We start from the raw sequence: 138,107 nt of genomic DNA on the forward strand, positions 1-138,107 counted from the left end.
GGAAGCTCCTGGGCCCCACCCAGAGTCCCCTCCTTAGCATAATAAACCCGGGGGTGATGGAAAGGAGTTTATTATGAATAACAAAAGACTCTTCATTCCCATCACTCAGGAAATTCCTAGGGTTTTAGGAGTTTTTATGCCAGGAACCAGGAACTAGGATTAAATACCCATTTCTTATAGTACAATATATCACAGGGCTATGAATCTGATTTAGAATTTGATTCAGAAACCCACAGGATCATTCTCTGCAACTTATTTTTTTATATTTAGCCCGACAATGACAAGAAATAAAAGACTGGCTGAGGACAATCTTTTATTAAAAAAAAAAAAAAAATCCTGGTCCTCTGATCATGATTTGAGCTGATAATTTGAAGGCTCGAGTTTGTAGTATTATTTCTTCAAGCTCTCCCACACACTTCAAGCAGCTTTCCCCAACTCCAGGCTTCGTGCCCTTGTGCCGGCCCTGGAGATCTATAGCGACAAGCCTTGAATGCAAAGCTTCATTCCAGATACCACAGGAGGTAATTTAATGATGGGAGAGCTGGGGCAAGCTGAGGGCAAAGTACAGGTTACAGCACCGCCCCCCCCCTTCCCCACCCAGGTGGGACATGTGTGATATTCCTCAGACACTCCTGGCCGCCCAATAATGAAAGAGGTTTAAGTGCTGGCCACGGTGATGGGGGAAACTAAGGCAAATGAAAAATTAAATTCCCTCACTGACTACAGCCATGGACAAGTCCTTGAAACCGGCAGAGAAAACTCCCTCTAGGAGCTCAGCTGCCTCGATGATGGCACTTTGTTGGGGACAAAAGAGAGCCTTAGCTTAACATTATCCTAACCCCCAGGATCCTGTAAGTCTACTTTAACATATAAAAATTCCTTTGGAAGCTTCCTTGATCTCAACTGCCCCAAGTATATGCTGGCAATCATACTCTAAGCTTATGGCCCCTGATATATATCTGAAGGGTCTCACGACTGAGGTTTTACTAAACGGTGATAAATGGTGTTTCTGTAGCAACAGCTAGCCCCTCAAGGTCCCGGAAAAACCTTGCTTCCAAACTTCCTTAGAGACTTACTCAATCCCTGACCCCCTCCCAACCTGAGGATATATAATGAGCTACCCCATGCAGCTCTTCTGCCCGCGGGTCCCGTCTCCGTGTTTTGATAGAATCATCTTTTTGCACCAAAGATGTCTTCAAGAATTCTTTCTTGTCCGTCAGCTCTGGACCACCCCACCATCACCCCAAAACTTCATTACTGGTACCAGTTCCCATATCTAGAAGGCTTCCCAATTGCTAACAAAATAATTCCTCTTGGTTCGCTTAAATAAAGGAGTTCTCGGGAAGTACCGGGAATTTCACAAGCTCATGAGCGTGCTTTATGTTGAGCTTCCAGAAACAACTCCCAGAACCACGATGCAGAACTGACACGGCAAGGGGTCTGTCTCTGTTCCCTCACCCTGCCTCGCCTGAGTCAGAAAGATTCTGGGGCCAGGGAACTGGTGCCAAAGCAACTAGAAAATTCTAGAATGATTTCCCTCTACTGTAATTGGAAAACCGCTCTGACTTCCAGTCCCGAGTCTGTACTATGGAGGAGCCGATCCAGGCTTGGGGAAGCCTGGAGCTTACACAATCCTGGAGGTTCACTTTAGTAAAATAAATACAGAATAATAAATAAAAAGTAGATATAATAATCAATATGTACTTCGCATTAGAAAAGAAATCACACAAATTACCTATTTCTGAAAGGAGACAAACACCCTTATCACCACTGAAGGTGGTCAGGATAAGCCACTCTAAAATGTGTCAGTTTGGCCCAAGGATTATTTTTAGCTGAAGACAAATGAGATTCAGCAGATGCACAGAGTCCTCTGCCCTCCCCTCTTCTGCCTAAAATCGGGACATAAATTTCCCTTGGTGAAAGTATCCCCTCTTCCATACCAGGAAGAGGGAGGGCTCTTATCACCGGGGACAGACGGAGCCTTGAGATGAGTCTACATAAACCAGTCTTCTTATTAAAACAGCCCTTAGTTTCCATCAGTTTCCTCTATTTACTTCCTAGTCACATCTCCACAGTTTATTATCCCTTGAAGCCCAAACTCCCTTTCCTTTGTTAAAATAATATATAAGCCCCTGGGTCTAGCTGCTTCCTAGAGTTTCACCTCTTTTCTGTGAACTCCTATGCACTAAAATATTAATAAAAATTGTATGCCTTTTCTCCCGTTAATCTGTCTTTTGTTATTTTAATTTATATGCCCTCAATTACGGAACATAAGAGGGTAGAGGAAAATATTTTCCTCCGTGACATCACAGAATCTAAAAAATAATATATCATTTTAAAATTAACCGCCTGATACACGTCTATGCTCTCTGTTTTATGGATGGAAACTCCTTAGTTAATTTTCCATTTTTTTTAACGTAAAAGTAATTTCAGGTTGCAAGTTTCTATAGACAGAATAGAAAGATAATTGAATCTCTGCTTTAGTGTGGCGTGGCTGATCAAATTTTACTTGTTATAAGTTAACAGAAATAGTTTAGAAGTTTCCTGTTGCCTTCACAACTCATTATCAAGAAGGCTTGTAAATCCTTACTGTTGTTTGGGGAAAACCTGTGGTCATTTCCATTTTTACATGTTGTGTAAGAATTGGGGGGGGGGGGGATTGCAAGTTTTCTTGTGAAACAGTCAATGACATAATAGCACTTCATTAATCATTTTCTCATTGATGCTTCATGCAAATATTAGAGTGACATTTTACTACTTTTCTGTTACCTTCATTGACGTTAATATTTTCTTCAGATATTAAGAATGCAAATCACTTTCAAAGATGCTCTTTGATTCACGCCTCTTTGTTAATTGGAATATTAAAAACAAATCCAGGATCCTGTTCATATTTCTATTCAGATTTTATCTGAAGAAAGTACAATTTCAATGATTCACGCACTCTGCTTTTTTTTCCCTCAGATGTCATTAATTAATTTGCCTGACGGATTTTCTGTAATTGTTTTCTAATCAACAAATTCAATGACAATGGAAGATACTCTGTGTTGATGCACATCAGAGATCTATGACTTCTCACTTGTTTTTCTTGACCAGTGCGAAACACCTTTCCAAAGTAGACTTGAGTTCTATTAGCTTTTGTTGAGATTCTTTTGTGTCTCTGAAAATACGACCCTTCATCAACTGGGGTCCTGCCAGTGATCACGAGCTCGTGTTCCGAGGCTTGAGCAGCTGGGTCACGGCTCCTCTCCGCACACGCCGCGGGTTCTGGCATCGTCGGGCGTCTTCACATCCTCCCCTGCTCCACGCGGACATCACGACACGGGTGAGGCAGGCAGCAGGGCGAGAAGCCGTCTCTACACCAGGAGGCCATTCCTATATACAGGAATGGCTATGTCCCTGAAACAACTCTCAGCCGGGTGACAGGAATTCCCTCAGTTGCATCATTACCAACTGACATGAGACTTATGGCAGAGTATGTCAGGCCGGTGGAGGCCCCGAGAGGACAGGCCTCACTCAGGCGCACGGCCCAGAGAGTTCTTGGTTTTGTGCGAGAAAGAATTCAAGAACAAGCCACGTAGAGAAAGGGACAACGATTTAAGTATAGAAGTAAGCAGCGATCTTTCCTCCCAGATGGGGAAGAGGACCCCCCCCCCCTTTGCCTCCAGCAAAGGGTTTTATGAGATTTCTTCAATTAGCTAAAGTATAGGGAGGGGCTTACTCTTTAACTCTGGTTTATCACTTCAATGGGGTGGTTAATTTTTCTATTGTCTCACCGTTGTGGAATGACCCACAAGAGCAGTTGCAAGAATGTCCAGCCTTTGTGGCTTTTACTGCCTGAGGGAGTGGGGTCTTGAGCTTCTCCCTGAGTCGGACCTGGGGACTCTTTATATGACCTGTTGACTTTTATGTTAAGGATCAGCATAAAACCAAAATGGCTTTACTTTGGTCAGCTTGTCTCCCTAGGAGAGTGGGAAAGAGAGTGTGGCCTTAACTAATTAGGGATAAATTATTTTTTGGAAATTTTACAAAAACGTATGTTCATGTGTACACATTGCTGGGATCCCTCCCAGGGTCTTTAAAAAAATTTTTTTTAATGTTTATTCACTTTTGAGAGAGAGAGAGTGAACAGGGGAGGAGCAGAGAGAGAGGGAGACAGAATCAGAAGCAGGCTCCAGGCTCGGAGCTGTCAGCACAGAGCCCGACACGGGGCTTGAACTCACAAGCCTTGAGATCATGACCTGAGCTGAAGTCGGACGCTCAACTGACTGAGCCACCCAGGTGTCCCCTTCCCAGGGTCTTTGAAGGTGCCCGTGTGTCAGTGATGGATATGAGGATTAAGAATGATTAGTTTCATGGTAAATCCACCTCTGATGTTCCCCTGAAGCCACCAACACCAGCAAAAAATGTGCTGTTTATGACAAATTCAGCTCAAATCTGATTCAAGATTTCTGATTCCAGGCAAGACAGAATAGTTTTCAGGAGTCAAGAGCTAGAAAAGCCACAAGAAATACAACAAATCATTTGTGTAAAATATCAGAGAGCTACCGAAGGAACAAACACAAAAAATACGTGTTCAGTGTAATAGTCCATGGAATAAAGGGGCACCTGGGGGCTCAGTCAGTTAAGTGTTTGACTGTGGCTCAGGTCATGATCTCACGGTTCCCGAGTTCGAGTCCCGCATCGGGTTCCGGGCTGACCGCTCCGGGCCTGGAGCCTGCTTTGGGTTCTGTGTCTCCCTCTCTCTCTGCCCCTCCCCCACTCATGCTCTGTCTCTCAAAAATAAATAAATGTTTAAAACATTAAAAAAAAAAGAATACAGTGTATAATATATATAACATATAAAATAAAAAATGTGAATGGATTCTTTATGTTATCAATAAGGCTTCCAGCGGGAGGAAACCTTATCCATATACTATTTCACATTTTATAGGCTATTAGTAAAATTTCAGGGGAGTCAAAAGTTATGGGTGAATTTTTGACTGCACATGCCGGCACCCCTAACCTCCAGCATTGTTCCCAGATCAACTGTACAATAATACATCTTCTAATGCTATTAGCATTAGCATTAGAGCTATGCTAATAAGTAGATTTCTAGAAAATGAGTCCTTGTGGTAAGAAGGGAGACTCATGACTCTGGGTAACAGAGGAAAAATAAAACAAACATGGACGAGGGTAGGACATCCATATGAATCAGCCAGTTTCCTAACACATTCTGTTTGAACCTCTCCAAGCCCCGTTCACTAGTTACATATCTGTGGAGATAATGGCTCGCTCTCATAGGGCAATAGAGATAATCACAGGATTATTGAGGAAATAATCCTTTCAAAGGACAGCAGGGCATCTGTCTGGATAATAAACTCAGCAGACTCTTCCCCATTTCAGGACGAGAGAAGTGGGCATCGCTTGGTAATTTCTATGTTTCAGGACTTGTGAAACAATTTCAGCTTATCTACACTTGATCCATTCTGCAGAATAAATATTTATTTTTATTTATATTTTCTTTAGGGCTCGCTTACTTTCTTTTAAACTGTAATTTCGTTCATTTAAATTACAACCTGTTTGTCGCGACCGGCGCGACAAACACCGAGGTCAGGGTCCTGAGGGTAGGGGAATGCAAGAAAAAAAGAGAGAAGAGAAAGTTTGGGAACAGGAGGGTCCCCTGGGCTGATGGCCCAAGTGACGGCTTTATTGTTGCTGTACACAATCTTTTATAACCAGACTCTTATGGGTTAGGTCATTCTAAGAATAAACAGGTTTCACATAATCGCTGCCCACCAAAACATTTAGTTCTGTGTTTCTTGTGCATTTTCTAGACGGGTCACAAGACCTTGTTGATAAGATTGCTAGCAAAACACAGTTCCCATGTTTGTTTCTAGCTGACTCGGGGTAGAAAAAGGGAGGTAGCATTACTGCCAACACCTGCAGACCACAGGCTTCAGGAATTAACTCTCTCAGCCTTGACAAGGCTTTCGTATGCCCTTGAAAGTGGGGGAATGGGAGGGGGAACCACCGGGTTGGCTTGAGTCAACGGGGAACGTTGCTCGACCCGGTCTCAGCCTGGCACCGGGGCCCGGCCCCCCACACCTGTTGAAGATAAATAAGTTATAGCCTGTTAAAAAACATTGTAAAGCCCCTCCCCCGTTCATGCTCTGTCTCTCTCTGTCCCAAAAATAAAACAAAACAAAACAAAACAAAACAAAACAAACAAACAAAAAAAAACATTGTAAAAAAAAAAATGCATGCAGTAGTACAATTTTGTCCTGACCATCCCCATCCTTACTTCTGTCCAGAAGCAGTCACTGCTATTAAGTTCAAAAAATGTTTCAATGTACACAAAATCTTCTTTTCTTTTCTTTTCCAGTTTTTCTTCATACCCTTCCTCCTTTTCTCTCTGTGGCTATTGTCCTCTCTCTCCAGGTTATTCATGTTAATTACCTAAGAAGTAGCCTTTGCTATTATTCCAGAGAAAAACAAACATATTTTCTCATCAACTCTCATACCAACAATACGTTAAAAAAAAATCATGTTCAGGGTGTTTTAAATCATTATTTTACAAAATTATGACCAGGTTATGTGCATTTTTCTGCATTTTGTTTGCTCATTCAGGAATATCTCAGGAAAACATCTCCAAACCATTTGTTAGAGCCATCATTCCTTATTCTAGATGGATGAATATTTCCCATTCTGTGACTATATTAATTATTTAGTGAGTTTACTATTGTAAAATACTCTGTATTTTTCTCCATCTCCGGCCATTAAAATATTTCTACATCAAGCATTATTTTCCATTTGTCCTTATATACAATTAGATTTCTCTCCTTTTTTTTTTTAGAAGTTTATTTATTTATTTTGAAAGAGAGAGAGAGAGAACACAAGGGAGGGGCAGGGAGAGAGGGAGAGAGAATCCCAAGAAGGCTCCATGCTGTCAGCGAGGAGCCCCGATGCAGCACTTAAACTCACAAACCGTGAGATCATGACCTAAGCCCAAATCAAGAGGCAGACACTTAACTGACTGAGCCACCCAGGTGCCCCGTTAGATTTCTAAGAGAGAGATTCCAAGGACGGGCAGTGCAAGGTTGAGAATTTGTAGTATTTAGAGGTCATTGCCATATTTTCCCCCAGAAAGACTGTAACACTTTGCATTTCCTCCAGTAATCTGTGAGTAACATTTTTCCTTCTTTCCCATCAGCAGTAGCCTTCAATTCTCCGTTTGCTTGCAGTCTGATGAGTATGAAGAGTTTTATCATCGCTGTTTTAATCTATACTTCTCTATTTGAGAATTTGGTCATATTTTCTTATATTGGTCATTTGGATTTGCTTAGTCTCTATATTGTTAATTCCTATAATTTGTCCTTTTCCTATTGAGCTATGGGGTGGGTCCTCAAATTTGTTAAAAGCTTGTGGTTTTTTTCTACTTAATAGATCCGAATATTTTTTTCAGAATTATAAATATATGTTTGTCAAATCTATTCATCTGGAAAGGAAATTGACATGAGCCTACATATTATCTTCCAGCTCTTCTCAAAAGTAAAATATATATTCTGTAAATATATATTCTGGCTAGATTAAATACTGCAATTTAAAAAAATTAAATCTTACAAGAACATCTATGCAATCTTGAGTCAAAGAAGAGCTTAGTAATTAAGCCTAGAAAATTTCAAATCCATGAAAGATAAGGGATATATTGACTCTATGTTCATTGACTCTGTGTTAATTTTTAAAACTACTTTATGTAAAATGTATTACAAAAGAACTTAATAAAGCAGTGTTCTTAAGACAAATAGAGGTCCATTTAGAGAATTTACATGTGGAATAAAGAATTCCTTTCTGCATGCCTTTAGAGAACTCGTGAAGAGTTAACAAAAGAAAAGAAATCTTAGTTCCACAGCACAACATCAAACTTTGATAACAAACTTTAGTCCCCATTGTCATTACTTCTGTCTTAGAAAAAGTTGAGGATTTTGTCCCTAGAGGAAGTTTGCTGAGCAAATCAAGAGCACAGAGATCTCCTCTCTCTCTCTTCCCATTGGGTATGCGGTTAAATACTATCAACTGTGGGGGAAGAGTTTGCAATTCAGTGTTTGAGATTTCTACCAGAGACCAAAACAAGCACCAATATTGAGAGAGGAAGTACGGCCATACTTCTATCTGTTTCTTGCAAAACCGGTTAGAAAAAAACGCTCTGAAAATACCAGTTGATGGCCTAATTCCAAACGGTGTGATGCCAGAACACCACATTCTGGTCATCTGTGATTGTGAGTCCTCATCTTCCAGCTCATTCTGAACGGAAACCTCATGACCTACATGGAGCGTAACTAAAAGAAGTTGAATGAATTTCATCGAATTGGCTACACAGCTCAGTAACACACCTGTGAACTTGAATTCTACTTGGATTCAAGCCGCCTTGGTCACAAAAATAGATTGTTCTGTCTCCAATGCTTAAAATGGAGGTAAGTAGAATACAGGTCAAAAAATTCCTAAGCTCACGGAGTATTACTTCGTAATATACACACGCTTACTATGTTGTAATACTATCATATCCTTATACACTGAGTATCATATTACTTATACTTGGTAAAATGTGAGTCTTCTAAGCACCCATTTCATGGACTGGTTACATTTCACATCTCAGCTGAGACCAAACGATGTGCTAGGAAGAATATAATTCATTCTGCTTCAGCTTCTATGAACGTTTATATAGGATGTTATTTTGAATACATTTGTAATCTCTATGGGAAATAAGAACTTTAGAGCACGTCAATCCTGGCTCTAATCTTCAGTTTGCTGCTTGCTAGCTCTAAGACCTTGGGCAAGGAACATCTCTGAGCATCTAAGTTCATTTTCTGCCTGCAAAAGTAATCTTTCCTAAACAGGAGAAAAATTTAGCAAACTTCTTTGTCAATTATGCTAAGCCGAACTATAATGCATTAGCTGTGTGAAAATTAATCCCGGTGTTCATCCTTACACTCCAGCAAGAAGATGGAATCTGTGTGATATTTGGAAGCCTATCTCTTAGGCATACGAGATGATTTGAGAAACCTTAAAAGTAAACAGCTTTTATGCCCGAAGGAAATACCGACCCCACAATGTTACAAAGGATAAAACTAACATCTGAAGCAATTAACTCACTTCCCCAACTGTAGGACGACTTACTGGCAGACTGGGGAGGAAAACTCTTGTTACCTCTCTTGTCTTGATCCTCTGCCCATTCTGTAGCTCGTAGAGATGCTTCCAAGACTCTGTCAAACCTTATCTTTTTGAATGTTTGAGCTCAGATACGGGAGGAGAGAATTCCACAGTGAGATGACCAATATGAGGTCAACCAATGTACAGGTTTACAAAGAGATGATCATGCGTAATCATCTGGGCAAGTGTTCCGGACTCTGGGTTCAGGCATTCTAAGAGGATCACAGATAAAGTTTGCCAACATCCCCTCAGCAGCTTCTAAAATTCTCCTTCCATTAACTTCTGCTTCAACCCAGATGTGCTCTTTTCTGATCCCCTTGGGAGCTCGCATAATCAAAATACTTTACTTTGCTGCCCTGTTGAATGCTTGTTACTCACAGGGAGAATAGCATTAGCTTGAGATGCTGTCCATGCAGCTTCACTCCAGACTAGGGGAATCTGCCCAGTGGCCTTTAAGGTACCAGCCACAACCACAAGCTCCTGGCCTGGGTGTCAACAATCGGGAGCAAATCTGATACAATTGCAGAGACGCAGATAAGAACTTCCTAGGTTTTTGTCTGTCTGTTCTACTTGTTGGCAAATAGTGCGATCCTAACACTTAGAACATGAAGTGGAATTGGAATCACGGAAAACCTCTGGGAAGAATAGTCAGCCGAGGTCAGATGGAGGTGACATTTGAGAGAAGGGGGTGTTTCTGGGGAAAATTTGGGTACAGCAGCACCAAGGAGATTGCTGCATGTGGGGGGAAAGTCTGTGAGATTGAAGTTGGGGATGTGTGGGCAGAAAACTAATGGATGGATTTTGAGACGATAAAAGTATATTACAAGTCAAATACACAGTAGCCTTGACACATAGCTACCAGGTTTCCTAAGGTGTGATCTACATTAGAGCAAAGGAGGGCAAAAGACATTTTTTAAGAATGAAGATATTCTAAAATTTTAGCAGGTATGCCATAAGACTTCATATTAACTTAAAAAAAAAACAAGCAATAAAAACACGGCATTAAGTGAAAATCCCGTGAGTTAAAATTTACGTTCAGCTTTACGACGTGGATGCGCTAGTACAGCTTATAACGTGCACGCTCAAAGCCACGGGCAGAATTGCACTTTTGTTCTGCATCCTTCCATTTTTTGAAAGCTGGACAAGCTTCATGCACAGCACGACTTTTGTTTTCATTTAATTACCCAAGCACTTCAGAAAGTATATACTTGCTACAAGTTGTGCTATTTCGGGCCAGTTTTCTTGTTTGTTGTTGACACACTCCCCGCACTGATTTCCTGTGGCTGAACGTCTCCTACTGCAAAAGTTTGATTCAGTTCATGAGGTTCAGCTTGGAATTGTATGTTTGCTCTTTACGGCTTCTATTGATGGGGAAAACGCTAATACCCCAGAGCTCGCTCACCGGCTCTCTCCTGTCACACACACGCATACACCGGCCCCTCACATCACAGTCCAAGTGTCCAAAAATAAATTTGCTGATCCAACATGAAATATATTATAGTTATATATTTTTAAGTAATTCCTCCCTAAAGGAATCCACCTTTTGCTACCGTAAGGATTGACTTGAGTCTTTCTCACTAAATATCTAAACCAAGGTAATAAGCCTCGTTAATGGAATGTTGACATGGGACTGTAGCAAAGAAAACACTGGGCATTTACAAATGACTCGCGTATTTAAAGACATTGCAGTTGAAGGATAACTAGCCAGCCAACTCTGTGTCCAGCTCTCAGCTTTCACCTTGTGCCTGTATCAGCTAATTTCATCAGAAGCACTCCTGAGACCATGCAGTGCACTTTTATACAATTCGATTCTATGTAGTTGGAAATATGTAAAAAGCAAAGGTACACTGAAGTTCTTTTATTTTACTCAAAAGGCCCTCACTTTACGAAATAACCCAAGAGAACAATCCCGGAAATAACATTCTTCTTTGTCTCTTTACAACGTCATTCACAAATGTTTTTCAAGAAAAATCTTTTAAACATTTTTTAACTTTTTTTTTTTTTTTTTTTAAGAGAGAGTGAGAGGGGGTGGAAGAGCGGCAGAGACAGGGAGACACAGAATCCCTTTCAGCCTCCAGGCTCTGAGCTGTCAGCACAGAGTCTGACTTGGGTGGAAACTCACAAAATGTGAGACCACGACCTGAACCGAAGCCCTGAGGCTTATCCCACGGAGACACCCAGGCGCCCCTAAAGAAGAATCTTTTAGTTAAACTGGAGTTCACCATTGTTTCCCATACCTTTAGAAACAAAGTAGAATGTTTCCATGGGCAAAGTTGATGCCTGGGAGTCAAAAGGTTTCAGGCAAGAAACCCGAAAATCACATGCATATTTATCGTCTTTTCCTAATTCTAAAATACCATTAATTGCAAGATAATGGGCTTTGATTATGACAGCCGAAAACAAAAGATGCAGCACCTCCATCCAAAACAGTCCTTGGAGGGTTCCTGGGGCGCTCAGTGGGTGAAGCATCTAACTCTTGATCTCAGCCAAGGTCTTGATTTCACGGTCTGAAGTTCAAGCACCCCTCCCTCCCTCCCCACCTTGGGCCCCTTCACTGGGTGTGCTTACAGAAAAAAACAAAGAAACAAACACATAGTTTTTTGAAAATTCTAAATACATCTGAAAGTGTGTTCCACATTGAAGAAGAGGAAGAAGGAGGCACCAGCTGCAGCACTTCGTGAGGGAATAGATCTGTGCTCTGGGCAGCTGGGGCAGGGGGGGGGGGGGGAGCAAGCTCTTAAGAGCTCCCCCTCCCCGGTGCTGCTTTCTAAACTTTCCACACTAGTCACTCAGCTCATGTCTGTTTTGTGTTCTTGATGCTTTAGTATCCTTTAAAACTATTTATCTAGAGCCCATACAGGGAAGAAGGATGGTAAGACTTAAAAGGAAAATCACATTGGCTACTGAAGCTGTTTCACATGAGGCAAACAACTGCATACATTTTCCTTCCCCAGACATACTGATGGAACTTCCACAGCTTGGGTTGGGGTTGAACAGAGCCGGCCTGGAAGAAAGTCCACTGATTCACTGTGCTTCTCAGAGTTTCACGTGGATGAAATCCGAAAGGGCTACTAAAAGCAAACATGAAATAATAGAATAGAAATAGAAATCTGAAAATCCAAAGCAATAATAACAACTGACATGTAATTTATCCTGACACCCGCTGTTGGCTGCATCTGGTTGCCGCGACATGATACACCTGTCTTTTTTGAGGAGGAACCAGCTGTGCCCTCAGGGGGATCAAAGTCTTCAACAAAAGGAAGGTCAATCTGAGAGTAAAAGAGTAAATTTTATTTATTGACTGATTTATTTATTTGTTTTATTCATTCATTCATTCATTCACTTATTTTTTAGAGAGAGAGAAAGCGTGAGTTGGGGGAAAGGGGCCAAGGGAGAGAGAGAGAGAAACTTAAGCAGGATTCATGCTCATCACAGAACCTGATGTGGGGCCTGATTCCACAACCCTGGGATCATGACCTGAGCCGAAATCGAGAGCCAGGCATTCAACCAACTGAACCACCCAGGTGTCCCTATGTCTATCTACTATTTCTTTTTTAAATCGATGGGATCCTGCTCCACAAATGTTCAATAATCAACTTTTTGTCACTTAAAGATACATCTGAACGTCATTTCACATCTATATCTGTGCCAATGCATCTCGATTTAGCAGATGAGAGCAAGAGAGGGGATATTTTGGGGCGGGTTAATGGTCTATAAAATACATAAAGCAAAGTTAAAATACACATTGCTAACATTTGGATGAACAAGAATAACAATGAAAAGTTTACATTCTGGTATTGCTAAAGTAGCGAAATAATTTCGCGTGTTCTGTTGAGATTTTTGGCGAGTAGAACGGGCTTGGTCACACCTATAGGTCACGCAGGGCTCTATGGAGCTTCTGCCCAGAGCACCTCGGGCTTCCTGTGTCACCGTCACCCTCTCCTGAACGTGGTGGCTGTGTTTGGGTGGACCAGACATGCGCCAGGCAGCTGACACTAAAAGTGACACGTTACTTCGTAGCCGATGGTTACAATGACCCCTGTGTCTCAGGCTGATGTTTTGGGAGTTAAGGAGGAAATGGGAAGGTGACTTTTCAATGGACAGAGACATTTCTCATTGGCAACCCAAGGAAGTTTGGGCAAATCATACGGAATTCCTCTCTGAGCACCTCGGAGACCTTGAGTCGCGAAAGCTCCCTTCATCCGCACTGCTCTGTTTCTGGGGCCGGTGTTGAGACAGTCGTGTGCAGCTATGTCTCACATCGAGACAACCTAGACAAGCATTCTTATTTTCACTGTAGACACGAAGAGACTGAAGATCAGAGGATGAGAAGCATTCCCAGGGTAATGTGACTGGACAAGGTATGATTCCCACCACACCTGTTGGACTTCAAGTTTCTCATTATTAAAAACTCCTACACGAATTCTGACCTTCTAAAAGTAAAAGGATATAATTCCTTAAATTGGGTCTGATAAGTTGCTAGGTATGGTCTATTTTTTTTTTTTTTTTTTTTTAGGGTAGGAGGGGTGAGATTTAAACAATTTTGACTACTTCGTACCAACAGGGAACGTCGTGGCATTAAGGAGAAATTAGAATACATTCCAGTGGCAGAAACTATGCCAAGTTCTACCTAATAGTAGGTACCTAGGCAGAAAGAACTGAGAATAATGAACTTGCAAACTGATAAAAGGTCGAAGGATAAACTCTGCAAACATGGAAACTGATGATATGCTATAAAAAGTCTTGAAATTCATTCTGCTAATAGGCTGTTACAAATATAGAAACACTTTTGAAATACTTGGGAAGATATTTGTATTTTTATCAGTACTTTTTCACATTATGGATGCTATCAGTCTGTAACGTAGGCAGATTATTAGCAAAGTAATTATGACCAATCGACAGCAAATAAGTGTGTAATTATTACCTTCATGACTGTTTCTATTGCAGGGAACCAAGAGCTGAGCCACCGATCATGAAGGGGGTAAATGCGAGTGCCCCCCGGGAGTTCATCCTCTTGGGTTTCTCAGACCGACCATGGCTGGAGCTCCCACTCTTTGTGGTGTTCCTGGTTTCCTATGTCTTGACTATCTTTGGCAATCTGGCAATAATTGCCGTGTCTCATCTGGACCCCAAACTCCACACCCCCATGTACTTTTTCCTTACCAATCTGTCACTCCTGGACCTTTGCTACACCACAAGTACAGTTCCACAAATGCTGGTCAACATATGCAGCACCAGGAAAGTAATTAGTTACGGCGGCTGTGTGGCCCAGCTTTTCATTTTCCTGGCCTTGGGTTCCACTGAATGCCTTCTCCTGGCCGTCATGTCTTTGGATAGGTTTGTCGCTATTTGTCGGCCTCTCCATTACTCAGTCATCATGCACCAGAGGCTGTGCCTCCAGCTGGCAGCCTCGTCCTGGATTAGCGGCTTTGGCAACTCGGTGTTGCAGTCCACCTTGACCCTTCAGCTGCCGCTCTGTGGCCGTAAAGAAGTGGATCACTTCTTCTGTGAAGTCCCTGCTCTGCTCAAGTTGTCCTGTGTGGACACAACAGCAAACGAGGCTGAACTATTCTTTATCAGTGTGCTATTTCTTTTACTACCCCTGACCCTCATCCTTGTATCGTATGCTTTTATTGCCCGAGCAGTGTTGAGAATCCAGTCTGCGGAAGGTAGACGAAAGGCATTTGGGACATGTGGCTCCCATCTAATTGTGGTGTCACTCTTCTATGGCACTGCTATCTCCATGTACCTGCAACCACCATCCCCCAACTCCAAGGACCGGGGCAAGATGGTGTCCCTCTTCTATGGGATCATCGCACCCATGCTGAACCCCCTTATATACACACTTAGGAATAAAGATGTAAAGGGAGCATTTAAGAGGGTGATTGTGTGGGTCTTCTTAATCAAGAAATAGGAATGCCCGAATGATAAGCCTTCCTGGATTGTTCTCAATGCGGGGCTTGAACTCATGACGCCAAGATCATGACCCGTGCTGAGATCAAGAGTCAGATGCTTAACCAACTGAGCCACCCGGGTGCCCCTCAAATGGTAGGCCTTCTTAAAGACTTGAGGTTTATGTGTTTTAATAATTTAATTGTCTCTAAATTGCTTTATTCTCACTACTCTTAGAACTATTATGGTGCTCTCCCTCAAATACAATGCCATAGATAGAAAATTGCATTTATGTTGTACTATATATATATATATTCACTGTACGAGTGCCACTAACTGGTCTGTCATGATCCCCTAAAATAGCATAACCTTAAAATATTTAACACCCTAAGCTTGATACCCCTGGTTTGTATGCTTGGGGAAGAATTAGACTTCTGTGAGACTAGAATAAAAGCTTAGTAAACAAAACATTTTTATACACATGCAAATACCTTCATACACACTCAGCTCCCACACTCAACCCACACTCAGCCCGAATACACCCACCCACACCCAACCCATGCTTCACAGGAAATTTAACAGAAGTCCATAAAACCATTCAAAGCCCCCTCCTCTTGACTGTAGATATAAGGTTCGTAGCCCTGGCTTAAATTATTAACACTCTTCCCACATCAACATAATCCTAAAATGCTCGATGGTATTCCTTCCAGTTTTACTGCACCTTCTATTCCCCCGCTTCTACACTCACCCCTTCTGAAGTGTCCTACTCTATTCTGTCAACTGTAGCTACATTTTACACCTGAAGCAAATGTCTTTTGATGAAAAGTTTTTTCATGATCATCCTACTATCTATATGATCTTTCTCTTTTTAAACCCTGAGGCACTTAGTCTAAATCATGAAAATAAAAACGGCACAGCATGTAATAACATTCATGACTTATTTGATGCACTTTTCCTCAAGCAAGAAGCAAAGCTTACGAATTCCACGTTAGTTCCCTTGAGGTGGCTGTGATCTGTGCTAATTCCGTATGGCCCTCAGAGATCACCACAGTGCTGAGGAAAATACTTAGACCCCGTGAGGTGGTTATTTGGTTATAATACAGCGTGACAATCTCATGATTGTCATACTGTCGTCATTTGAACTGCGTCCTCACTATCCTTCTTTTCCAATTTTTTTCTTCCACTAGGTATACCATACAAAGAGAAAAGACAACCAAGAAACACAATTAGCACATTTCTTAAGAGCTCCCAATAACAGCATCCATTTCTGTCTCGGTGTCATTCCAACACAACACAATGGTTCTTAAAGCGTCCACAAGTATCAGCACCGCCTGGAGGGCTTTAAAATCCCCCTGGTGGGGGCACACACCCAGCTGCCAGATTTTCTAAGGTCTGGGGGAGAGCGCGGCCTGGAAATTTGCATGTCTAATGATTGCCTAGGTAAGGACTACCAGGGGACCACACTTTAGAGACTGCTGGGCTAATATCTAAAGTGAAGATGTTTTCCTGAGTTCCTATCTTTTATCTCCATCAGTGAGAACTATAATTAAAAGGGCAAATGGAAGCAAAACACTAAGAGAATAGATTGAAGTGTGAGAAGACATTCCCCAGTGAAACGCGTTCATATTTTGAAGTCCAAATAAATAATATACTGGACTACCAGAGATGAATTTTGATATGATCCCAAAGTCAGTGTCAGTAACCTTTAAGAATGATCAGGAAATAGCAGTGAAACCAGGGATGGAAATTGAGGTATTTCACATTTTTAAAACTGAGCCAGTGATTGATTCAATATGTGATATAATGGTTTTAAAGTGATTTATAACAAAATTCTACAAATATTTCACTATCGTTTTTGTGATTATTTAAAAAGTATATATTATATATTAAATACATATTAATATAAATATATGATAAATATATGACATGTTAATAAAAGTATATACTATATAAATAATTATTAATATTATTACTTGTTAATGTATGGTATACTTATTTTGATTATTTAATATATTATCTTATGTAGTATATTATTTTTAATGTAATATACTGTTCAATGTATTTGGTATATTTTTTAATGTATTTAGTGTATGACTTAAAATATATATTATAAATAAGTAGAATCCATTCTGGATTTATTTAGCATAGCAAATACTAGACTACCTGTATCTATTGTTAGGGAATGTTAGATGTGTGCCACCGATCTCGATTTCTGAGTAGAATGTGCACACTTCCCATAGTATTGCATAATATGGAGCAGTGATGACCAAGGTGGTAAAGCAATTCTATCTGCTCTTGTCTGTGGGATGACCGGGTTGTCCGTGGGGTGACCGGATTGTCCGTGGTGTGACGGGACTGTCCGTGGGGTGACGGGATTGTCCTTGGAGTGACTGGATTGTCCGTGGGGTGACAGGATCGTCCGTGGGGTGACCGGGTTGTCTGTGGGATGACCGGGTTGTCCGTGGGGTGACGGGACTGTCCGTGGGGTGATGGGATTGTCGTGGGGTGACCAGGTTGTCCGTGGGGTGACGGGATTGTCCTTGGGGTGACGGGATCGTCCGTGGGGTGACCGGGTTGTCCGTGAGGTGACGGGATCGTCCTTGGGGTGACGGGATCGTCCGTGGGGTGACGGGATCGTCCGTGGGGTGACCGGGTTGTCCGTGGGGTGACGGGATTGCCCGTGGGGTGATGGGATTGTCCTTGGGGTGACGGGATTGTCCATGGAGTGACCGGGTTGTCCGTGGGGTGACGGGATTGCCCGTGGGGAGACGGGATTGTCCGTGGGGTGACGGATGGATGGGGGCGTGGCCGAGGCAGTGAAAGGATGCGCCTGAGGCAGAAGAAAAGACACAGAAGCTTACTGAGTACCCTGCAGGGGAGCGGTGGGCAGGACAGCAGAGCAGAGGCTGTGTGCCCCGAGGCGTTGGTGAGGGGCCACAGTCAGGGAACTTGGGGGATGTGGGGGCTTTTCCCTTTTTTGGTAACTGCCTGGTCTAACCAGCCCATTGGTTAGCTGGGGCCTATGGCCCTTTCCGGGTGGGTCGTGTCACCAGCCTGTTTGCCTTCAGCTCGGTCAGCTTGGGGTGGGGGGGAGGTGAGAGCTCCTTCCTGCAACAGTTGCTCTATCTCAATCGTTTTAGGCAACGAAAGGAAGGTGAAAGATTCTTCCTGAACCTTCTGTTTCTCAAAAATAATCAGTCTATGGGGCACCTGGGTGGCTCAGTCGGTTAAGCTTCCAACTTCAGCTCAGGTCATGATCTCACAGTCTGTGAGTTCGAGCCCTGCGTGGGGCTCTGTGCTGCCAGCTCCGAGCTTGGAACCTGCTTCGGATTCTGTGTCTCCCTCCCTCTCTGCCCCTACCCCTGCTCATGCTCTGTCTCTCTCTGTCTCAAAAATAAATAAAAACATTAACAAAAATTTTTTAAAAATTTAAAAATAACCAGTCTAAAATAATCCACATGCCAAAGAGACACTTTTGAGGGTGGCAAATTTTGCTCCCTCACACAGCCAAGAGAAACCAAAAACCTCGGGGAGGTAAGATTTGTGTGTGTAATTTGGAAAGGGGAGAGAGAAAAATAAACAAGATAAGTGTGTGACAGGCTAAAGAAAAAAAACAACAATAGGAAAAAGCATAGGGAGGAGGCACATTTTTCAGGCATTCCTGAGAATGGGACATTTCAGCCGTGACCTGGGGCCATGAGGCCCCGGGGTGGATGGTGGGTGTGGGGTGGGGGAAGGAGGGGGTTGGTCTGGACTGTGGATGCCAGAAGCTAGGGTGTGTTTGGTGTCAGAGGGGAGCGGTATTTGCCGCCCCAAAACATGCCTCTCAGGCGTAAGGATTATACTGAGCTGGGTTTTTGAAGAAAACAATTTTTTTCTCTTTGAAGTGTATCTATTTTGAGAGAGACAGCACAAGTGGGGGAGAGGGGGTCAGAGAGAGAGAGGATCCCAAGCAGGTTCCTGGGCGTCCGCGCAGAGCCCAGTGCTGCGGGGCTTGATCCCACGAAACCGTGAGATCATGACCTGAGCTGAGATCAAGAGTCAGAGGCTTAACCAACTGAGCCATCCAGGCGGCCCGCGAGTTAGTGATTTTTAAGAAAGTGCAGCCACAGGAGAAGCTCTGAAAACTGAGTAAAAGTTACCCTTTTGTAAGAGACGTTCACATTCAGAAGGGAAACCTGCATTTTGTAAGTACGTCTCCCTCTCGTACCTTGAAGAGCCGGATGCCTAAATCTCTAGAAACATCAGTGGGGAGGGTACCGACTGCAGTCTGCCCCATAACCGTGCCCTTGCTTACTGTACTTGGCCTGAAAAATCTGCCCTCACTGGCCTCCCTCCGCATCCCCAACATGGCTTAGGGCCCCAGGTGGACAGGTATTTAAGGCATCCTTATCACCAGAAACGGAATTTAGGGCTTTAAGAAAACCACGGTTGAAGGATAGCAGAATAATCCATCCCAAAATAAAATGATTTTTGTTTTGTTTTGTTTTGAGAAAAAGCAGACCCAGAAGCTCTAAAAGCAGAGAAGAGGGGCGCCTGGGTGGCGCAGTCGGTTAAGCGTCGGACTTCAGCCAGGTCACGATCTCGCGGACTTCAGCCAGGTCACGATCTCGCGGTCTGTGAGTTGGAGCCCCGTGTCAGGCTCTGGGCTGATGGCTCAGAGCCTGGAGCCTGTTTCGGATTCTGTGTCTCCCTCTCTCTCTGCCCCTCCCCCGTTCATGCTCTGTCTCTCTCTGTCCCAAAAATAAATAAACGTTGAAAAAAAAATTAAAAAATAAAAAAAAAATAAAAGCAGAGAAGATATCCTTTGGTCGAGGCAGTTTACATTTATAACAGAAATCTCCATTTGGAGATTCGTCGTAAGGGGGACTCGTCATCGATACGAGTCCTCGTAAGGGCGACTCCCTGTCGGCACCTGGAAGAGAAAGGTGACTCTAAACCACCGGAAGCTCGGTGGGGAAGGCACCAGATTAAATCTGGACAACCACCTTCCTGTGGGTTGCCTAGTCCCCTCCCGTAACTGCCCCTCTCCCACCCTCACGCCCACATCTTTGTTTTTAGCGGAAGATGGTGTTTAAGGGGGTGGCCCCGGGCCATTCCGGGGAGTTTTCCCACGTATGCATAAGGTACACCTGTTGTGAAACGTGTTTGTTCTTCTCTTGTTCATCTCTTTTATGTGGGGGCTGGTCCTCAGCCACGAGCAATGAAGGGTAGAGGGAAGGTTATTTTTCCCTACAGAGGAAAGACCCCTACACAGTCTTCATCAATAGGGAAGAGGAATACGTAATAATTAGTAATTACTACAATTATTATTAATAAATATTATATGCTGAAATATAATATAATTAATACAATAATTAATAATGTGGCATGCTTGCTAACTTTGTCTTGTCAGTGATTCACAAATTTATTGTTTCGTTGCCTGGAAGGCATAAAAGCTGCCTGCTTTGGTCACTTATTTGAGTCTTATATCTTTATGGTCTTATATTTTATAGATTTAATTTATCTTACAATTTTATGTATAAAATTAACTTTTTTGCCTTCGGTGCATCTGTCTCATGTCAATCTAATTATGAGGCCAGCTAAAGAGCCGGTGAGGTAAGGAGGGAAACGTACCCCCACCTACACCTGCATCCTGGCTCGTGAGGGTTGGAGACACAGGAGCCCTCTTTCACTTCAGCGGAAGTTCTTGCTTTCGAGGTGACCAGGTCAACATGAACATGTGCCCATTTGGACCAAAGACAGTATAGCCAGGGGTGATGAGGGAGCACGAGGCAAGCTGAGGGTGATGAAGTTTTGGGGTGATGGGGGGGTTCATGGCGTCCAGAGCCGATGGCCGAGAAAGAATTCTTGAAGACCTCTTTGGTGCAAAGAGGTGATTTGATTACAGCGCGGGGACAGGACCTGCAGGCAGGGAGGGCTGCACTGGAGTGGTAGGGGGGTGACCCCTTTATGGAGCCGGGGGAAGAGTCCAGAGGGAGTTTCCAAAGAGACTTTCACAAGCTCAAGACTTACTGGAGGCCCAGCTATGGTCAAGCTAAGGTTGTTTCTCCCTCTGGCAAAGCATTGACGTAAGACAGTAGGGACTTCCCGGACTTCAGGCTATTGATGGGGTTGCCTTTTTCTCGTAAACTGGTGGAGACTCTTATCAGTTCAACCGTTTGGTTTTTTATCCTTTCCTGTTTTGGGGTAGCCTGGAGTGTCCAGGGACTATCACACAGATCCCACCTTGAGGGTGGGGGTGCCCGGAGGCTGCACTGTGCCCTCAGGTGGCCCCGCGCTCCCTCATCAAGGGCAAAATCCCAGGGCCGCTCTTCCTGCCCCCGTGGGTCTCTTGCTTGATTTTAAGGAATTCAGGTTTATCTATACCCGGTTACAAATATCTCTTTGCCCCCTGCCCCCAGTCCAAGCTGAGGCCCTGAGCAGAAACCTGGAGAGGGTAGGGGTGGAAATGAATGTCTGAGCAGTATGTTCCCAAAGAAGGACCCCCTTCCAGGTAAAAGAGAGCTCATCCTAGGCCCAATACCTGAACTCAATCGCAAGTGCATGTGAGTGTGCACAGGCCTCCAGGGAGAATGTTCACATGTTTCACGGCGTTCCTACAGGGGTCTGTGAACCCACAGGTTAAGGACCCCCCACCCTAGACTGTAAGGAAAGATGGTCAGGAACAGTAACCCAGGGCTCTTAACACAAAGGTGTGTTTACCTTGCGAGTTGGGCCCTTAAGTTCCTACTCGGAGTTGGCCGAATCTCCCAGAAAAAGAAAAAAGCTGCAGGAAAATCTGCTTCAGAGGAGAACTTCGGCACACCCGTCTGTGTCACGTGATTCTGATCCTATTTGACAACTCTGTAACTGACGGTGACTGGTAGCAGTAGAACACAAGTCGCGTCTGTGGACACGGGATGGATTCTGTCTGGTGACGGGACATTTTCCTTCTCCCCAGTCCGCTCCCCCTGCCCACTCCCACCGCCGAAAAGCCGGTTTTGACCCCGCCGACACATTCGGGTCACATTCGGGTCACTGTTCCTCACCTGTAAATGGCATCCCTTCTTTGACTTCTCTCAACGGGTAGTAACCCCTCATCAGTTATCTCAGGAAGGAGCTAAATGAAATCTTAAAAAAAAAAAAAAAACTTTCAAAAATTTTATATTCGTATGACAGTTATGATTTCACCTGGTCTTTTTGTTTGTTTTTTGGTTTTTGGAAATTACGTTTCATTGACACCTCTGTGCCCTAGACTCTGAAGGGGTTTCTATGGCCACCGAAGGACGCCTAAGCCCCGCGTTGCTTTTCTCCGTGGCGGCCAGCAGAGGGCGCCACCGGGCCATCCCCACCGCCTTCCGGGAGGCCCACCGCGCTGCCCGCACCGCCGGCCGGGGGCGCGACCTCGCTGCCCCCACCGCGTCCCGAGGGTCCCACCCAGTGGCCGGAGGTCCCACCGCTCCGCCCCCGCCCGGCCGGCCTCCCGGTCGCGGAACTTGCAACGAAAGTGAGGTTTTCCTGAAAAGAGGGGAAGAAGGGGCATCACCGGGTTCTAGTCAATAAGAACAGAACACGAGCTAAAGGAAAGAAATACACGGTTGTCGGTGTTGCGGCGCCGCGGCCATTTCTAGCGCTGGCGTTCGCTCTCGGTTACCGGGCATTGGTGGTTCAGTGGTAGAATTCTCGCCTGCCACGCGGGAGGCCCGGGTTCGATTCCCGGCCAATGCAAGGGGCCCTTGGGGCTGTTTTTACCACCTCTTGGATCCTTTCTAATCATTTTTAAATCGCTCCCGTGCGTGCAAACGTAGGATGCCTCCCACGCTGGATTTTGGGGGGCTACTCGTACAGGGTGGGACTGTGAGGTGCAGACTCGCTCCCGCTCAGATCAGCGGGGCAGGCGGGGCGCGACTGTTTTCCCGGCGGAATCATGAAATGTTTTGCATTCAGAATATTTGGGGTCAGTGCACCCTGGGCTCATTGTCCTTTCGGAAGCATGAATGAGCGAGCTTTAAAGGAAAAAACACAATTATCTCAAAAACAAAATACAAAAGCTGGTGGCAGCCTTTGGAGGAAAATATAACAAAAGACCTTCCTAAAGCCTTCTGCGCGGTGCCGAGCAGAGTGGCGCAGCGGAAGCGTGCTGGGCCCATAACCCAGAGGTCGATGGATCGAAACCATCCTCTGCTAGCTGGCTTTTTTTATTCAAAAAAAAAAAAAAACCCACAAAAAGCAGAGAACATAATTCCCCACCATCTCTAATGAACGCTTTGGCAGGTTTTGGCAGGGGAATAATTTTGGAGACGAAAATAATCTACAAATCGAAAAGTTTCTAATTAAGCAATGTCAGGTGCCCCAGGTCAGAGAGGAGAGAATTCATTTTAACCATCATCTGTAAGGTCGCATATCTACTGACTACCATGTGGGAAGACCACAAGACTTTAGGTTCCTATTTCAAAAGAACCGTACAGAGCTATTTTCAGTTTTGGAGATTTAGTTAAGGACAGTTTGGGGTATTTAAAATGGCAACTGTCCCAACAATCTCTCCCCCACTGTTTTCCTCCTTAGCACGTGGCATGCCGTGTATTTTATAGTATATGTTTTCTCCCTCCTGGGATCTAAGTGCACAAGAATGGAGATTTTTGTCTGTTTTGGTGATTTGGTGAATATGTGAAAAGCTACAATTTCTAATACACCAAACACCAAGCAATATGTGACGTTTTTCTTCACCTTCTCTTACTTTTTAAAAAATTATGGAATACGAAAATGACCACACAAAATCGATCTATTATTTAACATTGTGGTATGTTCACTAGAAATCTCTTTTATATTTAAAGGTGGGGGGGGAAGCCCACACAAAACTGAAGCACTCTAACTTCACCTCAATCCTACCATCCTCTTGCTCTGGGCAAGGCTACATGAATTTGATGTGCATCTCTCCCATTTTTTTAAAATAAATAATCTTTATTTGCAAAGAGTCTGGGGACGACTCATATGAAGGCTTTTATTTAAATAGCACAATGCTTATTTTAAAAGATCAATCTGGTAAAACACCCAGAAAGGTGTGGCTGTTGCTGCTGGGATGAATGGTGGATGGGACTCAAGCCTTCTGATTCCTCAAAGTGCTGGTCTTCAATCGTCGTCTTCACTGGATGGCTTTTAAGGCAGATTACAGAGATTTCCAAACTGCGGAATTTCCTTGTGTGGAGCCAGATTCTTCTTGTGGACCTGAGTGTCCATTTGATGAGCTTTGGGGGAAGACAAGAGACTGGGACCAGCTCACTTTTTCCCACCTTCCTTTCCACGTTCATCACCCGGAATCGTGTGCATTTTATTAATGTCTGCAACTGACAGTCTGTCTCTATCAAGTCGTTAAATAGCCTAATCATTCAAAGGCAATCGAAGATGCACCCTCCAGCGGCCACATGACCTGGAGGCTGCCACAGTGCGCCACTGAAAGGCCACCCTGGTGTCCCCTTCATCCACTTCCAGGTAGCTGGTAATTTATCCTGACAGCTCATAATAATTTTATTAATATTCCCCTTTCCCTTTTTACTTCTCCACGTCAGCATTTCATTCGCAGGCCTGCTTTTATCAGGAGGTACCAATTAGTGGAATACCAGCACCTAGACTTTAAGAAACATACCCTTTTTGGCACGGCAGAGACAAAGCCCCTTCTTTGCTACAAAGAGGGATGGATCCTGAAAGGCTTCATCAAGGGACCTGGCCACCAACGTTTCTGATGAAAGCTTTTCAAAGACGTGGACTTCAGATCGTTCCTATGACCTGTGAAAGTAACATTTAAATTCTAAGTCTGCCAATGATTGTCTTTTTAACAATGTGCTGCCCCGGTAATAAGATGCTAGATCGAATCTCCTTGTCGCCCCAAGACCTTTCCCCTTTGTGATATTTCTTTGTTTGATCAGAAGACAGTTTGGTTCTTATTTCTCCCATAGGCATGAAAGGAAAGTAAAATAAAAACATAAAGTAAAAGCAGTGACTCACTAGATAGTTGAATTAAACGGAATGTGAGAGTCTGTGTCTCACTTCAGTGGACAGCAGGAAGTAAGGGACTAAACGAGAAAGACGAGCTCGGTTCAGGGGAACAAGGGTGGGCCCTTTATGGAAGGGATTCACACTAGGAAGGGGAGAGGTGGAGCTCCGGTTCGGATTCCCGGTGGCGCCTTCAGTCCTTCCCTTTCATTCCTCATAAGGCAGGAGAGGCGGGGACAGTCACTAAAGAAGAGACTCGACCAAAGAAAAGTAGATACAGGAGAATATATCACAATAAGACAAACATAACATAATCCGATAGGAATGGGCTTAGTTAACCAGGTAACTATCAAATCCACAATAAATAACTCCACCTTTCACCGCTTTTATTTCATTTTATTTCATTGCAAGCTTAAAGAATTCAAAAATCTGTTAGCTTTTTATCCATTTATTTAATCGGCAGAGAGCAGCTGTTGAAAGCCTGCAGTGTGCAAGACCCTGTGCTCTGCCCACACCTTCCAGGTGAGGAATGGATTCTTTTCTGTGAAGGATGTAGGAAGCTGGGGAGATCTGGGAACTGGATCTGGGCTTTGGTAGCAGGGAATGTATAAGGGACAGCTTGTCATGGGCACAGGAATCTCTGCTAATGCCCACAGATCTCCAACTGTGAGCTTAAGGGTTGTGAGCTTTAAGACGTTTTTTTTGTTTCACGCACACCATGTTACGCATTTTTTATTAGTTGCCCGTATTGAAATTTTAGAATATTCCATATTCAAATGCATCTCATATCCTCTTGAAATTTGGAGAGACTCGCTGTCCAGGGCTCGCAGCCCCTGCAGGGCAACAAGTAGTTGAAATCTACCGCATAGGCCTCACGTTCTTCAGGTCTCTGAAGTTCCCGCTGGTCCCCTTCATGGGCAGATGCCAGCTGGCATTATAGCATCCACAAGAGAACAGCGAAATGTGCCATTAAAACCGGGATAATGACATTTGGTATGGAAAGTCCATGTGCTTCAAGAAAAAGAGCAAAGAGGGGCCCCTGGGCGGCTCAGTCGGTTAAGCGTCCAACTTCGGCTCAGGTCACCATCTCATGGTCTGTGAGTTCAAGCCCTGCGTCGGGCTCTGTGCCAACAGCTCAGAGCCTGGAGCCTGCTTTGGATTCTGTGTCTCCCTCTCTCTCTCTCTTTGCTCCTCCCCTGTTCATGCTCTCTCTCTCTCTCTCTGTCTCAAAAATAAATAAACATTTGAAAAAGAGCAAAGACTGTTTTTTTGTGCAGATGAGGCGTGGTTTCTAATATCCAGCCAGTTTGGCTCTTACGGGCTGGGCCTTTGTGAGCATCTAATTTGAAACCCCGGCGTAGGCTGTCTTGTTAGCGGCACTGTAAGCTAAGTGTAGATGTTTTATGAAAGACAATTTGGACTGGAAGGTTGACAGCAAAGCATGGAAAATGGCTTTATGTGCTGTTATGGATTAAATTGTGTTCTCTCAAACCCCAGTGTGACTATTTGGACACACAGCCTTTAAGAGGTAATTAAGGTTAGATGAAGTCATAAGGAAGGTCCTGATCCAATAGGACTGAGGTTCTTACAGGAAGAAGGAGAGACACCAGAAGTGTGCAAACACAGAAAAAAGCCCACACGAGGACACAGGTGTAAGCAGAGGGAAGCTAACCCTGCGCACACCTTGATCTTGGACTCATAGCCTCCAGAACCGTGAGAAAATAAATATATGTTGCTTAAACCACACAGTAAATGGTATTTTGTTGTGGCAACACCGGAAGACTATTGCAAGCATTTTAGTAGAATGTTGGGACTTAATTAGGCAGTAGAAGTATGGATGGAGGAGCACGAGACAGAAATATCTAGAAAGAAAAGGTCTACCTGCAAAGAGGGGAAGAGTCAGACTTTGGGAGAAACACATACTTAAAAGTGCGGAGGGACCTGCAAAATTGGGGTTACCAAGTCTATACTGGCCCCTTCATGGTGGAAAAAGTGCAACTTACATGTAATCATATTCCTAAATCCTGACATGCCTTCAAAGAGCAGCCGGTAAAATCAGGGGTTTGAGGGTTCTGTTCGGTGTTTAGGTTCACAGGAAACAAAGCGCTTGTTACTTTGAGGACCAGAAATAGAGAGCGCAGGACCCTACAACTCTTATTTCTTTAAAACTTATTTTAGGGTGCAGAGTATTTTGCTTTTTGTTGTTGTTTTTTTCTTTTGACAGCTTTAACCAGACGGCAATACTCTCCACGACTTTCTATCATGCGCACGAGTGACTGTCAAGGAAACTCCTCAAATCCAGCGGGTAAAGAGACAAACAGTAACTCTGCCTACCCTCCAAATTGGTTGTCCTCGGGAAGCCTGAGATCCGTGCCTTCGCTTTTTTGCCACAAGATGGCAGAAGAGGACAACGAACCCTAACGCGCCACCCTAAGGCCTCCAAGGATGGAGACAAAAAACCAGTCTCGGAAAGAGCAAAGAAAAAAAAGGAGGAGATGAAAATGATGCCCACGAGTTCAGGAACGTGGTAAAATTAGGGAGCTCCTCCCCAGGAAGTAGCGTAGCTTATCGGCGGGCTCTGCAGGCAACCAAGGATTAATGCCGGGGGCTCCACGGATAAAATAACTAAAGGCGAAATTTCGGCTGCCGGAGCAGGGGACAAGGCCACCTTCCAAAGGGCGCCTAAGAAGCCACACTAAAGTTGAAGGACAATGAGCTTAAATGCTTACCCAACTGCTCTTGCGGGGGGCTTAGCCTCCCACCGCTCTTCCCCGCTCTTTCCCAGTCCGAACCCAGCCCCAAACACTTCTAAAGGAAACGAGACAAAATAAGCCAGCTGCTTTCTCGGAAAATGTAGGTGGCTCTGAAAAGAGCCTTTGGGTTGGATCGTGTCTCCCAGCACTCACTTGGAGCTGGTGTACTTGGTGACGGCCTTGGTGCCCTCGGACACGGCGTGCTTGGCCAGCTCCCCGGGCAGCAGCAGGCGCACGGCCGTCTGGATCTCCCGGGACGTGATGGTCGAGCGCTTGTTGTAATGCGCCAGGCGCGACGCCTCGCCCGCGATGCGCTCGAAGATGTCGTTGACGAACGAGTTCATGATGCCCATGGCCTTGGACGAGATGCCGGTGTCGGGGTGCACCTGCTTCAGCACCTTGTACACGTACACCGAGTAGCTCTCCTTGCGGCTGCGCTTGCGCTTCTTGCCGTCCTTCTTCTGCGCCTTGGTCACCGCCTTCTTGGAGCCCTTCTTCGGGGCGGGAGCGGACTTGGCTGACTCAGGCATGGAGGAGAGGACGCGCAAGGCAATCAGAAGAAAAAGAGAAAAACGCACTGTAGGCAGTAACCCCTCCTTGTCCTTTTTATATAGAAGCCTTTATGCAAATAAGGTGTAAGTTACAGTCCTGGGCCTGATTGGTGACTAGTCAACATGACGGCAGTAGTTAGTTCTGTCCAATCACAACGCAAGACTCCCAAAGCTGCATTCTCGTTGGAGAAAATAAAGCCACAAGTTTAGCCAATGCAAAGCCTTCTTTTTCGCGCCCAATCAGGGCTATAAAAAGTGCTGGTTTTGCCCTCGCTTTGCCAAGTGCCTCTAGGGTGTTTAGGTGGTCATGTCTGGACGCGGGAAGCAGGGCGGCAAGGCTCGCGCCAAGGCCAAGACGCGCTCGTCGCGGGCCGGGCTGCAGTTCCCGGTGGGCCGCGTGCACCGCCTGCTCCGCAAGGGCAACTACGCCGAGCGGGTGGGGGCCGGCGCGCCGGTGTACCTGGCGGCCGTGCTCGAGTACCTGACGGCCGAGATCCTGGAGCTGGCGGGCAACGCGGCCCGCGACAACAAGAAGACGCGCATCATCCCGCGCCACCTGCAGCTGGCCATCCGCAACGACGAGGAGCTCAACAAGCTGCTGGGCCGCGTCACCATCGCGCAGGGCGGCGTCCTGCCCAACATCCAGGCCGTGCTGCTGCCCAAGAAGACCGAGAGCCACCACAAGGCCAAGGGCAAATAGAGTTTGAATTCCTACATTTCAGATTGAGATCAAAGGCTCTTTTCAGAGCCACCCACCATTTCTGTGGAAGAACTGAACACGCGTTTTTCTGAACCATGTAAGTTCGAGGGACCCAAAGTGAAAAGTCTCCTTTGGTTTGCCCAAGTTCCTTTTGACTCTGGTTTGCTCAATAAAGCCATTAAAATACCTTTTGGTCACCTCCCCACGAGCACAGTGTTCTGGGTAATTAAAAACAAGTTTCTCCTCCAGCGACTACTCTAAATACTAAGCCTATTTTGTCCTCCAGCCCCCACCCCGAGTCTTACTAGCAGAACCTCATGGTCCACTGGTCAATTAAAGCGTCCTAACACTTTCAGAACTATTTGAAAAAGCTCTTAAGTGTTGACCGCTGAATCTCACCACTCCACACCCTGGTTAAATTTAGCATACAATTAGGAGTTAATCCAAAAAGGCACTTGATTTCATCAAAATCGGTTAGTGAAGGTGTCAGATAACACTGGTAACTTGGACTGACAGCCAGCTCCTCCCCACACCACATAGGGCAGTTTGGTTGTTCCAAAGAGCCACTGTCTTAGTGTAAAACCTTTATTCCAGGTCTTGGTACTGTCATTAAAAGCAGATATAAATGATGCAGTCACGAAGCGGAACTTACTTAAAATGAGACTAACGAATACATTATTCTGGTGTAATTCCCGCTCCGCCACCCCCCGCCATATTTGAAAAGGGGAAGAAGCTGAAATAAAAATGCATTTTTAAAGAGATAATTTAGGCGCTGACTTCCACAAATTCCAGGTCCGATTCTGTTTCACTGGTGGAATCTTAACGTTTTGGTTGAAAACAGTAAACTTAGGATGGAGTACGGCAATGATTTTGTTCCTGTAATAGGAAATAAAATCAGTAGCATGGAAAACAAAACGGTTTCAGAGATTTTAGGACTCAGATGAGGATTGAAGGAAAAACCAATCAGATTACTCCCGCGACAGTCCTGGCCAATCAGGATCGTGTCATCAGTATAAAGTCTGGTCCCGGCGCGGACTTCAGTCGCTGGTTTTCGCAGCGCGAGCTTCACCGTCATGGCTCGCACGAAGCAGACGGCGCGCAAGTCGACGGGCGGCAAGGCCCCGCGCAAGCAGCTGGCCACCAAGGCGGCCCGCAAGAGCGCGCCGGCCACCGGCGGCGTCAAGAAGCCGCACCGCTACCGGCCCGGCACGGTGGCCCTGCGCGAGATCCGCCGCTACCAGAAGTCCACCGAGCTGCTGATCCGCAAGCTGCCGTTCCAGCGGCTGGTGCGCGAGATCGCGCAGGACTTCAAGACCGACCTGCGCTTCCAGAGCTCGGCCGTGATGGCGCTGCAGGAGGCGTGCGAGGCCTACCTGGTGGGGCTCTTCGAGGACACCAACCTGTGCGCCATCCACGCCAAGCGCGTCACCATCATGCCCAAGGACATCCAGCTGGCGCGCCGCATCCGCGGGGAGCGGGCGTAAACTTCTCCCGAAGCTGGTCCGGCCGCCCTCGCTTCCTCCCCCCTCCCCCAAAGGCTCTTTTCAGAGCCACTTCTGTTTTCACGGAGAGAAGCTGTGTACTCCGGCCTGCTGACTTAAAAGTACAGACCTCGTGGAAGAGAGCAGGGAAGTGGGGTCGGCGTACCGCAGTTTTTCTCCAGCTAATGTCGCTTCGCCTTATGCTAAATACGTTTAGTGGCGGAGGCCTTTGCGTACTGGGTTCGTCTTCTACTAAATACTTTAGAAAGCTGTTCCTTAATAGACGGTTTATCTAAAAAGACTGCAGAGACCAAGTTACCGTTTGATCCTTTAAGTACTGCAGATGTAAAAATAGAAAACCTTCAGGAAAGGAACTTTGCCACCAGTTAAAGCAAGATTCAGCATAGATACGGTACCTCCCGCCCCATCTCCTACAATCCGGGAGTGGAGTTCGGTGCAACTTCGGTGTATCCACTGCACGCGGGAGGACAACTTGCACGTTGAAGTTCTTCCATGGAGTTGAAAGATTTGAGTTGTCCAGGTTCCCAGGACGTGGAGGGTGCCGCCAGGTTAAAATCGGGCACTGCTACTGTTTTGCCTAGAACCTAGCAGGCGTGCAGACCTCACGTTTTCTTACCGATATTCCATTCCCTTTATACAACTCCAAAAAAGCAAAAAGCCGGAATTTGGCTGAGGCCGTAGCTCTGTTTGCCAAACAAATGAGCTTCGTGTTCAGACCATTCTCATGACATTTCTCATTGCTTAGCACTAACATCTGGTAACTGTATAGGATAAAGCTCAGGAATGTTTACTCTCCTCCACACACATGCTAAGAAAAGATATTCTAAGTTCAGCGCATTGGCCCTCTGGTCCTCCTCTGCCAGCTTCTGGGGGCCTGGCACCGGAGGCCTGGAGGCCAACCACCCCACTCTTCTCTCCCCATAAAACATACATGTCATGAGGCCAGAGTCTTTTCTGTTTACTGTCCTATCCCTGGAATAGTAAAAGCCTGATACACGGCAGGTGCTAATTAAATCCTCGTTGAACGAATGTATTGCTGATTTTGCTGTCTTTTCCACCCAAGATAGCTCCATTCAGCCCTAGGCGGTTACCGTGCTCACCGCCACCGGCATTGCACCTGTCATGCTGCGTGTAATCACCACTATTGTGATTCCCACGGTGCGTAGAGAAAATACTGACAACTATAGAAAGCTTGACAGTGTCCAAAGTATCTTTGCATATCTTTTTGGATGTGAACCTGACTGTAGCTGGGGTGTGGACAGGGCCTATCACTAACTACTGCTTCACTAGCTCTAGAAACGTTTATCTTTTCCATAAGTACCCAAGTATTAGGGGGCAAAGCCGGTAGATCTGTTGAAGAGTCTTTCAATAAACCCTAGGATGGAAGATCTGGATAAGCCTCCAATGGCTATAGGAAAATAAAGAATTAATTTTAAAAAAAGAAAAGCAAAGCTAGGGGCAGGAAAGCCTATTTTCCTTTAGGCAAAAAGGCTCAGGGCAGAAGTCAGGTTGTTTTGATATCTTCCAAGTCCTCCGACAGGACACCTGCTGGGATCGGAGGGGGGGGGGGGGTGGGGGTGTCTATGGAAGAGTGTCTATGGAACAGTGAGGAATATTCTGTTGGAAGGCTAAGTTTGAGCATAGAAAAGGTGGTTTTAGGACACGTTCAAAAATTCTTTGATACTCTTACCTTCAAAAAATGGAGCCTAATTCCTCTCCCCTTGAGTTTGGACTGGCTTTGGTTAGGGACTGGCTTCTAGTGAATGGGATAAAGCAAAGGCATGAGGCCAAAGTAATGGGGAGCTATTTGGAGATGAGGTCACAGAAGGTCCTGTCCTCCTTGCTCTCTCTCCCGTCACTTGCCCTGCGGGACCCTGGCTGCCGTGTTGGGAGGACATGCAGGCAGCCCACGAAACTGACGCTTTCTCCGACATTCCATGAACAACTCCCAACAGCCACGGGAGCCCCAGCCATCTCCGGCCCCAGTCAAGCCTCAAGTGACCATGGCCCCTGTGGACAGCTTGACTCTTCTTGAGAGACCCTGAACCAGACCACCCAGCTAAACCACTGTTTTCTGACCTCCAGAAACTGTGTGAAATAATACATTTTTTGTTAAGTTTTGGGGGTAATTCATTACACAACAGTGAATAACCAATGCAATGGGGAAAAAAAAAAACAAACCAGAAGAGTTAGTGGGCACCCAATGGACTCCATCAGTCTAGACGAGATGACCACACCCCACAGCTCTGCGCCATAGCCACTGCCCCGTTGGCAGCAGTATTTTCTTTTGCTGTTGTCCAGAGAGGCTGGAGACCAGCTTTGTGCCCCAAAAGATTCAGAAGGAAGATGAAGTCTTTGGTTCCTCAGGTAGGGCTGCTTTGAAGGTATGTACCTGGTATGGTCACCTCCAGCTGCAGACTTTAGAGGGCATGGGAAGTGTGGTGTTCATGCAGGCTGGGCTGGAGACTACAGCTGAGTCCTTTCTCGCTCTCAGCACTGCTTTCTCTCTTTTTGGAAATTTACCTGTTGAAGGTACTCTCTCTCTTTTAAATTTACTTATTTACTTAAGTGATCTCTACACCCAACGTGGAGCTTGAACTCATGACCCGGAGATCAGAAGTTGCACGCTCCACAGACTCAGCCAGCCAGGCGCCCCCAGAAGTACCATTTCTAATGGTCAGATATACATACTTGTTAAATAAACCATTACAAATCATTATTCTGTGACTCTCCTTTTCCCAGATCCCACACCAGTATAGACTAGCAAACATGTAGATTATAAGTTATTTTCAATTTTTTTGTTAATGTTTTATTTATTTTCGAGAGAGACATAGAGAGACAGAGCATGACTGGGGGAGGGGCAGAGAGAGAGGGAGACACAGAATCCGAAGCAGGCTCCAGGATGTGAGCTGTCAGCAAAGAGCCCGATGCTGGGCTCGAACCCACGAACCAGGAGATCATGACCTGCGCCAAAGTCGAACACTTAACTGAGCCACCCAGATGCCCAGATTAGAAGTTATTTTAGATGGCGTTTTCCTTAATGATGAAATGGATCCTTGCTTTCAAGAGATTGCTTTTTTTTTTTTAATTTTTTTTTCAACGTTTTTTATTTATTTTTGGGACAGAGAGAGACAGAGCATGAACGGGGGAGGGGCAGAGAGAGACGGAGACACAGAATCGGAAACAGGCTGCAGGCTCCGAACCATCAGCCCAGAGCCTGACGCGGGGCTCGAACTCACGGACCGCGAGATCGTGACCTGGCTGAAGTCAGACGCTTAACCGACTGCGCCACCCAGGTGCCCCTCAAGAGATTGCTTTAAAGATAAATGTGGTAATATATGAGACTGTAGGAGAGTACCCCCCCCCCCCCAGGAGATGTTAAGTGCACAGTAAGACCCAGTAAACCTAATTTCATCTAGAATTCCTAGTGTGGTGTGTCTCTTGTAACATTGAGGAAATAAACCCAAATCCTCTTATAAGATTACATGCAGGAGTTGGTCACTATTGTCATTGGTTGATATTTGGAAAACAATCTAATTTGATCAGTAATACTCAGCAACTCGTAAAAAGGATTTCACTTCTGCTAGTGGCCAATCTTATTTCTTTGAAGATTCTTATTTCTTTGAAGTTTCTGTCTCACAAGGTGGGATTCTCCAAACTTGTCTTCCAATTCCGGTAGTACTTGTTCCCTGGGAACACCAGTGTTTAGGAGGCAGGGGAGATGCTGAGATAATTAGGTGAGAACAGACGGTTTTAGAACTGCCCACAGGCTTTCCAGAGGGGAGAAGCCCTGAGAGGCCATCAAGCAGGGAAGCAAGCAAAGTCACCAAGAATTCATTATGTATATTTTTTAAAGTTCATTTATTTTGAGAGACAGCACAAGCAGGGGAGGAACAGATTGGGGGAGAGAATCCCAAGCAGGAACCCCACTGTCAGCGCAGAGCCTGATGCAGGGGCTTGAAGTCACAAAACGTGTGATCATGACCTGAACTGAAACCAAGAGTCCGATGCTCAACTGACTGAGCCACCCAGGCACCCGGCCAAAGATTCTTTACGAAGGAATCATGGGGGGTGCTCACTCTGCAGCGGGCTATGCTGCCGGAAGTGTCCCCCACTGACACGGTTCTCATTATGAAAGAGATTCTTAAGTGTAAAAAATGCATTTCTAAATATATCTCTACCAGTAATAAGGTTTCTTATCTGGATAAGATTAGAAATAATGTATTTCTGAGATGGAAACTGGTACCAAGTGTACTTAAAAATTTTCACCTACATAAATGGCCTGAAACAGGGTTTAGAGGAATGATAGTTCTGTGGAAGAAAATACGCCTTGAGTATATTAGTTTATTGCCTATCTTAAAGAAAAAAAAATCTGACTTTAAATGGAGACAGTTGAATAGCTAACAATTATATGAAGAATTTTTGTACTTCACTAGGTAATCAGATAAATGCAAGTTAAAATAATGAAATACTGGGTAAAAATCACACGTGGCATGCGAGGTGGAGAAACTTACTTTCCTGTGGTGGTTTTGCTGATGGTGGTTTTACGTAATACATGTTGAACAATTATCTAATTTACTTCGTAGAACTGGGTATGCCCAGGTCTATGCCCAAAGGAAATTCTCCTACAGACCCATAAAAGGACATATCGTGAAAATTCATCAAACTGCTATTTGTGAAAGCAAAAGGGTGGAGATAAATTAAGGGCATGAATAAGGAAAATATAGTGGCTGCATTCCAAGAAGTGCTCTTTCTTCTAAGATCAAGAAACAAGTAAATGGCAAAAACAAAAGTGAGAGACTAAAGAAAAATACCAGGTGTACCCATAATCACAAAACAAAAGACCACCCCCCCCCCCCCCCCCCCCCCGCGCCGTTCCGGAACTAGCCAAGGCATGCCCGGTTGTGGTCCGACCTAAAGGCGGGAACCAATCAAGTTCGGCTGAGTGTTCAAATTTAAATGTCAACCAATAACAGCTCTGTAACCATGGAAAGCCTCTAACTTCCCCTTAACTTGTTTGGGCCTGTCTATAAAAATGCTGTAAAAAGCTCGTTCGGGCCTCTTAGCGTCCCCGGCAACCAGTGCGCGGAGGTCCGGGTTCGAACCTGCAATAAACCCTTGCCGCTTGGCTTTGACTTTGGACTCTGGTGTTCTCGGGGGTCACCCGAATTTGGGCATATCATTTGGGGGCTCCTCCGGGATACCCCCAAGCCCACCAGACCCCAAGTCAACGGGTCGTCCCTGAGACCGATCGGTAAGTGAGCCGGCTCTGTTCGTTTCTGGCTCTCTCCCGCGCGGGATCTGTATCGGTGACTGACACAGCCCTGGCGGAGGCGCTATAGGGCAGTCAGTCGGGTCCAGTAGGAGACGTCCACTGGTACCCGTCTGGAGCACCTTTTTGGGCCCATCGGAATTCTTCTGTCCGGGTTAGGAACACCCGAAACGCACTAGCGATCTAAGTGTTGTGTTCTTTATTCTAGAACCTTTAAGTGTTGAACCCCTTCTCTTTCACAGGTGACCTGGCCTGGCGCAACCAGAAATCCTCATAGCTTTACTGTTTCTCCTTTTAATCCTTTTCTCCAGCTCCAGGATACAGATGGGCCAATCTCAAAGCACTCCTCTTTCTCTCCTTGTTGCTAACTTCAGGGATGTTAGAACCAGAGGGCAGAATTTGAGTCTAGACATCCGGAGGGGAAAGTTAACCCTCTGCCGCTCCGAATGGCCAACCTTCGGCGTTGGATGACCAACCGAAGGAACTTTCTGCCTCCCTATAATTGCTAAGGTGAAGTCAAAGACTTTTCTACCGGGTCGCGAGGGACACCGGATCAGATTCCCTACATTCTAGTATGGCAAAATTGGGTGGAAAATCCACCCCCTTGGTTGGCCCCCTTCCTGTCCTCAGGAACGTGTAAGGTCCTTGCCATGCGGACTGCAGATCCCCCAAAACCAAAGACGCCATCCGCGCCCTAGTATCCCGTATTGCCCGTTGGTCAGGACCTACTACCCCTAGACCCTCCACCCTATCATCCCCCTCCCCTCGTACCCCAGGCCCTGCCCGCAGCAGCCGCCCCACCAGCCGCCCTTCTAGTTGCCCCCCTAGGGGAACCGGGAAGACGGGAAGCGGCAGCTGCGCCGGAACCAGGAGGACCGGAGGCTATAGCTGCGCCGGGCCCCATTGAAAACGAAACCGACCGCGAGGGGCCAGCCGGCCGAACCCGCGGGCACACCCAGCGGGAGCCAAACCCTCGCCTCCCCGACTCCACTGTGGCCCTACCCTTGCGGGAAATAGGACCCCCAGATGAAACAGGCAACCCCCGACTCCAGTAGTGGCCCTTTTCCACCAGTGACCTTTACAACTGGAAAACGCAGAACGCTCGATTCTCTGATAACCCTAAAGACCTAACAGCTCTTTTAGACAGTGTCATGTTCACCCACCAGCCCACCTGGGACGACTGTCAGCAGCTCCTCCGCATCCTGTTCACCACAGAGGAGCGAGAGAGGATCCAATTAGAAGCAAGAAAGCTGGTTCCCGGAGACGACGGTCAGCCGACATCTAACCCTGACCTCATTGATGCGGCTTTCTCCCTAACCAGACCTCCACAGGACGAATGGGACTACAACACGGCAGAAGGTAGGGGAAGGCTACTCATTTATCGCCAGACTCTGATGGCGGGTCTCCGGGCTGCAGCTCGCAAGCCCACCAATTTGGCTAAGGTATATTCGGTCGTACAGGGAAAGACAGAGAGTCCAGCTGCTTACTTAGACTAATGGAAGCCTTTAGACAGTTTGCCCCCGTGGATCCAGAAGTCCCTGAGAACCAGGCTGCTGTCGTTATGTCCTTTGTAAATCAAGCAGCTCCTGACATTAAGAAAAAACTCCAAAGGCTAGAGGATTTAGAAGGCAAACAGATCCAGGATCTGCTCCGTATAGCACAACGGGTCTACAACAACAGGGACGCCCCAGAAGAGAGACCGACCCCAAAGCTCAGGACAGAAAGAATGAACAGAACGTTAAAAGAGACCCAAACCAAATTAACCATGGAGACTGGCGCTAATTGGGTGGTCCTTCTCCCGACTACGCTCTGTTCAGGGTGCGTAATTCCCCATACAAACTGGGACTCACACCCTATGAAATAATACATGGTAGACCACCCCCCATCATCCCTAACCTAAAAGATAACCTTGTCAAAACTGAGAACGATAATGGTCTTGAACTCTTGTTCTCCCTACAAGCCTTGCAGAGGGTCCATGAAGATGTATGGCCCAAATTAAAAGAACTTTATGAGACTGGACCCCCGCCTATTCCTCATCAATTCCGCCCCGGGGATTGGGTGCTCGTCAAACGTCATCGGCAGGGGACTCTGGAACCCAGGTGGAAAGGACCCTTCCAGGTCATCCTGACAACGCCGACTGCCATCAAAGTAGACGGAATCGCCACCTGGATCCATTGCACCCACGCCAAACCGGTGGACCCGTTCTCAGACCTCATCGGACCCTCAAAGACAACCTGGACTGTTGACTGGACTAAGGACAATCCTTTAAAATTGACCCTACGCCGCCAACGGACTGAGCCGTAACTATGGTACTTGCCCTCCTCTTGATTGTTCTGCAAATTCTGTCTGTAGATCCAAATCCCCGCAACCCCTATAATTTGACCTGGGAAATTACTAACTTGGAGACTCATGAAATCTACAACAAAACCCTAGGAACTGCCCCATTAAATACCTGGTGGCCAGATTTATATTTCAATTTAGAAAAAGTTAGTCCATTAGAAGAAATGGAAGGAGGTAAATGGAGGCAGCTGCAAAGGAGGGTGTCAATAAGTAGAAATGGATTTTATGCATGTCCGGGATTTAGGACGGGGGCGATGAAGCAGACATGTGGAGGGATCGAAACCCTCTACTGCGCAGCCTGGAGTTGCGTCACCTCCAATGATGGGGAATGGAAGTGGGAAGTAAAACCCCAATTTACTGAAATGGCCTATGTCCAACCATGTACCCACACCAGGTATGATGAGAACTGTAACCTTATTCGTGTAAGATTTACAGAGGAGGGGAAAAAGGACAGGCGGTGGGTCTCGGGACTCACTTGGGGACTCTACTTATATCAACGTCCCCTCTTTGGGACTGCCATTCAAATAAAATTAAAAGTCTCCCCTCTTGTACAACCAGTGGGGCCAAATCAGGTATTAGGGGAAAAAAAGAGATAAGCCTATCCCCGGGCAGATCTCCACTACTCTCTCCAGCAGGACCCCCATCCTTACCCCAGGAGTAAAAGCACAAGCTGTCCAAGAAAATCAGAACCCAGAAGACATAGACTCCCTATGGAAATTGCTAACGGCAGCATATGAGGCCTTAAACCGGTCGGACCCTGAGGCGACAAGGGCCTGCTGGTTATGTTATGATATAAAACCCCCCTTCTACGAAGCCGTGGGTCCAGCTGCCCCTTTTTCACAATCAGGAGAAGAGTCACCAGCAGCTTGCAGGTGGAATCGAAAGAGCCCCGGCCTCACACTGCAAGCGGTCACTGGCAATGGGACTTGTATAGGAAAGGTCCCCTCTAGCCATATCCAGCTCTGCCCCGACTAATTACTCTATAAATGAATCTAAATGGATAATTCCAGCTCCTGACGGTTGGTGGGTTTGTTCTAAGACAGGGCTCACCCCATGTGTTAGCAGGAATGTCTTTAATTCGTCAACAGAATATTGTATCATGGTATTAGTGTTTCCAAAGGTTATTTACCACCAAGAAAATGTCGTATATGACCTGTGGACAGAAGGGATGGAAGCAAGAGAGTCAATAAGAATAAAACGGGAACCCTTTACGGCCATAACTTTGTCCACCTTATTTGGCCTCGCTACCATAGGGGCAGGAACAGGGATCTCATCACTAGCCATCCAGCACCGGGGGTTCAGCAGCCTAAGGGCAGCCATTGATGAAGATACAGCCAGAGTTGAGGACTCCATCTCGCACCTCGAGAAATCTCTGACCTCCCTTTCTGAAGTAGTCCTACAGAACCGAAGGGGGCTAGATCTAGTCTTCCTCCAACAAGGAGGTTTATGTGCAGCCTTAAGAGAAGAATGTTGTTTTTATGCTGACCACACCGGAGTAGTCCGAGAGTCCATGGCTAAAGTTAGAGAAGGGCTGGCCAAACGGAGGCGTGGGCGAGAACAAGAAGGCTGGTTTGAGTCTTGGTTCAATCAGTCCCCATGGCTAGCCATCCTGCTTTCTGCTCTAGCTGGACCCCTTATACTCCTCCTCACCCTCGGGCCTTATATTATTAATAAACTAGTTGCCTTTATCAAAGACCGAGTTAACACGATCCAACTGATGGTCCTTAGGACCCAATACCAACCTATCGTTACCGAAACATTTGAATCAGACACATAAACCCAAGATTGGCTCTTGAGGCACCAAAGAAAGGGGGGAATGAGAGACTAAAGAAAAATACCAGGTGTACCCATAACCACAAAACAAAAGAACCCCCGCCCCCCGCCGTTCCTGGAACTAGCCAAGGCATGCCCAGTTGTGGTCTGACCTAAAGGTGGGATCCAATCAAGTTCTGTGTTCAAATTTAAATGTCAACCAATAACAGCTCTGTAACCATGGAAAGCCTCTAACTTCCCCTTAACTTGTTTGGGCCTGTCTATAAAAATGCTGTAAAAACCTCGCTCGGGCCTCTTAGCGTCCCCGGCAACCAGTGCGTGGAGGTCCGGGTTCGAACCTGGAATAAACCCTTGCCGCTTGGCTTTGACTCTGGACTCTGGTGGTTTGTTCTCGGGGGTCACCCGAATTTGGGCATATCAAAAAGCTGAACCAAACGCTCATCCCTGCTCATCCTCTTCAGTTCCTACCTGGACTCTTGGGCCATGATCTCCAACAGAATTTTCTGGGTTTACTCACAAATGACCTGGAATAACCACCAAAACCAAGGCACCAATTCGGGAGTCTTTTTTTTTTTTTTCCCTTTCTTCTTTATTTAAATTCTAGTTAGTTAACATACAGTGTAGTCTCGGCTTCAGGAGTAGAACCCAGTGATTCATCTCTTACAATGACACCCAGGGCTCATCACAAGTGCCCTCCTCAACGCCCATCCCCCAGCTACCCCCTCCCCTCCCCTCCCCTCCAGCTTGTTCTTGGTATTTAAGAGTCTCTCACAGTTTGCCTCCTTCTATTTTTATCTCACGTTTCCTTCCCTTCCCCTACGTTCATCTGAATCTTGAGGACGTTTTAAACCTGATTTACAGGACACCAGTGTCTTGGTCTGTTCCGGCTGCCAGGACAGGACACCATACGCTGCGTGGCTTACAAACAACAGAAATTTATTTCCCAGAGTTCGGGAGGCTGGGAAGTCAAAGACAAAGGCTTTGGTCAAATTCAGTGTGTACTGAGAAGTTACTTCCTGGTTCACAGACGGTCATGTCACTGGGTCCTCACACCGTGGGAGACAACAGTGGATCACTGGGGTCTCTCTTACAGAGGCACTAACAGCATCCGGGAGGCCTCTGCACTTAGGACTTCAGCGCCTGTCAGTATCCCCACTTCCAAGGCCCATCACATTAGGGTTCAGGTTTCAACATTATGAATTCTGAATGGACACACACATTCAGTCTACAGCAACCAGTTCATTTTCGAAGAGTAGAAGCTTAGGAACTGCGTTCTTGGCCTCTCCCCCTTCTTTGGAAGCCAGGATGGCTAAGGGGGCCTCTACACCAGGGCCCTCAGCTTCACTGTGGTTTTTATGTTCTCACTAGCCAACCCTGGAGATATTAGTAAGGTAAGATGAACAGCATTTCCCGGCAACGTTGTCAGATAGATTTCAGGCATGAAAATTAGCTAAATTAAGAGAAGCTTAGAAAACAATATTAAGACCATCATGGATCACGTGATAGTAAGAAATTGCAGAAACAAGGTAGGACATTCGATAAAATGAGGCAATGTCAGGCATGAAATGCTTCCTATGTTGGAGAATACACTTGAGTCTTTAGAGTTTCAGAACAAAGCAAGAGTTGCCACTGATTAGTGAGTTTTGAAAATCACTTTTCTAGCCATTAACGGACAAGAAAATGACACAATGACCCTAGGAAAGAGGACGGGTAAGAGAAGAGAGGAAGAGGCCGAAGTAGGGAGCAGTGCATCCCGCTTCAATTACCCCCCCCCTTTTTTTAGGTTTATTTACTGATGGGGGTGGGGGGACAGAGAGAGAGGGAGAGAGAATCCCAAGCAGGCTCCACAGGGTCAGCAGAGCCCGACGTGGGGCTGGAACCCACGAACTGTTAGATCATGACCTGAACCAAAGTCTGGCGTTTAACCAACTGAGCCACCTAGACTAGGCGCCCCCTTCCATTGGTCTTAACAGCACATGGAAGGAGTTAGAAGCTGAAGGAAGCTTTACAGATGCCAGCAGCGGTGGTGACTGCTCTGAGGCGAGGGCAAGAAAAGGAAACTCCCTGCTTCCGGGTCTCACAGTTAAGATTCTGAGCTGGTGAAAGGCTGCTCTGTGTGGAAGTAAGATACTACCAAAGTGGGAGAAAGGACTTGAGGGCCTAAGTTCATGGAGTGGAAAAGACTCCAAAAAGTTAGTGGCGTTTTGGACCGGTATGTCTGTGTGCATGTGTAAATGAGTGTGCAAGCATGTGGGGGACAGGAGAAATGAGATTTGGGAGAGGGAGTAATGACTAGTAGGGAAGCTAACTTTGAGTGGAAAACAGCAACAAAAAAGTCAAAGATAAGGAAAACAATCTCCCAGCCACTTCCAAAGCCTTAACCAGAACAAACAAAACAAAATCAGGTGACAAGGAAATAAGGATGTGCAAATTAAATTGAAAACACGACAATATTGAAAAGGATTGAGCCAAACACTTGGAACTAATAATATTAAAAAATTGTCAACCAAGGAGGTGTGGATCAGCAAACAACTTTCGCCTCATTAAGGGGCAAGGGCCTTAATTAGGCCTTTTAAGGGCCTTAATTTCGCCTAATTAAGGGCCTAATTAAGTTTCACAGAGCTTAAAACATTGTCAATATTTCTCTTGGAAAATACTATCTCTCCTAATGTGTGTGTGTGTGTGTGCGGGGGGGGGAATCCCTGCATGTATCCCAATTATTCACCAAGAAATTATTGGACAGCTCATGTCAATTAGCATAATTACATGCCGAGACACAAAATAGAATTTTAATAGTATTTAATTGAAATGAAATGAGAACCTTAAGCTCTTAAAATATTGGGGACTTTTTTAATTCTCTTCTCCCCCTTGCATGCAGGGAACAGACTGCCAGCAGATGGAGCTAAAAAATCTGCAGGCCCGTCTGTTTGCTCCCTCCATGCAAGGGGGAAAAGAGAATGAAGAGTCTCGCGTTTAACAGGGAATTACACCTTCAGGAAACAGAGACCGTGAATGTTTCAGGACAGAGCACTGGCAATGCAATCAAATCAAATTACACGCCTTTCAAGGTATGTTACCTTCACCAAAGGAACACTCATAACTGTTCTGTGCTGCAAGACTTGTCTTGAAAAGACTGGTCTCCAAATAAGATTTCCAAGAACAGCTGGTATATATTGAAGCAGAATGCTGCCCGTTTCTCTATAGGTGCAGGGGAAAGAGTGCCCTTATTCATCAGCAGATACACCTTTTACTTCCTCAAGGTTAAGCGCGCAGATTCCATTTTTAAACAGGGATGGAGAAAGAGGCGGGACTCGCCGCTCAGTAAATGTTCACGAATACAACACAGGCAAGTAGTGTTTTTAACTTACGGGAAGTACAGTTTAGGATACGCCCAGTGGCTGATTCCTGGAATAAAATTAGGTATTTGTTCAAGGAGTAAATAATCACACACTTTTGAAATAGGAAGTGTAAACCTAACAGAGGCTGGGGGAAAGAGAAGCGTGCGTGTGGACGAGCAGGTTTCCAGGGAGAAACGATTCATTATCTGGGAGACAAGCCAGCGCCCGAGAGAGGCCGTTCCAAACGGCCCGATCAGGGAAACCACCACAGCGCCGCCTTTCCAAGGTTTTTTCCCTGGAATAAAGTCTTCCCTAGTCTCTTCCTTCTGCCTTTTGTTTGTAAATGAAAGGCAGACGGTTTCTGGGCGCAGTCGGTTTCCCAGTTCATCAAAGGACTTGGTGGGGGAGGGGGAGCTTGGAAAAGCTTTGCCGCCTGCTCCTGCGCTCTGCAAGGCAGGAGTAAAAGGTCACCTTCCTCAACAACTTAAGAAACCTAGTGTTTCCAACCCAGATGAAGAGAATAAGTCACTTCCCCCAAAATATGTGGCAGCGAAGGGGAAGGGAAAGAAGACGATAAGTAATACGTAAAGAAAGGAAATGGGGAGGTAAAAACCGCACCTTGACCTGTAGCCAGGAGGCGCTGACGCGCGCCGCCCGACGGGTCACGGAGAGAGGACCCGGCGCCCGACGCGGTTTCACAAACGCCCCCAAATGCCTGCAATCGCAGCTCAGGAGAGTTCCAGGCGAGCTCAGCTGCCCCGGCACGAGTCGCCACCTCGATCAGTGCTGAGCGACAGAAACAACAGCAAGACTTCACCCGGCCACCGAGGCCCGGGCAAGCGCAGAGAACCGCAGGCGCCTTTTTTTAACCAAGGACTGTAAGCACCGCCCCTCGCATTGATGCTGAAAACTCGGGCTGGGCTCTGTCGGAGACCTCACAGGGCGGATACTGTGGGTCGGCGGTGTTCCCAAACAGGTCCGACAGAGGAGTATATAAACTCCTACCTCGGCGAGTAATCGTGTTTGTCTGTTCCGGAAACATGTCTGGACGCGGTAAGGGTGGGAAGGGCCTAGGCAAGGGGGGCGCCAAGCGCCACCGCAAGGTGCTGCGCGACAACATCCAGGGCATCACGAAGCCCGCCATCCGGCGGCTGGCCCGGCGCGGCGGCGTCAAGCGCATCTCCGGCCTCATCTACGAGGAGACCCGCGGCGTGCTCAAGGTGTTCCTGGAGAACGTGATCCGGGACGCCGTCACCTACACGGAGCACGCCAAGCGCAAGACGGTCACGGCCATGGACGTGGTGTACGCGCTCAAGCGCCAGGGCCGCACCCTCTACGGCTTCGGGGGCTAAGATGACCTTAAATCGTCGCACCTATTGCCCAAAAGGCCCTTCTAAGGGCCACCCACGAAATCTGTTAAGGAGCTGTGGACCCCTTTATTGATTTAGCTGAGCGCCGTACCATGAGTGCCCTTAGCATGGGTTAGGGCCGATCAGACCTGAAACTAACGTGTTCCTAAAATATCCGCGCGTCTCTGCACTCGGCCCCCGGTGTGTCTATCACAAAGTGGCTAAACGTCCGGTCATGCCGAGTCTTTACTGTCAAGAGCAGGTTTGTACTGAAAGCCGAACTTACCATACATCGTCCGAGGGGCAACAGGACGATCGTGGTAAACAGCGATTCTCTTCGTCTGGGAGTTCTGGCTTAGAACGCAGTGGCAGGACGTGAAAACCACGTCAGTCCCGCCAATTGACTTTATTTAAAGTAGATGCATTTTTACCAGGAATGCAATCATGACGCTTTTTAAATTAGTGAAATGCACTTTGGGATTCTTAATACAACATGGTAAGGGATGCTCATGCAACCTAGAAGTTTTTTGAAAAGTCCGACATTTTCTTTGTGCATCACAGAGATCAGCGGGCGAGGCGGGAAGACGCTTCCGGTCCTCAATGGATTGAACCAAGTGAATTCTGGAGGCGGGGCGAGGCTGGGCGGGGCGGGCGCCTACTGTCCAATCAGGATTCGAGGGTCGCTATAAGTACTGGGACCCGTGTTCTTGATCCGGCAGTGCTGAGTAGCTAGCCCTAGTTGTCATGGCTCGCACGAAGCAGACGGCGCGCAAGTCGACGGGCGGCAAGGCCCCGCGCAAGCAGCTGGCCACCAAGGCGGCCCGCAAGAGCGCGCCGGCCACCGGCGGCGTCAAGAAGCCGCACCGCTACCGGCCCGGCACGGTGGCCCTGCGCGAGATCCGCCGCTACCAGAAGTCCACCGAGCTGCTGATCCGCAAGCTGCCGTTCCAGCGGCTGGTGCGCGAGATCGCGCAGGACTTCAAGACCGACCTGCGCTTCCAGAGCTCGGCCGTGATGGCGCTGCAGGAGGCGTGCGAGGCCTACCTGGTGGGGCTCTTCGAGGACACCAACCTGTGCGCCATCCACGCCAAGCGCGTCACCATCATGCCCAAGGACATCCAGCTGGCGCGCCGCATCCGTGGGGAGCGGGCATAAAGCTTTGTAGCGTTCTCCGTACACCCTACCCCAAAGGCTCTTTTCAGAGCCCCTCCATTGTCACCAGAAAAGAGCTGTTAAACTTGTAGGGAATATACGGTAGGCTCGGGAACAACACGGGGCGGTTTCCAATAGCTCCTGTGCCACACCAGGCGTGTGCTCCCGAAGACTGCAGGAGGTGGCTGTGCTGTGAATCGGGAGGTTTCGCACTCGCTGACCCCCTCCTGGGACTTAGCACAAAGGAGCTGTTTGAACATATTGAAACGAACCAGCCATGCTAGAAATGAGCTGTTCTGGGCCACGTGAAGTGATTGAAGGAAAGAAATTTGAGTCCAGGTTTCTGTGCATCGTGCAGTTGGCAAGAACCGCTTTACTTTTGTCAAGTATCCCCAGTGCTTTTACATCAAGGAATGGGCCTCAATTTGCTTCTCTTACTCGGAGGCACAGAACATGTAGTACCCTCCGTGCTTAAAAAGGCTTCAACGTGATGTTTGACAAGAATAGTCTTTTCGGTTTTATCCATGTATGTGATTGTGGAAAATGGGCCGACAATGACCTACATATTCTGACCTGCAGGCTGTCCTCTGAATTCTCAGGAGCTCTAAAAAGCATAAGGTATTTCCTTGTTTTAAAATTGTGCTTCTCAGTGTGAAGTTGGGTTGTGAGGATTTTTGGGTTTTTTTTTTCAAAAGGAGTCAAACGGAACTAAGATTTTAAAGCTGTTACTAGTTTCCACAAAAATAATGGGTTTCCTAATAAATTTGTTGTGTCTATTAAATTTGTCCAATTACTTTTTTTTTTTGAAAAATCTTGTGCTTTTCACATAGGACTATAATTGTTTATTTGCTTGTTTTGATTACAAATCCTAATTCCCATGATGTTGCAGTTTTTCTCGAGTGTTCTCAGACTGGTCAGCCATCTGGGCCTTATATTCTTTCCCGTATTTGGGGTTTGCCCTTCCAGAGAGGCTGACATCCCAGCTACAGGCTCCTAAAACTTTTTGGAATGTCGGGGAATTGACAAGAAAGACCGTTCTGAAAAAAAAAAAAGAAAAGAAAAAAGGCCATTCTGACCTGCGGGCCAGAGTCCTCTTATAGAGGAGTTTAGCAATTCTTTAGTGGCTCTTAGTTTTAGAGACTACTTGATGTTATCTCTTACAAGCTTCAAAGATTGATTTCTCCTCACCCTTTCTAGGATTTTTCCCATCATAATAGAGCTGAGGACATATACTGCTTACAGAGCTTGTGGTCCAGGTTCAAACCTTAAAACTGCCAATGACTAGCCATATAACTTCTGGCAGGTTACTCCTCCTTGCCCTGGGTCTCTGTATAGCTGTAAACTGTGGCAAATAAGACTGTAGAGCAATCTTAGATTACTTCCTGGCACTTAGTGAATGCTCAGTGAATGTTAGCCCTTGTTAATTATGCCTTTCTTAAGCATAGAGGTTTGGGTTTCCCCTACCCTAGATCTTCTGAAAGTTTTGTGGTTGAAGTGGTGGAAAATGCTTGCTTAAAACATTTTTGTTAATATCCCTTCTTTAGTTCTTGACGTGCATGGTTCTGAAAAAAGACAGTCTTGTAGCAATATCCCATAATCTGTGTCTGTGTGGATGAGTCCAAAACATAGCAAAATGGCCGGATAGCAAATATTCTGGCCTTTTCAGGCCAAATATTGTCTCCGGCTTTTTTTTTTTTTTTTTCTTAACACAATTAAAAAATCTAAAAAGCACTCTTAACTTGAGAGCAACAGAAAACGACACTGTCCCGATTTGGCCTTAAGTTGGCTACAGGTTCAACTCCAGGAGCTCTTTGGGGAGAAATACGTTGGCAACTTTAAACTTCCCTAAAGTTTGTCACAGGGAAGAACTAGGTGAGTGTTGATCGCAGTAGAGATTCTAATCATTAGACCTCCCTTCTCATCCAGGCCAGTCACAAAATCCTATCCATTCCCCACCTCACCCTCCTCCCAAACTAATAAGCAAACATATCCTCCCTCCGTTCCAACCTCAAGGTTACTGCCTCAGTTCTCTTGGATGCTAATGTATTCCTGAATTCTTCTGAACCTCTATAACTTGCAGTCCCTCAATTCCCACCCTTCTCATGGTTGATAGTCAACAATTTCTCTGAAATACAGGTCTGCCTTTGCTCAAACACACAAAAATGCCCACATTGATGTCTCCTGGCTGCTTACAGAAGAGGGTATTCCTGACAGTGTACTTTATTAAATGTTGATGGAGATATGGGGTTTGAATGAGAGCACTGAGAAGAGCACCTAGGAAACCGGACAAAGTCCCATGTCATCTACACAGTCTGTACTTTTGAGGACTACTGGAACCCCTTGAATATTTTCAGCAGGTTTGAGTTTTTCCTAAAGCACATTATCCGGGCAAGGCAATTTTTGTACTTATCATCATGGATTTGCCTAATACTAAAGAGAGAAAGTATCTCGATTTAAAAAAACACACTCAATTTAAGTTTGAATTTGAATCCAGGTCATTGGATCCTGAAGCGAAAGTCATTCCTCTTCCTCCCGCTGCAAGGTAGACGTCATTCTGGCTACTGAACATCTCCAAGCTGCAAAAGGCATTCTCTAGAGATATTGTCACCTGCAAAATCCTAGGAAGCAGAACTGGTTTTGAAAGTGGGATGTGTGGGGTGTATGTGGTGAATTTGGGGCTGCAGGCAACTGTCTGCGCTGCCCCTGTGTTACTTGCTACAGTTGGAAACAAAGTTTATGTCCAAACCAAGGAAACCTGGGTCTTCCTCTAGCAAAAAATCAAAGGCCGAACCTAGGGACAAAGCTTTTGAAAAAATCTCCACTTGATAGTTCGTAGAAACTTATTGCAACTTGCAACAAACTAGCACAATGCCTTAAACCCAGTGGATATACGTGAAAAGCTGAAAAGATTTTTAAAAATATCTTTCATCTGTTGCGCACGACTCATGAAAACACAAGCCAGCATGTGAACCTGGAGGCTGCTTTCCTCCTTTACAGCTTCAAAGCGTCAAATTCTGTACAATTATTTTCAGCATTTAATCAAATTTGGGGGGCTAACAAACACAGTTCTGGAGTCCAACCGCGAAGGGCGGCTGCCTGAGGGCAGTGGATTGGACGCTCCACCAATCACAGAGCGCCACCGGCTTATATAAGCGCCTGGCCGGAGTCGGGCGGCATTGCACGACTTGCCCTTTGGATTTTGAGTCTCTCTCCCTCTCGCAGTTCCTGCCTCTGGCCATGTCGGAAACCGCGCCTGCCGAGACGGCTGCCCCGGCGCCGGTGGAGAAGTCACCTGCCAAGAAGAAGGCGACCAAGAAAGCTGCGGGCGGTGGCGCGGCTAAACGCAAGGCCACCGGCCCCCCGGTGTCAGAGCTGATCACCAAGGCGGTCGCCGCCTCCAAGGAGCGCAACGGCCTCTCCCTGGCCGCGCTCAAGAAGGCGCTGGCGGCCGCCGGCTACGACGTGGAGAAGAACAACAGCCGCATCAAGCTGGGCCTCAAGAGCCTGGTGAGCAAGGGCACCCTGGTGCAGACCAAGGGCACCGGCGCCTCGGGCTCGTTCAAGCTCAACAAGAAGGCGGCCTCCGGGGAGGCCAAGCCTAAAGCCAAGAAGGCGGGCGCGGCGAAGGCCAAGAAGCCCTCCGGGGCCACCCCCAAGAAGCCAAAGAAGGCTGCGGGAGCCAAGAAGGCGGTGAAGAAAACTCCGAAGAAGGCGAAGAAGCCCGCGGCTGCCGGGGTCAAGAAGGTGGCCAAGAGCCCCAAGAAGGCCAAGGCCGCCGCCAAGCCCAAGAAGGCGGCGAAGAGCCCAGCCAAGCCCAAGGCTGTGAAGCCGAAGGCGGCCAAGCCCAAAGCCGCCAAGCCCAAGGCAGCGAAGCCCAAGGCTGCCAAAGCGAAGAAAGCGGCCCCGAAAAAGAAGTAGGAAGTTGGCCTTTGAGAAGGCAGCAAAACCCCAAAGGCTCTTTTCAGAGCCACCCAGAGATTTCTGAAAAACAGCTGTACGCTCAGGTTGAACCCGTTAAGTTAAACCCTGCATCTGCTCCCCTTTTCAGTTTTTCTCTCGATTTCACTTGCAAAGAACGAGTTGGGGACTGAATTTTATTCAGCCCTTGTATGTGGATTACTTACGACTTTATGGATCGCCCGTAGGGGGCTGTACTGCAGCAAAGTAGTTTTTGCCTTTTTAAAAAGCCCGCGCAACATCCCTAATTGGTTCTTTTCCTGGGTATCTTTGCAGGCAGGAGGATCTTGATTGGTACACGTATTGAGAGCGCAGACGGGCTGGGCTTTAAAGTTACGTGGCACATTAGGTTAGACCCTTAACTACTGTCCCAGCTCTTTCCCAGAAATAGTGAGTGGCTCTGAAAAGAGCCTTTGGTTCGCAAGTTGCTAGGGAGACCTTATTTGCCCTTGGCCTTGTGGTGGCTCTCGGTCTTCTTGGGCAGCAGCACGGCCTGGATGTTGGGCAGGACGCCGCCCTGCGCGATGGTCACGCGGCCCAGCAGCTTGTTGAGCTCCTCGTCGTTGCGGATGGCCAGCTGCAGGTGGCGCGGGATGATGCGCGTCTTCTTGTTGTCGCGGGCCGCGTTGCCCGCCAGCTCCAGGATCTCGGCCGTCAGGTACTCGAGCACGGCCGCCAGGTACACCGGCGCGCCGGCCCCCACCCGCTCGGCGTAGTTGCCCTTGCGGAGCAGGCGGTGCACGCGGCCCACCGGGAACTGCAGACCGGCCCGCGACGAGCGCGTCTTGGCCTTGGCGCGAGCCTTGCCGCCCTGCTTCCCGCGCCCAGACATAACGACAGGAAGCAATTCACCAAGGACTAGAATGTGGGTGGGTAGGATGGGACACAGCTTCACTACTTATAGTCCTCACGCGGCGCCAAAATAAAGCTGTCCCATTGGCTAAAATTCCAGTCTTATTTAAGCCAATGGAATCCTGGCTTTTCAAATACACTTATTTTGATTGGATACAACCACATGATGCCCTGTAGAATTTACCACCAATTAGACACCCGGTTTGTTTAATTTTCTTCGCGTGAGAAGCTGTGCATAAAGAGAACCTAGAGACCCCCAGTTTTTCTCCAGTCTTTCGGCTTGGGGGGCGGGGGTGGTTCCTGTGCTCCGTGACAAGACCAGTCAAGGCTAACAAGCTGTGAACAGAGGCACGTAGAGCCCCCTTCTCATTTTCCCTCTTATTCTCAAGCCCTTCAGCAACTGCTCTCGGCCCTGCCTGAGCCAGCCAAGTCCGCTCCCGCCCCGAAGGAGGGCTCCAAGGAGGCGGTGACCGAGGCGCCGAAGGACGGCAAGAGGCGCGAGCGCAGCCGCCGGGAGATCGCGCCCCCCGCCCCCGCCCCGTGTACGTGTACAAGGTGCCTCCAAGGTAGGGGTCAGACGCCCCCACGGGCTTTCTTTCACAGCCATCTACGCTTTCCAAAACCACCAGTGCCCATTATTTCCCGATTTAGAGGTAGGTAAATGCAATTTTTAATCTGAAGGCTTTGGTCCGTGCTTCTTAATTTGTGCAAAAGCTACATTTTGGCCTTGTGTTTCCAATAAGATCTGAAGTTGTTATTGTTGTTTTTTTAGTCTCACAAACATCAGACACCCCAAAATAATTTTATTGTATTTCACTTAACATCTAAATTCTCACACCAAGAATCACTCGTTCGGTTAATTAGTGAGAAAATTTTAAAGTACGACGAGAAGAAAATATCTTTCAGCTTCTAGTGAAAATCTTAACTGGCTGAACATCTGTTTCTCTCCCCTTACGGAATACCACCGTTTATCAGTATCTCCCCTGTCCCCCCTCCCCCTTCCCATTGGAAGGCTCTGAATCACATAAATTGGTTTAAAGGAAACTTACCAAGTCACAGTCCCTTTAACATTCTTTACGGTCAATGCTGAGTACGGACCTTTCTGCTACCTCTCATTGTAGGCCTACGTTTCCACCAAGTAACCAAAATGGTGTTGGGATAAAAATGGGGACAGAGAGGAAAATGAGAACCTAAATTAATCACCTCCGTTCACCCCTTAAGGATGAGGATTGCTAATCCAGGCACTACTTTCAGACTTGAATTTTTCTAGGGGTCACTTTTTGCATGTTTTCCTGGGTATGCCTTCCAAGGCACACCTCACTCCACCCCAGTTTTCCTAGTGAAGTTCCAGAAAGGTGCATCCTGAGCCTGCCTCCTCTATCTCACATTGAAATGCCCTCTTTTCTGGAACCCGTGTCTGTTCGTTGTGAGTTTCACGTAGGCAACTCCCATTTTACGGCAACATACATATTTTATGAGAAATCCTTGCAGTTTTCCAGAATAACAAAATTCAGGAAGAAGAGTGGAATTGTGTTTACATTTTGGAAATGTGTTTAATTTCTGGCTTAATAGAAGACAGCTGGATTCATGTACAGTATTCGTTTCTGCAGTCAATCTATTGCAATATGATTGTCAAATGAAAATGAGAGTGGAAAAGTTAAGTAAGTTTCAGTATTACACAAATAAATTTAGTCTCACACATCCACCAGAAGGGTCTCAGAGACCCCCATGTGTCCCCAGATCATATTTTGAGAATCACTGCCTTTAGGACAAGAAGACATTTCATTTGTTTATTTCATAACCATCCTGTTGGCTGGCGGTAGGTAGCATTGGGGATACCCTTGGCAGGAGCTGAGACACAGAATAATTTGAGAAGGCCTTGCAAATCGGTCTGCATGCCCAATGATGGCTGTCATTAAAATGAAATCCGCTCTCCTGAAATGAAATTTCAGTGAATAAAAAGGCAGGGAGCTCTTTTTTGAGCCTTGATCTACAGCGTTTTCATTTTTTTCTTAACTAGGCTCCACGCCCAATGCGGGGCTTGAACTCCTGACCCTGAGATTGAGTCACATGCTGTACCAACTGAGTGAGCCAGGTGCCAGTTTGTTTAATTTTAATTCTCCAATTTGCACGGTTTAAACATGATTCTTGCATACTTTCTTGCCTCCCCTCTCTTTTTACTGTTACTGTTAGTCCGGACATCTAAGATCGGCCTTACTTTCAGTCAGTAATGTCTTGGACGCATTAACTCAAAACTTGTAATCACTACTTCTTCCAGGGCTTCTGGGGAATAAAGAGAGACCAAAATCTCCACTCTAGGGCTTACGTTGGGTAGTTAGTTCTCTGTGACCACTGGTGCGCCTGCCTGACTCCAGAGCCTCAAGAACACTTCAGTGGCAGATGCTGTTTTCAAAGGCCAAGTGCATATTACACTCTTCTCTGACAGTCCTTTATCTCGGTCCAGAATAATTTTTTTCTTTTTAACTCTAACTCACTTTTCTTCCTGAGCTAATTGCTTCATTCTTCTCTGCCAATATAAGACATCACCTTATCAAGGTTAATTTACCAGATTTGGGGGCTCAATCTAAATAGTTTCAAAAAACAATATAATTACAAATTTTAGAAAAGGCACAATGGACTCCTATCCAGGTATGTGTTAAAATACTCATGGGGCGCCTGGGTGCTCAGATGGTTGAGCATCGGACTTTCACTCAGGTCATGATCTCACGGTCTGAGTTCGAGCACCGTGCTGACAGCTCAGAACCTGGAGCCTGCTTCAGATTCCGTGTCTCCCTCTCTCTCTGCCCCTCCCCTGCCCGTGCTCTGTCTCTCTGGCTCTCAAAAATAAATAAACATAGACAAAGTTTTGTAAAGAATACTCATAATAAATTAGTAATTTTAATTTTTTTTTTTTCAACGTTTTTATTTTATTTTTGGGACAGAGAGAGACAGAGCATGAACGGGGGAGGGGCAGAGAGAGAGGGAGACACAGAATCGGAAACAGGCTCCAGGCTCCGAGCCATCAGCCCAGATCCTGACGCGGGGCTCGAACTCACGGACCGCGAGATCGTGACCTGGCTGAAGTCGGACGCTTAACCGACTGCGCCACCCAGGCGCCCCTAAATTAGTAATTTTAATATTCCACCTTGAACTTCTGAAAGAATTAATATAGTTCACAGAATAAATATGAGGATGCTGTCCGTGTGCTCTCTTTGCACATGTAGCCCCAAATGGTTCTCCCAGTCATTATCGGCTGCATGCCACTTCTTTGAAAGGAATACGAAGTTTTAATTTTTCTAACATTCTTACCCCAAGAGAGTACTAAAAAAATAAGGGGTCAGCAATTGTCCAGTTTCTGATTATTCCATTAATTCCATTAGATACAATATAAATGAAAAAATATAAAAATGTGTTATGTATAATTTTGTTTTAGGGTGTGTACGTATATATGTATGTGTGTAGTGTATTTGGGCTTACAGAATATATAGCTAAGATGTCAGGATTGCATCTATCTGTATTTTCCATCTCACTGCTGTTCCGTGCTGGGAGCATGAAATAATCAAAAACCAGATAGCCAATGCTTTTGAATTTTTTGGAATCCCCTTGGAGTAAAAGCATTGGAGAAATTAAAATTTATTCTAGCGTGTGTATAAATAATACATTTATGTATGTGACATACATGCACAAATACATATATACATATACATGTACACACACTCATGGTATAATTATTTTAGTTGCACGCAGTATTAAGTTTCAGTTGCTTGGAGACAAATATAAATAATTGTATTTGGCCAAATACAAATGTATTAACACTTGCAGGATACCTTAACGTTCTATTACTTTATTTTCAAGATGTGAGTTTAAAATGTTGGTGGTGGAATTAAATTAAAAAGCTACAGAACAATCACGTTAATATCAAGAATTATTTTTTAATTTTGTTTAATGTTTACTTATTTTTGAGATGAAGAGAGAGACAGAGTGTGAGCAGGGGAGGGGCAGAGAGAGAGGGAGACTCAGAATCCAAAGCAGGCTCCAGGCTCTGAGCTGTCAGCACAGAGCCCCACGCGGGTCTTGAACTCAGGAACAATGAGATGGTGACCTGAGCCAAGTCGGACTCTTAACCAACTGAGCCACCCAGGTGCCCCAAGAATTAATTTTAAAAATCCAGTGTTACATTTATACAATGCTACCCCTCAAATTTGAGTGCAAGAATTTTTTATAGTTCCATGTTCTCAAAATACATTCACAAGAACCAACTAGTAAAAAACGCTAGTATGTTTGGATTAGAACATGTTTTAGGTACAACTCCATATTCACATCATATGCACATATTTCTAATATTAATTGGGGTGTACTTCATATTAGTTTTTTTCATACACAAGTGCAGGAACTTTCAAAAGTTACCATTATTGAACATTTTTGTGCAGCACCCGAATATTTGCATGAAAAGTCCATGCCTATATTCTCAATTTTTTGTTCTGTATTTTCACAATTAAAGCAGATGTGATATAAAGTCGTTTTATTTTCTCTTAATGTTTATTCTGAGAGAGCATGCACGCATGAGTGGGGGAGGGGCAGAGAGAGAAAGAGAATCTCAAGCAGGTTCCACGCTGAGCACAGAGCCCTACACAGGGCCCCATCTCACAAACTGTGAGATCATGATCTGAGCCCAAATCAAGAGTCAGATACTTAACCAACTGAGCCACGCAGGCACCCCAAAAATCATTTTAAAAAGTTAAAACACACTCAAAATACACTTACTGGTGGATATTTTTCTTCATTCTAAGCATCTCAGGAAATCTCTGGGAATTATTTTGTCTCTTATGTTTTGTTCCAGTGCATTAAAATTTTTCTTTTAAAGTCACCACTAGTATAAAAATTCAGAAATCTGAAATTGTAAGTCATCTAGCAAAGGTATTATAATATGGTTTCCAAAAAGATGTCTGAAGCTATTCAACTTTGAATGTGAGGTCTCAGGCAAAGATTCAGACTAGCTTCTCTCTTCACCCATCTCAAGGCCATCGCCTTTGAGAGACTTCTCATGGCTGGTCAGTCACTTATTTCTTGGCATATTCCAAATTAATCTTATTAAGTTGTCTCTATATTTTCTTTATTTTTTTTTTAATTTTTTTTTTTCAACGTTTATTTATTTTTTGGGGGACAGAGAGAGACAGAGCATGAACGGGGGAGGGGCAGAGAGAGAGGGAGACACAGAATCGGAAACAGGCTCCAGGCTCGGAGCCAGCAGCCCAGAGCCCGACGCGGGGCTCGAACTCACGGAGCGCGAGACCGTGACCTGGCTGAAGTCGGACGCTTAACCGACTGCGCCACCCAGGCGCCCCAAATTGTCTCTATATTTTCATAGGCAATTTGAACAGATGGGAAGTTTTGCCTCAAGTGATCAATCGGCAGAATAGTATTTTTTTTTGTCTGCCCTTGAGTGACAAGCTTATAAATATACAAGAAGTACGTCCACAACTTCTATGTTACTTTATCTTTGACTTTTTGTTTTTATTTTTTTATTATTTAAAAAAAAGGTTTTTCTTTTCACATTTATGTTTGAGAGACAAAGAGAGACAGCATGAGCGGGGGAGGGGCAGAGAGAGAGGGCGACACAGAATCCGAAGCGGGCTCCAGGCTCTGAGCTGTCGGCACAGAGCCCGACGCGGGGCTGCAACCCACCAATCCCAAGATCGTGACCTGAGCCGAAGTCGGACACTCAACCGACTGAGTCAGCCAGGCACCCCTCAAAGTCCACAGTTTACATCAGGTTCACTCTCGGTGGATAATGGTATGTATCCATCATTATGGCATCACACAGTGTTTTCACTGCCCTCAAAATCCTCTGTGCTCCCTCCACATACTCATCCCTTCCCTCCCCTCAGCCCCTGGAAACCAGTGATCGTTTTACTATCTTTATAATTTTACCTTTTCCGTAACGCTGTATTGGCTTCTTTCACTCCGTAATATGCATTTTAGGTCCCTGCACGTCTTTTCCCGGCTCGTCAGCTCATTTCCTTTTAGCGCTGAGTGATAGCGTTGTCTGGCTGCACCAGTTTGCGCATCCAGTCACTTACCAAAGGACGTCTCGGTTGCTTCCAAGTTTTGCCAGTTCTGAACAAAGCTGCTACATGCGCCTGAGTGCAGGTTTTGTGTGACATGTTTTCAACTCCTTTGGGTAAATACCAAAGAAGGCGATTGCAGGATTATGGGGAAAGCATATGTATGGTTTCGTAAGAATTGACCAAACTCTCTTCCAGGATGGAAGACCCTTTTCCATTTTGCACTCCCGCCAGCAGCGACCGACGGTTCTCCTTGCTCCACGTCCTTGTCAGCATTTGGTGTTCTCAGCGTTCCAGATTTTGACCTTTCTAATTGCTGTGTGGTGGTGTTATCTTTGCCTTTTATTTTTCTAAGTTTTTATTTCTTTTTTTGCCGGAGTCCAGCTCCGGCAGGTCCAGGGGTTCCCGAAGGATGAACGGCGTCGGCGAAAAAGTGAAAATAAAACTAAGATAGAAATAAAAATAAAAAACTAAAATAAAAATGGACACAGACAACAGCAATACCCCAGGTAGTTTGAAGGCCAAATTACCTAAAAGCAGGAGTAGAAGAAGCTTCACTGTCGTGGGCCGCCCTGCAGTCACCAATCCGTCCACAGCCCGGGCCCTGCCACTCAGGCCGGGTTAGCTTGGCTTCCAGCAATTTGTTTTGAGAGAGAAAGAGAGAGAGCACGAATGGGGAAGGGGCAGAGAGAGAGGGAGAGAGAGAGTCCCAAGCAAGCTCTGTGCTATCAATCAGCACAGAGTCCAGCTCGGGGCTCAAACTAACAAACCATGAGATCATGAGCTGAAATCAAGAGTCAGACATTTAAGCAACTGTACCCCCCGGGTGCCCCTAATTTTTTTATAGTGATGGTAATCTATAACGTTACTTCATTGTTACTCCTTTCATGAGAAGTTTACTCTAGTTTTCAAATAATCAAAAGTAATTTCTTTTTTGAGAGAGTGCAAGCAAGGGAGGGGCAGAGAGAGAGGGAGCACAGAGCCTGATATGGGGCTCGATCTCCCAACCACGAAATCACGACCTGAACCTAAACTAAGAGTTGGATGCTTGACCAACTGAACCACCCAGGTGCCCCTCAGACTTTTTTTTTTTTAAAGTTCTGCAAAGTTTCCCGGGCTTGTCTGTAAATCTGTTACTCTACTGACTTTATACCGCTTGAAAAGGCTCTAAAATTTAATTTCTCCTCTTACGGATTCCTTTATGCAAAATTCACTGATGTTATATAGGAAAATTTTCCTCTGCTTCTGGATCTTAGCGGTAATGTTCCTAACAATCTTATCAAAAGACAGAAGGCTTTTGATTTTGTTGAAATGTGTTTGATGGACTAAGGTGAAGCCACAGCACAAAGAAACCTGGAGCAGAGACACACATTATTGATGACGCCCTACATGCTGGAGGGAAACTTAAAGATCGTCTTGTTAAACCCTCCTCTAATTTACAGTCGAGCAATCGGAAACGAGACAGGTCAGATGGCAAGCCCTCTAGCATGCCAGAACTCAGGTCTGTGGGATTCCTTCCCAGTGCCTGTGCGTGTGTGCGTGTGTGCGGGCATGTGTGCACAGACGATTCAGGAAAAGCACGAGCTGGAGAGGAAAGAAAGCATGACTCATCCATCCGGCATATATTTACCGTTATATGCCAGGGATTACGCCCACAAATGACATGGATTGTAACACACATTTACTTTTAAAAATTAGTAATTTTATTATAAAAGACAAGTATGCTTTTAATTAGTAACATAGAGGCAAAAACCTTTAAGATGTCATAAGAAGAGGTAAATAGGAAACAGGGCGTACGTTGTTCAGTAGAGATCGTAGGGGCGAAAGGGTCCAGAGCTATTCTTGCACTAAATATACGAGATGCTAGATGTTTGGAACTCACGCTCACCAGACTCGCGTCAGTCGGTAATCATGAGGCCTGAAGTCAGCCCCACTCTGGGGACACCAGGAGTCTGGGAACAAAAATAAAGCCTGTGGCTGTCGAGCAGACTCCTGGGCGAGCTTCCGTGGGGCCAGGCGCCGGCCCTGCATCTGCCCCGCGGGCTGATGCTCGGAGAGAACAGATAGACGAGAGTCACACACACTTGAATCAGGTAGCTGGCTCGGCCCCCTCCTGCACCGAACCTCTCTCTTCCCCTCTGCTGCTTGCTGGGTTTCTAACTGATTTAAGTAAGGCACTGTGGTGAGAGCGCTGAGACGCAGTCTGAGTCTTTCTGTGCCGTGCCCTCCGCGGGAGATCGCCGGGACCTCGAGGTAATTTCTTGCCTGATACCAGTGAGGCTGCCCGGTCCTAGCCACGGAGGGGGGTCATTGGGAGGGAGGCGGCGAGAAGGAACGTGCGGGAGCATTCCGGGCAGAGGGAGAGGTAGTGCGAAGGCCGGAGGGGTCAGGGAGGCTGGGGTAGAGGAGGCCAGCTGGACCCTGGGGATCGGAGGCCCGAGGCAGCCCTGGGCCGGAGCACCTGACCCCTCAGAGACCAGGGTAAGGGCTCGGAAGTGTTGAAGCTGATCTGACGAAGTCCCAGGGATCTCTGGGCTGCTGAGGGGATGCAGGGGCGAGGGGCTGGGAGCATTCAGCAGGTGGAAGCTGTTCAGTGGCCAGGACAGAGGAGGTGGGGCGTGGAATAGGATGGTGGAGGGGGCAGAGTGAGGGACTCGGGGTCTGCTTCCCTTCATCCCTCAGTCACGGCGGAGGGGGCCTTCCTCCCCAGTCTTCTCCCTCTGCACGCTTCCGCCGGAGTAAACCTCTCTAAAATGTCACTTGTCTCGTTAATAACACTTTTCACAATAATGTTTCTTTCTACACAAATGAATCCAGACTAGTTATCCTTGGGACCGTGTGGCTTGAGCCCTGAATGCTGGGGTTTGCTTTGAAGAATTTGCCCATTCTGTTCCACCTCCCTTAGAACACACCATATCAGATCATGATTCGGGAATCAGATAAATCACGTATAAAGCTCCTTCTGTTGTTGTATATCATGATCTATGTCCTTTAGGACAGTGACCATGTTTTTGCTTTTGTTTTTTTTTTTTTTTTTTTAAGTTTATTTATTTTGAGAGAGAGCATGCAAGCAGGGGAGAGGCAGAGAGGGAGCGAATCCCAAGCAGGCTCCACACTGTCAGCGCAGAGACTGACACGGGGCTCAAACTCACTCACTGAGAGACCATGCCCTGAGCTGAGGTCAAGAGTCAGACGCTTAACCAACTGAGCCACCCAGACACCCCTGATGGTGTTTTTGTTTTGTTTTGTTTTTTTATCACCTGCTTCTCCAAGGACACAATAATAATTGATCCCCTTTCTCCAAAGGGGGACCCCTTTCTCTCTTCAGTTCTCTTTGCCCCCCAAAGACACACACGTTTATTTTCATTTCTTTCCTTCTAGGCTTGTACAACACGTCTGTGAGAAGGACAAGAAAACAAAGTCAAGTCTGAGGTTTGGGGATCGCTGTCCCAGCACCAGCAGCTCCCACGTGCCTCGTCTTTCCCAGAGCGTGTTCTCACTCCATGTCTATTAAGCTTCCAGCAAGGGGGGGGGGGGGGGGGGGGCCCTCAGCGTCTCTGACAGATTTTACAGAGAGACGACTTGCTGACCTATCGGGTGCATACGTATCAGGTGGCCAGGGGCGGGAGGCTTCTGAGGCATCTACAAGGAGGTGACTGCTGTAAAGGCCAACCCAGGAGGCGGCTGTGGGGAGTCCATTCCCTCCGGGGTCACCATGCCTCTGCGCCACATTTCGAGGAGAGCTGAGTTCCCCTATGTTCTTAGGGTCGAGGGTACATACAGGAGCTCCAGTATCACAGTGGGCCCCGCACACGTGGCCCCCCACCTGTGTTTCAGTGTCCGGCTTGTTTATTCTCTTCCGGCTGAAGCTGAATGTCAGTGTCAGTGCTGCTGCCTTCGTTCAAAGCCGGCGGGCTGGCACACATAGACAAAGCTGTCCACCTCGTCTCACGCCTGTGCTTACTCCCATGTCCAGGGTCAGCTTCTGGGAACCATTCAGCTAGACACATGGACCTTCTGGCTTACCCAGGCCTGACGCCTCTCCAGGTCTTCTGCGAACGGATCTATCAGCACTGCCGACTGTTTCTGGGGGTACCCCAGCATCTCGGAAGCCTCCCAGCAGCTCTCTCCTTTAACATTGCCATGCTGGAGCCTGTGCGATCAAAGTCACCAGAGTCTGCATTCCCGCAGAGCAGTAGTGGCCCTTCGGGAGCATGCTAGGAACGAGGCAGACCGGATTTAGGCTGTCCCAGTGACTGGGGGGAGGTGCACCCCTAACAGGAGCGGACGGGCTGCTGGGTGTCCTATGAAGAATGGAGTCAGGGGACACGCGACTTCCAAGTGTCTCCGGGTAAATCTGAAGGTGCGGGACCTGTTGTGGATAAAGTCCAGAACCCAGAAGCACGAGGTCTTTGCCCACGTGTTTGTGTGTAGTTTAGGGGACACTGAAGTTTCCGACAAATCCGGATTTTTTTCCTTTTTGTTCCTTTCACATGCTCATGTCCCCCAAGAATCATTGGTGTTTACAAAAAGAAAAAAAAAAGTCGCCTCACTGAGAGTTAAGTCTCTTTTCAGTGTTTGAACACCCGAGTCAACCCTACAAGGTCTTTGTGGCTCCAGGATGACTCTACACACAGGTTCTGTGAGGACTGTTGTGTCAACCTGACAGGGCCGTGCACTACCCAGATACTGGGTCAGACATTATTCTGGGTATTTCTGTCAAGGGGGTTTTGGATGACAAGGACATTTAAATTGGTAGACTTAAGGGGCTCCTGGGTGACTCGGTTAAGCATCCGACTTCGGCTCAGGTCATGATCTCGTGGTTCATGCGTTTGAGCTCAGCGTCCAGCTCTGTGCTGACAGCTCGGAGCCCGGAGCCTCCTTCAGATTGTGTATGTCTCTCTCTCTCTCTCTCTCTCTCTGCCCCTCCCCTGCTAGCAGTCTGTCTCTCAAAAATGAATAATAAACCATTAGAAAAATTAAAAATAAATTGGTAGACTTAATTTGTAAACAGATTGTTCTCCCTGATGTGGGTGGGCCACATTCAATCAGTTGAAATCAGGAAAAGGAACAAAAAGGCTGTCCCTCCCTTGACTGAGAGTTATTCATGTCTGGCTGCTTTTGAGCTGGGATATTGGCTTCTTCCTGCCTTTGGACTCAGACTGAAACATGGGCTCTGCCTGGGTGTCAAACCTGCGGGTCTTCAGGCTGGAACAGCATGGCCTCCCTGGGTCTCCCAGTTCCTGACTCACCCGGCAGCTCTCGGGCCTTGTCAGCCTCCCCAGGCACAGGAGCCGGGTCCTTGTAAGAAACGTCTTAATATATATCCACATCCATCCTACTGGTTTCACTGCTCACCAGTACAGGTGCAAATACTCAACTACTTCTCTATGTGTTTTTGTGTAGGACGCAAGCATTCATGTTGAAGTCATCTCCTTTATTGTTAAAATAACTGTCTCTTATTTCATTTTTATATAATAGTTACACTGTTTCATGACCTTTAGAAATTATGCATGCGTTTAAGTGTTATTACCTAAGAATTTAACTCTAGGCTGGAAAAAGGGGCCACTAAAAATAGATATAAAAGGGGAGCCCGGGGAATGACACACATGAGAACCACTGCCTTTCATAAATGCAGTCAGGGAAATGTAACCTGTTTATTAAGCTACACGAGACCAGACCTCACGGCGTGTGGATAAGCGCGGGTCACGGCTCCTTCCTCTCCTCCCCTGGCCTCAGCAGCCCTGGCCTGGAGCCTCTGCCCTGGTGCCTTGAAATTTAAAGGTTCTCCCCAGGGGTGGCTCAGTCCGTTAAGTGTCCGACTTTGGCTCACGTCGTGATCTCATGGTTCGTGAGTTCAAGCCCCGTATGTTTGGGGCTCTCTGCTCTCAGCACAGAGCCTGCTTCTGTCCCCTCTTTCTGCCCCTCCCCTGCTCACATTCTCTTCCTCAAAAACAAATAAATATCTATACATATGAGGTTCCCCCCAAATTAATATCCTCGGGATTCCAGTGGTCCCTTACAGCTTTTCATAATTTCTCCCTCAAAATGATGTAAGCCCAGCCCTTTGGCTGAGGCACTTATTTGGTTCTTCTTTCTGTCACTGGGATTCTTGCACACCTGCAGGGGTGGGGTCCTCGTCCCGTAGTCTACCCGACCCCCGTCCTAGTACTGGTCAGGCCCTCAGTCAACTCATTTAAGCTGAAGCAGTCCTAGTCGGTCGTGATGCCAGGAATACTTACACGTATGTTCAACGCCGTAGGAGTTGAGAGAAAGTTCTTAACCCTATTCAAGTCTGGAAAATAATTTCCTTGTGCGTTTTGTTAACTTGTTTTGTGTTTTAATACCGCATGTCTGCTTTTCTCGTGAAACCTCCCAAGAGGCCGAATAGGTGACAACATCAGAAAAGGCAAGCTTCTGAAACAGAAGCTCAATAGAAGTTGAAAGCAATTAGGAAGCAGCCGGGCACCTGAGTGGCTCAGTCGGTTGAACGTCTGACTTGGTTTCCGCTCAGGTCATGATCTCGCTGTTCGTGGGATCCAGCCTCGAGTTGGGCTCTGAGATGACAGTGCGGAGCCTGCTTGGGATTCTCTCTCTCTCTCTCTCTCTCTGCCCTTTCTCCGCTTGCACACTCTCTTTCTCTCTCTAAATAAATAAATAAATGTAAAAAAATAAATAAGCCTTAAAAGAAAAGGTATTAGGAAGCAGATAAACGAGCCATCTGCAGAAACAATACACATTTAAAGGGGTTTGGACAGTTGTGGGTGAGGAGATGCTTCCATATCCAGGAACCTAACAGGTGCCTAAGGGAAGTTGTGGTCAAATTAATGTCATGTGCCCGATACAATGTCCTGAGGGCTGGTAAACTGCATGAAATCTAGGAAGGAGTGAGGAAAAAAAAAAAAAAAGGGTTAAGCTTTTGTCAGTACATTTTGTTCAACCTGGAAGGAAGTTTTCAATGAAGAAAACATGAATTTCTCTAGGCTGGACAAAGGCCATTTTCAGGTAATGTAACTTGGGGAAAAGCCTCTCCTTTAGGATAAGATTCTCTCATCTGTTTTTTATGTTCCAATCTGTCCCTTTGTGCCCTAAAAGTTGTTCTTTAGAGACAAGATGACAAAAAGTATTACTTGGGGCACATCATGTGGATCACGGAAGACACCAGCCAGTCTGGTGTAAGACAGTGAAGTGACATTCAGATTGGGATGAGCTCAAGTCAATTTCCCCAAGACTGATCAGCAGTGCCGTAAATTAATCAAGATACTTTGAACAACGAAGGGTTAGATGCCTGGATCGCCAAAGTGCAAATAACCCACAAAATCTAGCATTGGGTTCTTTATTTTTCTCTCCTTTCAGGAATTCCAAGTTTCTAAATGCTGAAGGACAATGGACCCGATGTGTGAACCCTGTACAGAAGGACCACAAATGCCTTCTGCGTGCTCCTGTCCATTCTGCGCAGATTTCAGAATCCTCCTTCCCGGGTTCTTCAAAACATCTTTCCTGCTGACAGGTGCAAGTCATATCTACCTATTCCTATACCCCTACCTGTACCCGTACCTATGCCATCCACACCCATCTCTGCACACACACGTTCCCCAGGCCGAGGATCTATGTGGTAGATAACTCAATCCCTCTAAATCCTCTCATTTCCTCCCCTGGATTTTATCTGCCGAGTCCCTCATGCTGTAAAACAGAAAGACCAGAGTTTACCGCCAATTATCTGCACTAATGGATTAATGGACAGGACCAAAGGCATATGTGGTCTGAAAGTAGTGATGAAAATAACCAAATATATGGCAAATTTACTGTCATCAACTACCTTTTTTTCATTTTTTTTCATGTTTACTTATTTTTGAGAGAGAGCGTGAGTGGGGGAGGCCCAGAGAGGGTGACACAGAATCTGAAGCCCAACGTTAGGGCTCACACCCATGAACCACAAGATCATGACCTGAGCCAAAGTCGGACGCTTAACCAACCGAGCCACCCAGGCGCCCCTGTCATCAACCGTCTCGAAGGGCGATGGAAGGAGAAATGATACATAGACTTAAAAATATTTCTTTTCTAACAGAATTGAGGACGGGATATACACACATACATACACATGAATACATAAAACATATACAGAACACACACACACACATGCACACACACACACATGTATAGGCCAGAGAGACCTGTCCCAAAGATTTTGAGAAGCTGAGTAGACAGAAAAGTTTACAGGCGCTGGAGGTGGGTTCTGGCTGAATTGTAGCCCACATCTTGAGTTTTCTGAATTCATGGGCCTTTTTAATAGCCTGTCAGTGTTTTTCTCCTACACCCTCAAAGAAACTAATTCTATCTACAGAAACCCTGTACTGTATTTAATTCTCATTTATAAGGTTTCCTCTAGGACACATGAGATGATGGGACATTGATTTTTGTGCAAGATTCTTTCCCTATTATATTTTTCAGTATAGCATTTGCTACATAAAGGGAGTATGTGTAACATACATCTTAAGTGTAAAACAAGTTGTATCAAACACCCATGATGAACTTCTAGCACTAAATCTGGAATGTTGGTAACAAGTTATTTACCTCAATCACTGAGGTGTGCGCTTCCTGATTTTTAAAAACTCGCACATGGAGCTCTTAAAGTTTTTTGAATCCTACACTTACACGTGCTTCTATAGAAGCTTAAATAGTAATGTATTTACGAGTCCTAGAGAGGGCTATCATCTATGAACCTCCTGAGGTTTAGGTTTCTGAAATTTCACCAAGCACTGCTGTGTATCTTAATCTTTTTCCTGCTATGTGGACTCCTAGCGAGTGAATGTACCGCAATATATCTGTTTAGTCTTTTTGGCCATGAGTATGTGGCTGCATCTACTACTTTGCCACTAAGAATGAAGAATATTCTCACCCAGACACCTGTGGGTGGAACTGAGTCACTGGAGTACTGACATTGGACAAAGGGCATTATCAAAAAGTTCAGCAAACCCAACTCAAATGTAGAAGTGTTTCCACACACACACACACACACACACCCCGCCAAGACCAAAATATTTTCAAATATGCCATTCCTAAGGCTTAAAGCGGAGAGGATTTGTACTCCCTGAATTGGGGATGAAGGAACAGCCTTCTCTGGCTTTTCTCATTTTCTTTCCAAACGTCTTCCCATAGAAACAGGAAATGCAAGGCGCAGAGAGAGAAAGAAACCATGGGATGGATTCTCCGACAGGAAAGGCAGGGAACAGAACCCAATCCCTCCCCTAAAGAGGAATTTCACTCAGAGAAACGAGGGAGTGAGTCCAGCAGCGGCTCCTCACGCCTAGCCACACGGCCCAGAATCACCCCAGTGAGGACAGACTACCACCGGGCGGCCGGCGGTAAAGTTTAAACTCCGCGCGCTGCGCCCTGGTTGGCTGCCCAGACCAACGTGGCCACCGACGAACGGGGGTCTTCCGTTTCCTTCTGCTGCCTTTCTAACTGGCGAGTGGCGAATCCAAACCTGGGGGAGCAGAGCTGGCACCATCCCCAAAAGAAACAGTAGCGAATAAAAGGGTGTGCGCTTCTCAGCGCGTGCCCAGGGCTTCGCTCTAAGGTGCGCCTGGGAGCTAAGGACAGAGCTTTGTGGTCATGGAACCCCCTGCCAGGCTGACGTGTTCAAAGCTGACCAGGTTTTGTTTGAGACAAAGGGTGCTTTCTTTCAGTAGGCTTGTCTGATCACGAATGTGATCCTTCCTGACCGAAACCCATAGAAATACGTCTCTGGAGTTATTTCAACTTGCTGTACACTGTAATTTCTAGCGAGACGAAAACACGGGACTCAGATACGGTTTCTTTACAGAAAACAAAGACTCAGTGTAAATAAGTGCCAGTTCCCTTTAGAAGACTGAGTGGCTCTGAAAAGAGCCTTTGGGGGGTGGACCGAACCTTACCGATTGCTCTGCAGCCGGCGGGCTCACTTTGCGCTGGTGTACTTGGTGACGGCCTTGGTGCCCTCGGACACGGCGTGCTTGGCCAGCTCCCCGGGCAGCAGCAGGCGCACGGCCGTCTGGATCTCCCGGGACGTGATGGTCGAGCGCTTGTTGTAATGCGCCAGGCGCGACGCCTCGCCCGCGATGCGCTCGAAGATGTCGTTGACGAACGAGTTCATGATGCCCATGGCCTTGGACGAGATGCCGGTGTCGGGGTGCACCTGCTTCAGCACCTTGTACACGTACACCGAGTAGCTCTCCTTGCGGCTGCGCTTGCGCTTCTTGCCGTCCTTCTTCTGCGCCTTGGTCACCGCCTTCTTCGAGCCCTTCTTCGGGGCCGGGGCGGACTTGGCTGGCTCAGGCATGGTCGGGAATCACTGTTAACGGACTTGAAAACAGAAAGAATGAGTATGAGGGTCTAAGTGTCCTTTTTATCCACAGCTTCTTAAACAAAGGAGGCACTGGACGAAATCCTGTAGCTAATTGGCGAGTTCTGCAAACGTCACGTATTAATTTCGTTCAATCAAAGTAAGTGTATTTGAAAACCAGCATCCCATTGGTTGCAGCGAAACTGTAATTTTAGCCAATGGGATAGTTTTCTTTTTGCGCCCATTAGAGACTATAAATAGGGTAGCTCTGGCTCAGCCCATACTGAGCGTACCCAGGTTTGTGATATTTTCTCCGTCATGTCCGGTCGCGGAAAGCAGGGCGGCAAGGCTCGCGCCAAGGCCAAGACGCGCTCGTCGCGGGCCGGGCTGCAGTTCCCGGTGGGCCGCGTGCACCGCCTGCTCCGCAAGGGCAACTACGCCGAGCGGGTGGGGGCCGGCGCGCCGGTGTACCTGGCGGCCGTGCTCGAGTACCTGACGGCCGAGATCCTGGAGCTGGCGGGCAACGCGGCCCGCGACAACAAGAAGACGCGCATCATCCCGCGCCACCTGCAGCTGGCCATCCGCAACGACGAGGAGCTCAACAAGCTGCTGGGCCGCGTCACCATCGCGCAGGGCGGCGTCCTGCCCAACATCCAGGCCGTGCTGCTGCCCAAGAAGACCGAGAGCCACCACAAGGCCAAGGGCAAGTAGAAATATGGCCTAGTCTGGAGCTCAAGTCTCCTGTCCAAACCAAAAGGCTCTTTTTAGAGCCATCCACTTAATCAAGGAAAAGAGCTGTGCCTCACGTTCTGTCATTGGGATAGCAGGTGTTGAGTAGTGGCAAATCCTGTTGAAAAGAAAATTTATAGGCCTGTCAATCGACCCAAGAGTCCTTGAATTAAAAGAAGTCACCTTGCCAAAAAAGACAAACCTTTGCCCTAAGGAACCCATAAGAGGAAAACTTGGGTGTCCTTGATTATTCCTGCAGGATCAAATGTCCATGTGGAACCCAAACTTGGCAGCCTGTGACTTTGGCCTAGCCTTCTCTCTTCTAATTCAATGGAATCCTCCTGAATAAGACTCCCCTCTCCTATATGTCCTGCGTTAGTCCTGCAGGCCGGTGGACTCCTTGTTTGAAATAAGTTCAGGCAGACAATGCGTTTCATAATTGTACACAGGTGAAGTAAAGACAGCAAGGAAACACATCGGGGAGACCATGTGCCTTTGCAACAGACGTGAGAGGTGGACGTTGTAAGTCAGATTTTCACCTTAACTATACTGGCACCCAATGAGTCCCAGTGCCTATTCTGGCTGTTCTCGGCCACCAGCACACCCTTATCACCAAAGTCAGAAGCTGGAGGGCGTCTTCCATTCCTCTCCACGGAAGTACACCTCCGCCAATGTTTAGTTTTTCCTCACGAAGATCTTCTAATAAAATTAAGTTTCTATGCCGCTTCTAGTCTATGTGAATTAGTTCATTTCCTGGGTCTCTTGAAAGGTTTGTATGTCCTATCGTGAAATCTGAACTGCAGTCACAGGCAAAAACCCCCTAGAATCCGTGAACACAGCAATCCCAGACAGGAGGGAAATGTCACCTTTAAAAACGTTTCTTTCAAAGTTACGATTATTCGATGTCAAAGGACCCACATCCTGATTTCAGTGAATCTGATTATTCAGTTGTTTCCTCTTAAAAAGTCACCTGCATTAATCAAATTTGTAAATTTTGAACAGCTATTTCTCTTAGCATTGGAAACGTCAAATAGAATAAGTTAACACAGCTCCAAGGAAGGCCTAGGAGTTCTTTCCATGTTTAATCATAAAATACGCTGTTTTGATGATTGATGTGGCTTTTGTGACAAGGTTCAGAACAAATCTCCCAGCATGAGACACTTTGACGAGTGGAGTTTTATGAGCTGAAGGCAATTAGGCCCAAAATACTCAGGTAGACTTTTTACCACCCCCTCTACTGCCTACAAGGATGTGACTGGGCCTGGGCCAGGAAGAGAGCTATCACCAGAGTAAGTCCGAAGTGTGAGCTAGGTGCAGTGAGCCATGGGGAGCTCACAGGACCTGATCAAATTTCTCCCTGTCTCCTTGTCTCCACAAGGCCTGGCAAACTTTTGTTTACTGAACATCCTCTCCGCATGTTCCTGTGAACAGTCTTCCCTTTGAAGCCCAGACCTCTGCCCCCTTCTTAGCTCAGTAGCGTTCAAGCCTAAACTGCCCGACTGTGGGAGAGCATCACCAGTCTTGGTGGGACTCCTGCATGTACAAAATTAAATGTTTTCCTCTTGTTCATCTGTCCTCTGTCAACTTCATTGTTAGACCAGCCAGAGCACCTAGAAGGAAAGAAAGGACAAGTTTTGTCCGCCCTTAACAGATCAAATCGCTAGTAATTGCTTTCTTGCATTGTTTGTATGTCTCACAAGAACGACTACATTGTTAAATTGTTATTAAAATTATGTTATTCGCATGGTTTTGATTTATCAAACCAATGAACCCATAATCAAATAATTGGCAAATAAATACACATTTTTGTTTTAAGTAAAATATATTCAAGCGTGATACACTATCGCTTATAATTCCATGTTAACTGAGTTTTTTGTTAGTTGCCTATAGCTCCAAGGTCATTGGATAAAGTGCGTACTATTGATGAGGGAGCATGAGGCCGACTGAGGGGCAAAGCACAAGCTGGCACACACCCCCGCCCCAGGTGGGCCATGTGTGATATTCCTCGGACACTCCTGGCTGCCCAAGAACGAAGGAAAGGGGTGTCAGTGCTGGCCATGGTGATGGGGGAAACTAAGGCAAATGAAAAACTAAATTCCCTTACTGACTACAGCCATGGACAAGTCCTTGAAACCGGCAGAGTGACCTCCCTCTAGGAGTTCAGCCGCCTCCACGATGGCACTTTGCTGGGGGCAAAAGGGAACCTTGGCTTTACATTATCCCAACTTTAAGGATCTTGTCAGTCTACTTCCTTTATCTCAACTGCCCCAAGATATATGCTGGTAATCCTACTCCAAGCTTATGGCCCCCCATGAGAGACCCCCATACATCTAAAGGGTCTCATGACTGAGGTTTTACTAAATGATAATAAATGCTGTTCCCTTAGCAACAGCTACCCCCTCAAGGTCCTGGAAACTTGGCTTCCAAAATACCTTAGAGACTTATTCTACCTGTCAGGACAGGGTCCTGTCCCTGTGCTTTAAGAAAATCACCTTTTTGCACCCAAGACTTCTTCAACATTCTTTCTTGGCCATCGTCTCTGGATGTCACTACCCCCCCCACCCCAAAATTTCATCACTATTATTATTTATATAATCAAAAAAATAAATAAAAACTTCTTTTTAAAAAATAGAACCAAACCTTCAAAATCTTTTGATGAAATAATTCAGATATTTGTAATTGCAATCAGATCCAGGAGGACTGATGACAACTTCATAGTTTATACTGTAAAATCATTTTCATAGGAGGTAAAGTTCAATTTTAGTGGCAGAACATTTACGGAACCTTTTATTAAACAACTGAAGTATAATTGACACAGAGGAAAGCAGTGTTTAAGCTTTCTTTCTGGAGTTGGTCTCTCCATTAATTTCCATCTCTGCAGATTCTGAAAGCACCTCTTCCTACGTTAGATTTCCCGTGTATCTCACCCATCAGTTTACAAAGTCCCTTAGAGTGGAGACTGGGTTTTATTCATATTTGTGTCTTCCTAAACACAAATGACACAATGACAACACCACAAAATATAGTCAGTAAATTGTGTCAATTTTATAATAATAAAAATCCTTATAACATAGGTACGTGGTATAAAATAAAAGCAAAAAAAAAAAAAAAAGAGAGAGAGAGAGAGATGGAAAGGTAAATAAAAAACAGATCCCATGGAGGAACTGGAGTCAATCTAAGTGGAGGCAGCGTAAAGATGAGATGGGTCCAAGGAGCAAAGACCAGTCGGAAAGACGTAAATTGCCTTTTTCAGTTCATGGTATTTATCTGGAAAGAGGCTGTGCTTGATGACCTTAATTTGATCGGCCTGCTGCCTCCTCCCCCAATCTACCAACAATCTCACATTTAAATAAATGCTACTTCTGTCGATGAATATGAGTTACCTGGTTGAATAATGAAACAGCTCAAGTGATCAGGGGCCCCAGCGGCTTGGAGGAAGGCAGGGATGCAGGCCGGGGCGCGAACACCAAGGGCAGAGAATTAGGGATCCCCCAACCAGTACAAACTTCTGAGGCTTCAGTGACTTTCCCCTAGGGTTGCTTTTGTGTGGTTTTTATAAATCTCTCGGCTTCCAGATTTTTCTATATGCTTACTATTGAAGTTTCTATGTGCTTACTATTGAATATGCTTACTATTGAAAATACTGGTTTTCCTGGTGCAGTGGTAGTATCTCAAGAGACAGGGCTTTGGTGAAGAGGGAGTAGCAATGGACCCTCTGCTGCGATCATCCTTCACTTACATTTTTAGCTGTTAAAACACTGATTAGAAGTTAGTTCAAAACATGGGGTGCCTGGGCGGCTCAGTCGGTTGAGCGTCTGACTTCGGCTCAGGTCATGATCTCGCGGTCCGTCAGTTCGAGCCCCACGTCGGGCTCTGGGCTGATGGCTCAGAGCCTGGAGCTTGCTTCTGATTCTGTGTCTCCCTCTCTCTCTGACCCTCCCCTGTCCATGCTCTGTCTCTCTCTGTCTCAAAAAAAATAAATATAACTTAAAAAAAAAAAAATTTTAGAAGTTAGTTCAAAACAGGGGCGCCTGGGTGACTCGGTTAAGGATCCGACTTCAGCTCAGGTCATGAGCTCACAGCTCGTGAGTTTGAGCCCCGCGTCAGGCTCTGTGCTGACAGCTCAGAGCCTGGAGCCTGCTTCAGATTCTGTGTCTCCCTCTCTCTCTGCCCCTCCCCCACTCATGCTCTCTCTGTCTCTCTGTCTCTCTCTCTCTTAAAAATAAACATTAAAAAATTTTTATAAAAGAAGTTATTTCAAAACAGAATACTTGATGAAGATGTACATACATATATAGAAATGAAAACAGAGGAAAAAAGTAACATGTTCATTTTGTTTAGGGTAATAACTATTAAAAATATATTTTGACCAAAATAAATGTCCATAAAAAAATCTATTGAGGGACAGCAGATTTCTCCAGCCCAAAATATATCTCTTTGGCCTAAGGATTATTTTGAGCTAACAGCAATCAAAACCTAGCAGATTCAGGAAAACCTCTTATGTTCCCCCTTACCTGCTTAAATTTACATTGGAAAGGGGGCCTGTACCAGGAAAAGGTACTACCAGAGATACCTTTTATTATTTTGTTTTATTTTTTGAGAGATATTTTTATCCTGGGAAATGTACCTGCATGACAGGGCAACCTTTATTTTCCAAACACCTTCTCTCTCCTTCCTGTGAATGGTCTTCCCTCCTTTTAAACCTCCAGACAGACCCTTTACCTTTTCCTTAGTTCAATATGTTATATAAGCCTCATTACCTGGGTGTTCTATTTGTGTGTGTGTGTGTGTGTGTTTATTTATTTTTGAGAGAGAGAGAGTGTGAGCAGTAGAGGGGCAGAGAGAGAGGGAGACACAGAATGGAAGCAGGATCCATGCTCTGAGCTGTCAGCACAGAGCCCCACTCGGGGCTCGAACCCACAAACCGTGAGATCACGACCAGAGCCGAAGTCGGACACTTAACAGACTGAGCTACCCAGGCACCTGTGGGGGCTGTATTTTTATGAGACTCCCATACATATGGTTTGTTTCATTCCTGTTAATCTGTCTTATATCAATTTAATCATTAGATTAGCAAGGGAAGAAAGGAAATATTTCGCCCTTCCCCCACATAATATAATACATATTAAAATAAACACAGGCTCTGTTAATAACATAATATGTAGTAAAAATAAATGTTAGTTATTTAACATTGTGTATATCATGTACAATGTTTTAAATTCATGTGTATTAAGGTAAAACTATTTTAAAGTATATAGTAAATATAAAATATTTTAAATTTAGTACTAAAAATAAAAATTATTTGTTATATTAAATAGAAGTATGCCATGTATATGCAGTATTTTACATAAATTATCTTCATTAATTCTTACACTGTTTATGAGGTGATTACTGTTACTATTCCAATCCCATTCTGTACATGAACAAAGATTTAGAAAGCATAAGGAAGTGACCAAAACCCAATCAGTAGAGAAGATACAATTTCAAACCGCAGTTGTTTTTGTTTTTGTTTTTTTCAGCTATTAACCGGTCCCTAAAACACACACTTGAACAATGGGTGACGTTAGTTACAGTAGTTTACAAAATTATATTGGTGTCAAAATTTCAGAGTATGATCTTGTATTTGTTTTTAAGAAATAAAATCCAACGTACGCGAAGAATATTCTATTTTAAGTCTTATATGAAAACCAAATTTTCATTTTAGTTGTTGAAAATTAAAAGGCTTAAAAGAAACTGCCATCGGTAAGTTTATGGATATAAGTACGTCATTTTTGTAGGGCTTTAATTGTACTCCAGTGAATTTACAGTTAATGCAATTGTGATCAAAATCTTAAAGGGATTTTTTCCCCCCGAAACTGCTACAATGATTCCAAAGTTGCCCATGAAAGGAACCTTGTGAGACTAGATCAGAAATTTTTGAAAAGAAACCATGAGACCTGTCATGGCAAATTAGGCCCTCTAATGCAACTGCAGTGTAAAACGTTGATGTAATACAAAAGAACACTGTAGGGGAGGAAAAATAACTAACCCTCTACCCTGCTAGGTTCTGTACGTCCCCCCCCCCCCCACCCCCAAGCCCCCTGCCATAGCAAAGGCAGAGTAACCAGAGAAAACAAGCAGAAGTGTAATGACATGCACGTCATGTATTCCTGGGAGATAGTCTGAAAAACTGAGAAGAACACCTGAAAAGGCCCAAGCCGCCCCCTTTACATACTATCTTCCACTAAAGACAAAAGATGTCATGCGGGAGGGGCGTGCACAGGGCGCCGGTTATGGGCTCCCAGAGAAAGGATGGCAAGCAACGCAGGGTGGTTCTGCAGAATCAAGGCCGGGCTTTCTCCAGGGACAAGTTTCCGTGCTGATCTAGTCGTCCTTCTCTTTCTGGCCCAGAGAGGGAGACCCCGACTGAGATCTCCTTCACAAATGTGAAATTCCCCTTAAGAAAGTGTGAGTTCTCCTCTGGTCTTACAGATTCTCCTGCGTCTGGTATTTCTCTAAACTGCTCAGAAATAGCCCTTATGTCAGACAGGCCTATGTGCGGGCGGCGCATACCGTACCGTTCACACGCACGGGGCATGTTTGGGGAAGGTGTGCCTGAGCTCCCCACTCCTATTTTGGGGTGGCGTCCTAGGGTACCCTTCCCAATCATCCCCTTCTGAAGGAGAAAGGACAGCACTTGCTTATAAAAAAAAAATGAGCCCCTGTGAACATTCTCACGGGAAGATATAATTTCAGATACAAATATCAACGGTTTCAGAAAAATCTAGAGCTTAAAACTGAGACTCCTCACTCCGTTCCCTCCCCCACACCGCCATTGGCTCTCAGCCCAGAGAGGGGCGGAGCCCAGCGTGCGGTCGCGGCGCCTCGGTTCCCGCCCGCGCGTTCAGTTCTCAATCAGGTCCGACGACTGCTTATAATAACGCCGGTCGGGCCAGTGGAGCCATCGCTGGGACTTACGCAGCGTGTTTAGGCAGCTATGTCTGGTCGCGGCAAAGGCGGGAAGGGTCTGGGCAAGGGGGGCGCCAAGCGCCACCGCAAGGTGCTGCGCGACAACATCCAGGGCATCACGAAGCCCGCCATCCGGCGGCTGGCCCGGCGCGGCGGCGTCAAGCGCATCTCCGGCCTCATCTACGAGGAGACCCGCGGCGTGCTCAAGGTGTTCCTGGAGAACGTGATCCGGGACGCCGTCACCTACACGGAGCACGCCAAGCGCAAGACGGTCACGGCCATGGACGTGGTGTACGCGCTCAAGCGCCAGGGCCGCACCCTCTACGGCTTCGGGGGCTGAGCGCCCGGGACCCACTACGACCTCCCCAAGCACAGAAAAGGCCCTTTTCAGGGCCCCCATCCTCTCAGCGAAGGAGCCGTGACGCCGGTTTCGCTTTGTGTTTTCTGACTTTGTTGTGTTAACTCCTGGCCTTTGTCCTATTCCTTACGTGTCCCGACTAGGAAAGTCTTACTGCCAACTGCCCACATTTCCGTGCATTTTCCTTGGGCATCAGTGTATTTAGCAAACATGCTTGGTGTTCTCTGTTTAACTTAAAAGTCTGGCGTTTGGGGTTTTAATGCTGCACTAGGAGCTTCAGTATGGCCGCAGTTGAAGAAATGGGACGGTTTTTTCTGTTCAGAAGGTGTACATGTGTCAGGGTTGAGACAGACGAGACGGACTCCGCGTCTCCGCGCTGAATTTGTGACTTGGTGCGTTTAGTATTCTCGATGCTTTCAAGTTTAGTTCCTGTTTAGTGGCCTTTATTCTGCTGATCTATGTCCTCTGCTCAAGAAACCAGTGCGTGCTAAGGGGACTGGAGAGCAGTAGTAGTGACGAGCCGTCCTTCCTTGCCCCCTTTCTGATTGATGCATGCAGCACGTGGTTGGCCCCCTGGCTCGGATCCTGGTTTCCACCCAGTGTGGACACCGGTAGGTGGTAGAAGACTTGCAGGCTAATCCCCCACAGAGGGGTGCTGAGGGTGGGACGCAATTGGAAGGGATCCCAACTAAGTCACAAGGAAAACAAGGTTGCATTACAGAAATGTTAGGGTGACAAAACAAAGCAGACCCTAAACCCAGAGGAGCTACTGCAGGGATCTTGGGAGCGGAAGAGTGGAAAAGGAATCAAACAAGGGGTTAGGACATGAACACAGACCTAAATTCAAAGTAGGTCTTAATATTCCTCCAGACCAGATCTTAGCAAGTAGAGAAAGAAACCCAAAGTCAAAGGTGACAATCTGGATGTTGGTAGAAAGCTTGGCCAGTGCATATACACAGGCCGAAGTAGTAATTCCCACAGGTATGTGAAAAAAAGTAAACAGTGATCGAGATATTAGATATAGATGTAGATAAATGATAGATAGATAGATAGATAGATAGATATTTTTCCCCCTAAAGCTGAAATTAAAAACTTTAATCATTTGCCCATACTTCACCAAGAGTTAACCTTTGTGAGGTCAAATACTAAATATGCACCTGGCCTTCTCCCAACTCAGGACCCTGGATGCATCTCGGAAATACAGTGCAGTCTTTCTTAATGATTGTGATCTCTCATTTTCCTGGGAATACTTGCGCTAACTTCAGCTAACATATGACTCTAAATTGCAAAACCCACAGTGTTTTGAATGGGATTTCCTTTTGTCTTTGCTATTCCTGTAGGAGATTGTCTGTTGGGAGAATTTGGTTTTGATTATATTTCCCCAACACCTTCTGAAGGTCTATTATCTGTTTGCGGCTTTCCACTGATTTCTTGAATAATTCTGGTAACAGTCTCTCAGTTCTTAAAAATAAACAACTAGGGGCGCCTGGGTGGCGCAGTCGGTTAAGCGTCCGACTTCAGCCAGGTCACGATCTCGCGGTCCGTGAGGTTGAGCCCCGCGTCAGGCTCTGGGCTGATGGCTCAGAGCCTGGAGCCTGCTTCTGATTCTGTGTCTCCCTCTCTCTCTGCCCCTCGCCCATTCATGCTCTGTCTCTCTCTGTCCCAAAAATAAATAAAAACGTTGAAAAAAAAATTTTTTTTTTAAAATAAACAACTAAAAAAAAATCCTGAAGTATTCTGTACATTATTTGTTATTTTTATAGTTAATATTCTAGTCCTTGTCTTCAGAAACCCATGGCTTATGTTCATAGCCTGATTTAAAGAAACATTCAAAATTTCTTGATATTACCTTTCATAAATCCAGGCCCCAAATTTTGAATAATGAAACCCTGAAGGTATTACTTGTATCTAAACTCCTCTTGTGGTTTCCCACGTGGCCAGGAGGCCACACATATTTTCTCATTTTATGAGAAAAGATGTACTTTGTAATTAGCAATATACAATTATACAATTGTGAGAACTCTTTTCTTATATATCGTGTAACAGGAAAAAGGAAGGCAAAGCAAAAATAAACTATGCATTCCTAAGTTAACCAGATGAAATATTTTTAATATAAATGTTTAACAATTTTACTTAAGTTGGATAGAACATATTTATATTTGTATACAATAACCACACAAAACTACCAACAGACTTTGTTCCTAGATATCAACGCCACGGCGAAAAAAAATAACAAATACTTTCCGGGAAATATCAGAAGGTTCCTGGAGGTTTATCAATCTCCGTATTCACAGTATCATACCTAAATAGAGGATTCTATCCTATTCCATAATGATAACACTGATTAATATAATAAATTAACCAGACGTTCTCTAGTCATCAATGGATGGTTACTATTTTTCCTTACGCTGTTCTCTATAGGCCCATGCTACAAGATACAGATCTGAAATTGAGTTTTACAGAAGAAGCATCAAAAGAACTTTAATAAATAATTGTTCCAGATACCTGTCAGACTCTACCTTGGGACTGATTTAAAATTTTCCAAGCTGTATTAGAAGCAGGGTACTTAACCCAAGATCAGCAAAGCAAGAGTTAATTAGTTAGGACTGAATGAACTGATTTGGTTGTGGCTAAAATTCCCTTACTAAAGTCCTCTTATACTTGTAATTGTTGTCTTTTTCAAATGGATTCCTCAAATTTTAAAAAAATATTCTATTAAAAGAACTCCTGGTAAATTGTCAGGAATCTTAAAACTATCGACTCTGTTGAAAACAGGTTATATATTGATTGGCTCTATCTACAAAACTTCACAGAATAATGGTTGGATTTTATGCAAAATGCTAGGAATCCAAGGAATCCAAGGAATGCGGTTATTATAATGTGGTTGGTATAGGCTTAGAACTAATTGATCCTTCTTAAAACAAGTAGGCCTTTCCTTTATCCCCTTTTCAAACCATCATTAAAACAGACCAAGTAAGACAAAAGATAAAATTTAAAATACTTCATCATAAGATGAAGTATCACAGTTGATAAAAAGCCTTGATGTTGGTTCCCTAAACATTTCAAAGTGTATATTTCTCTACTATTTGCAGATATTCAATACTGCTAGAGAAACAAATGTGATGGATGAAACTTCTGTCTTAAGTATAGGTAAATACCTAGAAAGTGGAGTGTGTATGTATTAAGGATATAAAGAAGGGGTAAAGGACCAAGAGACATGTAATATTCATGAGGCACTTTTATACTTGAAACACCAGACACTAAATATGCATGAGATACGTGAGGCACTAAATATTCGTGATACACTAAATATACTTAGAACACGTAGTACCTTGATTCAGTCACCCTCTGGTGATGTCCATCCTGGCCCCACACGTCCTTTGCCTAAGATACGCAAATCAAGCACACGCCCATTAGGCAGGTGAACTAGTAAGCATCAACTGTGACCAGGAATAACCGTCTGTCTTCCATAGACTAGCTCCCTGTCATTGGCCCCGGGCGCCTTCCATTTGAGGAACTACTTGTCCCAACTTGGGCTGTAGTCTTCAAGAAGAAAGGCTGCATGTGGCAGAGAGAAAGGTAACTAAATGCATGACCAATGATTCAGCTGCTGTGGTCCATCTATCTCCTCATGCCTTTACCCAAGCCTTAACTTACCACACGTCTTTCCCCCTGTCTCAGGCTATGTACTCAAATGTATTAAAAACAAACAAAACACACACACACACACACACACACACACACACATACACACACACACAAGCATCCCCAGCATTTAAATTTGGTCTGAGTCTTTCTGGGCCACAGGACAGCTTGTCTGGTGGTGTATTTTGAGGCCAGCAAGGCATAAACCCAGAATGAGTACAAATGAACAAGTATACATTGTAAGAATAATCAAGAGAATACCTCCATTGGGTGGGGGATGGGTGAGATGGGTGATGGGCATTAAGGAGGACACTTGTTGGGATGAGCACTGGGTGTTACATGTAAGTAATGAAACACGAAATTCTACTCCGTAAATAAATAAATAAATAAGTAGAATATCTCCGACATTTGCAAAGTTGTTTGGAAAAAACATACACCGGAGTATTATGCACGGCTCCCTAAGAGACTATAGTATCTCCTGTTAATGTGGCTGGATCTCTACTGGAATGTGGTTGTTCAAGAAAAGTTGCTCACACCCGGAGGTCACAAAATGAGATACAATTAGTGGCGGAACGTAAATGTAAGTGCTTCACACAGCTCTGTGTGGCAGGCAGGATTCAAGCACTTGTCATTAGCAACTCAATCCTCAAAATAATCCTTTGAGTGAGGTCTCCTCCTCCTCCTCCGCTTCCTCCTCCTAACCGTGTAGGTGAAAAAACTGAGGCCCAGGAAAGAGTTAGAACTGAACCTGCTCTCACAACCAAGTGACGCTTCTATAACGACTCTGTTTAGACGTTTCACCACCTCGCATCACTTCAGTAAGCAAGGTTATACAACAGGACATTTACGTCTTAACTTTCACAATATTTTGTTTGCTTTACATGCTTAAGAGATTCGTCTTTATGTCCAAAGTTCACGTGGGTCCACTCGCTGGTGCCAAAGCTGACATTTTCCCACGAGTTAAAAGTACATTTTCCATGTGTTACATCCATTTGTACGTCATAAATTAACGCTGAACGAGCGCCGATTAGGATCCTTGCCCTTAAAACATACACATTTAGCGTTAACCTTTAAAAGCTGTCTACTCTTCGTGGGAAGTGATGGCGAACAATAGGACATTAGTGGCCCCTCCAGACTTAGACACCACTGACCTGATTGACAGGTGACATTTAGAGGGAGCGGAGCCCTCAATTACAAACTTAAAAATAGATTGCCACCTTTCTTAGAATAAAAACTTCCCTAACTTTAAGTCTGAAAACTTTCTTTCAACTCTGCCAAGCAGACTCTGCAGGACTTCTGGCAAGGGGCCGATCACAGGAGGGGGTCTCCCCAGCAGGCCCACAGTTAAGCCTCAAAAAGGAAGTTGTGTCCACCGCAGGCCTCAGAAGCCTCTTCACACGACCTGCTTCCTCGAGCGAATTCGCAGCTAACAAGACCCCAAGCCAGGCGGAAAGGTTCGCTGTTGTAGGTTTGCAACAGGAGGGAGCGACCCGTGCGGGACGCGGACCGGCGAGCGTCAAACTAGCGTCACGGCTCCTCTGTGAGAGTGGGGGGAGCCCTGAAAAGGGCCTTTTGTTTGTAGACACGGCAGGACGGGGGTGCGCAGAGCCCCGGAAGCCGGGAACCTGGAGTTCAGCCCCCGAAGCCGTAGAGGGTGCGGCCCTGGCGCTTGAGCGCGTACACCACGTCCATGGCCGTGACCGTCTTGCGCTTGGCGTGCTCCGTGTAGGTGACGGCGTCCCGGATCACGTTCTCCAGGAACACCTTGAGCACGCCGCGGGTCTCCTCGTAGATGAGGCCGGAGATGCGCTTGACGCCGCCGCGCCGGGCCAGCCGCCGGATGGCGGGCTTCGTGATGCCCTGGATGTTGTCGCGCAGCACCTTGCGGTGGCGCTTGGCGCCCCCCTTGCCCAGGCCCTTCCCGCCTTTGCCGCGACCGGACATACCGGCACGAAAGACTCCACAAAGCCCTGTCACGTCTCCAGAGCTGCGGGCTTTTATATAGCCTCTGGCGGACCGAACTGAGAACCTAAGGAAGCCGCGAAGTGCCACCCAGTGGGGGAGGGAAGTCTGACCAAAAAAAAAAAAAAAAAAAAAAAGCCTTTGGTTTCCTTGTGCTGTTTTGTTCTATACCTAGTACCTTCTGTGACAACGTGTTAAAACTTTAAAAATTTCTTTTGAATGTTATGAAAAATACAAAAAAAAAAAAAAATGGGGGGGGGGGGCAAGCAATAGATTAGCAAGCTCTTACCCCAGGATACAGAGAGCACTTACAACTACTAGCTACTTTGAGATTTTGGTGAACAGACATATGCACGTATTTTTTTCAAAGAAAATTTACAGAGTGCCGTGCATAGGGATTGTGGAACTTCTTTATGCTGATTATATTTTTAGTCAATTTCCTCTCTCTAAAGAGAAAAAGACGTTTTTAATATCCACGTGGTATTCTTCCTTAAGAATTCTCTATAGTACACTTTAACCAATTCTCTAGTAAATCCTTAATAAACCAGATGTTTAAAAGAATTCTTTTCCCCACTGATCGATGTGTCACTTTTAACAGTGACTCATACTTGGAACTGTGGGGGCAAGGGCAGGCCACTAAGATGGGCCAGTTTGGCGTGAAGGTTATTAAAATCCAGCAAATTCAGGAAAGCTTTTTACCTAAATAAAAATAAATTTTTAGTAAATTTTTAGATTTACTAAATAAAAAGAAATTGCATAGAGGACCTGCTCCAGGAAGGGAGCTTTCACAGTTGGTAACTATATTATGAACTACGTATAGAAGATGGGCAGGGACCCGGCAAGGCCTGTTTGATCAGAGTCCTCTCTATGCCCCCTGAGTGGCCCGGCAGACATTGGTTAACCAAACTCTTCAGAAGTGCATTCCTTCCCTTTGAAGTCCCAGACCCCTGCCCCCTCCTTAGTTCAGCCTGACATATGCCTCATTTTGCTGGACTGTCTTTGAAATGTCATGTCTGTGTGGATTCCCTGTACATACACTATTATATTTGATTTTCTCCTGTTAATCTGTTTCTGTTTGATTCTTAGCCTAGCTAGAAGGACCTAGAAACGGACAGGATATTCTCCCTCCCTGACAGAACTATTACCAAAAAGTCTATTCTGTTCTATATTTTAATCAGTTTCCTTTGCCAAAGGAAATCTATTTTCACTTGGAACTTTGGAAAAGTTACATGACTGAAGGTGAAAAAAGTGATTATTTTTATATCTGTGTAATATTCCATCATAAGCAGTTTCTATGATACATTTTAAACAAATGTTCTAGTACTTAACATAATGTGCTTTTTTTTTCAATTTTAAAGGAGATTTATACATAAATCTGAGGATAACCTAGAGTTGAAATGTTTTGTCAGAAAGGATGTAGATTTTGTGGTATTTGATTAATATTACTACACTTTCCACAAAATTCTTATCACATTCACCTGTGCCAGCGATAACTGTTGTGCATGTGAGTTTACCATCACTAATAAAATACTAAAGCGACATAGTTTGAGGTGGTATATTCTGCTCCCCTGCAAAATACTGGATCTTGTTTCAGGTTTAAAGGAAAAATGAACCCCTTTTGGAAGTTTTCACATCACTGCATTGCACTTATTAACTGGGGCAGAAAAACTGACATCTTTAAAAGAAAGATCGCGTCATTTTGTACATTGTAGGAACTGGAAATTTTCCCTTTATTCTTTTCATGGCTCATTGGCTGGTCCACTAATTGAAATGACATAAAACAGATTAATGGGGGGAAAAACCAAATTTGATTTCATAAGTACAGAAGCCCTGTAAAAAATAAGAGACTCCAAGGCAGTCAGGCAGTCGAGGCTGAGTCCCCCTCCCTGGCTGTGGGGTGGGATGGGGACCTGGGGCTGCAAAGGGGAGGAGGGCCAATCACAGGAAGATAAGAGCCGCTGTTTGGTTAATCAGATGTTTGCCCGGCCTCAAAACATCTTTCCACATTAAACAGTTCTGTCTGGTCATAGCTCTCCCTCTGTTATCAACCCCTTATCGAAATCCTTTAAGGCAGTTAAGGGAGGGGCAAAAGTTTTTCTTGGCCTGTGAGGTTGTTGATTGGCTTTAGTTCTTGTGCCAAATAGTCCACTTGTCAAAGGGGTATTTTGAGACTTGTTCTGAACCAGGTCACTGTCACATTGCTGGGCTTAGAACGGGGCCTGGCTCCTAGTATCGGGGCAATAAATATTTGCTGAGTGAAATGTAGGGAAATAGAGAATTCTCAATCCTCTTCGGATCTCTGGCTAAGAATTAAACCAACATGAGACAGACCAACGGGGAAAAAAAGGTCCAAATCTTACTGAATTTTTCCATTCTACATGAGAGCCTTCACAAGAGCAGGACGTCTCAAAGTGACTCTCGCAGGGGAACCTCCATACCTTTTAGAAAAAAGATGAATTTGTGAGGAATCGACAAGACACAGGGCTTTGGGCTTGGGGTAGTCAATTGAAGAAATAATAAGGTTTTTTCAAATGGCCTTTTGGCCCCCAATTCCCCTGTCTCCGGTGACAAGAAGGCCTCCCTTCCCCTGGGTGCAGGGAGGGCACCTTTCCCTGGGGAGGCTCTTCTCCCGCCTCAGGGTCAAAGGGCGGAGCGGGGTGGGGGGAGGGGGGTCCGAGCGACCTTCCAGCTTTTTAGTTTCTCAAACTCTTTCAAGCTCAAGATATTAATATATGCCAAGGGCCAAGGTGCCGTATTTGGGGGCAGCGAGTCTGGAACCCGATCGGAATGAGCGTGGTGAGCCTCCCCTCCTCCCAAGTCCCCTTTCTGAGCCCCCTTTCTTGAGCACTGACGTTGCTCCAGCTGAAAGCTGGACGTCAGCCTGTGCTCCGCCACCTTCTGTCAGTCCGTCCGTGTGCAGCAAGGCCTGACCTTTCTGCCTCCTTTTCCCCGTCCGCCCTCTTCTTCTGACTGCTGCCTCCTTAGTCCCGACCTCACCCCTGGCTGGTATTTCCAACGTTTTGACCCGGATCTCACTCCCTTTCAATCTGTTCTCACCTAGGCCACCGGGAAAATGATTCAGAATCCTACATCTTGCAACATTTTCAATTTCTGCAGTCTGGATTCTCCCAGTAGATAAACATTGTATTTCTTGACAAGGTGTGCAGGGCTTCACAGTATCTAAGGTTTTCTGCCCCACCTTCGGCTGGCCTTTCCACCTTCATCTCCAGGCATCCCAGCCTCCAGCCACTCTAAAGTAGCTTCCAAAGTCTCTAAGGGTGTGCTAGGTGCTCAGACCAACCTGCCTGGAGCAGGCTTCCCTCCCCGATACAGGGTCTTACCCACCCAGCAGGCTCCACTTAGCTCACTTCCCAGCTTATTTGCAGAGTCCGCATTTTCTTCTGTTTCCTCTGGAGATGCTGGGACTTTCTCATTGCAGGAAAGTGTCTTAGCACCTACTAGGCACTGGAGACCAACTTGCTGCATACATGGAGGAGTGAAGAACTGTGGACTTGATACAAATAAAAAGACTGAGTTAGTTACTGGGAATATTAAAGAGAATTGAAGAGGCGGAGAAGGAAAAGAAAGAAACTTCTCCAAGTCTTCATTTAGCCTGATGGGAAAGGGCTCAGCTTTGTTTTTCAAACTGTATTTGTTACACCTTTACTGAAAGCCCTTTAATAATGCTTATACTTTTACGAGGGGGCGGGGGGAGGCACGGTATGGACGCCTTCGTGGGGTAAACTGACAGAGGTGACCAGGTGAGGAACTAGAGAATAGAATAGTCTGAACTACGCTGTCTGGTGACGTTAAGTCACCAAGTTTTTAATCAGCGCTGCTGTCCTGACATTAACATTACCTTCCAACTATAAAGCAGTAAAAGATGGAGTAGGAGGTAGAATCACGGGAGGCTGGGGGCACGTAGATGGCACCAGCCGTATCAACGAAGACCCACACCCCACGATCCTGTCTTATCCCTCTTACCCCGGAGAAAACTAGCCTAGGTCTACGCACAGATTAAGTCGAAGAAGCCAGAAATCACTACGTTCTACGTAGTTCACCACAGGAACCTCTGAATAGTATTGCAGCCCAATTTAGAAAGCCGAGGTGGTATATTCTTTGGCTTTTTCTTAGCACACAAGATTTCATACTAAAAAGCAACTTCAAATTTGATGCAAAAATGCTCGAGGCAAATCCTGCCAACAAGAATGTCAGTTTCTCATAAATTATTTACTTCTAAGAGAAAATGCAACACCCAATTCTATATTAAGCAAGGCTAACAGCGAACAAGCTCTTTTTTAGAAAGCGTGGATGGCTCTAAAAAGAGCCTTTGGGGTATGGGTCTGGAGAATCCGATCTTCCTGGGAAAGGCGAGTTTACTTGGAGCTTGTGTACTTGGTGACGGCCTTGGTGCCCTCGGACACGGCGTGCTTGGCCAGCTCCCCGGGCAGCAGCAGGCGCACGGCCGTCTGGATCTCCCGGGACGTGATGGTCGAGCGCTTGTTGTAATGCGCCAGGCGCGACGCCTCGCCCGCGATGCGCTCGAAGATGTCGTTGACGAACGAGTTCATGATGCCCATGGCCTTGGACGAGATGCCGGTGTCGGGGTGCACCTGCTTCAGCACCTTGTACACGTACACCGAGTAGCTCTCCTTGCGGCTGCGCTTGCGCTTCTTGCCGTCCTTCTTCTGCGCCTTGGTCACCGCCTTCTTCGAGCCCTTTTTCGGGGCGGGAGCGGACTTGGCTGGCTCAGGCATGGCCGGGACGACACCGCACGGGCTCAGAAAAAACGAAACTGTAAGGCGAGTAAGACGCAATTTGTCCGGTTTATATAGAAACCCTTATGCAAATAAGGTGTAAGTTACAGTCCTGGGTCTGATTGGTGGCTAGTCAACATGACGTCACTAGTTAGCTCTGCCCAATCACAACACGACACTCCCAAAACTGCATTCTCGTTGGAGAAAATAAAGCCACAAGTTTAGCCAATGCAAAGCCTTCTTTTTCGCGCCCAGTCAGGGCTATAAAAACTGCTGGTTGTGTGCTCGTCTTACCAAGTGCCTCTAGAGTGTTGAGGTGGTCATGTCTGGACGCGGGAAGCAGGGCGGCAAGGCTCGCGCCAAGGCCAAGACGCGCTCGTCGCGGGCCGGGCTGCAGTTCCCGGTGGGCCGCGTGCACCGCCTGCTCCGCAAGGGCAACTACGCCGAGCGGGTGGGGGCCGGCGCGCCGGTGTACCTGGCGGCCGTGCTCGAGTACCTGACGGCCGAGATCCTGGAGCTGGCGGGCAACGCGGCCCGCGACAACAAGAAGACGCGCATCATCCCGCGCCACCTGCAGCTGGCCATCCGCAACGACGAGGAGCTCAACAAGCTGCTGGGCCGCGTCACCATCGCGCAGGGCGGCGTCCTGCCCAACATCCAGGCCGTGCTGCTGCCCAAGAAGACCGAGAGCCACCACAAGGCCAAGGGGAAGTAGGAATCTGGGTTAATTTGTCACAACGCCTTTCTCCCGCATAAACCAAAGGCTCTTTTAAGAGCCACCTACAATTTCCTGTGAAGGACTGTACACGAAGTATCTTTTGTTCCTGATAACAATTCTGAGACGTCATCTATCTCGCAACTTAATGCGTTAAGTAAAAGCAGTTGAGTAAAAAGTTCGCCTTCCTAGTCCTAACATTGTCAAATCTGTCCTCTAACTTTTCATGTTACGCAAAGAACCTATCGTATGGACTTGCCACTTTCGAGTCCAGATTTCTGGATGTACATTCAGATGGGTAGACCCACCATAGGTTACTCGTGGTGGGGAAGTAGATAATCCTTAAGAGGAATACAAGTAATTCTGCTAAATTACACACCATGTTTCATGTCCTTTGCAAAGCCAGTCTCCTCCCCCGTTAGTAAAACAAGGCAGGTATCGTAATTTTGAGTTTCCAAGTTAGCAGAAATAAAGTATGCTGCAATGGAATTGGTTTGTATTCTCTGAAAATGAGAAGTTCGTGGAACAATGTTTCCCTGTGAAGTTTCTAGTCTGTGGATTGTTTGCATGCAAGTTAGAATTTCCTTGAAAAATAACAAATCCCAAAATGTAAAAATAAAAAATTGAGGGGAGATGGTATAGAATTGAGCTGTCCAGAATGGTAGCCAGTTGTGTCTCGTGATCACGGGACGTGTGGCTAGTCTGAATTAAGAAATGCTGTACGTGTAAAATGCACACTGGATTCCGCAGAGTTTGGAGAAAGGAATGTAAAATATCTAACAGTTGCCGATTACATGTTGAAATGATTTTGGAAATACTAGGTTAAACAAAATAGTTAAAATAATTTGTTTTTTTATTTTGTTCTAATGTGGATATAATGTGAAAATATGTTTCTTATGTAGCTTGCATTTATTTCTACGGGAAATCGCTAATATAAAGCGGACAAAAAATACATATTGAGGTCGTGGACAAGACCATCAGCACACTCGGCGCTCCATAAAAGTTTCGAGTCTTTAACCAATCCGGTTACCGGTTGTGTAGGCTGGTCCCCTTTTGTCCAATCAGCTTCTGACTCTCACTATAAATAAAACGGAACCGGCTTTCTTTTCTTATTGGCATCCAACGTCCAAGCAATGGCTCGCACGAAGCAGACGGCGCGCAAGTCGACGGGCGGTAAGGCCCCGCGCAAGCAGCTGGCCACCAAGGCGGCCCGCAAGAGCGCGCCGGCCACCGGCGGCGTCAAGAAGCCGCACCGCTACCGGCCCGGCACGGTGGCCCTGCGCGAGATCCGCCGCTACCAGAAGTCCACCGAGCTGCTGATCCGCAAGCTGCCGTTCCAGCGGCTGGTGCGCGAGATCGCGCAGGACTTCAAGACCGACCTGCGCTTCCAGAGCTCGGCCGTGATGGCGCTGCAGGAGGCGTGCGAGGCCTACCTGGTGGGGCTCTTCGAGGACACCAACCTGTGCGCCATCCACGCCAAGCGCGTCACCATCATGCCCAAGGACATCCAGCTGGCGCGCCGCATCCGCGGGGAGCGGGCCTGAGCCACAAGGTCTGTCACTCCTTCCCAAAGGCTCTTTTCAGAGCCACCACATGTACGCTGAAAAGGACTGTTTCCCTGTAACGGTTATTGATGGGTTGGTTTCACCGGCGGGATAACGACCATTTACGGGCGCTTTACAGTGTTTTAGAAAGTTAGTAAAGACCCTCACAAGTGCACTTAGCTATTGGCCTGCTTGCGCTCCGATTCATACTTTTAGTCCTGTTTAACCACACTGGTCTGGGGTTCATTAAACCCTTTTTCTCGGTAGACAACTTGATGTAAATACAAGGAAGCTACCCGCACACGTTCTCCCTTTCTTGTTCTCCCTGTCCCTTCTCAACTTTGAGGCAGGTGGGGAGAAATTTTCTAAGTTACTTTGTACTCCTGAAGTTGGGTTCCAAGGCCACAACTGCTAACTTAAAATCACCCATCTTGATTGTGTTAATTGCCTTCAGGTGAGTGGGTTCATGGTTAACTAGTGCCTGTGATTTCCACATCCAGAGTTTTAAGATAATGCCAGTATTTTACCAATTAAAAATGCCCTACTAGCCTCTACCAGCAAAACAATGTATTATAAACATCCTCTCCGTAATCTGCCTTCCTCTGGAAGGGAAGCTATATTTGGAGGAAAGCAGTGCCCTCCCACCCTCCCAATTTACCCTCCCACACACACGCGCACGCGCGCGCACGCACACACACACACACACACACACACACACACACACGAGGCTGTGCTGATCCAAAACAGATTGGTATTGAGTGTAAGTGAAGCTTTCCTTACCCCTGGGCTGGGAAACAGCTATTAAGAAGGGCCCTGTCCACCCTGATCAATACTCTTGCTGGTTGGGCAGAGTATGCAAAAAGTACAATTCTCCAAGTTAGTCTTTCCGTTCTGATTGTATGAGGACTTATTCAGGGGCAGTGAGTAGTTCTAGTTGTGTGGACCTGGTCATTTTTAGATCTGTGGGTCTAAAATGGATACTCCAAGTCTCTGAAACCACTCCATGTGCTAAAATGATTATCTCATGACCTACCTCAGCTCTTGCTGGGCCTTCAAGGTGTGCTTTCATCACCCCATAAGAGGAATTGAGTTTTGCTATAGGAATGGCACGCAAAAATGCATGCTCAGTGACCCCAGATCATTTTGGCTCATGCTAACGTGTCGAATGTGATGCCATCTTCTAAGGCTCACTGAAGGAGGAGGGACGGTCTGATCAGTCTGGGGTATGCATTTTCACTTTGCTAGAGATCTGCAAGAATTTCAGAATGTACGTGAATATGTACGTCTTAACTCAGGAGGTAAGTCTGGGATGGACATAAAGGTTTGGGAGTCATTAGTACATAAAAAGTAAGGTTTGGGAGTCATCAGTATATAAAAGTCTTTAACACCAAGCAAGTGGCCTACAGATCCCTTCTGGCTTCTTCCTGTCTCTTGCAATCTGCTCTGTGGCCAGTATCGAACTTCGTGTCATTGCCTGAAATATCACAAGCCATGACTCTGGTGCTGCTCATTCTCTGCTGAGATCCCCACCCTTTCCTCTAATTCCCAGTTTCCTCCAACCTTCAGATGAGATGCTCCCTCTCCTTCCTTATCCTTCCGTCTTAGTCCTCCCAAAGTCCTGTGCTTATTTCTCTTGCTATCTTGTGTTTTGATTATTTACTTTTGGGTTTTATCCCATCAGAATGAGTTTCTTTTGGACAGGCAGGGTCTTATTGTTGTGTCCTTAATGTATAGTACCTGAATATGAAACGGAAACTCACGGAAAGTATAAGTACATTACAATTTAATAAATGAGGCCACAGAAAAAAATAGTCTTTGTGCATCCATTTCTTGAGATTGCAAAAAAAAACAAAAAGTGGCATAAATATTCCAGTCTTTTCCAAGGACTAGCATACAAGGATCTTGCTTTGCCTGTGTAGAAATATGGACAACGGACCAGGATCTTTGAACTCTATTCTCAAACGGGCCTTTGGCTTTTCAGAAGCATTTCTATTCTTTCAAACTGGGTCTCCATCATGAAAACTTGGACTCCAGTTCTTAGCATTCAGTGCCATCCTTGTTACGACCAAGATTGTACCGCTATGTTGGACATCTACACGTTTGGCCATGTGGTAATATATGTATATACTCATATACATGAATATACACATGAATAATTATAATACTATAAACTGTATTTGAATACTTTTAGTAAACAGATCATGAAAACCAAATTACTCTTTAAAGGCAATTTTTTAATTCAAAATTACCATCTTCCTGACACCCTAGTGGTTTTGTGTACCATATATGGAAACCACTCCTGCATCCTGCCCAGTTACCTTGATAGTAAAATTGTCACTTACAACAAACTTTCAGATACTGACATAGGTAGTCGCCTTGAATCAACTTAATGTCCTTGTACATTCAAATAAATGACTTTGAAATTAGTCTATTTAGTTCACAAATGTTAACTTGTTAGCAAAGTATCCTAAACACTGTAGGAAAGGGAAAAAATTCTCCCTTCATTGTACCCACCCCTAACCTGGCTTAAGAACTAGAATAACAAAAAAGTGCGTTTTATTACATGCAGAGGCCCACTGAAGTTTCCGACCCCAAATCAATGACCAAGGCAGAAGTTTTTACTTTTTAGACAAAAACCTGAGGATTTGGCAAAATACAGAAAACACGTTTGAGATCCTGGACTGAACAAGTTGAACAAAGCAGACTAGTAGAAACTGCAGCTCCCGGGTCTTTAGAGTTCCTATCTCTGGTGACCCAGCTTTCAGAGAAACAGCAGGAGTGTCTTTACACAGTGGAGGCTTCCCAAGTGTATTTAGTTCAGAGTAACATGCCAATGTGGTAACCTGGGCGCAGCCTGCCCTTGGCCACTACAATACCAACTCTTAAGTGTGAACAGGAAGCTAAAGCCCAACTAGAAAACTTCAATCGTCCTGAACGAAAGAATAACGTAAGAAGAAAACAAGTCGTGTCACCTTTTTAGGACTATAGAAGTGGCTCTGAAAAGAGCCTTTGTTTTTCAGTGGTTTCCAAGCTTCCTTCTCACTTGGCTTTGTGGTGGCTCTCGGTCTTCTTGGGCAGCAGCACGGCCTGGATGTTGGGCAGGACGCCGCCCTGCGCGATGGTGACGCGGCCCAGCAGCTTGTTGAGCTCCTCGTCGTTGCGGATGGCCAGCTGCAGGTGGCGCGGGATGATGCGCGTCTTCTTGTTGTCGCGGGCCGCGTTGCCCGCCAGCTCCAGGATCTCGGCCGTCAGGTACTCGAGCACGGCCGCCAGGTACACCGGCGCGCCGGCCCCCACCCGCTCGGCGTAGTTGCCCTTGCGGAGCAGGCGGTGCACGCGGCCCACCGGGAACTGCAGCCCGGCCCGCGACGAGCGCGTCTTGGCCTTGGCGCGAGCCTTGCCGCCCTGCTTCCCGCGTCCAGACATGACGACCCCAGATGCACAGAGGGTACCTGATACAGCCAACACCAGGCCAGCACTTTTTATAACCCTATTGAGCGCGAAAAAGAAGACTTTGCATTGGCTAAGCTGGTGGCTTTATTTCATCCAATGAGAATGAAGCTTTGGGAGTCTCGCGTTGCGATTGGGCAGAACTAACTGCTGACGTCAAGTTGACTAGTCACCAATCAGACCCAGGACTGTAACTTGCACCTTATTTGCATAAGGGATTCTACATAAAAAGGACAAGTTGCGCTTTGCCCGCAGTATAGTTTTCATTTCTTTTCTCAGCGCGTCAGGTTTTCTCTCGGCCATGCCTGAGCCAGCCAAGTCCGCTCCGGCCCCGAAGAAGGGCTCGAAGAAGGCGGTGACCAAGGCGCAGAAGAAGGACGGCAAGAAGCGCAAGCGCAGCCGCAAGGAGAGCTACTCGGTGTACGTGTACAAGGTGCTGAAGCAGGTGCACCCCGACACCGGCATCTCGTCCAAGGCCATGGGCATCATGAACTCGTTCGTCAACGACATCTTCGAGCGCATCGCGGGCGAGGCGTCGCGCCTGGCGCATTACAACAAGCGCTCGACCATCACGTCCCGGGAGATCCAGACGGCCGTGCGCCTGCTGCTGCCCGGGGAGCTGGCCAAGCACGCCGTGTCCGAGGGCACCAAGGCCGTCACCAAGTACACCAGCTCCAAGTAGACTTGCCAAGTAAGCGTTCTGTTAGCCAATCCCAAAGGCTCTTTTCAGAGCCACTTAAACTTGCTAAGGAAGAGCTGGTGCACTGTCATTATTAGGGAGACGGGTGTTGTTCTAGGTAGGTGATAGCGTCCCGGATCACGTTTTCCAGGCACACCTTAAGCACCCTTCGGGTCTTCTCGTCCAGGAGGCTGGAGGTGGGTTTGACGCTGCCATGTTGACTGGGTGATGGGCTTGGTGGTGCCCTGGACGTGACTGCAGCGTTGTGGTGGCGCTTAGCACCACCCTTTCCCGTGCGTTCCCGCGCTTGCCATGTCTACCCCTGATAGTGGCCGTATAAGCGGAAACCCCAAGGACAAAAGTCACAACCTGGAGCACTGAAGGGAAAGGAGAGTGGAGTGAGGCCAGCCTTTTGCTTGAACTCTGCGGACCAAGTGGAAACTAGAGGAACACGGGCGGGAAAGCCTCACAATTCATCCCACTTCCTCGTTCCAAAGGTGGAGGGGGGGGGGGAGGGGGGTGCTAAAGCTTATGTTGAGTCTCCGAGGTCGTCTTGGGCGGAGGTAAGGCAGTCTTCAGGTCGTCTTGGGCGGAGGTAAGGCAGTCTTCGTGGTGCCCTCGCAGGGACTAAAGAGCCCTAAGGGCTCAGCTTTAGATATTGAAAGCAAGAAAAGGAGATAAGTCAGTGAATGTGGGCCTCCACGTGCTATTCGCCGTTCTGCACATGTGGGCACAAGGTGCAGCGAAGTTCTTGGGCTCCCTGGATAGGAGCGGAAACTCCGGGCTCTCGCTCCAGCTCCACCCCTTGCACGGCTCTGAGTACTGATCTGCAGGATGGACACACCGCCAGCAGGTGCACGGCGTCCCATATGGCAGGTACAGTGCTCAGTGCACGTTAACTCCTCAGAACGGCTCTGTGAAGTGGGCACGGTCACCTCCCTTTCTCAAGTAAAGCAAAACAAGTCACTTACCCAAGGCCACACAGCCAAAAAAATAATAATAAAAATAACGCGAATGGAATTTAAGCTGCCAAATAAGCTACCAAATTTGAGTCCTCGCTTTTGGTAGGGATTGGCTGCCTCTTTTAGGGCATAATCCCTGCCCTGATGAGAAGGGAAAGTGTAAATGAAGGCCTTTGCTTTTATCATCCTTCTGCAGTAACCCCTCATTTCTTCAGATTTATTGGGCATTAACTATGTTCCTAGCACCATGCTGGGCTCTTGGCCCCATCGGGCCAGTTCTTGCTGTGTCTTGCAGCAAATTGCATAAGGTACAGATCTCCACGTCTTCCCTCTGTGAAATGGGAATAACTCGGAGATGACAATGAGAGGTCTAAAGGAAGGTTGCAGCTCTTAGTCACTCAATGTTCCTTTGTCTTCTTGCCGGTATCTTTGTCTGTGTTAGAGTCACGTGGAATAACCAACGTGAAAACACGTTATGGCAGTAGTAAAGCATTTTGCTACCGGAAAGCCAGTAAATCAATTGCACTCCGGCCAGTTGCTACTTATGGTCCCCCGCCACCCTGTTGCATTAAGGTAGTAATGAAACTTCAGTAATTTTTATCTATTCCTCTTTCGAGTTTCTGAAAGAAATCTCTGTAGTAGTAGGCCAACGCAAAGTGACAAATAAAAGTTCTTCTGTGTCCACCTCCTTGCCAGTAGTCTTGTGACTTTGCTAGGATAAAAAGATGCCAAAGCAGATTTTAAAATGCTTTCCTGCCGCCACCAAAACCCCACTGTATTTCCCAATCCTTCCAACCAGTTAAACTAACATTTTATTTCGCCTTTAATACTCACTACAAGCCAGTCATTGTATGTTGGGTTAGAAATGGAATTCCTGAGTAAGACTCCATGATCTTAATTCTCAGTCACCACTGGGGGCCCTGAAAATTGGTAATCCTTTCATGGAAGAAAATTTGACAATCTCTTTCAAAACAATGCATCTATTTTTACACCCAGAAACCACCTCTGGGATTGTATTATTCGTGAAAATGTGCAAAATGACATATATGTACAGAGTTTTTCAGCAGCCCAGTTTATAGTACAAGAGACTAGAAGCAATCTGAGTGATCAAAAACAAAGCGATAAGTTACAGTGCATTATTCTGATGGTAAAAACAAATAGAAATGCTCTTTTTCATAATAACAGTAGCTAATATGTATTGCTTACCACGTGCCAGGCGAGGTCCTAAAAGATTCCTCACATAAATTCCATCCTTTAATCTTTATAATAACCTTAGGAGTGAAATTACTACTATGCCTGTTTTATAGATTATAAAGTGGGGATTCAGAGAGGTTGAGTAAACGGCCTGAGGTTGCACAGCCAATAAGTAATGCAAACATACTTTTTAAAGAATCTAGCTTCAGAATCCACATTCGTAACCACTGGGTACTATTAGGCTTCTCCAGGTATCGACATGTGATGGTCTCCATTACTGGCTAGTGCAAAAAGTAAGGCACGGGATAGTGTGCAGAGAATTTTGTATACGTATGTTTGTATGATTGTAAAATGCCTCTAGAAGGATAGTAGATAAACTGCCAACGATTCAGGGAGGATCTTTTCAACTGTAACCCTTTTATGCTCTTCGAATTTTAAATCAGGCATGCACTGCCCATAAATGAATGCATGAACGAACAAATAAATAAATCTAAGAATCCCCCTGCTCCAATACAGATAAAACACACATAATAAATGCCTTGGCAGAGATGTGTATGGAAAACCCAAGGAGCACAGGACAGGTGATACTACCGGTAGGGGTGGGGATCATACAAAACAACATTCTAGGCAGAAGAAGTAGGAAAGTGGGTATCACATTCAAGGAATCAGTAATCGTTGGTGGGACTAAAGTCTATGAGGGGAGGCAGAAGGGAGCAGTCCATGGGCCCGAGCCATTAGTCTGATGGAATGTTATACCAAAGGCTTCATTCTGTACTCTGCGCAGGCTTCTGAAAATGGCAGGCCTTCGGGATAAAGCAACTAATACGAATTGTGAAGAGCTTATCAAGTAAGATTCTGAAATATGCAAAATTCTACACACCAATATAACTGGATGGCTATTTAAGTGAAGCAGGCTCTCAAATTATTTATTAAATTAGTCCAGCATTCATAGGATCTCGTTGCTCCATGAGCATGAAGGAGAAAAAGAAAGTATCACTATTTTGGAACTAGTAGAAGAAGCTCAGAAGAATTTATGACCGGCTTAAAGGAAAGATTTCATATACAACATTGTGGCCTCTGTAGCCTATGATCAAAGAAGCCAATGGATGAGAAGTGCCCGCTTCGGAGATAAATGCCGGAAGGCTGTGCAACAATGTCTCGTGTTCCGAGGTCCTAGGAGACCCCCTTACAAATCTAATGACACTCCTCTGTGTTTATCACCTGCAAACAAACTGCTGGGTAGCAGCTTTGAACACTGGCACAGAACTCCATATGGGACGCAGTACGGTGTGCAGACAGGGCCTCACTGGCCAGGCTTGACTTTATATTCTACGTGAAGAAATAGAAAAGAAGTTGAAGAGGGTTTTATTTCATACGAGAGAAGTGGGCCTTATCTTCTACCATCCAGGAGGTCCTTCTTTCTAATTGGCCATTGCCAGGAGGAAGAGAATTCTTCGGTTTTTATCTTTTGGTGTTTAGTATAGAAACGGTCCCCATCTTCTTTCGTGCAAGTTTTTTTCCAAATCGGTTTCCTTTAACCTCACATTTTCCTACAAGAACTTCCGCTTCAGTCTGTCGCAGCTCACGTTGACAAGAGATAAGACAGTGAAAGAACAGACCTAGGCCGGCCGACTAGTGACTGTGTCCCCGACGTGGCCGCAGAAAGAAGTTCCTGCTCAAACCTCAGACCACATCTCCTCCCCCTTGAGTAACTTATGTTTTCTAAGAAAGCAGGCTACCAATTGATGCATTCTTCCGAAGTCTAAGGTGGGAGGAAGGGGAGTGTGAGAGGCATGGAAAGGGTGAGTAGAAGAGGGAGGGCTTCTCTCAGGTGGGGGCCGGAGGCAGGAGCCCTCAACCCTGTCCAGGCTTAGAATGACCCGGGAGCATTTTACCCCTCCCCAAACCAATTAAATCAGAGTCTCTGGGGATGGTGTTTGGTGCTAGGTATTTATATAGCACAGCAAGGCTCACAGCCAATGGTTAATAGGTTACCAGTGAGAAACGTTCTGTATACACTAAGGCCAAACATGTTAGAGAGCCTCAGACACAGTGGTTCTTACACTTCAGGTGCATCAGAATCTCCTGGAAGACTTGTTCAAACACAGATTGCTGAGCCCCACCCCCAGAGTTTCTGATTCAGTGGGTCTGTGACCGCCAGGCCCAACATTTGCATTTTTAACAAGTTCCAGGTGATGCTGATAATTGCTGATCTGGGACCACACTTTGGCAGCCAATCGGCTGAGGCCATGACCCTTCCCCAGCCAATCGGCTAAAGCCATGATCCCTATAAAACCTTTGTGCTTTTTGAAACCCGCTCTCTCTCCGGTATCTCACCGCCGTGTCCATGCAGGTAGGGGATTGAGCTCGAGCTAGCTCGAATAAAGGCTCTTTGCTTTTGCATGGGACTCGGCTCCCTGGTGGTCTTTGGGGATCACGAATGCTGGGCATAACAACAGGAGCTGTGACAAAGGTCCGAACAGTCCGTGGAGCTTCAGGCCACGTGTGTAACAGGAAAATCATTAAGCATCGTGCACTAGGGGAATAAGAAAAGTATACGCATTGTTGCAAATCCCAATTATAAGTCAGACAAATCATTGGAGAGCCAGTAATTTGACCTCTGTGTGATCCAATCAGCCAGCGTAAAGAAAATTAATCCTAAAATAAGAGCGTTCTCTTGTATGGAAGCCACTAGTCTGGCATTGGAGAAACACTGGGAAAAGAAGGCTGAAGAAGTTACCGTGTAAGTGGCACATGGAGGGGAGGAGCGAGCCAGACAAATAAATTAACTAATCAATTAAATCTGTTCTACGTCAGCTCCTGGCTGAGTAGTTTGCATAAAATAAAGCAAGGAAGTGGCTAGGGAGTTGGGAGTCACAAGTTTTGTTTTCAAAAATTTTTCAATGTTTGTCTCTCTTTGAGAGAGAAAGCGAGAGTGAGCAAGGGAGGGGCAGAGAGTCAGAGGACCTGAGGCAGGTTCCTCACTAACAGCGCTGACCGCGGAGAGTCCGACCCCACAAACCGCGAGATCGTGACCTGAGTCAAGGTCAAACGCTCCACTGACGGAGCCACCCAGGCGCACGACGTGAAGGAGGGTAGGCGGACAGGGACGGTGGACATCACTGACATCAAGCGGAGAGAGAAACACCATCTAGGGGAAGCTACTCCAGGTGGAAGGGACCTGTGCAAAGTACCCAAGTCAGCTCCCTGCCAAGCACCTTCTGGAACAGCCAGAGAGGCTGGTGTGGGCACAGCAAAGGGAGCCATGGGGGGAGAAGTTTTGGGGTTCCCACGTCTGCCTCTTCCTCGTAGTGCAACTGACTTCCTGCACAGAACCTCACAAACCCGAAGGTTCTCTAGGCAGCTGTTGAAAATTAGCGCCACAAAATGAGAGCCGATGGCCTCACGTGCGCTAGGATCTGGATCCAGGGCAGCGAAGGGTGTTCTTGTAAAACTCTCCCTAAAGAGGTGACTTCTAACAGAGGAATCCTGTTCCCCGCCATACCCCCAGCACCAGGCAGACTCTGGAATGACATTGCGTGAGTGATGACCCACAAATGTCTTTTTTCGCTTCATTTAACAATACATGGCCCTTAGAGGGCGGCTTGGGGAGGGGGGAGGGGGGGTTCTTCTTAGCCTTAATCATCTACTTCATATTTTTAACTTTTCAAATTCCATCCCACTCTTGCAGACCCCAGGGCCAACAATTTTGGAAACAAGCATCATGTTGGGAGGCCTATCGCAAGTTCTTAAATAGGCCCATAAGAAGACACGAACGCTGATGTTCATTAACATGTTACTTATGGTGACGACAAATTGAGGACAGTCCTACCGGGCAATACTGAGGGAGTAGACAGGGAAAATTCCTGTTTCTAGAAGTTTTTCTGGTTACCGTTACTGCATAGGAAGCCAGCCCAAAATCCGGTACCATAAGAAACATTTTGTTATATTCGTGGATTCTGTGGTCAGGATGTGCTCCAAGATGGCTGGAGCTCAGGTGGGAGTTCACCGACTTGGGGTGACTGTCGGCATAGCTGCGGAGGGCGACAATCACCTGACGGCATCTTTATCCCCACGCCTGTGCGTTGACACTGTGGGCCAGACCACTGACACGGGGTCCGGGCTACTTAACAGTACGGCGGCCTCACAGCGGTCAGACTTCTCCTGTGGTGACTTAGGATTCCAACCGTGAGTCTCCCAACACCCCCGACCAGAAACTGTGACTTCCCACGTCAGAATTAACCTCAAAACGCTAACGAAGTCCGACAGCGTCCTGCCAGATGTCCACGAGACGATTCACTATGGACAGACGGGTGCAAAGGTGGGAGCAGGAATTTCAGTTAGAAAAGGCGCCTGAAAACCGGATGAAGGGCATAGAAGGTGGTGCCACCAAAGCCGCGCAGTCCTAAGGACCAGTCTTCGTAGAAGACTGTCCTGAGTAGGTCAGGCCTTCGGCCTCTCCGGTCGTGACCTGTAACAGCCATTCGTGCCCCCAGCCATGGAGACAGCCAAAGCACTCACACATTTCCAAAATGCGCCTGTAGGGGGCGGTACAGCTTTACTGGGCGGGGGAAGGAAGAGGAGGAAAAAAATGAAAATCTGGGGATTAGGATGCAGCGCCTCAGTGATGAATATTTATCACAAGGGATACCTGCTAAGCAACGGCACCCGCCGGCCCCATGGTGTAATGGTTAGCACTCTGGACTTTGAATCCAGCGATCCGAGTTCAAATCTCGGTGGGACCTTCCGGGCTTCTCTTTGCCAATTTTTTTTTTTTTTTTTTTTTTTCTTCCCGTGATCTCTCTTAAAACGACCCTCTCCCCCTGTAAGGCAGCCCATACGAAGCCCTAACGACCAATCATATTACCGGAAGCCAGAGCCCGCCCGCGCCAGCGAGACCCCGCGGAGGAACGCGCACAAGAAGCAGTCTCCAATCCTGTAAACTGCTCCCAGATCCAGATGGGGGGCGGGGGGGGGGGGGGCGGGACTCGTGTCTCCCACGTGTGCCCTTGGCTGGATTCCTACAGAGGAGGTTGTGCACACAGAAGGACTTCCGTTTTACGAGGAATGGCCAGGTTACTGTGAGGCTGGAAAAGGGATCTGAGCTGAGAAGTGATCAATACCCGGTCTGAGCGGGTCCGCCCTCCCCGCGCTTGGCCTCCTCCGTCGGACGCTCTCACCAAGCCCAGGCCCGCAGAGCGAACGGTCCCCTGCCCGCGGCCCCCAGCCCGTGCAGGCCCCCTCGCCCCACCCTCTCCCCTCGGCGAGCTGCACGCCTCCGAGATTCCTTCTTGCACGTGAGTCGCGCTGCGTGGACGCCCGTGCTGGTCGCTTGCAGAACTCTCGCCGCAGCACGATCGCGGCCCTAACCTGCCCGCATCTCCTGCCTCGTCCGCCTGTCACTGTTCCTGCCCCTCGCACGGTCCCGCGTCAGCTTCTAGTCACCAGCCGGGGTAAAAGTATTTCTGTTCTTCCCCGCTCTCTTCTCGTTTTCTACCCACTCAATGTCTTCGCCCTCCCCCTCTGCCCTCGCGTTCTCCAAAAACCAACTTGCACCCTGCAGCCCTTCTCCCTGGGGCCGCCGCTGGCTCCCTGGCCCCGGGCGTCAGTGCCTCCTCCGCGTTCTCCTTCTCATCCCGCCTCGGGTTTCAATGCCTCGTGCAAGAACCCCTCCCTCCTGCGCGAGGGGGAGGGGTCAGCCCTGACGCTGACCTTTCAGGTCTGGGCCCCACGGGCCCTGGTCGTGGCCGTGCACCCGGACTGACTCACGCATCCCAGAACCCATACCTGGTGCCTTCTCACTCCTTTTCCTTCCATGATCCCGAGTCTACACCCGCTGAGAACGAGATTTGCCCGCAGACCGGAGCAGAAGCCTCCCTGGAGATGAATGTCCACAACGAGTGGTCTTAATGAGGCCACTCAGTGGCTAAAGGGTTAGACCCCACCGTATTTCGCCTGTTTGGGGCAAGAACTCACTTCAGGGAAGAAAGGCCCCTTTCCCTGCATTCCTGCCCAGCCCCCGAGGCCCGCCTCCGGAGCGCACTAATCGTGCATTCGCTGAAGACTTCGGAGTGGGCACGGGAAGCGAGGACTTGGGCTGAGGGTGCTCCGATCTCGTCTCCGAGGGCGCAGGACGGATACAGGTTCCTGGACGGTGCCCTTGCTGGGCGCCCGCTCAGGTCACACCCGGGCTCTCAGCCGGCTCACCTGCGGGCGGAGGGAAACCCCCAGGAGGCGCCCAGCAGGAGCACAGACGTGCTGATAAACGGGGAGCCGCTGCTGCTCAAGTCAGGGGCCCTCCCTGAACCTCCCAAGGTCAAGGTCGTTGGGATTCTTTTTTTCCTTTGGCGTCGGAAACTGTGGTTGAACTAGTGTGTTCACCTCTGGCTGCCTTCGTGGAGGAATGAGAAATGTCGGGGCTTTCCCGGCGCAGGGTTAAAGGTGTTCTTTGTGAGGACCTCTTCCTCATCTGCGCCAGGTCTTGGCGGATTGAAGGACCCGAGGAGGATTTGCACCCTCCGTCCCGAGGAGTTCCTACCCACTCTGCACGAATACGACCTGCACCTGTTCTAGGCTTCTGGAAAATTCCCAGCCCCGCTTTCCAGAAAGAGCCACCCTGCAAAACTCGCTCTGCGAGGGGACCCCGCAAGAAGCCCGGTATTTACAGGGAGAACGGCGCGTTGCGGGGTTCGGTCCTCCAGGGTTGGGGTGTTGGGGGCGGCCTGGTTTCGCGGCGCTTTGTTGCGCTTTGCCGTCTGTGTCCACCAGAGGGCGCGCCGTCCTCGCAGCGCTTCGCCGCAGGAGCCTATAATCTGGGGAGGCGGCCCGGCCCGGAGGCCCTGCGCCCACGGGCTCCGGATCCTGAAATCCCGGGGGGCAGCCCGGCCCGGCTGTCCCGCGCCCACAGGCTCCGGATCCTGGGAAAGAACCCAGAGCGCGCACGCAGCCGACGAAAGGGCGGCGGCGGGCGGGAGGCCCCCGTGTCGCTCCAGCAGGTGCCAGGTCCGTACGCTACTCCGCTATGTCCAGGGCGCGCCCCACGACACGTATTCCCCGAGTCACGTGCGTTCGGTGGCCTCTCACACCCGCTTTCCGTCGGGGAGAGGACTGGAGGGCGCGGGGCTGGTGCCGGAGCCGCAGGGACCTCCCTCCCGCCACCGGACCCCACACACACACACAGGTGCTCCAGGGTCGCAGGGACCCTCCTCCCTCCCCGTCCCCAGTCCACCCCCAAAGAGGTGCCACAGGAGGGACCGCCCTCCCGCCCCGGGCCCCCACACACACAGGTGCCCCAGGGCTGCAGGGACCCTCCTCCCGTCCTGTCCCCGGTCCCCGGCTCAGGTGCAGGGCCCGCAGAAGGAAATCAGCCTTGATAAGCAAGCGGAGTGAAGGACCGCAGGCCTCGGCCTCAGGTGTCCTCACCTCCCAGGGCGCGTGTGAGCCTCACGTGAGGTAACAACACAAACACCTGTCACAAAACCTGAACCTCGGTGACGGCTCAGCCCGGGTCACGACCTCACCTGTGCTCCTATTTAGGGGCCCGGAGCACCCCGTTCCGGAACCGCTTGGGGGGAACAGGCAGGTTAAAGGGGGGAGAGGGTTCCTGACGTTTGGAAGCCGGTGTTTTCCAGTAAGACCCTGGGGTAGGAGGTGTGTGACAGGTGACCGTCCCCGACTCCATCCCGGAGGAGGAAAAGCCACCTGTGCTTATAGATCAGGGGACTTGGGCAAGAAGAACTATGTGACCAAATTAGGGGGCAAGGTGGCGAGGTGGGCCCCATGGTGTAATGGTCAGCACTCTGGACTCTGAATCCAGCGATCCGAGTTCAAATCTCGGTGGGACCTGAGGGTTTCCTTTTTCAACGTGATCCCCACCCTTCTATAAACTACTGGTCGCTTTACTCTCTTTTCCAAACCGTTTCTATTCCGCCCCGTTCCGTTCCATTTCATCCGCAGACACGTGACTGTAAGGGGGGGAGGGAAGGGAAGGAAGTCCCATCACTTTCATTAAGTTCCAGTATAATATTATTTTTCATATCCTGTACTTATGAAAAAGTATGTTTCATGTTTGGTTGCACGCTATTACGTTTAATGGCTGCTCAAACAAGAAGAAAAACATTTAAAGTAGAGAGACTTACACACCTGAAATAACTAAAAATCATACCTCAATTTTTATATGATTTTGTTTTAGACTAGGATAATTGGGTCATTAATCACAGCCTTTAAGCGTAAAAATGCAATATATTGGGATAAAATTCTGTGGCAGATAGAGAACAGAAATATTTTTAAAAGAGAATTCATGAGCACTTCCAACTCTTAAAAGCATGCCATATTTTTTGAATTGAGGTATAAATAATATATAACATTATATTAGTTTCAGGTTTGTTTTAGATTTCACATATAAATGAGATCATAAGGTATTTGTCTTTCTCTGTCTTATTTCTTTCACCAAGTATATTTTTAGAGAATTTTAGTGCATGTAGATCGTTAAAGCTTTTAGTTTCCAATGAACAGTATTCAATCATTGATTGGATTCTTTCCTAAGTTTACATATGCTACAAGTTACATTCTTGGGAGTGATTTAAATTTATGAGGAAATATTTTAGAAGAGCGCTGGAAAACGTGTGAAAGCACAAAAATACAGAATTAAAATTGCTTGAAACTGTTCTTGGTTCAAACAATGAAGTCATAGACCAAAGCAGCCCTTTTACATCATCTCTGACTGGTTCATTGCTAATTTTCAGGTGGATTTCCCCTTCTGTTTGTGTACATTTGAGTTAAGGTGTTTTATTACGATTTTGTAAACTTTTATCGAAGAGTATTGTTTTAAACCTTCCTCGCTTAAATATCCAATAGTTTCCAAGTAAATTTTTTTCTGAGTTCTCTTATTAATTGCAACTACGTATTTTATTAATTTATATTTTGTATCTAAGTCCCGAGTCTATCTGGAACTTGATTTTTAACCTGGTTGAGAGTAAATGTCCATCTTTGTTTTCTTCCATAGGTCAAGTTAGTTACACCATCACAATTTGTTTTCAAATCGCCTTCACTTGCTGGATGGAAATATTAGCTTTGTTGTATGTTAACTGCCTTGTATCCATTTTTAAATGTATCTATTTCCCTCTCTGTATACTTCTGACAATGCTAAAAATTTTCTGTTTAGAGTTTCTTTTAATACATTTTAATTCCCTTAGAGCATTCTTCCCTTAGGTTATCGAAATTTCCAGGTACAGGGGAATAGGAAGATAAAGGGGGGGGGGAGGAGGGCTGGAGATTCCAATAATGTTTCCTTTTTAATTTCCAGCTTCTGGTAAAGAGCTGAGGGCTAAGTCGCTTCTGGTGAACATAGACATGAGCTCATCAGCCTGGAGAGAGGCCTCGGGAGCTGGGTCCCAAGTCCTGTGGGTCTCTGCCTCATTACCTACCTCAGAGCAAAGACACCGGTGCCCTTGAACACAACAGGGTCTCCCTGGCGAGCCTGGCAGGCTTTGAAGGGATGCAGAAAATAACGCCGGCGGTCGTCAAAGTCTGGAGCGTCTGTCTGAGGCCGTCTGGAATGATACAGCTCACAGTCTGCACGAATCGGGCCCAGGGCTGCGTCTCTGGGGACACGATCTGCACCCCAAGGACAGTCTGACCCTGTTTTTCTCTGCTCCACTATTCCCTGTTCCTTCTTCTGATTCCCCACTCTTCTCTGGCTGCTTGCAAAATAAACCAGAGCGTTGTCTGCGCTCTTTCTGAGGTGCCTGGAAAACCGCATCGACGGTCTGACAGCGCCCTGTCCTTCAGCAGGACCGCACTTACCTCGCCCGGCAGCAGCAAGAGACTTACAAACTGGGTGGCAGCTCCCCATCCTGGCATCACACGAGGGTGGGTGTAATTCGCGGGAATCAAAGGATTTACGTGGGGAATCCGGGAAGGTTCACTGTGAGCTGGAGGCATCGGAAGCGGAGCCCGGGGCTGGAAGGGCCGGAGAACCTCCAGCAAGTTCAGCGCGCAGCCTTGCTTCCTGCGGCTGAGCTCCCAAAACGCTCGGCCCGTTTCCACAGACAGGGGACTCGTTCAAGGTGCGGCCACGGCAGCCGAGGGCGGGGGCCCCACAGCGTCCGCCGAAAGTGTATCACTGAGTCCGGGAAGACGAGCGCGGATGAGGCCAAGCGCCGGGAGTGCAGCGAGCTGGACCTTTTCTGCAGGTGAACTCGGTCGCGGCCACGCAAACCAGGACCTCGCCTGCCTTTAATCACAGCCCAGCCCTCAGGAGCAAGGACGTTGGGGGTCAGGTGGGATGGGGGGGGGCGGGAATTAAGGAGACATTCGGGAAGACACACAGCAGATTTGGGACACAACGGGGGTGAGCCACCCGGCTCCGGTGAGGATGGGGACAGGGTGCGCTGCGGCTCCTGCTCCGGGCACAGGTGACCTGGACGCTGCGCTGGACGGCGGCGGGGACCCCACGGAGCGCAAGGCGGCAGGACGGTCCCGCGCTGGGAGCTTGCCGGCGGGCGGGAGGGAGGATGCTGTTAAAGGAGCAAACTATGTGCGGGTCCGAGGGGGGCAATTGGGGTGCCGAGGAAACCTACTGGGAGCAGCGAAGCCGAAGCCCGGATCAAGGCAGGGGAAGAAGCCTCGGGAAGAACCGTGACGCCCAGGCGGAGGGATGAGCAGCAGGCGCAGGTGAGAGAGGTGGGCACAGGTGTGAGCGGGGGAGGGGCGCAGGTGTGAGCGGTGGGTGGAGACGAGCGTGGAGAGCACAGGTGTGAGGGGGCGCAGGTGTGAGCGGGGGAGGGGGCGCAGGTGCGAGTGGTGGGCACAGGTGTGAGCGGGGGGGGGGGAGGTGTGAGCGGGGGGCGCAGGCGTGAGCGGCGGGCAGCGGTGTGAGCGGCAGGTGCAGAGCTGAGGCGGGGCGGGATGGGGGGAAGGAAAATGAGGAACGTGGGGAGGAAAGGATTTCTCCACAGCTGGCGCCCGGAGACCAGCACGAGGTGCCCAGGCAGCAGCAGCAGCTTGAGGCCGCATCACAGTGTCAAATATTCTATTTTAAACAAGAGTCTTCCGGGGTCGCCCGGGGGGGAGGGGAGGGGGCTCAGTCGTTAGGCATCGACTGCAGCTCAGGTCACGATCTCCCGGTTCGTGGGTGCGAGCCCCGCGTGGGGGCTCTGTGCTGCCGGCTCAGAGCCTGGAGCCTCTTCACATTCTGTGTCTCCCTCTCTCTTTGCCCCTCTGTCTGTCTCTCTCTCTCTCTCTTTCAAAAATAAGTAAACATGAAAAATATTTTTAAAAAAATTCAGCTCATTGGCTTTCAGTTTTGGGTTTTCATCCCTCCCCTTCCCATTCTTGTTGATTTCATATTAATTTTTGAAACTGTAGAACCTTCACAAATGTAGCTTTCGAAAGGTAAAGGCTTACCAGAAAGTACACTCAGAGAAACGTTCTTCCATAGTCCTTTACGCCCAGTTCTACCCTCTTACCTCACCAGCTTCCCTGGCCATCTGTGACTAATACTGCGTGTGTGCGTGTTCCTCACTCTGGCTGGACATTTAAGGTGAAAATGCTTTTAGGGGGCAAACAAGCAGAATACGTCGAAGAGGAGCGGTCTTGCCCAACAGGAACGTCTTCACCACTAAACTCCTGTTTGAACATGACTACTCGAACTTTCCCTTCGGCTGTCTTGCCCTGTGGGGGTCCCGCTGTTCAGAAGAGTCTCTGTCGCCTCGTCACAACCCAGGCACACATTAAAAAGTCTTTCGATTAGTAATTTTCTTTGTAAAATTTGTCTTCTGCAAATGTGTCAGAAGGACTGTTTTGCTTCCTCGTTTGTCCATGGAATTTGGTGTCCATTTGGAATGTTTTATTCTAGTGGATTCCAGTGTTTTCTACCATTTCACATCTAACTTCTTTGCTTCTTGTGTTTCTCCTAACGTTCCCGTGAATCTAGTTTGCGCACGTATGGACAAGGAGAGGCTAGAAAAGACACCTTCCCGGTTCCGGCACATAACATTGCTTCAGAGAAGAATTTGCAGCCCATTACGATGGACTCGAAATGAGTGTCATAAAATCGTGCGCAGGAATAGACACGCGAGTGAAAGAAGCAGAAAACCCCACCCAAGTAAAAAGGCAGGTTTGCAGTAACCAGCGGCCTGGACAAAAGTAAGTAATGCTTCTCCTTGAGGCAAAAGTAAGTAATGCTTCTCCTTGAGGCAAAAGTAAGTAATGCTTCTCCTTGAGGCAAAAGTAAGTAATGCTTCTCCTTGAGGCAAAAGTAAGTAATGCTTCTCCTTGAGGCAAAAGTAAGTAATGCTTCTCCTTGAGGCGTAGGAAAACTGCACGAACAACGGTCACATGCCCCCTCAAGGTGCGCTGACCGCCTGCCGGAAGGAAGCTCGGCACCTGTCACCTTCCCCTTCTCCCTCCTCGAGGAAGATTTGCCTCTGCTCTGAAATGAGCCATGAGAGAGGCACGCTATCATTTGAAGGAGAAAGGATGAACATACCACACGTTTCTAGAAATCAGGTACTATGTCGGAGGTGACTGCTGTGAGCCCGAATGCACTTTCCACCAAAAGGTCCAGTTAGCAGAGGATGGTTTCGATCCATCGACCTCTGGGTTATGGGCCCAGCACGCTTCCGCTGCGCCACTCTGCTCCGCGGGAGACGTCCCGGCTCTTATGTTTTATCACGTGAAGGAGCAGCCCCTTCGCCGGGCTGCCGCTCGCCTCTCCCGCCACTGTCCCACCCCCCACCTCCCACCCCCTCTCCCGCCTCGGTCGCTGCCGGGCCGCCTTCTCCGGGAAGCAGGTGGCGCGGCGGCCCGAGCGGCTTGCACCCGGGAGCTGCTCTGGGCTCGGCCGCCCGCTGGCGGGGGGAGGAAGGCACACGGACGCCGGGCTGACCGCCCCGCCCGCGCGCCGCCCCTTCGCCCGGCAACCGGGGTGAGCCGGGTACCCCCCCTGCGCCCTGCGCCCCGCTCCCGCTGCCCGCGCGGTGGTGGCCGCTGTCCCCTGCGCCCGGCTCCTGCTGGCTTGCGCGGTGGTGGCCGCAACAGGTGTCCCCTGCGCCCGGTTCCCGCGGCCCCTGCGCGGCTGTCCTCGCGCGGCGTGTGGCACCAGATCCCGCGCCCGCCTCTCGGAAACTGCTTTCCCGGCTCGGGGACGCGCAGGGCGTGGGGGCCATCACCCTTGCCGGGGAGGAGAAGTAATTCTGTCTCCAGCCCTCCGGTCTCAGTAACTCAGTGACAACAGCAGCGCAAAAGAAATCGTTTACTAACGTGCACCCGCAGGACGAGGAGCTCCGCCCAAATCCCAATCCCACCCGCCGCTGAAGACGAGAGAAAAGAGTTGGGGTGGGGGGGCGGCAGGGGAGGTGACCGGGTCGCTCACGGTAAGCCAGCGGACGTTTGGGACACAGCTCTGTCCGTGCCTCCTCCCTGACAAGGGTCGACACCTTTTTGTGTTTCCCAGCACGGAGGGGAAGACGGACAACTTTGTAAACTTCTGCCCGGCTTTTGGGCACATGGGGGTGGATGGGGGGTGGGGGAGGGGGAGAAGGGGGGGCGGGGCAGAGAGCCTCTTGTATCTGCGGCTTCTCCACTGCCTTCCGCTCAAAACAATCCTTATGCCACAGTGGCCTGCTCCGCCAGCCTTCATTCCAGCCACTGCATCGGAGTCTTGCCTTCTCTCGGAGGCAGGCTGAGCCACTGCGCAGCTAGACCGAGGTTAGGAAGACGCTGCAGAGGAGGAAGGTGACCGATTGATGTGCACGTCGTGGATCCCGGCAAAACAGATCCGTGCCCCCAGCACAGGACCGGGCCCACAAGATTTGGAGTCTGGGCCCTTAGCCCCTAGGGAGGAAGCCTCTGGTCTTCCTCCCCAGCCCCGTTGCCTGAGGCCCACGCGGTCACTGGACCTCTCCCTGCTCCCACCCCACCCAAGCCTCCGGAGCCCCAGAGGGTGCCCACCGGGCACCGGAACACAGCCTCCCTCAGTCTCCCTTGATTTCAGTTTCCTTGCCCACACGTTCCCCTTCTCTCCGCCTTACTTCTTTTTAACATTTCTTGCAAGGCCCATCTATGACACGGGATTCCTTCTACTTCTGCTTGCCGGAGAAATCCCTTCTTCACTCCGGAGGATAGTTTCACTGCATACGGAATCCCACACCGGTAGTTTTTTTCTCTCAACGCTTTAAACATTTCCCCCGCGCTGATTGCATGAGTCCTAACCCGCGGTTCCCTGGAGACCTCTTTCCATTTCCTCCGGCTGAAGGCAGCATCAGGGCCCAGGGGACGCTGTCCCTCCCGACACACCTGATCCAAGATACTGACCTGCCAAAGCTAAGAGGCGCCCATATCCCAGCGAGGGGAGCAGCCAGGCGGACGAAGGGACAGTATCCTCCTGTCTTGTGACACTGTACCTGGGAGGGTCCAGATCGCCTCCCCGGAGACCATCATGGGAGCGGGCTCCTCAAAGCCGACTATACTGGATTGCATGATCAAGAAGGCGTTCTCGGGAGACTATGGGATAAGACTGATCCCTGGGAAATTCTGCACGGTCTGTGAATTAGGATGGCCCACGTTCGGTGCAGGCTGGCCTCTGAGGGCACCCTAGATGTCCCCACGGTCCGAGCTGTTTATAAAGTAGTTGCTGGAGACCCTGGCCCCTCGGATCAATTCCCGTACATTGATCAGTGGCTGGAAACAGCCCAAGTCCAGCCTCCTTGGGTCCGGTTCTGCATTAATAGTAAGGGACAATGTAGGGTCTTGGTGGCACAGGCCGAGAAGAAGACCTCACAGCAGGAAAAAACGCCCCCCATCCTCCCAGAAAATTCAGAAGCCCTTCCATTTCCACCACCATATGCCCTCTATGCCCCGCCGCTCAAGAGAGGGGAACCTCCCCTGCCCGACAGTCCACCTCCGTCGGTTTCGCCTCCACCAGCGGCTAGCCCACCCCTCCCAGGGTCACCCGAACCGGTGCTTGGGTCTGTGGCTCAAGGTCCAGGACCCCCAACGGCAATGCAGTTGCTGTTACGGGAAACAAGGGGTCCACAGAGAATATAGGTCCCGTTAAGACCCCAAAAGAGGGAGGATCGGTTTTCTGCTACCGACCGTTCTCCACTACTGACCTCATCAACTGCAAACACCACACCCATCCGATCTGAGAGGCCGCAGGCGACGACAGAACTCCTAGAGTCCCTGGTCCAGAACCCCCCGTCCTGCCTGGGTCGACGGTAAGCAGCCTCTGCTCACCCTTTTCAACACGGAAGAGCGCCCACGAATTGTCATTGAAGCCAGAAAATGGCTCCAGACCCAGGCACCAGATGGACAACTAGATGTTGAGTCTTGGGCACGGGAGGCTGTGCCCGAAGAGGAGCCCCGCCGGGACCCCGACACGGAGGAGGGAAGGGCCCGGTTACAGAGATACCAACTCACCTTCCTCCAAGGGGTAAAAGCGGGGGCCAGAAAGCCCACCCGCATGGCAAAAGTATCCGAGGTCCTACAAAAGCCAGAAGAGAGTCCAGCTGACTTCTATGACAGATTATGTGAGACCTACAGAGTTTACTCTCCATTCGGCCCAGAAGCCCCCCAAAACCAGCGCGTGGTCATTGCTGCCTTCGTGGGACAGGCCCAGTGTGACATTAGACAGAAGCCCCAAAACCGGGAAGGATTCACGCCACCAAACTATTGGAAATCGCCAACAGGGTTTTTGTAAATCGGGTCCAAGCTGCCAGAAAGGAGACGGACCGAAGAATGGAACAACCGGCAGCTCTCCTGGCCGCGGCCTTGGGGCGCCCCCCCGCCAGACGGGCCCCCACGGACACCCTGAGGAATGCGAGAACAAAAGAGAAGGGCGCCACTGACACAGGATCAGTGTGCCTTCTGCAAGGAACGTGGACCCTGGAAAAATGAACGTCCCAACCGCCAAAAGGGAAAAACGAAAACTTCCCCACCCAGCTACCAGCCGGAACCACCTGAGGCCGACCTGATCGGACCGGCACGAGTGGACCCTGATTAGGAACGACCAGGCTCTGTCCAGCTGGGCCCCCACGAGCCCATGGTCAAAATGAAGGTAGAGGGCCAGACAATAGACTTCATGGTCGACACCGGAGCCGAACACTCTGGTGACACACAGGTGGCACCTCTGTCGGGTCACAAGTCACCAACGTAGGAGCCACTGGGCCGCAAACCCGAAGGCCATTGCGCGGTCCCCAACAGTGCCGGCTGAGGGTCACCAGGAGGTTCATGAATTCCTGTAGCTACACGACTGCCCGCTGTCACTGTTAGGTGAGACCTCCTGGCCAAGTTGAGAGCAGAAATAGCCTTCACCTCGGATGGACAGATGCAACGGCACCTAAACAAAGAGGCCCAACCCATGGTTTTGTCCCTGATGAATCCACGGGAAGAGGAACAGATTATATACTTGCCTTCCCGGTGAGCCAACAGCGGCCCCCGAGCTAGAAGCCGAACTCCCTTCAGTTTGGGCAGAAGGAACCGCCCTGGTCTGCCAAAAACCACCCCCTGATACTAATTGACCTAAAGCCTGGGGCCCGACCTGTCAAAATACACCAAGATGGGGTCCCGCGGGAGGCACGCCTGGGGATCCAGACACACTTGGACAGGCTACTCAAATGGGGATTTCTGAAGCGATGCCAGTCCCCGTAGAGTACTCCTCTGCTGCCCATAAAAAAGCCTGGGACAAATGATTACCATCCTGTACAGGACCCAAGAGCCATTAGTGAAGCAGTCATCATGCGTCATTCAGCGTTGCCTAACCCATACGCTCTACGAGGACTCACATCCTTGGGAGCAGGATGGTTCACAGGCCTCGGTTTAAAAGATGCCTTCTGTCTCCAGTCGGTGCCTAATCGTCAACCCTCATTCGCCTTTGAGCGAAAACCCTGCCACAGGGCCAAAGGGGCAATTCACTTGGACTAGACCGCTGCAAGCCTTCAAAAATCCACCCATCTTATTCAGTGGGGCGCTGGCATCTGACTCAGCCAGGTTTCCGGAACAGGACCTAGGACCTAGGACGTGTCCTCCTCCAACGTGGACGATCTCCTGCCGGCCAGTCCCACGCGGACCCCATGCTGGGAGGGAACCAGGGCCCCACTCAGGCTACTGGCAGAGGCGGGATACCGGGTGTCAAAGAGAAAGGAGCGGATCTGCCGACAGGAAAGTCAAATATCTGTACTTCAAAATCACCCAAGGCCAACGGATGCCGGGAGCGGAAAGGAAACAGGCAGCCTGTGCCACCCCGGCTCCCCCTAACCGCCGGCAGGTCCGAGAGTTCCCGGGAGCAGCAGGATTCTGTCGGATATGGACGCCAGGGTGCTGAGTTGGCCAGGCCGCCACACGAGACACGACAGGGAAAAGAAAAGGCCTTCGCCACCGTACAAACAAAACGCACAGAGGCGCCGGCCTTGGGGCTCCCAGATGTATCGCGAGATTCCAACCTGTTCATACTTGAGAAGAATGGGGCGGCCCTGGGGGTTCTCACCCAGCGATTTAGGCCCTGGTGAAGACCGGTGGCGTACCTTTCAAAGCAGACTGACTCAGTTGCTGCAGGACGGCCACCCTGAGGGCACTGGGAGCCACCGCACTTCTAATCAAGGATGCGGACAAATGCCCGTGGCGACCAAACCTAAACGTTAGGTTTCCCATTCTGTTATTTCCTTGATGGCTGCCGGCGGGCAACACTGGCCACCGTGCGCTCGGGTGACCCGGTACCAGGGACGGCTAAGTGAGAATCGACGAGTAAGACCGGAAGCCGGAAAAACCCTCAACCCCGCCTCTTTCTTGCCCGCAGGGCATGATTGTCGTCTGGCCGAGCCGACCTATCAGACAGGCCCTTACACAATCCTGACCTCATCCTGCGCACCGATGGCGGCAGCTTCACGAACGAAGGCCAGACACACCGTCTGGCTAGTCTCCGCGCTAGTCTCCGATTGTGAGGTCGTAGAAACAGAGGCCCTGCCGCAAGGACGGTCGGCCCAAAGAGCGGAACTGTGGGCCCTCCTCAGAGCACGAGAACTCGGGAAGGACAAAAGGGCCGACACAGACATTGACTCGCGCCACGCCTTCGCCACTCCACGCGCACGGGGGGCCCTATACGAGGAAAGAGGACTTGCGGCGGCAGGAGGAAGCGAAATCAAAACCCGGGAAGAAATCCCACAACTATTAAGGGCAGTCTGAGAACCCAGGGAGGCAGCAGTCACCCGCTGCAAGGGACACCAAAGAGGAAAGGACTGACTCAGTGTCAGAAGGTAGCCGCCGGGCACACGCCGCAGCTCAACAAGCAGCGGGAGAACGAACAACGCCCCCAAAGGTCACGCTGGCCCTGGAACTGCCCACCGCCCCGAGGTACACGATCCAAGAGACAAAACGGGCACAGCAGGGAACAGGAGGCCAGACAGAAGGATGGTGGGTGCTTCCAGACCGAAGAGTCTCCGTACCGGAGCCGCTAGCCAGCCTGGTGGTTCTCCGACAGCCTGAGCTCACCCACCTGGGAAAACCTGCCTCTGAGGCCTTACGGAGCCGTCACTATGTAATCGCTCGGCTCCCGTCCCCCCGTGCCTCGGCCTCTCAACACTGCCTCCTTGGTGCTCAAAATAGCGCCAAACAAAGCCCCACCGGGCCCAAGGGAACCCAACGCTGTGGTCAGGCACCCTTCGAGGATTTGGAGGTAGACCCAGGGGAGGATACAAATACCTCCTCGTATTCATCTCCACATTCCCGGGCCGGGCGGAGGCCTCCCCCACACGCTCCGAACACGCAAGAGGGGTAACCAAGGCCCTGCTAAGGGATATCATTCCCAGACACGGAACGCCCCTAACCATAGGCTCAGACGACGTCCGGCTTTCTTGGCCGAGGCAGTGCAACAAGTAGCCAGGAGCCGGGTATCCAGTGGGACTTGCACGCGGCCTACTGGCCCCAGAGTTCAGGGAAAGTGGAACGTGTGAACCGGGCCCTCCAATGAGCTCCGGCAGAACTCGGTCAAGGAACTAGTCTGCCCGGGGCTGAAATACCGCCCCTGGGCCTGCCGCAAGTACGCTGCACCCCTCAGCAAAAGTAGGATTCTCCCCCTTCGGGATACTGTACGGGAGACCACCCCCCTTGATTCAACTCCAAGGGGACATCAAGGAATGGGGAAACTCAGAGGTCCACAAACAATTGCAAGGGCTAGGACAAATGGTTCTTGGGATGCACGGATGGGTCATGGATAGGATACCCATTTCCCTGGGAATAACTGTTCACCCTTACAAACCAGGGGACCAAGTAGGGACCCAAGACCAGAAAAGGGAACCCCTCAGGCCTACCTGGAAAGGGCCCTACTCAGTCATGCTAACCGCCCCCACAGCACTTGAGGTAGCGGGTCAAACCACCTGGATCCACCCCTCCCGGGTGAAGCTGGTCCACCTGCCAGGAGAGGACCGGACACACGGGAAGGTAACCCTCAACCAGAACAGTCTTCGCGGCTCACCCTTAGGAGGACAGCACCGCCCGGCTCCAGTCACGCCAGAAGCTCTTTGGTCTGTGAGCAGTTAGACGGAATCCTGGCACCGAACTTTGCCTCCTTACACCCTCCCCTCCTGTTAGCCACTTGCCTCCTTATACTCCTCGCCTATCGCCGTCCCCCACCCAGAATAAGGAACTGTCAGGAACCTGCCCTACCAAAAGGAAATTTCTCCTACCGTTAATGCTGAGTTCTCTCGTCAGAAGCGACGGCCCTCCGCAGCGTAATGATGACTGTTTCAAGACCCATTACAGGAACTCCCCCTCCACGTCCACTGCCCTGAATCCTTTAAAACAAGTCACGGGACGGGGATCTACACACAGGGCGTTCATCACGCACACACATCAACATGGAGAGTTATCACTCGGCCTCACCCTGTTCCCACGAACAGGGAAAAACTTACTGGCCAGGAAAAAGAAAAACTAAGCATGATGGCTTTGGCAGGGAGCATCATGTCACGGACTCCCAGACGAATATGTCCGCCGGACACAACAAATCCACTTTGGGTTGTCTGACGGAGGGGGCGTCTAAGACCAGGCCCTTACAAAGGCAACCCGACAGGCGGTACAAAATTTCATGAAGCAGATTTCTGGAAGTCTACCCAGGAAGACCCAAACTTCCAGAAATCAGACGCAATGGGCCTTGTGACTCTAACTCTTACACCCAGATTCTAAATTGAACCCATCGCCTTCTCAACTCCTCTAACCCTAAGTTAGCCAAGGACCGTTGGCTTTGCCTCTCTCTAACCCCCTTACGTTATGAGGCCACCCCAGTCCCGGGTGATGTAGCCAATATGCTGTCCCTCACAACATGTCAACAGATAACATAACCGTCACAAGAGGGCCCGTGGTTACTGGTATAAAACTAATAGGGCGGACCTCCTTATGTCTTAAGGACCCACGGGGAACAACCCCCGTAGGTAACTTCACTAACAACCAATGCATCCAAACTGAGATATACAATCAAACAGGTAAAAACCAAGAGTCACCTTGGTGCCTTCCCCCCGCAGGAATATTCTTTGTTTGCGGAACTAATGCTGATTTGTGCCTGCCTGCTGGCCGGATGGGAATTTGCGCCTTTGCACCCCTAATGCCCCAAGCGAGTATTCTCCCCGACAACCAATCTCGTACCGTTCCCTGGGCTGCACATACCCGGTCCAACCGAGCTATCCAAGCTACGCCTCTACTAATCGGGTTGGGACTCCCTGCCGGAGTAAGTACTGGAGTTGGGGGAGTAGCCTCATCGATTTCCTTTCACCAAAACCTATCCCAAGATCCGACAGATGACGTAGAACAGGTTGCAAAGTCCCTGGTGGACTCCTTAGCAGCAGGGGTATGACAAAATAGAAGAGGGTTCGACCTGTCCAGGGCTGAGAAGGGGGGAAATACGCCTCTTCCTAAACGAGGAAGGTTGCTTCTATGCAAACCAAGGAGGAATAGTCAGAAATACGGTCCAACAGCTGAAGGAAGGGGTCTCGGACAGAAGGCGAGAGCTGTCAGAATCCTGGGGGTTCTGGAATGACATACGGAAACGGGGCCCTTGGATCCTGCCCTTAGTTGATCCCCTCCTAACGCTTTTGATAGCCCTCCTGTTTGGCCCCTGTGCTCTCAATGTGATAACCCACTTTGTTTCCTCTTGGGTAGAGACAGTAAGGCTTCAGACGGTGATGGGAACCAGAAGCCCTAACTACGATTACAGCCCCTTGGACGACGGGGGGGGGGGGGGGGGGAGGGAGGGAACCCCTGACTGCACAACCTCTGCGCCCCCACTCAGCAGAAGTACCAGAGGGGTCGCCGCCTTCCTGTTACAATGCCAGGACTCCCTTCACTGCTAATATAAAACTTTGATGTTCTCTAAGTCCGCTAAGGGCAGCTTGAGAATCAAGAGGGGGGAATGAGAAGGAGAAAATCAGACGCGTCGTGGCTTTCCTCAGAGACTTCTTACATAAGGTCTGAGATGTGCAGTTCTTTCCCTGGTAATTCACCGTGTGAGGGGGCGGAAGCATTCTGTGCCTAGGCCCGTCTGTCTGTCGGTGAACCTGGGCCTTGGGCTGTGACCTTCCTCCGTGTTAGCCCCTCCCCCCCTTAGGTGGGCAGAAGAGGCCGGAGGGGGCTGGGAGCTGGGTGTCGCTCACCCCCCAGGTCTGTCTGGCTCGGTCCCCTGTGCTCGGTCCTTGTTGGGGACAAGAGAATGCGGGTATTTTTGAATGGCTACGGTTCTCCTCCCCTTGAGGAGGCGTGGGGGGATTTTCCTCCAGAACCTGGTAGGGCTCCCAGAGGTGAACTCCGCGAAAGTGCGGGGCCTTCCCGGAGACTGGACCCCCTCGAGTTTGTAACTTCACGCTTGTCTGCAGGAGGCTCCATTCCTCGGCCGAGCTTCCCCCTGTGTGGCGCTCCAGCCTCGGTTTCTCCTCCCGGCCTCCGGTACCGTGAGCTCCGAGCCTCCGGCCCGCCTGTCGCTCCAGTTTGGGAGGCGGTGGTTTGCCCTGCTGAGCTCGGTTCTGTGAAGGCTGGAAGAAGATTTGCAAATTTTCAGTCTGTTTCGTGTTTTTCTCGCTATGAGGATAAGACTGGCAACTTGTAAACTCCTCATATGCTGGATGGGAAACAGGAGGTCCTCCAATTGGCTTTGAAATGCTTCTGTTTGATCAGATACGTGCCTGGCATGGGTGGTCGTCAGCCATTTCTGCCTCCACGGTAGTGACCTTTGGCAACACTACGGAATTAATGAACCCAGTGAATGAATCGTCATGAGGCCCTGAGTGGTTTCTGAGCAGTACGTGTCTGCCCATCTACATTGTTTAGGAATAACTTAATTTATGATTTCCATCTGAATTCAGTAGGTTCCCAGGGCAAAGGGCACGGAGGGAGGGTGTTGATGGTCAAGACTGGTCAAGGAAATGGGCCAGGCCTACGAGAGCAGCCCAGTGTAAGACCCCTTCACCGGAAGTGGACGTTGGGCCTCCTGAAACTGATGTGGGCCCCAGGACCCAGAGGGGCCCCACAGGACCAGCCGAGAGAGTCCTTGACTGCTGATAGGCCTTATGCTAAGTTCCAGGGAGGGTGTGAACCACCGTGGAACCTGAGGATTCAGGGACCCTCAGTCCTTTCACTGGGGGTAAGAGGTTGCCTCTCCTCTGCAATCCCCAATTCTTTGCGGGCCCCACAATATGCTGGCCCTCCACAAGCAGCGGGGTGGCAGGAAGCACGGGTCTGTCCTCAAGGAGCCTCCACCCCTGCGAGAGACACAAACACCAGCAACAGCTTGAGCCGCAGGGCAGACACAGCGCCACGGGCCTCTGCTGGCTGGACCGATCCGGGGTAGCGTCCTCAGGGGCGAGGCGCCCACACCGGGTCCTGAGAAATGACTGTAGTTGCCTGTGCTTTTCGCTTCCTGGGCCTCGGGTCTTGTTTTCATGCCTTGGTTGGAGGAGGGTGCGCTGCTGTGTTAATAAGCTCTGTCCTCCTTCGAAAACTCTTCCCAGTGATCAGGATCTGAAGGAAACGCCTCTTCAGGGCAGGACCAGAGACGGCATGGACTTTACTCCCGCTGCACGGCCAGGACCACGGTCAGGTGCAGCCAGGGGGGGACGCGGGTTCCAACTCTGCATCCCCCACGCCCAGGTCCCTCTCCTCGTGAAGACGGCATGCGTCTCAGTCAGACCGTGCCCAGGGGTCATGTCCTCGGCAGGGTGATGGCCCACAAAGCCACGAGGAGTCTCAACCCCATGACATTGCAACATGAGACGACTTAATTTTCCTCCAACCGCTGCCTTCAGACTGGTCTTGTTAAACCTCTCTTTCCATCCTGTGGGCCAATTCCATAAGCTTGAGGACACATTTATTTCAATGTCCCCCCTGTAGGGCTGGGGGCGGAGAGGAAAGGGAAGTAAGGAAGATGGCGGATAGACAGAGGGGGCAGGTGCTCTGTCTTCCGAGGACGCAGGAGAGTGCAGGGTCAGACGCAGGGTCAGACGTCCCCTCTCCACTGCCAGGCCTGGCTCATCCATTGACTGGGGAGCAAAGGAGGGAAAGAGACCTTTGTCTCCTCACATGACTGGCCGCTGCCCAAGGCCTCTGCCTGTTGTGGGTGCTGCTTCTCGGGCTCACAAGGACTGGCTTGCACAACTTCCGTGCAGGTGCACCTCTGAGCCACCACTCGCCCCAAATCTATGGTCTGTGAGGCTGATGGCACTGACCTATCTCCCCTGACACCTGAGGCTGAGACAATCCTAAAAGACAAATTTGTCACTCGATCGGCCCCAGATATTCAGAGAAAACTGTAAAACCTGACTGTTGGTCTGGAAGGGAGCCTGGAGAAACTCTTATGAGCTGCCAACTGGGTATATTACAACCAAGATCAAGAGAAGAATAAAAAAATAAAAATAAATTTAAAAAAAAAACAGAAAAGGAGGCTTAAAGAAAAAAAAAAAAGAATCCGAGGCCTTAGTGGTGGCCTTACGTACTAGGTCAGACCGGACTTCCCGAGGTCCTGGCACCAAGTGCCATTTATACGGCCGTTCAGAGCACTGAAGTGAGACTGTCCTCAGAGGGGACAACCAAAACGAAAACCCCATAAGCCAGGCCCTTTGCGCGGAGACAGCCGCTGGAGGTCTGAAGGCCCTCGGGGCCTCTCTCTATGAGGGCTCAGAAAACCAGTGTCCCTGGGAGGGACTGACCGGGGCCTGGGGCTCTTCACGGTGGCTCCCCTAAACCAACTGTCCATCAGAAACCCAGAGCCTCGAGTGACTCTCAACACAGAAGGAAAACTGGTTGATGTCCTTCTTGACGCCGGAGCTACCTTCTCCGTCCTCCTTTCTGCTCCAGGCCAACCGTCCACACGCAGGAGAACAGCTAGAGGCGTCTCCGGAAAGCTTACACCTGAGTTTTTCTCTCAGCCCCTGGGATACCTATGGGGAAAACTAATTTCTGCTCCTTCTTTCTTGGTAAAACCAGACGGCCTTCCTCCCTTGCTAGGAAGGCACATTGTAACTGAATTAGAGACTACACACTACTGACTCCAGAACAAATGAACAATTGTGTGCGCGTTTGGAAATTACTGGATAGTGTAGGCTGTAGATACCAGGGTTCGGGAAAATAGTTTGCCTGCTATATCAATGATTAAATGAGACTCAACCCCACCTACTCTCCCCCCCACCCCGAAAAAATAAACTGGGGTCTGACTCCAGCCCTTGGAATGGTTGCAAACAGAGCAGGGCATTTACTATTACCGGGCTCACAGAGCTAAAAGATCATTAAAACACAGCATCAGGCTTTTCATTTAGGGAGGGACAAAACTTATCAAACGGCCCAAAGGATGTTTACTAAAAAAAAAGGCGTCAAGGACAGTTCTGCGAGTAGTAACAGCCTGTAAAGTGTCTTAGAAGCCATCCTTCCACGGACTTGCTCCCCCAGACCATCAAGGAACCAGAGACTATCCAGGAAAGACTAACCATTAGGTTTCCCTCATCTGCCAAGGTCAAAGGAATTCCAACGCCTGTGGGTGCGGATTGATACTTTTTTACTAATTGAGTAAAGGCCTCCCCCTACAGGACAGTTCCTCGAGTGCGAACCCAACTGAGCAGTGTCAGAAGGAATTAAGTTGCTTCCTGGAAAAAAAAAAAAAGCCTCACTGTCACACGACTCTACTCTCTGCGGGAATATCCTGCTCCAGTGAGGGAGGCAATGGCCTCATTTTTGGTGGCTCTTTTCGGAATGTGGAGACTTGAATAAGTCCCTACTCCCGAGCGGCTAGAGAAGTCCCGCTCCGTACCTCCCAGCAAACGCTGTCTACTGTGGACATGAAGGCTCCCCCATCGCGGCCAGGCCTCTCCCGGTGCTGGGCCCTGGGCTCCGCAGCAGCTCGGAGTGGTTTCTCCCCGTGATTGTGGTCTACTTCTGACAACAAATGTGCTGCACCTCCCCCCACACACACCTGCCGGTTCCCCAGCTCTCCGGACACCGACCCGCTACGTGTCCCGAGGGTCAATCCAGTTCTGACCCTCCTTGTGCATTTGGTGCCGGGTGAACTGGGGAGACCCGGGGCCCGGGGCCCTGACCCCTTCCGTCCCAAAGGTGTCACTGAACGCTCTTGGCCTCATCACGAGAAAGGACTCAAGGTCAGACACACAATTCACACACAGCATGGCAGGTGGTGACGCAGGGAAGGGAGAGAGAGGGCGTAGGCCGCACGCACCCACCCACCGAGCGAGCCAGAGTGTGGCCAGCTCTTCCTCCCAGGCGCTCAGGTTTCTGTCTTGGGAGCAGCTGTTCACTAGAGGACGGGGTATTCGTGACCTGGGGCGGGAGGTTTGGCGCCTTCCCTTCCTCGTTTGCTCCGGGGCTCCTGTCATGGCGCCACCCCCTTGGGCCCGTCTGGGGTGACGGGGCTTCCCGAGGAGTCCGGACACCCGGCCATCATGGTTTCGCGGCCTGTCTGCAGCCCTGAGCCCAGTCACGCCGACACAAACAATTAACCTTCACAGGCGTGTTGAGGGGAAGGGGGGAAGAAGGCTCTGGTTCTCAGCAGGGTTTGTCCAGCAGAGGCCTCCGACCCGGCCCCTGAGGCTCTCCGTCCCTCAGCGGCGTCCTGGCGGGAACCCCAGGAAGACCCCCGGGTACCTGCGTCTCCTCCACTCGAGATGTTTCCACACGGCCAACGCGCGTCCTCGCCTTCGTGGGAAGCCGGGAGCCCTGCGGGGAGCCGGCACCCGACTGAGCCCTCAGGTCTGCACGCCTTGGGCTCCCGGCCCCAGGTCTCTGCACCCCTGGCTGCTCCCGGCCCCGATCCCACAGAGGCAGCACGCCATCCCGCTGAGACACAGGGAACTCCGGAAGGGAGTGCGTCAGTCACACGCGGTGTCCCCCCCGGGGCCCTTAAGGGAAACGAAACGGGCACCTGTTCCAAAGGAATGCCCAGCCCGGGTGAGGCTAAGACCATCAGATCGGCAGAAGGGGACGAGCTGTCCCTGAAGGGGGATGGCCTCCTGAGTGACCGAAGTCGGAAGGCTCACTGGGTGCGGGCCCCCCCCCCCCCCCGCCCCATTGTGAGGCTCTGCAACAGCCCCTGGGGACTCAGCATCTGAGTAAGACCCGTGGTCAGAGCCAAACGTGGACGCTTTTCGTTGGGCTCAGACTGTTTCCGAGAAGGAGACCTGTTAAAGGATGAACACGACTGTCCGGGCCAGCACCTCATCAGGGTGTCGCAGGCGGCATCCTTTGCTGAGGCTGCTTCCGGGAGCTGGCACCGCAGGGGCCCCCTAACAACCCGGAGACTCAGAGCCACTGGGGCAGGTGGCTGGGATGGGGGCGCGGGGTGCCAGCAACGTGGCTTAGGGAGTCCACGAGGAGCAAGAAGCTTCCTCTGTTTGAAGATAAACAGTGATTCTATCTGGCCAAATGGAGATGCTAGGAAGCAAAATTTAGGATTAGGAACGAAGACCTTATTTTCCAAGCCAGGGAACCTTTCAAATGTCAAGGGAAGGTGCTCACCACCACATTCCAGAACACCACGTGTGTGAAGTGGTCAGACTAGAAGAAGGTATCCAGGCCTGGAAACGTTTTCAATGCAAGAGATCTTTCGTTGATTGTGTCCTGTCCTAGATCTCAGACTTTTCATTCCTTGTAATCAACGATACCATGTCCTGACGGTCGATACTTGCCTAGCGGATGCTGGGATGTAAATCCAGCCGGTAGAATCACCAGCACGCCCAGCCATCTGTTCATGGTAGTCAAGACTGGAAACTTCCCAAGTGCCCATCTGCAGTCACATGGACATGTTCACATGAAAAAATACATAACGCAGAACGTAGAATGAATAATCTACAACTTCCATGAATGAACTTCACAGACCCCGTTGACCAAAAGAAAAGAGACAGAAAAGAGGATTCGTTTTGGGGGGGGTGGCAGGGCGGGGGTGAAGGTTTATGGAAGGACTTGGCTTATGCCAATTACAGGGACTGGCTAAGCAATTTGTAAATCCGTACGGCAGGCACTCAGATAAGGCGGGCCAGCAGGAAGAGAGGCTGGCAACAGAATTAAAAGTATAGATGAAACAGAAAGTCGGTTCTTTGAAAGTTTCAACAAAACTGACCAGTGTTTAGCTACATTGACTAAGAAGAACAAAGAGAGGAGACGCAAACGATGAAAATGAGAAGTGAAAGTGGGGACGTTATTACAGATTTTATAGAAATAAAAGCAATTGTAAGAGAGTACTCCGAAAAAGTACTCTGAAAAAGCATACTGGGTAAAGCTAGATTAAGTGGACAGATGTCTAGAAACATCCAATCGGCCAAATAGAAAACATGAAGCAACAAACATGTGAACAGACCCTTAACTGCTGAGATACTGAAGCAGGAATCCAAACCATCACAACAAAGAAAAGCCACCCCAGATGGTTTCAGGGGGGAAATGCCACCAAACGTTTAGAAACGTACTTTTGGCGGCCGGAGGGGGGTTGTGGGGATGACAAAGGATGTCGATTTAGACTTGATCCCTTGAGACTGTCATACACGGAAAAATACTTCCTTTAAAGTGGGGGAAATAGTCATCAGATTGGCGTCACCTCCTCCCTCTCCTTTGGCACGGCTCTTCCAGCGGGTCCCCTCGAGTCCCCGGAGTGTGAGGACCGGGGTCGCCTCCTGGCACCTGCCCATTTCTAGGTTCGCTCCTTCTGGAAAGCTGTCCGCTCTTCTGACCGGAGGCTGTCTGCCGGCCCCCTTCGCAATCCCAGCAGCCGCCCTCGGGAAGTAGGAACCGGCAGGTTGTCCAGTCCTGATTTCAAATGTGCTGCCAGGCTTCACGAAAATCTCGGTGGGCAGAGGAAGGGCCTTCTCTGTGCGTCGGTGTTCACAGCAGCGTCACCCGCGATAGTCGGGGAGCACCGACCGGGATAAATGCCAACAAGTCTACACACAGAGGCAACATGTTCAAACTACAGAAACACAGAGATAGAGAAAAAAAATCCCGAGAGCCGCTACAAGGGGAAGAAATTACCTACAGAGGAGCAAAGGTAAGGATTACAGCCGCTTCCCCCTCAGGAAATGTGCAAGCAAAAAGAGCAGAGTGAAATAGTTCGTGCGAGGGATGAACCCATTTATCTAGAATTCTGCACCCTGGGAAGTCATCCCTCAAGAGTGGAGAAGATATAAAGATTTCCCCAGAGAAAACATTGCGAGCATTCGCGGCAGCGACCCATCTAGCAGGAAACGTTAAGAGAAATTCTTCAGAAGAAAGGAATGATACAGATCAGAAACTCGGATCTATGTGAGAAAGACCATCAGAGAAGAAATACATGAAGGTGAAATAAAAACTTTCATATTTCTTACTCTAAATTGACTTGACTGATAACAGGGTGTTCAACATAAAAATACCCACAACATACTACATTACGTATGTTGTCTATCCATGTGTGTATATACATATATTTGCTTATGTATGTGTGAAACAAATGACAACAAGGATACAAGGAACAGGAGGGAAGAATTAGGATTATTTTGCTGTTATAAGGTACTCACACTTCCTGTAAAGTGACACAGTGTTTTGTTTTGCTTTGTTTTGAGAGAAAGAGACAGAACGTGGGAGGGGCAGAGAGGGAGGAAGACAGAGAATCCCAAGCAGGCTCCAGGCTCTGAGTTGTCAGCACAGAGCCCGACGTGGGACCCGAACCCACAAACCACGAGATCACGACCTGAGCCGAAGTCGGACGCTTAACCGACTGAGCCCGCCGGGCGCCCCTGACACAGTGTTATTTGAAAGCGGGCTTGGGTTAGTTGTAAATATATATTGCTAACTCTAGGGTGACCAGTAAAAAAAAAGTAACAAAAGAAGTATAACTGATATGCTAAGAAAGGAGAGAAAATAAAATAATATAATATAATAATGCGAAGTGCTCAATTAAAGCCACAAAAGACAGAAAAAGAGTGGAAGACAAACACAGGAACAAAAAACAAAGGCACCAAACAGAAAGTAGTAACAGCTGTGCAAAATATTAATCCCACTATACCAGGAATCAACCCAAATATCAATGGTCTAAATGCACCAATTAAAAGACAGAGATTGTCAGAGTGGACCAAGAGACAAGACTAAACTATATGTTGTCTACAAGAAACCCACTTTCAACATAAAGACACATATCGACTAAAGGTAAGTGAACGGACACAGACACACCAGCCAACGTTGGAACAAAGGGAGCAGGAGTAACGTGTTAAAGTCAGACGGAGCCGACTTCAGAGCAAGGCCACCACCAGAGATAGAAAGGAGCTTCATAGAATGACAAGGGGTTCGATTCTCCCTCGACAAAAGGGGTCAATGCTTAGCGTGAACATGCCTCACAGATCATCAAACCACCTGGGACAGAATGTAAGAGAATTGCAAAGAGGAACAGGTGAATCCATGATCATGTTTGGAGACTTCGTGTCGGAAATGGTCCAGCAGGCAGGAGATCAGTGAGGACACAGCCGAGCTGAACAACGCCATCAAGCAAATGGATATCATCTACATCTACAGACACCTTACCCGACAACAGCAGAACACACGCTCTTCTCAAGGTCACACGGGACCACATTCTGGGCCATACAACACACCTTACCACATCTGAAAGCATTGAAGTCAGACAACGTCTGCTCTCGGGCGCCAACAGAATTGAACTAGCAATCGATAGCAGAAAGAGAGCTAGAAAATCCCCCGAAAACCCGGAGACTAAACAACACACTTCTCAATGACACATGGGGCAGAGAAAATGTCTCGGGAAAAATGAAAAACATCTTGAACTAAATGACACGAAAACACACTGTTTCATACAGTAAAAGAAGTGCTTAGAGAAATTTAGAGCATCGGACGCATATTATTTGCAAAAAAAAAGATCGGAAGTAAATCATCTAAGATTCCTTCCTAGGAGAGTAGAAAAAGAAGACCTAATTATCCAAAGCAAGCAGAAAAGAATAATAAAAATTAAACAGAAATTAAAGACAGGAAATCAATGAAACTAAAAGCTGGTGCTTTGAAAAGATCAATGAAATCAGTAAAAATCGATCAGCCTCTCACTAGACTAAGGAAAACAAGGGAAGGGACACGGATTCGTGATAGCAGAAATGAAAGAAAGGGCAAAACGATAGATCCCAAGGACAATAAAGGGATGTTATGCACAAGCTTTATACCCACAATTCAGATAACCTAGACGAAATGGACCGATTGAAGTTGTGAAGACAGAATTTGCCAAAATTCACACAAGAAGAAACAAGGACCCTCAATAGGCCTCCACGTGTTAAAGAAATTGAATCAATAAGTAATACCATTCCAAAACAGAAATTTCAGGCCCAGGGAAGTTCACAGTGAATTCTGCCAAAGATCTAAGGAAGAAATAATACCAATTCTCTACAACCTCTTTCAAAAGACAGAAGCAGAGGAAACGCTTCCAAACTTAGTGGGGCGAGCATCATCCTAACATCAGGATCAAAGACATGGCCGGAAAGGAAAACCACAGACTGTCATCTTTATGAACACAGATGCAAGAATCCTCAGCAAAATACTAGCAAATTGAATCTAACAACGTATCAAAAGAATTATACACCATGACCCAGTGGGATTTATGCCAGGTGTGTAAGGCTGGTTCAAGATCCAAAATCACTTACTGTAATCCATCACACCAACAGGCTAAGAGAGAAAACGCGCATGATCAGATCGGTAGCCGCAGAAAAAGCCTTTGACAAAATCCAACTCCCTTTCGTGATAGGAACGCTCGGTCAACGTCTCTACCTTCTACTCAGTTTTGCTGTGAACCCTAAACTGCTCTTTAACAAGTCTATTGAAAAATAATAAATGCGTATAGTAGAAAAGAAAATGGTTAATGTGTGTGGAATTGTGTGAAAGGGAGTGAAGTTTTGAATTTCAAGCTGGGCAGGGAATAGATCGAGAGCCACGCCCGGGAGCATGTGGAGGGTGGGGAAGAACGAGATCATTCTGATCGTGGTCATGGTTTTAGCATAAGGCTCATAGAACTTAAACACTTAAAAATGTCTGGGAATGGGATACCTCCTAACCTCAGTGTGGTGCTTGTTTTGGATCAAGTTTAAAATGCGGTTGTGGACACTGACTACGCAAACGTGAGTAGAGAGAAGACCCCGGACTTTTAGGAACCAACACTGATGAACGCAGGAAACCTAGGTGAGCGCCACCAGCCTGGCCCACGTGCAGCGGTTTCTGTGGTGTAGCGGTTATCACGTTCGCCTCACACGCCAAAGGTCCCCGGCTCGAAACCAGGCAGAAACACACGCACGGCCGAGTAAACCCTTTTCTCTTCCAACAAGCCAATGCCGTGTGTCACATAGACACCTGTCACCCTTCTGACCCAGCCTTCTATTCGCTTTATCTATGGTCTCCTGTGCACAGCTCCGTCCCTTCCTCCCCCGAGTTAGAGAGTCATGGGGACACCCCGAGACAGGGTGTCTGTTTTGTGCGCCCGGTCACCAGGCCAGGGGACACTGACGGGCACCTGGAAGGAGGAGTTGTTTGGGAAAAGAACACAAGCCAGAAAAATACTTCAGGTGGAGAGAAGGCCCTCTCACCGAGTTTGTTTTCACAGTTCTCACAGCGCGACGGTTTCTCGAGTGCCACGTTCTCCAGTCAGTACCTTCCAGCTCCCGGGGCTTCTAAAAGCACTGGGTCTCATTGACCGTCACCTTGGACTGCATTCCACTTTCAGGAGTCCTTTAAAATCCAGTCTTTGGGCAAAAAAACCAGACTCCCAAAGAGGGCCAGCGTCACGGCTGGCAAACCACACGCCCGACTTAATGTTCTACCACTCCTGGTCTGAAATTCTCAATAACTTTTCAACAGAAAGCCCTGCGTTTTCATTTCACGCTGGGCCCACAAATCCTGGCACGCGTCCTCCCGAAAGCTCACAGAAGGAGCGGTCTGCCACCTCTCTGGTCCTTCCGGGGAGGAGCAAGCAGCTGAGAACAGTGCCACCCCCTGCTGGACGACGAATGTTGTGTGGAGGAGGGGGTGCCTTTGCAGACTGGACCGCCTCAGGAGGCATCCTCGCACATCAAAAGGAAAAGATCGGCTAAAACATTAAAATTCTATTCTAGGATTTGATTTTTTTTCCCCAGCGTTTTATTTTGATCTAAGTACTTCCAGTCCCAGCTGCCTCCAGTCGCCTGGTAGACTTCTTGTTTTCTGTTTCGGTTGGTTCCATCGCCATTCTTCTTACTCTTCCAAGATTCCATCGCGTCACTGGACTTTTCAAAATATTCTGTGGCGTCCTAGAATCCACAATCACGGGAGAAGGAGGGGTGGTTATCGCGGCACTCGGTTTGCGCAACATGCACGGTTTGTCTCTTTTTCTTGCCTTCTTTGTGGATTGCTTTAAAAGCAAAACGCTGAGGCTGCGAGCTTCTTTGGGAAATGTGGAGCGTAGCTATAGAGGTTTAAAATTAGAAAATTACGGCTCGCGTCTAGTTCACAGCATAGCTTTGCCAATTCATGGTGAATAATCTTCTCAGTCTTCTACAAAACGCCTCAGACAGGTAGACTCGACATCTGAGGCTTCCATCAGGTATAAAACCCAAGTTCTGATTTGTTTTGCTTATTTTTTATCCATTGCCTGTATTTGCCTTGGACAATTTCGCTTTGTAAAACCTCAAAGAGGAAGGCCCCGCTGGGATTCGAACCCAGGATCTCCTGTTTACTAGACAGGCGCTTTAACCAACTAAGCCACGGAGCCTGATGTCCCATCCCTCCCTGACGCATATTGTTTTATGAAATGTCACACCTTGATCTACGTGGAGCCCAGGATGGGGTCATCGACACCAGGGAAAGCTCCTCCCTCGGGGAGGAATCCTCGAGTAGGATTGTCCTTAACTCGAACACCTATGCACCTTGGGAGCTCCCTGCCTCCCAGCAGACGGGCACAGGAGGCACGGGGCACGCTGTGTGCACACTCGCGTGCAAAAGGAACAGAACAGCAGGCACACGGGTCCACGGCGATCCTAGGCTCCGGTGGGCACGTGACGCTTCCTGATTAGGACTCAGCGCTGCTGTCTGGGAACCGGTCTCCCGGGCCCTTGGCTGCGCCCTCGGGATCAGCCATCCCACTGGCGGGAAGTTTCTCCTACTTGCAGCTGAAGAGTCACCTTAGCCGACCTCCTGCCTGTAGTCTGGGGGGTTCCGGCCCCTCTCTCCATTTTCTTTTTCTTTTCGTGTTTCCAGGTCCTCTGTCCCTTTAGTTCAAGCTGCGTTCAACCACCCTGCTCTTTAAAGACCTGCGATCTCGTGAACGTTGTTGGAGTTTATCCTTGTATGGTGGGAGTTGGCAAACGGTGACCCATAGGACAAATCTGGCCAGCTACCTGTTCTTGTCAAGTTTTATTGGAACACGGCCACACGTATTCTTTTCACATCATCTGCGGCCACTTTCCTGCTTACAACAGCAGATTTGAGTAGCTTCGACAGACGCTGACTGTATGGTCCACTGGCCCGTTGAAGAAAAAGTTGGCCAACCTCCGTATTTAAAAAAAGCCACCTTCGCAGACCTCATGCAAACAAGCCCTTGCTTGCCTTGGCTTCCAACTGAGCTGCCGTGGCATCACACCCGCAAGAGTTGTGCTTCTGTGGATGGGACGGGCGGGGCAAGTCCTTAAGAGGCTCAGAGGTTTTTCTGCTGAGATACCGCCTTAACTCCCTTTGGAGTGCCAACGAAAGATTTTACAATCACGCCTGTGGCTTCATCTTGAGGCCACATTTTCTGACAGTGCTCTGGATTTAATTCTTGCCTGAAAGTCATTTCTTTCTTAACTTCGGCATCGCTTTTGATCGTGGGGCCGCTGGGCATGACGAACAGCTTGTCCTTCAAGCCCTCTGAGTTGTGGCTGAGTTTGTGTCTGAGTTTGTGTCTGACAGTCCTCCCCTTCACTGAAACCTGAGCAGCACCTTCGCAGTTCCGCCTGGAAACCTCTCTAGCTAAACTGGTCCGTCGGACTGGTTTCCATCCCATGACACTGCAGGCCCTGGCGTTTCTAAATCCCCAACTGCTTCACGACGAATCCCTTTTCCTCCAGGTTCAAGTAACATTTTCCGCAGGATCCATTTGTGCCTCCTGTGGCTTACCTGGATACTTGGGCGGGGGGGGGGGGGGATCCAAACCTAAGGTTATGCCTTGGTATGGACCCCACCTGATGCCCCATAAGTTAGGATGTCTCCTCAGGAGAGCTGGTGGGAACCATCTTCAGCGCTTTGTAAGCAGCTTACTCTTTTCCAGTGGCTCCTTTCCCAGCCTCCTGGAGTTTTAACCTCCCCTTGAGCGTGAATCAATATTCCGCCCCGAAGGCACAGGAGGGCCCCTCAGCCAGCCCGGGAGCCCTCTCCGTGCGCGGCTTTCTCCTCTCCGGTGTCCTGTGCCCCCTGTATCCTGACCGCTTTGGCCTCCTTGAAATGCTGTTTGTGCTCCCAATGCGGGGACCCCGCCTGGCTCTGAATCGCCCTCGGCCCTCGCCCCCTGCCGTGCTGGGGCTAGCAGCTGCCTCTAGGCCCTAAGCTAAAACCTTTGTGAGACTCGCCTCGTCCGTCCCCCCGCTGCCAGGGATGGGGGCCCTGCACTGACAGCAAAGTCACAATTCCTGTCGGGCCCCCTTGTGGCCCACGAGCGAAGCGCGGCTCCTACAGGCACGCATCCTTCACGGGTGGAGGCGGAAGCCTGCGTCCCGGTCGTCCCACTTGCCCACTTCCTTCTGACCTTGCTGCCGTTCGAGGCTTTTCGCTGCGGTATCATCTATCTATGTGGCCCTTGCTCCTTTGGGACAACTTAAATACACGCACCCATCATCCCATTCATCTATCTATATTCCTCTCGTGTCCTTTATTTCACACATTCTCCATTGTAATGGAAGCAGATGCTAGAGTCTTATGTCTTTATCGACTGTGCTCTGGAAGTGGTTTAAGGTTCTTCTCCTCATAGACTTCTGGTAGCTTTATTCTTTACTTTCACATTTGGGAACTAAACTTACTAGCTGATTCTACTGTGTAGCCCGTGTTCAGAACAACAGTAATGGAATGTTCTGGGAACCTCTGTGTCTGTCCATCCCTGTAGGATGCTCTCTCTGATCTGTGTTTTTGTGGAACCAGCAGTCGTGTCCAACCCCGGCCTCAGCCCAGTTCTCACCCCAGCGCTGAGACCTCTGGGTTTCCTTCTGGGCTTGTTAAGTGCAGGACCCTTGGGCCCTGTCTCCTTTCTAGGAGTTGAACCTTGATCTGGCCGGAGACAGAACCCAGAGCCGGCCAACCGGAGGACTTGAGGGGGCCACTCCTTGTGGGTGAATTTATCAGCCAGAGAGAAAGATCTGAATGTGGATCCGGTCAGTCTGAACACTCAAAACGAGGGTTGGGTCCATCAACGGAGATTCTGGAAGAGTCATCTCTGCTTGTCCGGCAGGGCAGACATGACCCCCTCACACTGTGGTGCCTCCCTTCGGCTCCCTGAGGGCCGTGTCCCACGCTAGGTGTTGGGTAGCGCCCTCCAGATCTCATTTCAGCTCAGGAGACCCCAAATGTCCCATCGGATGCGTACATTCCCCGCCACGACTTGTAGCGCCCTTGACGGAGTGTGGTCCGCAGACGGAGGGCGGTGGTCACCCGAGTGTGCCCGGTGGGGTTGGCATTCTTGGGGCCCACCCTACACCCTACACCCCGCTCCTTCGGGGACACACTGGGCTGGCAGTTACAGCCCCTTGCCATTAAAATCGGAGTCACGCATGTGAACTGTGTCCGCCAGGGATTTCCAAATCTACCGCCGGGGCGAGCTCGTTTAACCTCACGTCCCTTGGGCCCCAGCCCCGCTGCCCAGACCCGGGTTGGGGAGGGGGGAGGGGGGAGGGGGGAGGAGGGAGGGGGACGGGAGAGGGAGGGGGACGGGAGGTCTGGGACGAGCTCAGGAAAACCGCGGCCTCTCAAGCGAGTCCGGATGAGTCCGGATGGCGGCGGCGGGGAGCGGAGGGAGCAGGTGCACCGGGGCAGGGGGAGGGCGGGGGCTCTTGCTCTCCGTCCCTCCCCCGTTCGTTTTTCTTTTCGTACCACACAGAAAGAGCTACTTCTCTGAGGCACAGGCAGTGAGCTCGGGGGGGGGGGGGGGGGGGGCGCTCCCCGAAAGCAGGCGGCGGGCTGCCGCCTCACGTCCGATGCAACCCCCAAAATCAGAAACCCGGGCTTCCTTCCTGCGTGGCGCGAATACCGTGCTTGCAACAAAAAACAGTTGCCGGGGGCAGAAGCCCAGCCACCGGGATGGCCGAGTGGTTAAGGCGTTGGACTTAAGATCCAATGGGCAGGTGCCCGCGTGGGTTCGAACCCCACTCCCGGTAGGGCGAGTTTCTGAAGGCTGGAGGCCCCCCTGGGGCGGCGAACGTGGCCTGACCCCGCGCCTGCTTTTCTTGTCCCCCCTACGCTGTCCTCGACCGAACCGATTTTTGCTCGGACCCCCTCAGAGGGCCGGCGTGAGGCCCTCCTCCCCCCTCCCCCCCACGCGCCGCCCCAAGTCCACAGTCTTCCTAAGGAGCTGCTCCTCCTGCGGGCCTTTCCGTTCCAAGGGGGACGGAGGCCTGGGGCCCCGCCGCACGACCACCCGCCAGGTGCCCCTCGCCCCCTGCGGCTGGCTCCGAAACACGGCTGACCCCGCGCCAGCGGAAGGTGGGTGTCTGCCCATGGAAAGACGCTCCCGCAGGGGGGTGTTAGCTTGCCTTCCGGTCAGTGGTGTTGGGCATCTTTTCAAGTGGATGAACCCCCTGGGTCTCCTCTCGTGTGAACTTATTATATCCTATTCTCATTTCTCTCCTTCCCTGTCAGGTCTTCCTCTTGGGGGAAACAGGAGTCCGGCGGGCCTTCTGTCGGTAGGTCACAGGTTTATTTGCCTTGGAACTTGGCAGGGATTTTGGAGGCGGACACTTTGGACTGTGCGCCCCCACAGTGATCAGCCTTCTGGTTCAATGTCTGACTTGCATGTGCCTTTTCCTGCTACAAGAGCGAGAGTGACAGAGGAACGCCATTTCTTCTACAATGTTCATGATTTTTTTTGTATCTAGATCTCTGAGGTATCTGATTTTTCCGTGTTTTAATATGAGAGATACAGATCTAACTGTACCTTGTTTCCAGAGGATTACCAGTGCTCTCAACACCATATTATTGAATGTCCATATTCTCCCCATCCGTTGAAATGCCGGACTACTAAATTCTGTTCTCTAAAATGCATAGGACCAGATGATTGGAAAGACCATGAACCTTGGAACTCAACAACCAATGTTCTAATTCTGGCTTTCCCGTGGCCTCTCTGAGCCTTGATTTCTTCCTTTGTTAAACGGAGACAATAACCCTTATCTCACGTAAATGCCTGCTGAATTAAGAAGTCTCTTTGCCTCGGTAAAGATTAGTCATCTTTCCCCTAAGAAGAAACTCACACACTTTTGTAGTAGTCCTTAACAGAAACCCCGAAATCAGATTTAACATCAGATAAAATTTGTCCTGATGGCTAAATTGCTTCTATGTTTTGAGATCAAACATCGAGATTCCACATTTGAACGTTCTCTGATCCTGGGGCAGCTCAGTGCATCATTTTCATGAGCGGCCTTGAATTTCAAGTGTGAACGTTGAGTTTCACGTTTGCTCCTGGCCATCCCCGGCAGAAGGAAGGAACTTCCTGTGTCTTCACGGTCAGAAATAAGTCGGTTTGAGAAAGACTAACATTCCATGGAGAGGCAAGACTCCTCCCTACCAAAGGTGGTTTCTGTCACCTTTTTTCTTTCCCATGAATGAGGGAGAGAAGTGGAAGATTTATTTTTTTCTGAAATGAGATTCCAGATGGCAAAGATTTTACCCCAACTGAAATCTGCTAAAGAGACAACACAGCAGTCTCTCAGTGGTCGGTTAGCGATGTCGTGCAGACTGGCGCCCAATGACACCGACGTCCAGGTTCTGTCACTGCACAAGTTCTCTTATGTCACATCTCCCCACCAGAGAGTCAACTCATCTAAAATTACCATCCCAAACCCCTCTCTGCCACCAGGAAGATCTGAACCTGTTGTGTCAGGCACTTGACTGTATTAACTTCCTCCCGATCATCAGTGACGCCGGCGACTTCCACGCAGCCCCAACCTCTCCTGTTGTTCCTCGAGGCAGGTAGAATTCCGTGATGGCCTCCAAGTTGCCCTCCCACGGTGTATAAGCCCTGTACAACCTTCACAGATACTAGTCTTTCATCTAATACATAATTAATAGCTAACAATTCATCCCTTAAACTAGTTTATATACATAGTTTATAAATATATATATATATATACCATATATGGCACATATATATATGTGGTGTATATATATATGGTATATATATATATATATGGTGTATATATATATATATATATATAAGATGTATGGTGTATATATGGTATATATACATATATATATATGATGCATGGTGTATATATGGTGTATATACATATATATATAAGATGCATGTTGCAAAAAATATATATATACACCATATATATATATTTTTTTTTTTGCAACATGCATCTTGATATTGGGAATGCAACACTGAGGGAAAAACAAACTAAGTTTCCTCCCTCCCACCCAGGCTTTCTGGGTAAAGGAAGAGACACACAGGTGGCTTTTATTTTCAACAGGAAACTGATTCGAGGAGGAAACTGAGGCTTTCTGGATCGGTTTTGTCTTTGGACAGAAATCGTCAAGCCAGCCACACTCCTACCGCCTCACCCTGGGCCATCCTCTCCTTACTGCTTGTGCCAGCCTTCTCCAGAGAAACAGAACGAGTAGGGTGGAATATATAGGTTGGCTCCTGTGGATATAGAGGCTGAGAAGTCATCAGATCTGCAGGCAGCAAGTGGGAGGCCCAGGAGAGCCAATGGTGTGGTTCCGGTCCAAAGACCAGCAGGCTTGGGATTCAGGAAGAGCCCATGTTTCAGACTGAGTCCGAGGGCAGGAAGAAACGGCTGTCCCGGCTCAAAGGCCGTCTGACAAGAGGAGTTCCATCTTCTTCAGGGGAGGGAGACCCATTTTTTCTATTCAGACCTTCAACTGATTGAAGGAGGCCCACCCACATTGGGGGGGGCAAGGTGGTTTACTGTCTACTGATTTAAATGTTAAACTCACCCCAAAACACCCTCATGGAAACATCCAGAATATGTGACCAAGTATCTGGGAACCCCATGGCCCAGTCAAGTTGACCCATACAATTAACCATCACACCAGTTCAGTGTAAGCAAAACCATGATTAAAAAACAAGGAAGGACAATTTGCACTAATCTCAGCACAGTAAGAATTTAAGAAACAATGCAGTATATATAGTTTTTGCATGAGTAATATATTCACTTGGCTGAAAAATGAGAGAGTATTAGAAGGTTCCTGAAGTCTGTGGTCCCTCCTTCCCCATCTCTGCGGGTCTCACCAACACCTTTACCTCAGTTTCTTATACAACCTTCCTTTTCTTAATGATACTTGCAAATATGAACGTAGTCTTATCTTCCCTAACTTTTTACATAAAGGAGAAAATATTTACCCACTGTTCTGCAGCTCCAATTTTCAGGTAATGGGACAACGAGATCTCGATTTCATCAGTACTTGGCTTACCAGTAACACTTCCCGTTTCGCACGCGGCCCAAGTGTGGCTTTTTTTCAGATGAGTTTATCCAACCAGGAAGGAGTTGGATCTGAAAATTTCTTTCCCACTGCACCTCTAGAGAAGGGAATGAAAGCAAAGCGTAGGAGCTAGAAGGGAGGAGGAGAAAATGAGATCCCTATTACTTTTTGTTTTGCTCTCAGGGACAAAGTACTTTTTGTCTGACGCAATATAGTGTTCAAAGATACCTGAAGTAGGGGTTTCGAAGCAGCTAGTGATCAAGGGAAATTATATATTCATCCAAGAAATATTTATTGACCTTCACTCTTCAGAATGTAATAGTTATTAATTTTTAGCAAAGAGGCTTAAGAAATAGCATTAAGTTAAAAAATGGATAATTCTTTTAAAAAATGTATGTATGTATACGTATGTATATAATGTCCAGCAGTATCTATACTATAAAATGTGCTTAAGTGTTTACTTAATGTGGGAATATATATGTATATTTTTGTAGCCGTGTTTTTTATGTGTTTTGGCAACAATCCTCCGTAATACTTGTATAATTAAAAAGGAGAAAAGTAAATGCAGAAATAGTGAAAAAAAAAACACCGCCCCGGTGCCTCCAGGATCCTCCAGGATCCAACCAATCCTTTGGATCTTTATACGTGGAGAAAGGATGAAATACTTAAAAAAAATAAAACTTTATGAAGAATCTTTCGTCCTGACAGTGTAAGGTGGACGCTCAGGGTTCCTTACCCAGGATGGGAGTCGTCTGACCTACAGTCTGTATCAGGGTTAGTGATGAGGAAGGTTGAAACGATAGAAACTTAGAACAGTGAACACTCTTGTTGGTTATCGGGATTCCACTATGAATTCAGTTATCCAGATCAGGGGATTCCTACAAAGGTGGTCACTCCCTGATCAAAAGATAAATGTGCTTTTAAGAGACCATGGAGTAGACTAGTTCGGAAGGAAGACTTCGGAGCAGATTCCCCAGATCTAGAGAAGCCGACCCCTTAGTGAGACCCTGAGAAGAGAGGGGTTCACGGACACGTGGACACCGCAGCAGAGCGATCTTGTCTCCCAGTTGTGCCTCCGCCACGTACCCCCCCAGCCACAGTGTCTCACGGTTCCAGTGGAGATAATAACCCCTACGTCACCGAGTTGTGAGGACACACACACACATACACACACACACACACACACACACACACACACATACACACACTGCAGGTACCACAGCAAGTAGGGAGTGCTGAGTAATCACTAGTTCCTGTGCCCCATAAAAGAAAACCATTCCCTTCCTTGATAAGCTGTCCTGATGAAAATGTTCCTGATTAATTTCTGTGGCTTTTAAAACATTCTAGACGTTCACTTCTCACTTCTCTAACGCTGTCATCTCATCCACACTTTTATAGGCCGAACACCTGAGTCAGGTGTTCCCAACACATCACCCTGGGCCTGGCCGCGAGCCTCTCGCCTGGCGATCTGACTCCAGTCTCCAGGACCCTCTGCGGTCCCACAGCAGCGGTGTCGTGAGTAGGGCCAAACGGTCACTGCCTTTCCACCAGACTGAGGAAGACGGCTCCACCAGCCGCAGACGCTGTGCCCGCCAGCAGCATTTGCCGAAACGACACCGTGGGGAAAAATGATCAGTCACAACGCTCCCAGAGGGAGGAAGATTTTTATTAAAACTTCAGCTTCACAGATGGAGGAAGAGCTTTGTTAAAGACAATGAAATACCGTTACGAAACAGCCCAGTAAGTGCACATTTGTAGAGAAAATGGAGAAGAGGCATCTGTGTAATTTAGGAACCAGAATACAAGACTGCCTCTCTGCTTCTTCACACGCAATTCTACCCCTTCACTTCCTCCACCATGAAACACACCTCTGATCCAGGGCTCTACAAAGACACCTGAACAGAACAAGGGGGAGAGTCGGGGACACTGCCTTTGGGGTGGATGGCTGAGAAATCGCCAGCTGCGGGTAGGGAGCCCTCTTCGTTCAGTTCACTCTCTCTGCTTGGTTTTCGGCTCAGTTTTGGGTCTTCTGATGAGACGGTGTCCATGTGGCTTGGTTGAGATTTTAAAACTCCAACAGCTCCCAAACCCTGGGAACTGTGAAGGCAGAGGGCTCCTAAGAAAACAACTATACTGATGACTCTGGTGGAGACAGTCTCTAATTTTCAAGGAGTGGAACAGGCCCAGAGACTAAGGTGTGGTTTTGCGATCACCCCGTAACACAACGTCCAAGCTGACAGCGTCCAGCTGTGTGACTGGGACGGAGACACGGGGCCCTGCACCCAGAGGGGCCTCCTGCTCTGCCGTCGCTATCTTGAAATGGTTGATGACCTTCGGCCAAGAGACCCCACAGCTGCATTTTGCACTGGGCCTCACAAAGTCTGTAGCTGGTCCTACGTGTTATGTTCTACGCTCTGCTGTCAAGAAAAGGAAGTAATTCTTCCCCGTATTCTGCATTCTACCCCTTGTCCAAAGTGCGTTTGGTGCAGAGTGGGTTCTTGATCCCACTTCCGGGGTTTATACTGCGAAACCGAACTGCAGGAAGAAATCAAGTAAGAACAAAATTTTTAACATACATCCCGAAACCATGGGCAAGCACCATAAGGGACACTAATGCTCAGAACCAAAGAGGAAAAGGAGAAAGTGAGGAAAGTGACTACTGATGGAACTTGAGACTAAGGAAAAGGAAGACCAAAGAAACAAGCTTTATCCACTTCCCGGGAGGCTGACTGACCTTCCTCAATCAGAACCCGATGACCACTCACCAGACAGGAGAAAGATGGCCGAGCCGGACAGGTGTATGAAGTAAGGACACTTTTGGTGATTTCTGGCGGATCAGGTCCCGAGCCACTTCCAAAGTTTGCAGATAGTGCGTAGATACCGAGAGGAACACAAGAGCCCACGCCCACCCAAGACGGCGGAGAGACAGACCTTCTGATCAGCCTGTGCTGACACTTCACGGCTCCACTGCAGAAACGTGATCCGTGAGCCAAACCGTCCTCCACACTGCCCCTCATTTGCCTTCTGTCTCCTGGGAGACCACTGTTTTCCCCTAGATTTTTCTTTTCCTTGGCACTCTCCTCAACGTTTTTCTGAAAAGCTCATCAAGCTAAAACCTTCCCTCTGACCCAAGGGCAAGACGTTCAGAGTTCGCTCCTGCCTGTCCTTACCCCTGGCGGTGAAGATAAACGCATAGGAAACACCGTTTCTGGGCCTCAGGGAATAACCAGCAACAGAAAGTCAAGCAGAACGAGCGAGCCGAGAAGGGCGCTGACCATGAAAATCCCACCCAGTGTTAAGGAGGCTAGAACCAGGGACGAATGGCAGAGTCTGAGAAGCCCTCCCTCTCTAGGACCCACTCCCCGGCTGTCCAGGCCCCAGGTGAGGGGAGCCCGTGAGTGCGGGTGGGTGTCGGGCGGGCAGGAGCGGCTGTGGGGGAGCTGGGGAGGAGGGGACCTGAGGCTGCAGGTCGAACCTCGTCTCACCTGGCTTGTGCCGGGCGCCCAGACTTCGAAGAGCGTGCCGACAAGGCTCTATTTCCAGGCAGCTCTATTTCCACCCAGGACACCAGGAAAGACCACCACACCAAGGAGGTGGCCAGGAAATGACAGCTGAGGACCATGTCTCTGCTCGGTGTCTTCATGCTAAACCACCGCTGGAAAGGCATCACCTAAGAAAGGGAAGGGCCAGGGGGGAGTTTCCCCAGACTCTCCAGATTAACTCCTTATCCTTCAAAAACAATTCCTAATGATCCCTCATTCCTAAAACTTTCTTGAACCTCCCATCCTGGCCCCAATAACCCTTCCACAGTTTAATTCCCTATTTAACAAATACCGTATGCCCATGTCATGCCCGACATTCTGTAATACTGCCTTCTAACACCTCTCCCGGGCCGGCTGTCATCCCCGCCAATCCAGACCGCAGACTAACAGCCTCTCCCCCCATAACTTTATCAGGTCCTTCTGCTGAGAAGGCTCCTAAAATCTCCCCAGCACATGTGATGTAATCCTTTGAGTAGCATCCAAGCCCTTCCTTAATCTAGCTTCACCCTATCT

The 138,107-nt window shown here is 48.3% G+C and overlaps 17 protein-coding genes and 7 non-coding genes across 25 annotated transcripts; 16 read left to right on the top strand and 8 right to left on the bottom strand.

Moving 5' to 3' along the window:
- The first annotated feature begins 14,158 nt into the window (after positions 1-14,158).
- On the top strand, positions 14,159-15,100 carry LOC125165970 (olfactory receptor 2B2). The gene has a single exon (XM_047859535.1). It carries the CDS (start codon positions 14,159-14,161, stop codon positions 15,098-15,100), a length of 942 nt encoding a protein of 313 aa, XP_047715491.1.
- Positions 15,101-22,717: 7,617 nt separating this feature from the next.
- Positions 22,718-22,788, top strand: TRNAG-GCC (transfer RNA glycine (anticodon GCC)). Its single transcript has one exon. It is a non-coding gene; the product is annotated as a tRNA-Gly (tRNA).
- A 387-nt stretch (positions 22,789-23,175) lies between these two features.
- On the top strand, positions 23,176-23,247 carry TRNAM-CAU (transfer RNA methionine (anticodon CAU)). Its single transcript has one exon. It is a non-coding gene; the product is annotated as a tRNA-Met (tRNA).
- Positions 23,248-27,919: 4,672 nt separating this feature from the next.
- On the bottom strand, positions 27,920-28,353 carry LOC125166347 (histone H2B type 1-C/E/F/G/I-like). Its single transcript, XM_047860226.1, has one exon. It carries the CDS (start codon positions 28,331-28,333, stop codon positions 27,953-27,955), a length of 381 nt encoding a protein of 126 aa, XP_047716182.1. The 5' UTR covers positions 28,334-28,353; the 3' UTR covers positions 27,920-27,952.
- Positions 28,354-28,648: 295 nt separating this feature from the next.
- On the top strand, positions 28,649-29,404 carry LOC125166343 (histone H2A type 1-E). Its single transcript, XM_047860221.1, has one exon. It carries the CDS (start codon positions 28,662-28,664, stop codon positions 29,052-29,054), a length of 393 nt encoding a protein of 130 aa, XP_047716177.1. The 5' UTR covers positions 28,649-28,661; the 3' UTR covers positions 29,055-29,404.
- A 677-nt stretch (positions 29,405-30,081) lies between these two features.
- LOC125166339 (histone H3.1) lies at positions 30,082-30,873 on the top strand. Its single transcript, XM_047860217.1, has one exon. It carries the CDS (start codon positions 30,128-30,130, stop codon positions 30,536-30,538), a length of 411 nt encoding a protein of 136 aa, XP_047716173.1. The 5' UTR covers positions 30,082-30,127; the 3' UTR covers positions 30,539-30,873.
- Positions 30,874-44,316: 13,443 nt separating this feature from the next.
- LOC125166351 (histone H4) lies at positions 44,317-44,883 on the top strand. The gene has a single exon (XM_047860231.1). It carries the CDS (start codon positions 44,320-44,322, stop codon positions 44,629-44,631), a length of 312 nt encoding a protein of 103 aa, XP_047716187.1. The 5' UTR covers positions 44,317-44,319; the 3' UTR covers positions 44,632-44,883.
- Positions 44,884-45,356: 473 nt separating this feature from the next.
- Positions 45,357-46,561, top strand: LOC125166337 (histone H3.1). Its single transcript, XM_047860214.1, has one exon. It carries the CDS (start codon positions 45,373-45,375, stop codon positions 45,781-45,783), a length of 411 nt encoding a protein of 136 aa, XP_047716170.1. The 5' UTR covers positions 45,357-45,372; the 3' UTR covers positions 45,784-46,561.
- Positions 46,562-48,933: 2,372 nt separating this feature from the next.
- On the top strand, positions 48,934-50,204 carry H1-5 (H1.5 linker histone, cluster member). Its single transcript, XM_047860213.1, has one exon. It carries the CDS (start codon positions 49,018-49,020, stop codon positions 49,696-49,698), a length of 681 nt encoding a protein of 226 aa, XP_047716169.1. The 5' UTR covers positions 48,934-49,017; the 3' UTR covers positions 49,699-50,204.
- LOC125166340 (histone H2A type 1-E) lies at positions 50,177-50,582 on the bottom strand. Its single transcript, XM_047860218.1, has one exon. It carries the CDS (start codon positions 50,567-50,569, stop codon positions 50,177-50,179), a length of 393 nt encoding a protein of 130 aa, XP_047716174.1. The 5' UTR covers positions 50,570-50,582.
- Positions 50,583-63,273: 12,691 nt separating this feature from the next.
- LOC125166345 (histone H2B type 1-K) lies at positions 63,274-67,009 on the bottom strand. The gene is made up of 2 exons (XM_047860223.1): positions 66,572-67,009; positions 63,274-63,299 (listed from the first exon to the last, which is right to left on the bottom strand). The coding sequence occupies exon 1, from the start codon at positions 66,973-66,975 to the stop codon at positions 66,595-66,597; it is 381 nt and encodes a 126-aa protein (XP_047716179.1). The 5' UTR covers positions 66,976-67,009; the 3' UTR covers positions 63,274-63,299; positions 66,572-66,594.
- A 271-nt stretch (positions 67,010-67,280) lies between these two features.
- LOC125166341 (histone H2A type 1-E) lies at positions 67,281-68,430 on the top strand. Its single transcript, XM_047860219.1, has one exon. The coding sequence runs from the start codon at positions 67,297-67,299 to the stop codon at positions 67,687-67,689; it is 393 nt and encodes a 130-aa protein (XP_047716175.1). The 5' UTR covers positions 67,281-67,296; the 3' UTR covers positions 67,690-68,430.
- Positions 68,431-74,670: 6,240 nt separating this feature from the next.
- On the top strand, positions 74,671-76,488 carry LOC125166350 (histone H4). The gene has a single exon (XM_047860230.1). It carries the CDS (start codon positions 74,684-74,686, stop codon positions 74,993-74,995), a length of 312 nt encoding a protein of 103 aa, XP_047716186.1. The 5' UTR covers positions 74,671-74,683; the 3' UTR covers positions 74,996-76,488.
- Positions 76,489-77,191: 703 nt separating this feature from the next.
- LOC125166349 (histone H4) lies at positions 77,192-80,611 on the bottom strand. The gene has a single exon (XM_047860229.1). The coding sequence runs from the start codon at positions 80,600-80,602 to the stop codon at positions 80,291-80,293; it is 312 nt and encodes a 103-aa protein (XP_047716185.1). The 5' UTR covers positions 80,603-80,611; the 3' UTR covers positions 77,192-80,290.
- Positions 80,612-84,921: 4,310 nt separating this feature from the next.
- Positions 84,922-85,413, bottom strand: LOC125166348 (histone H2B type 1-C/E/F/G/I). Its single transcript, XM_047860228.1, has one exon. The coding sequence runs from the start codon at positions 85,375-85,377 to the stop codon at positions 84,997-84,999; it is 381 nt and encodes a 126-aa protein (XP_047716184.1). The 5' UTR covers positions 85,378-85,413; the 3' UTR covers positions 84,922-84,996.
- A 277-nt stretch (positions 85,414-85,690) lies between these two features.
- LOC125166342 (histone H2A type 1-E) lies at positions 85,691-86,246 on the top strand. Its single transcript, XM_047860220.1, has one exon. It carries the CDS (start codon positions 85,700-85,702, stop codon positions 86,090-86,092), a length of 393 nt encoding a protein of 130 aa, XP_047716176.1. The 5' UTR covers positions 85,691-85,699; the 3' UTR covers positions 86,093-86,246.
- An 846-nt stretch (positions 86,247-87,092) lies between these two features.
- On the top strand, positions 87,093-89,937 carry LOC125166338 (histone H3.1). Its single transcript, XM_047860216.1, has one exon. It carries the CDS (start codon positions 87,226-87,228, stop codon positions 87,634-87,636), a length of 411 nt encoding a protein of 136 aa, XP_047716172.1. The 5' UTR covers positions 87,093-87,225; the 3' UTR covers positions 87,637-89,937.
- A 303-nt stretch (positions 89,938-90,240) lies between these two features.
- Positions 90,241-91,074, bottom strand: LOC125166344 (histone H2A type 1-E-like). The gene has a single exon (XM_047860222.1). The coding sequence runs from the start codon at positions 91,060-91,062 to the stop codon at positions 90,676-90,678; it is 387 nt and encodes a 128-aa protein (XP_047716178.1). The 5' UTR covers positions 91,063-91,074; the 3' UTR covers positions 90,241-90,675.
- A 286-nt stretch (positions 91,075-91,360) lies between these two features.
- LOC125166346 (histone H2B type 1-C/E/F/G/I) lies at positions 91,361-103,242 on the top strand. Of its 2 annotated transcripts, none has more exons than XM_047860225.1 (2): positions 91,361-91,777; positions 103,226-103,242. In XM_047860225.1, exon 1 carries the CDS (start codon positions 91,388-91,390, stop codon positions 91,766-91,768), a length of 381 nt encoding a protein of 126 aa, XP_047716181.1. In that variant the 5' UTR covers positions 91,361-91,387; the 3' UTR covers positions 91,769-91,777; positions 103,226-103,242. The 2 variants fall into 2 exon arrangements, with proteins under 2 accessions (XP_047716181.1, XP_047716180.1); XM_047860224.1 differs by lacking the exon at positions 103,226-103,242 and adding an exon at positions 94,706-94,722.
- TRNAQ-UUG (transfer RNA glutamine (anticodon UUG)) lies at positions 98,595-98,666 on the top strand. The gene has a single exon. It is a non-coding gene; the product is annotated as a tRNA-Gln (tRNA).
- Positions 101,695-101,766, top strand: TRNAQ-CUG (transfer RNA glutamine (anticodon CUG)). The gene has a single exon. It is a non-coding gene; the product is annotated as a tRNA-Gln (tRNA).
- A 3,248-nt stretch (positions 103,243-106,490) lies between the features above and the next one.
- TRNAM-CAU (transfer RNA methionine (anticodon CAU)) lies at positions 106,491-106,562 on the bottom strand. The gene has a single exon. It is a non-coding gene; the product is annotated as a tRNA-Met (tRNA).
- Positions 106,563-127,070: 20,508 nt separating this feature from the next.
- TRNAT-AGU (transfer RNA threonine (anticodon AGU)) lies at positions 127,071-127,144 on the bottom strand. Its single transcript has one exon. It is a non-coding gene; the product is annotated as a tRNA-Thr (tRNA).
- Positions 127,145-130,686: 3,542 nt separating this feature from the next.
- Positions 130,687-130,769, top strand: TRNAL-UAA (transfer RNA leucine (anticodon UAA)). The gene has a single exon. It is a non-coding gene; the product is annotated as a tRNA-Leu (tRNA).
- The last annotated feature ends 7,338 nt before the right edge of the window (positions 130,770-138,107 follow it).

This window comes from Prionailurus viverrinus, chromosome B2 (genome assembly GCF_022837055.1).
Source record: "Prionailurus viverrinus isolate Anna chromosome B2, UM_Priviv_1.0, whole genome shotgun sequence".
NCBI lineage: Eukaryota > Metazoa > Chordata > Mammalia > Carnivora > Felidae > Prionailurus > Prionailurus viverrinus.

What these genes read in the sequence shown, in the direction of transcription:
- LOC125165970 (XM_047859535.1), top strand. Translation starts at nt 14,159, where the DNA reads ATGAAGGGGGTAAATGCGAGTGCCCCCCGGGAGTTCATCCTCTTGGGT.
- LOC125166347 (XM_047860226.1), bottom strand. Translation starts at nt 28,333, where the DNA reads ATGCCTGAGTCAGCCAAGTCCGCTCCCGCCCCGAAGAAGGGCTCCAAG.
- LOC125166343 (XM_047860221.1), top strand. Translation starts at nt 28,662, where the DNA reads ATGTCTGGACGCGGGAAGCAGGGCGGCAAGGCTCGCGCCAAGGCCAAG.
- LOC125166339 (XM_047860217.1), top strand. Translation starts at nt 30,128, where the DNA reads ATGGCTCGCACGAAGCAGACGGCGCGCAAGTCGACGGGCGGCAAGGCC.
- LOC125166351 (XM_047860231.1), top strand. Translation starts at nt 44,320, where the DNA reads ATGTCTGGACGCGGTAAGGGTGGGAAGGGCCTAGGCAAGGGGGGCGCC.
- LOC125166337 (XM_047860214.1), top strand. Translation starts at nt 45,373, where the DNA reads ATGGCTCGCACGAAGCAGACGGCGCGCAAGTCGACGGGCGGCAAGGCC.
- H1-5 (XM_047860213.1), top strand. Translation starts at nt 49,018, where the DNA reads ATGTCGGAAACCGCGCCTGCCGAGACGGCTGCCCCGGCGCCGGTGGAG.
- LOC125166340 (XM_047860218.1), bottom strand. Translation starts at nt 50,569, where the DNA reads ATGTCTGGGCGCGGGAAGCAGGGCGGCAAGGCTCGCGCCAAGGCCAAG.
- LOC125166345 (XM_047860223.1), bottom strand. Translation starts at nt 66,975, where the DNA reads ATGCCTGAGCCAGCCAAGTCCGCCCCGGCCCCGAAGAAGGGCTCGAAG.
- LOC125166341 (XM_047860219.1), top strand. Translation starts at nt 67,297, where the DNA reads ATGTCCGGTCGCGGAAAGCAGGGCGGCAAGGCTCGCGCCAAGGCCAAG.
- LOC125166350 (XM_047860230.1), top strand. Translation starts at nt 74,684, where the DNA reads ATGTCTGGTCGCGGCAAAGGCGGGAAGGGTCTGGGCAAGGGGGGCGCC.
- LOC125166349 (XM_047860229.1), bottom strand. Translation starts at nt 80,602, where the DNA reads ATGTCCGGTCGCGGCAAAGGCGGGAAGGGCCTGGGCAAGGGGGGCGCC.
- LOC125166348 (XM_047860228.1), bottom strand. Translation starts at nt 85,377, where the DNA reads ATGCCTGAGCCAGCCAAGTCCGCTCCCGCCCCGAAAAAGGGCTCGAAG.
- LOC125166342 (XM_047860220.1), top strand. Translation starts at nt 85,700, where the DNA reads ATGTCTGGACGCGGGAAGCAGGGCGGCAAGGCTCGCGCCAAGGCCAAG.
- LOC125166338 (XM_047860216.1), top strand. Translation starts at nt 87,226, where the DNA reads ATGGCTCGCACGAAGCAGACGGCGCGCAAGTCGACGGGCGGTAAGGCC.
- LOC125166344 (XM_047860222.1), bottom strand. Translation starts at nt 91,062, where the DNA reads ATGTCTGGACGCGGGAAGCAGGGCGGCAAGGCTCGCGCCAAGGCCAAG.
- LOC125166346 (XM_047860225.1), top strand. Translation starts at nt 91,388, where the DNA reads ATGCCTGAGCCAGCCAAGTCCGCTCCGGCCCCGAAGAAGGGCTCGAAG.